Source organism: Rhinopithecus roxellana, chromosome 20 (genome assembly GCF_007565055.1).
Source record: "Rhinopithecus roxellana isolate Shanxi Qingling chromosome 20, ASM756505v1, whole genome shotgun sequence".
NCBI classification, from domain to species: Eukaryota; Metazoa; Chordata; class Mammalia; order Primates; family Cercopithecidae; genus Rhinopithecus; species Rhinopithecus roxellana.
The window spans coordinates 11,000,409-11,144,587 of NC_044568.1; the positions used below are offsets into that span (position 1 = coordinate 11,000,409).

General features: G+C 39.4%; 1 protein-coding gene across 3 annotated transcripts; it reads left to right on the top strand.

Annotated features, from left to right (window-relative positions):
* The first annotated feature begins 48,457 nt into the window (after positions 1-48,457).
* ZNF267 (zinc finger protein 267) lies at positions 48,458-92,353 on the top strand. Of its 3 annotated transcripts, XM_030925215.1 has the most exons (5): positions 48,458-48,795; positions 53,114-55,616; positions 65,791-65,917; positions 66,464-66,559; positions 89,531-92,353. In XM_030925215.1, the coding sequence occupies exons 3-5, from the start codon at positions 65,884-65,886 to the stop codon at positions 91,528-91,530; spliced, it is 2,130 nt and encodes a 709-aa protein (XP_030781075.1). In that variant the 5' UTR covers positions 48,458-48,795; positions 53,114-55,616; positions 65,791-65,883; the 3' UTR covers positions 91,531-92,353. The 3 variants fall into 3 exon arrangements, with proteins under 3 accessions (XP_030781075.1, XP_010379325.2, XP_010379326.2); XM_010381023.2 differs by lacking the exon at positions 53,114-55,616 and having other exon boundaries at positions 48,459-48,795; XM_010381024.2 differs by lacking the exons at positions 48,458-48,795; positions 53,114-55,616 and adding an exon at positions 76,093-76,447 and having other exon boundaries at positions 65,899-65,917.
* The last annotated feature ends 51,826 nt before the right edge of the window (positions 92,354-144,179 follow it).

A 144,179-nucleotide genomic window follows, 5' to 3' on the forward strand; every position in this document is an offset into this window, starting at 1 on the left:
CTATACAAAAGAAGTGTGTTGTTAACAAAAAGGAAAAAACTATTGATCTCCACTACTACATGTATGAATCTTAAATATTTTGCTCTAAATTAAGGCTGTCAGATCAACCAGGCTGTATATTACGTGATTCTATTTTATCACTTTGCATGAAAGATTAGAGGGATGGAAAATGATTAGTGGTTGCCAAAGAATGGGAGGAGGACAGGCATTGATTACAAAGGGGCAACAAGAAAAAGTTTGGAAACAGTTTAGTGTGGTACCGTGGAAATAGGTATGTGACTACACAGTTGTCAAAACCCAATGAACTGTACACCACAAAGAGTAATTTTACTCAATGCAATTTTAAAAAATTAACCAGGATGTTGGGGAAATTCAGATATAATGCAGACAGTGACAGATGAGTCTCATTGTATTACAAATTATCTGTCATCTGGCTGGGTGCAGTGGCTCACACCTGTAATCCAAGCATTTTGGGGGACTGAGGCAGGAGGATCATTTGAGGTCAGGAGTTTGAGACCAGCCTGGCCAACATGGTGATACCTTGTCTCTACTGAAAATACAAAAATTAGCTGGGTGTGGTGGCACACACCTGTAATCCCAGCTACTCAGGAGGCTAAGGCAGGAGAATCACTTGAAATGAGGAGATGAAGGTTACGGTGAGTCAAGTTTGTGCCACTGCACTCCAGCCTGGGTAACAGAGTGAGACTCTGTCTATAAACAAACAAATTATCTGTCATCTACCTATAAACATAACCCTACTGAAGAGGATGGAGATAAAATGTCTGCATCTAAGTCACTTGGAAAAACAGTATTTTGGTTGAATGCTCTAAGACTACACAAGCACTGTATTCTACTGAGTAATATTTTATTTTCCTACAAGGATATGAGTTAGCAATTCTGAAACACTTTTACATCTTATTATATAATATATGGAGGCTGTTTCTCAGTGTTGTTCACAAAAGTTAAATGAATGCTAGCATGAATCTTGTGGTCCTAGCCCAAAGTTGGAAATGTCAGGATGAACCCATGACTAATATATCTGGATGGATGGATGGATGGATGGATGGATGGATGGATGGATGGATGGGTGGATGGATGGATTTAGATATACAGACAGATAGACAGATGATAGATAGATAGATAGATAGATAGATAGATAGATAGATAGATAGATGAAGCATGTCTAAGATATCTGGAAGGATGGCTGAATGGAAGGATGGATGGATAGATACATAGATAGATAGATAGATAGATAGATAGATAGATAGATAGATAGATAGATAGATGATTCAGAGATAGATAATGTTCCAAACTCTTGAGGGCCAAGAAGCAGAGACATCTAGTATCAATGAACACACTGAGGTCTACAGTCTTGGTTTCTAAACAACATTCATTAGAAGGACCCAAAGGTTGAAGTTAGAAAATATAAGTTGAGCTAGAGGATCTTGTAAAGCCACAAAGGAAAAAGTGCTTAATAAAAATGATGGGGACTTTTCAAAGAGAGCCAACCTGAAAGAACTCCCAATGGTCCAATCTCCCACAATATGAGCAATAAGTTATGATAGCTTTGGATTATGGCCCAGAGAATAAAATAATATTCATTTTATTGTGTGTGTGATATAATCTCATCTCTACTGTGTGAATAAAAGACATTAAATAAATATGGAAAGAAGGAAGGAAATCTTACAATATTCAAAATACAAATCAATGTAGTTGGATAATGCAAAATAAATCAACACTAGAACATCACAGTAATAATTACTGTAGGGAAGATTCCCTGAGGAATTCAAAAATTTCAGGAAAAGCTTAAACACTAAAGAGTGTATTTGGGTCAGTCTCGGTGGCACATGCCTGTAATCCTAACACTTTGGGAGGCCTAGGCGGGTGGATCACCTGAGGTCAGGAGTTCAAGACCAGCCTAGCCAACATGGTGAAACCCCATCTCTACTAAAAATACAAAAATTAGCCAAGCATGGTGGTGGGCGACTATGATCCCAGCTACTTGAGAGGCTGAATCAGGAGAGTCACTTGAACCTGGGAGGCAGAAGTTGCCGTGAGCCAAGATCACGCCATTGCATTCCAGCCTGGGTGACAAGAGTGGACTCCGTCTCAGAAAAGAAAAGCATATTTGCATATTTTAAGTATCTACCATCTAATATTAATATAATTTTTTTCTTAATTTCTTAGACTTGTGACTATTTGAAACAAATTATAACACTGTATTGTAGGATTTATAATTTGTAGTTGTAAAATTTATAACACATGGAATAAGAAGTTAAATGGAATGGTTCTGTAGCAAACTTTTCACGTTTTTTTTTTATTTAGGACAGTATAGTATTAACTCTAGAAATAGATTTGGTTGATATGTTAAAGATTCACATTGTATTCCCTGCAGCAACCACTAAAAAATGCAAAGAAGTGTAATGTAAATGCTAAAAAAGGAGTTAAATATAAAATACTTGTTTGCACAATATTTATGTATCTTTTAGTCATAATAGCCCCAAACAGGAAACAACCAAAATGTCCATCAATAAGAAAATGAACTAATTGTATAGCTTTTAGAACAAAATACAGCTCAGGAATACAAAAAAGCAAGCACACATCCTGGATAAAATTCATAAACCTGCTCAATGAGAGAAAAGTTCCAGACACAGAATTGTACTTTATGTATTTGTGTATTTAATTTCAGGCAAAATAATCCTATGGTGAAAAAAATCAACACAGAGATAATCTCTGCTTGAGAAAAAGGACCAAAGACAAGTGAATTTTCTGAGGGTGATGAAAATATTGCTTTGAAAAGGGGTGAAGTTTATATGGGTCTATTTATTTGTCTAACATGTACAGTTAAGGTTTATGCCTTGCAGTGTATGTACATCTTCACAAAAAAAAAAAAAATCTTAAAAAAATTAAGTGGGTGGAGGTAGGGAAAGGGTTGAAGTATAGATGAAGCTGAAGTAGTACATGATTAGTGGTTGAAGCTTGGTGACAGGTCTATATATTTTATTTTTATGTCTTTAATAGTATTTGTATAAATGTACAATATTCATTTACAGTATTAGCTCAGGATCTTGTTTACCTTTGGACAGGGAGGGAGGGATAAATTTATTTTCTGGGCAGGAGTAAAGCTGGTTCTACTCCTCAGTTATGTAAATTATCTGTTATAATCCAAAAAACTTTATATGAATATTTCTGTATATAATGTTGTATATAAATAAAAAATTAAATATTATGTATTTGCACCAAAATCCTAACTCACTGTCTCAGAATATTGGCAGTGTTTCCTTTTGTCGTAAGGTGGAACACAATTTCATGGCATTAGCAGATGGGTTTGAATATTCTGAAGTATCAATGTCCTAATCTTATGGACACCTCTTGGGTCTTTCCATTTTTGCCTTCATTTGGTAAGTGGCATGGTTTTGATGTTTTGAGATGAAACTTTTTCCCAGCAAAGTCTTTTTCCCATAGTGATGCTCTTGAGAGCCAGGACACCTAGCACAGGACCCTGGGCATAGTATGCACTCAGTACATGTGGAGCATGTTGATCAGGAACAAAAGGAGTAGCAAAGGTCAGTTCCTGCAAAAGTTGAGTAGATAATACAGGTATGACTAAAAGGCTGTAACTCAGGAGTAAACATTTTACATTAATTCAAGAGATAATTTGCAACTAGTACACCAAAAAAATTTGACTTAAAGGAGTACTTTGGGGGCTTTGGCTCTGTAATCACCTGGAGAACTTTAAATAATAATACTAATGTCTGGGCCGTACTCCAGGGATTTTGATTTTATTGGTCTGTTGCAATTTGGGTTTTGGGAATTGTAGGCTCTCCGCATGTGACTAATGTGGAGCCAGGGGTAAGGCCCACTGTTTGAGGGTGAGGGATGCATTAGCTGTGTGTGATTTCCATGTGTGCTGCAGGTATTTGTCCTATGCCCATTCCTGCATTTGGAGTCTTGGAAATTGTGGCAGGAAGAAATGTCTCTCTACAGATCAATTTTTTATGTCACTTGCCTTTAGAGTAAGAGGTTATTTCAGGCACGGTAATTTGATTTAATCTGTTTTCAAAGCATAAATAACCTGAAAATACTAAAATGAAAAGATTTGCAAACGTGAGAATTTGCAAACATGTGGAGTGTGTTCTTACGTGCTTTCCAATTTCTCTGATGATAAGAAATGGATAATGTTGGGCCTTTTGATTTCCTTAACTCAGACACTTTCTCACATTATTTGAAGACCTTCCAAGTTGCTTCAGAAGCATTGTCCAAAGGAGATTATTCCCAATAATGAAGAGTAATAGATGGATGAGAATGTCTAAGGAATCCTACTTCTGTCACAGAAGTGGCACTCTGCAGAACCTCAAGGGCCCATGGAGTTCATGGGCTTTCGAGTCAGGCAGAGTTGACCCTGAGTCACATCCCAGTCTCTTAATAGACTAGTTACTTGACTTGGAACAGTTACGCAAGACAAGGCATAATGATACTGATTGCAATAATGGGAACAATTCATTCCTCTCTGTGTCCATGCCCTTTGCAATGTGTGTTTTTAGCTGCTCTCATGCAGGGAAAGATTCTGTTTACCCAATCCTTGGATCTGACTGGCCTTATTTGCTGTGGCCAATTCATACTGATTGTTCTAGTGAAACAATTAGGCATGTTTTGCTCCTCATTCTAGTCTTTAAAATGATATTTTATGAAATTGTATTTCTACTGTATTGGGCTATATTCTTCTCAATATTCTAATTCACTGGTCCTCTTATCTCTGTTTAGTTTAGTGATGAACCTATACATTGTCTCGTAACTTAATTTTGTATTATTCATATTCTATTGGGCTGTTGTTCAAATGTGGCTTTTAAATTTTAGTTACTTGTTCTTTCCACAAAAATAAACATTGAATTTCTACTTTTCTTGTATTCATTTAAATATTTTAAATATAATTCCAATGTGCAAAGCCATTGCATATTTTTTCTTCCGACATTTCTTATTATGTCACTCAGTTTTTCCTTTGGTTCTCACTTTTGAGAGATACCATATTTGGGGTGTCTACAGTCATATTATTTCCAGTGTTTCTTTCATTTTCCCTGGGAACAAGATGAAAAACACACATAGATTTGACATCCTTATGATGAGTCAGTATCTGAAGGGAGCATTTTTTTCTTCGTTTGACTACTCTGGATCATTATCTTGATTTAATTTTGCTCCTTTGAAGTTCTTTCCTTTAACTCCATTCAGCAACTTAAAGGTTCCTGTAACTTCTTGAGGATTTTTTTAGTTGTCTGTATTAAAATATTTAATAATATACAGCATTTTTCCTAAAAGCACAAATATCCACTGTGTACATGAATAAAGTATTTCAATAGACATTGTGCAGCATACAGCAGAATCTTATGAGATACCCTGTTTCTTCATTCAGAACATTCCTCTCAAATATAGCATGTGGTAATAGTAATTTGTAAACAGTAGTTTTTTGATACTTAAAATTTTGTTTTTTGCGCATTTCTGAAAATATATACTTCATGCCAATGAACAGAACTGATCTAGATACAGCCAGAATTACTGTTTCTCTATAATATTAAAATAATATTGATAAAATTATTTATCTGAATTCAGATCTTTTGGCTTTAATCACTCTGCTTCTTTTTTAGCATGTTCCTGAATTTACAAAAGAATCTGTTTAATTTCTACTTATTCTATAAACAAATTAAAAGAGACAAGGGAAATTTGTATGTGGCTAGATAGCAGTTATTGGTTACAACTTATAATTTCTAGTGTCATTTTAGTTCACTTGAAAATAGTGACCTCTTGAATTTCTGCTATCATAAAATTCGTGTCATTGTTAGGCCTGCACTTTGCCTAACAATGAAAAAACGGAAGTTTTTTTCACCTCTGGTACTAGAATATAATGTGTATCTTCTCTTTACTGGTGAAAAATGCTATGCATTTGTCTCTACCTAATTAGTGAAACTAAATTTAGCATGTTTATGTTCATTTAGTTACTGTATACCAAAACATTTTATTTCTGTGATGGTCTTAATTTTACCTAACAGGATTGTAAATGGCTTAGTTTGTCATTTATCATGAATTTCTGTGTTACACATTTCAGGTATTAAGTCTGTGTGTAATTGGCTTAGAATAATCCCTAACACATTGTAGGGGTTACTATGTACTAACCGCTCTGCTTCCTCACATTTCTATTTGTTCATACCATTCTTCATTTACTAAATTATTTTGTGTATGTTATTCATATTTATTTTTCTGTCCCATCTAAATATGTATTAAAAAGAGGAGGTAGGCTAATGTGTCATGTTGATAAAATTCAATGCCAAATGGCATGCTTCACTGTTTTCCTTTAGATATAATAGCTTTTTTGACTCAATGAAGTTTTAGTCATATTCTCAATCCTAAAACAGAGGAAGCTTTTCTATAGCTGATTGAAATTTATTGTTTAAATTTTAAAAATATGGGTAAAGAAGGCTTATGCTAGTAGTGTTGCAGGGTCTTTACTCATATTCCCCCTTTTTTTGTTTGCTGAACGTATTTTTAAGAGTGGAATGGACACATTCTACTATGGCCTGCCCTTGGGGGTTATACGAGATGCCTGTGGAATGTTGGATGTTCCGTGTGTGAGAAAATTGTTGAAATTGTGAGCTGGCATAAGCCAGACCATTATCAGTTTTGATTTTTGTGAGCCGCCCCATAAATGCAAAAGCTAAGAGAAGATGTTTAATAAATATCGGGTGGAGTCTCCAGGAAGAGGATGTGCGCCAATTAGCTGATAATTGGTATCAATGGATACATGTACATATATTAGTTTTCCAAATTCAGGGATGTGTGTAACATCTGTTTGCCATAACTGATTAGGTTCTAGTTTTCTAGGGTTAACACCTGTTGAAGGAGAGGACATGTCTGTGAGCTGGCAATTATCCTGTGATCAGGGTAATATGTTTAGCTAGTCTTTGAGTGAGTTGAAATTGTTTAGTTAACTTCCTCCAACTTTGTTGGAAAAATTGGTGCGATTTAGTGGCTTGGTCAAGCAGTGATGTTATGACTGCAGGTCTGCTTGATTATTGCCATAAGCAGTAGGCCAGGCAGTGAGCTGTGGGCTCGAATATGTGTGATAAAAATAGGATGTGTACATTGATCCAGCAATTGCTGAAGTTGAAGAAAAGGTGCACACAGGGTGGGCTTGAGACTAGACTTAATGAGGGCTGTTTCAAGGTTCTGCAATAAATAGAGTAAGCAGAGTCACTAACAATATTCATGGGCTGAGCAGAAAAGGTCTCCAGGGCCAGTTTTATGGCTCCAACCTCAATGCTAGTAAATCCAGAATAAGTGAGGGAATTATGCGGTCTCCACCAAATAGCTGTTTTTCTATTTTTACCAGAGCCATAAAAGCGTTAAAGTGTTAGTTATGGGGTAGTTAACTACTTTTGTAGGCACAACTACTGGAGTATGAGATAAGAACTGAAGTAGTTTGTCAGCAGGAAGGGCATGCTGTATATGACCTGCATAATCAGAGAGTGCTATCTGAAGATCTAGAGATAGGGGCAATACTGCTTCAAATTGTTTGTTACTCAAAGGAATTCTTATGATATCAGGGTAATAACCTAGCAACTGATTGCATCATCTGTGGCATGTATAGATGACTTTACTAACTAGCTGGATATAGGGAGATAGTGTTTTAGTCCCACTATGTGAGCAAAAACTTCATTCTAGGAAGCATGGCCCTGGGGCCATCCTGTTGGGGAATGTTTAGTAGGAAAAACAGTTTAACTGAATGTTGTGGATCTATGCAATTTCGTTGCCTCTGAGAAATAGCTTGCTCTATTTCCTCAATTTCCCTTTTTGCTGCAGGAGTTAAATACCTGGGAGGGTCTAGGGTTGTATTATCCTTTAGGATAGAAAACAGGCTTTGTAACTTATCAGTAGTTATGCCCAAGGTGGGATGAAGCCAATTAACATCACCCAGTAGTTTTTGATAATCATTTAGGGTGTGTAAGTTGCTAAGTTGCTAGTATTTAATTTAACCTTTTGAGGTCTGAAGTTAGTATGTATCCAAGATGTTTCCAAGGGGAAGACAATTGTGCCTTTTCAGGGATTAAACCTCTTAACTATGTATTCTTTACGACAGAGGCATATAAACTTAAAAGAACTGGCTCCGTTGGGGCTGCTAGTAAAATATCATCCATAAAATGAATAACCTTGCAATCAGGAAATTTGTTTCTACTGGAGAATAAAACCCGATTTACATGATATTGACACAGGGTAGGACTGTTCAGCATTCCTTGAGGAAGTAGTTTCCAATGAAATTGGTAAGCTGGCCTTTCATTATTGATAGCTGCTATTGTAAACACACGTTTCCCTTTCCTGTTCTACCAGGGGAATACTATGAAAGCAGTTATTTTAAGTCAATAATGAGTATAGGTCAATATTGAGGAATTGCCATGGGGAAAGGGAGGCCCTGTTGAAGGGGCCCCATGGGTTGCAAATTAGCACTGATAGCCCATAAGCCATGCAAAAGTCTTCATTTGCCAGAACTTTTGGGAACGACAAAAATGGGTGAATTCCAAGAGCTCTTTGATGGTTCTATATGGCCGGCTTTTAATTGCTCCTCAACTAATTCATGGGTTCGTAATTTCTCTCCCTTTAAAGGCCACTGTTCTATCCCATGGGATCTTGAAAGGGCCACATCAGGGATAGGGGAGGGATAATAACAGTGGCCATTATTAGAAAGGGGTCTGCAGAGTGACCCACCCCCCATCTCCAAAGATTAACAGGGATGGGCGTGATTAGAGGCTGTATAACTGCCTTTCTTCTCTCCGAATCACAACATGTTAGGGGCCATGTGCTCTGCTTGGCTGTGTCCACTTCCCCGTGCTGACAATTTTTTATTTCTGAGTGACCCACGATCAAGTTTCTGGCCAGTTTTGATCATTAATGATTGAAATATCCACCCCTGTGTCCAATAAGCCAGTAAAATTTTTATTTCCAATTTTTAAGGTAATCATGGTCTCTGATCAGTGATTAATTGGTTCTGATATACTCCTGTGGCTCCCATGCTTCCAAAACTTCCCTTTCTCCTTTCCTTTCCCTGGGCGTTGGGGACCCAGTATGGTAAGAGTATTAACTGAGCTATCTTTGATCCAGGGGGAAGAATATGCAGACCTTTACATTCCATCATAACTAATATCTCACCTTGATAATCACTATCAATTACCCTGGTGAGCACATTAATTCCTTTACTGGATAGGCTTGATCACCCTAGGACTACTCCCACTGTTCCCAGAGGCAGTGGACCCAAGATCTTGGTTGCAACCTTTTTAGGGTCTTCTCCTTTTAGCACTAATTCGTTGGGGCAGAGTAAGTCCAGTCCTGTGCTCTCAGTGGTGGCTGCTCTGAGAAAGAGGACTGTGGACTTTCCATCGACCAAGGAAAGCTGCTGGCATTCAAATTTGGATCTGCATTGATTTACCCAATGTTTCCCCTTTTTACATCAGGGACATATAAAAGCGGATTCTTTTCCTGAGTTACCTTGGTCTCTACTTTTGGGGCATTCTCTCTTAATATGACTTGGCTCTCTGCATAGAAAACAATTTGGGTTTTTCTCCCTTTTCACTTTAGGAGGCCTTAGTGCCTGTGGCTGCCTTTCCTCTAATTGCCTACATTGCTTGCTGGCAGTCGATGTTAGCATTTTCATAAGCCAATTGCAACAATAAGATATCAGCAGCCTGGGCATGACTAATTTATCTCTTAATTGCCTGGGTTAACTGATTGGTAAATTCAACAAATGGCCCCTGAAGCCCTTGTGGAACAGTTATGAAAGATCCCTGTTGAACACTGTTTTCGGGAATTCGGTCCCAAGCCCTGAGAGCACACAAAGACATTTGTGCATAGGCTTGGGGATCAAAATGTAGTTGTACATTGGCATGGGGACCCCTACCCTGGATCATAGCAGTTGTTATGTCTTGCCTGGCCAGTTGATTCTGGTTGGCTTGTTGTCCACATAACTCATCATATTCTGCCTTCCAGAGGATATATTGGCTGGGCTCTAATTTTTTTTAGCTAGCACTGACCAGTCCCATGGACTTATACAGAAGTTGTCTGCTATGGCTTCAGTTATTCCTTTTGTAAATGGACTAGCAGCTCCATTTTCTTTAGTGCTGTTTCTTATCTCTTTATTAGCGCCAAAAGAAATGGGTTCAGATGCTTGATTGCCTGTCAATCTTGCATTACTGGGCAGGCTAAGAGCTCCCCTTCTAATGCTGCTTGCCCAAGACAGGGTCCCATAGCTGTAGCGTATCCCTTGTCTTTTTCCAATTTATTTGAGGAGGGGCTCAGGCAAAACCTCTGTTTCTTCTTTGTTATTTTTGCCTGTTAATGGCGGGGCTGAGGGAGGAGAAGGAGGCAGTAAGGTAGGTGATGGTTTCCCCTCCCTTACCTTTTAGGCTCTTCTGTGTAGAGCAGGACCAAAGCAGCCCTAACTAAAGCACATAATGTTAGAGATGTTACTGGGACCCTTTACCCTTATTCGTGATGTTGTTTAAAACTTTTCCCCACTTGTTCCCAGAGCTCTGTGTCTAGCATACCTTCTTCCAGGAACCATGGGTTAGGGGAAACAAGTTTGCATTATGTCCCTTAATTGAACCTGCGAAACTGAGGTTCTGCTAGCTTTAAGCAGCTGTTTCAATACTTTTATATACTGTTGCTGTTGAGCTGATAACTGTTGTCCCATGATGAAACCCTAACCTAAACAATTTCCTCGAACTTGGAGATCCCAAGGGGGCACCAATGACTTACTGACTGTGCAATCTCTTCACCTTCATTTTTGAGGGTTCCATCATGATCCATTGCAGCGTTCCTCACACAGGGCACCACCTGCCGAGTTTGTCCTGCAGACTCTGAGCGAGGATGAAAGAAGTATGCTGCCACAGCTATTTTGCCTGACAGCGCGGCTAGAGGGAGTGTACCTCTTAGAACCACTGACGAGAGTGCAGCTCAGCCAAGAGTGCTTATTACCCTATGAGCCATCGATGCTCACATTTATTTAGCACAGATTTAATGACAAAGGCTTGGAGCAAACACAATTTGTGGGTAATAAAAATTGTCAAACCCCCAAGTACAGAGCAGTCCTGTGCATGAATTATCAAAGGTTGGTTTCTGGAGACAGGAGTAAACACATTTATCTAGATGAGTTCATTTACATTCCCTTTTTACCTACCCTTTGCTGTTAGGCTCCAGAGAAAGGAATTTGGCTACCTTCAGCCAAATTTTATTTAGAAGCTTTTGCAAAACCTCCCAGCCTTCCAAGAAAGTTTGCGTCTTTCCTTATAACTTTTCCCACCACCCTGACCAATCTTCTACACCACAGGGGATAGGGGAAGTAAGGAAGGAATTAAGGGCACCAGAGAGAGAAAGTAAAAGGTAAATGACAATACTTTAGTAAGGAAGTGACATTCCATAGCTTCAGTTGTATTCTTTTGCCAAGAGGTGAGTCACTAACCACTTACTGATTACACAGGGATGTGTATACTGGGAAGTGGGGGATCTTCATGAACCATCATGGAGGCTGGTCACCACAGAGGCCAAGGTGAGACAAATGGACCTGATTCTAAATAGCATGAGAAGACATTGGAAGGTCTATTGCCTCAGGATGACATTATTGAAATTTTATTTAACTTCAATTCCCTTATGGTGGATCCTGGGAAATGAGACCAGGAGGGGAAGTGACTTTCCCAACATGCAGCTGATAAAACCCAGGCATGTTTGAGTTGTCCCACCGCATGTAATTCTTCCATCTCTGTCTTTTTGTATTGGCTACATGTGATACCAACTCATGACCATTGTATTATTTCACATGCTCCTGATGAGTTCCTTTAGAATTAGGTAACTCCTGATGAGTTCTTGTAGAACTGGGTAACTAGCATGACTGTTGTGCAGGTTGGGAGACTGTGGAGCCCCTGAGAAGGACAATGATGTATCTAGGATGACATAACTCATAAATTTATTAAAAGGAAGTTCTGACCTAGCTCTCCTCAACCTGTGGTCCTGGCTTCACTGAGTCTTCTCAGAGTCTGAGGGAGAGGGGTCTGTGTTTGCATAATTGTGTGCAGGTAATAAAATAACATGGGGAAAGAAGATGAGCAGTCAGCATCCTAGAGAAGCCTATGGGTAGGTCTTAGTGAAAGAATGATGAAACCTTGAAGAAGTGACCTACCTTCCTTGGTGAAAGACCCCAACAGAACTTAGAACTTTGGTAACCAGGCAATCACATTTCTGAAGACAGTCTCCTATCAAGTTTAGTTAGCCAGAGACTGTCAAGGGAGCAAGATGTTCTGCTGTATCCCAACTTTTCAAACCTCTTGCTTCAGTGAGAGCCTTTTCTAAAGATGCAGAATTTGGCTCAGCTCTCAATCCCCAACCTCCATGCTTCAGGCCATTTGGCAAGAGGTACCCCTAAGTAACCACAGGGTAGCCCTTTCTAGACCAATCCTCACTTGAGATGCCATCTGGACAACCTCATACCCTCTCCTCATCACCATATATGTGTGTAGGGTGGGGAGCAGAAGGTGAAGTGAAGCTCTTCCTGGGAAGGAGCAGGTTTTTAGATGCTGGAACTCTACTGCGTTCATACCCCAGGTCATGGCTGGCAGGATGGGAAGGTGAGTGTTGGGGATTAAGTTTGTTTACTCAGATTTAATTTTGAGACTTCAAGCTGTCATGTGGCTTTTGCCCTGGTTGGCAGTTCACGGAGATGCTCCTCTGTGCCTGATCTAGGATGCAGAACTTTAATCAGAGTATCTCCTTGTGGGAACAGCCAAGCAGGCCACTAACACCTCTCAATTAATTTGCTGGGTACTCTATTTGCAGAATTCCATGCAGGAGACCAGTGAAGAGCTGTTTGATAGGTCCAACTGTATCTCCTTGGACAAAAGACAGTTGTACCACATCACCAACCATGGTCACTGCTGGGTAAGCATGAGAGTGAGCATGGAAGGGCCATCACAGACAAGGACCTGAGATGACCAGGGTGGGCCCAGGGCCTAAACCTGAGTATACAGACTCCCCTGGGCTCTGTCCTATATTTTTGCCAATTTAGTGGCCGATAGTCGCATTCTCAAAGGAACCTGGGCTCCTTTAGTCCTCAGTGGCAACTTGGCTAGGTGCAAAGTCTCTGTTCACATACTTCTAGGAATATCAGAGAAAACACTTTTGCATTGTTTTTACTTTACAATAGGCCAGGAGTATCTTTGCATGTTGTTGCTGTTTTTATTGTTTTAATAACTTGCCCCAAGTATTCCATGTAGCAGGCAGCTCTACTACTCTTCCAGACGTCCATTCTTAACCATCACTCTAAATCGGATGGTTTATATAGGAAAGGGAGAGGTTTAGGCTATTCTAACATTTGTCTATAACTTTTAATCCTATAAAACATATCATCATAACCCTGCCAGGTCAGAACCTGTGCCCTCACCTGTCTTCATAATATTCCATAAGGGAGGCTGTTTCCCACAGTGGTGCAAACATTCTGTGCTGGTGAAGATTGACGTGATTCAATTCTGTGGTCATCTCAGCCATACTGTAGGGGACATCCTGTGTTTGTTCAAATAGACTATCAGTTTGCTGGTGCTCCCATATGATATTACCAGATTACCATGTGCTGGGTGGCCTTAGAAACAAAAATGTACTCAATTTTGGAGACTAAAAATCCCATATTGAAGTGTCAGCTAGGGTGATTTCTCTCATTTAGTGACTTCCATTTTTATATTTTCATGGTGTTTGAAGAATAAAACATTTTAAATTTGGTGAAGTATAGTTTTCTCTTTTTGATTGTCCTTTGGTGTAAAACCTAAAATGTCATTGCCTAATGCAAGTTTGCAAAACTTTAATATTCCTCCTAAGAATTTTTTAGTTTCAGCACTTACATTTAAGTGTATGATCTTTTTAACTTGTTTGTTGGTTGGTTGGCTTTTTTGTTTTTTGATGTGTGATTTGAGTTAGGAGTTCAGTGTCATTATTTTGCAGGCCAATATCCAATTTTCCAGTATATTTTGTTGAAAAGACTTTTGTTTCCTCAGAAATTTCTTGGCCCCTTTGTTAAAATCACTTTACCATAAATGCATGTTTATTAATGAAACTTCTTATCTATTTCGTCATTCTATATGGATCTATCCCTGTGGTACCACCACAGGCTTGATGATTTTACTTTGTAGTGAATAAAAATTTGTTTTATCGAGTTTAAGTTATAGAATTTTGTTATTTTTTATTTTTTTTTTTTTTTTTTGAGATGGAGTTTTGCTCTTCTTGCCCAGGCTGGGGTGCAATGCATGATCTCGGCTCACTGCAACCTCCACCTCCCAGGTTTAAGCAATTCTCTTGCCTCAGCCTCCCAAGTAGCTGGGATTACAGGCATGCTCGACCACATCTGGCTAATTTTATATTTACAATAGAGATGGGGTTTCTTTATGTTGGCCAGGCTGGTCTTGAACTCCTGACCTCAGGTATCTGCCCGCCTTGGCCTCCCAAAGTGCTGGGATTACAGGCGTGATCCACCACACCCAGGTGAATTTTGTTATTCCTTTTAAGGATTGTGTTTATGTTTTTGGTTTACTTTGCCTATGTATGTGGATTTTGAGAAAGCTTGCTCTGTGGAATTTGGGCAGTCCAGATGAGTGAGATTCCCCTCAGTGCATCACACTGACTCTGTCAAGGGGCAGCCAGAATGGTTCATTAAGTGTGTCTCAGATTCCATGCCTCCTAACTGGGTGAGACACCCCCAAACAGAAATTGCCAGACAACTTATACAGGAGAGTTCCTTCTGGCATCAGGTCAGTGTCCTTCTGGGACAGAGATCCCAGAGGAAGGAGCAGGCAGCTGTCTTTGCTGTTCTGCAGTCTCCACTGGTGACACCTCCAGGTGTGGGAGGAATCCAGGGAAATAGTGTAGGGAGTGGACCCCCAGCAAACCACAGCAGCCCTATAGAAGAGGGCCCTGACTGTTAAAAGAAAAACAAACAGAAAGCAACCACAACAATAGCCTCAACAAAAATGTCACCACAAAAATCCCATCCAAAGGTCAGCACCTTCAAAGATTGAAGGCAGATAAACTCATGAAGATGAGAAGGAATCAATGAAAAAGCTCTAAAAACTCAAAAAGCCAGAGGACCTCTTCTCCTCCAAATGATCATGACACCTCTCCAGCAAGAGGGAGAAGGCTGAGATGGATGAATTGACAGAAGTAGGCTTCAGAAGGCGGGTGATAGCGAACTTTGCTGAGATAAAGGAGTGTGTTCTAACCCAATGCAAACAAGCTAAGAACCATGATAAAACATAAGGAACTGTTAACCAGAGCAACCAGTTTAGAGAGGAACATAAAAGACCTGATGGACAACTCGAGAATGTCAAAATGCAACCACAAGGATCACTAACCACATAGACCAGGCAGAGGGAAGAATTTCAGAACTTGAAAACTGTCTTGCTGAAATAAGGTTAGAGAAAAAAGAATGAGAAGGAATGAACAAAACCTCCAAGAACTATGGAATTACGTAAAAAGAACAAACCTATGACTAATTGGGGCACCTGAAAGAGATGGGGAGAATGGGACCAAGTTGCAAAATATAAGTCAGGTTATCATCCAGGAGAACTTCCCCAACTCAACATGACAGGCCAATATTCAAATTCAGGAAATCCAGAGAACCTCAGATTGCTTATGAGAAGATCAATCCCAAGACACGTAGTCATCAGATTTTCCAAGATCAAAATGTAGGAAAAAATGTTTAGGGCAGCCAGAGAAAAAGGCCAGGTCACCTACAAAGGGAAGGCCATTGGACTAATAGCAAACATCTCAGCAGAAACACCACAAGCCATAAGAGATTGGGGGCCAATATTCAACATTCTTAAGGAAAAGAATTTTCAACTGAGAATTTCATATCCAGCCAAACTAAGCTTCATATTCAAAGGAAAAATAAAATATTTTTTAGACAAGCAAATGCTGAGGGAATTTGTCACCAGTAGGCCTGTCTTGCAAGAGCTCCTGAAGGAAACACTAAATAAGGAAAGGAAAAACTGTTACTAGCTACTGCAAAAACACATGAAAATACAAAGACCAATGGCACTAAGAAGCAACTATATCAGCAAGTCTGCAAAGTACCCAGCTAACATCACTTGACAGGATCAAATTCACACATAACAGTATTAACCTTAAGTGTAAATGGGCTGAATGGCAAGCTGGATACAGTCGGTCAAGATCCATTGGTGTGCTGTATTCAAGAGACCCATCTCACCTGTGAAGACACATATAGACTCAAAATAAAGGGATGGAGGAAAATTTAACAAGCAAATGGAAAGCAGAAAAAAGCAGGGGTTGCAATCCTAGTTTCTGACAAAACAGACCTTAAACCAATAAAGAGCAAAGAAGACAAAGAAGGACTTCACATAATAGTAAAGGAATCAATTGAGCAAGAAGAGCTAACAATCCAAAATATATATGCACCCAATACAGGAGCACCCAGAGTTATAAAAAAAAGCTCTTAGAGACCTAAAAAGAGATGTAAACTCCCACACTATAATAGTTGGAGACTTTAACACCCTTCTGTCAGAATTAGACAGATCAAGACAGAAAACTGATGAGAATATTCAGGACTTGAACTCAGCTTTGGATCAAGTGGACCTGATAAATATCTACAGAACTTTCCACCCCAAAACAATAAAATATACATTCTTCTCAGTGCCACATGGTACTTATTCTAAAATCAGTTACATAATTGGAAGTAAAACACTCCTGATCAAATGCAAAATAATTGAAATCACAACAAACGGTCTCTCAGACCACAGCAAAACCAAATTAGAACTCAAGATTAAGAACCTCACTCAAAATCACACAACTACATAGAAATTGAGCAACCTGCTCCTGAATGATTCCTGGGTAAATAATGAAGTTAAAGTAGAAATCAACAAGTTCTTTGAAACTAATGAGAAAAAAGAGACAAGGTACCAGAATCTCTGGGATGCAGCTAAAACAGTGTTAAAAGAAAATTTAATAGCACTAATGCCCACATCAAAAAGCTAGAAAGATCTCAAATCGACACCTTAACATCACGACAAAAAGATCTAGAGATACAAGAGCAAACAAACCCAAAGCTAGCAGAAGACAAGAAATAACCAAGATCAGAGTGTATCTGAAGGAAATAGAGACATGAAAATCTCTAAAAAAGCAATGAATCCAGGAGCTGTTTTTCTTTTTTTAAAAAAAAATAAATAAAATAGACTACTAACTAGACTAATAAAGAAGAAAAGAGAGAAACATCAAATAGACACAATAAAAAATGATAAAGGGGAATTACCACTGACCCCACAGAAATACAACCATCAGAGAATGCTATAAACACTTCTATGCAAATAAACTAGAAAATTTAGAAGAAATAGATAAATAAATTCCTGAACACATACAGCTTCCCAAGACTGAACCTAGTAGAAGTTGAATTCCTGAATAGACGAATAGCAAGTTCTGAAATTGAGATGGTAATAAATAACCTACCAATCAAAAAAAGCCCAGAACCAGATGGATTTACAGCTGAATTCTGTCAGAGTTAAAAAAAAAAAAAAAAAAAAAAAAAAAAAAAAAAAAAAAAAAAGGAGCTCATACGATTTATTCTGAAACTATTCCAAAAACTTGAAAAGAATGGATATTTTCCTAACTCATTTTATGAGGCCAGCATCATCTGGAGACCAAAACCTGGCAGAGATACAACGAAAAGAAAAGAAACTTCAGGCCAATATCCCTGATGAATATTGATGTAAAAATCCTTAATAAAATATGGCAAACCAAATTCAGCCCCACAAATTAAAAAGTGTATTCACCATGATCAAGTCGGCTTCATCCCTAGGATGCAAGGCTGGTTCAACATATGCAAATCAATAAATGTAATTCATCACATAAACAGAACTAAAGACAAAAACCACATGATTATCTCAATAGATGCAGAAAAGGCCTTCGATAATGTTCAACATCTTTTCATGTCAAAAACTCTCAGTAAAGTAGGTATTGATGAAGCATACCTCAAAATAATAAGAGCCATTTATGACAAAATCACAGCTAAGATAATACTGAATGGGCAAAATCTGGAATCATTCCCCTTGAAAACCAGCACAAGACAAGGATGCCCTCTCTCACCACTCCTGTTCAACATAGTATTGGAAGTTCTGGCCAGGGCAATCAGGCAAGATAAGGAAATAAAGCATATTTGAATAAAAAGAGAGGAAGTCAATCCATCTCTGTTTGCTGATGGCATGATCCTATATCTAGAAAACCCAATCATCTCAGCCCAAAAGCTTCTTAAGCTGATAAGCAACTTCAGCAAAGTCTCAGGATACAAAATCAATGTGCAAAAATCACAAGCATTCCTATACACCAACAATAGACAACCAGAGAACCAAATCATTAACTCCTGTTCACAATTGCCACAGAGAATAAAATACTTAGGAATACAGCTAACAAGAGAAGTGAAGGACCTCTTCAAGGAGAACTACAAACCACTGCTCAAAGAAATCAGGACACAAGGAAATGGAAAAACATTCCATGCTCATGGATAGAAAGAATCAGTATAGTGGAAAAGGCCATTCTACCCAAAGTAATTTATAGATTCAAAGCTATTTCCATTACACTATCATTGACATTCTTCACATAATTAGAAAAAAACTGCTTTAAAATTCACATGGAACCAAAAAAGAGCCTGTATAGCCAAGACAATCCTAAGCAAAAAGAACAAAGCTGGAGTCATCATGTTACCAGATATAAAACTATACAACAAGGTTACAGAAACCAAAACAGCATGGCACTGATACAAAAACAGACATAGAGACCAGTGGAACAGAATAGAGACCTCAGAAATTGACCCTACATCTACGACCATCTGATCTTTGATAAATCTGACAAAAACAAGCAATGGGGATAGGATTCCCTATTTAATAAATAGTACTGGGAAAACTGGCTAGCCATATGCAGAAAATTGAAACTGGACTTCTTACACCTTTACAAAATTAACTCAAGGTGGATTAAAGACACAAATATGAACCCCAAATTATAAAAACCCTAGAAGAAAATCTAGGCAATACCATTCAAGACAAGGCACAGGCAAAGATTTTATGATGAAAATATCAAAAGCAATTGCAACAAAAGCAAAACTTGACAAATGGGATCTCATTAAACTAAAGAGTGTATGCACAACAAAAGAAGCTATCATCAGAGTGAACAGACAACCTATAGAATGGGAGAAAATTTTTGCAATCTATCCATCTGACAAGGTCTAGTAGCCAGGATCTACAAAGAAGTTAAACAAATATACAAGAAAGAGCAATCCCATTAAAAAGCGGGCAAAAACAAGAAAAGATATTTCTCAAAAGATGACTTTTTCAGTCAACAAACATTTTAAAAAGCTCCAACATCACTCATCATTAGAGAACTGCAAATCAAAACCACAATGAGATACCATGTCATGCCAGTCAGAATGGCAATTATTAAAAAGTCAAGAAACAACAGATGCTGACAAGGCTGTGGAAAAATAGGAACGGTTTTACACTGTTGGTGGGAATGTAAATTAGTTCAACCATTATGGAAGATAGTGTGGCAATTCCTCAAAGACCTAGAACCAGAAATACCATTTCACCCAGCAATCCCATTACTCGGTATATACCCAAAGGAATATAAATCATTCTATTATAAAGATACATCCATGTATATGTTTATTGCAGCACTATTCCCAATAGCAAAAACATGGAATCAACCCAAATTCCCATCAATGATAGACTGTATAAAGACAAGGTGGTACATATACACCATATAATACTATGTAGCCATAAACAGGAATGAGATTATATCATTGGCAGGGACGTGGATGGAGCTGGAAGCCATTATCCATGTCCAGCAAACTAAAACAGAAACAGAAAACCAGACACCACTTGTTCTCACTTATAAGCATAGCTGACCACTGAGAACACATGCACACAGGGAGGTTAACATCACACACTGGGGCCTGTTGCGGGGTGAGGAGAGAGAGAGAGCATCAGGATAAATAGCATGTGGGGCTTAATATCTAGGTGATGGGTTGAGAGGTGTAGCAAACCACCATGGCACACATTTACCTATGCAACAAACCTGCACATCCTGCACATGTATCCTGGAACTTAAAATTTTAAAAATTATCCATAAATATTTCTTTCTTTTTGATCTATTATAAATGGAATTGTTTCCTTACTTCAATTTTCAGATTGTTATTTGCTAGTATTTAAAAATCCAATTCAATTTACATGTTGATCTTGTACCTTGTGACATGGATGAATTTCTTAGTTCTAGTGAGTTTTTAGTAAATTTCTGACATTTTTATGTAGAAGATTATGTTGTGTGCAATGAAACACAGTTCTACTTTTTTTATTCAATCTGGACAATTTTATTTTACTTTCCAGTATAATTTCCCTAGCTGGAGTACAATGTTGGAAGGAGTGTTAAAAGTGGAAATTACAGTCGTGTTCCCAAAGTTATCAGTAAAGTACTCAGTCTTTCACCATCAAGTGTAGTGCCAGTTGTAGGTTTTTATAGATGGCTTTTAGCAGAACTCACTTTTTTTTTCTATTAGTAGCATTCTGTTTTTGTTGTTGTTGTTATCACAATGTATGTTGGATTTTTGTCAAATGTTTTTCTGTGTCTATTGAAAATGTTCTTTTTGTCATGTATTCAAGTAATATTGTGTATTATCTTAATTGACTTTTAGATGTTAAGTTAATATTGCATTTATGAAAATAAAATCTCATTTGGCTATGGTATATAATCATGTTTATTATGTTCCTGGAATAAGTTTCCTAGTATTTAATAAGGATTTCCGTGTCTGTAGTCATTAGGGATTTTTCTTTATATTCTTCTTGCAATGGTTTTTTCCAGCTTTGGTGTCATGGCACTTCTGGCCTCATAGAGTAAATTGGGAAGTGTTGCTTCTATTTTTGGAAGTTACTTTGAAGAATTAGCATGAATATTTTATTAGATGTTGATAAGATTTATCATTTAAAGCTTTTGATTCAGAGATTTTCAATGTGGAAAGATTTAATATTTTGTCTTCTTATATGACTTTATATGCAGTCATATGTTATTTATCAATGGGGATATGTTCTGAGATATGTGTTGTAGGCATTTCATCATTTTGCAAATAGCATAGAGTGTACTCACACAAACCTAGGTGGTAATCCTTATTGCACACCTAGGGTACATGGTATAGCTTGTTGCTCCTATGCTACAAGTCTGTGCAGCATGTTACTCTACTGAATGTGGTAGGCAGTTGAAACACAATGGTAAATATTTATATATCTGAAGATACCTAAACATATAGAAGGTATAGCAAAAAAATACAATATAAAAGATGAAAATTGGTACACGTATATAGGGCACTTACCATGAATGGAGCTTATAGGGCTGGAAGTTGTATAGTAAATACATAAATTAATAACAGTCATTTATCATCATTATCAAGTATTATATACTGTACATAATTGTATTTGATATATATTTATATGACTGACAGCACAGGGTTGTGTACCCCAACTGATATGGTTTGGCTCTATGTCTCCACCCAATCTCATACTGTAGCTCCCATAATTCCTATGTGTTGTGGGAGGGACCCAGTGGGAGATAACTGAATCATGAGAACAGGTCTTTCCCATACTGTTTTTGTAATAGTGAATAAGTCTCATGAGATCTGATGATTTTAAAAATGGGAGTTTCCTTGCACATGCTCTCTCTCTTTGCCAGCCACCATCCACGTAAGATGTGACTTGCTCCCCCTTTCCTTCTGCCATGATTGTGAGGCCTCCTCAGCCATGTGGAACTGTAAGTCCATTAAACCTCTTTCTCTTGTAAATTGCCAAGTCTTGAGTATGTCTTTATCAGCAGTGTGAAAATGGACTAATACAGTAAATTGGTACCAGGAGTGGGGCACTGCTGAAAAGATACCCCAACATATAAAAGTGAATTTGAAACTGGGTAACAGGCACAGGTTGGATCAATTTGGAGGGCTCAGAAGAAGACAGAAAAATGTGGGAAAGTTTGGAACCTCCTAAGGACTTATTGATTGGCTTTGCCCAAAATGCTGATAGCGATATGGACGATAAACTCCAGGCTGAGGTGGTCTCACATGGAAATAAGGAACTTTTTGGGAACTGGAGCAAAAGTGACTCTTGTTATGTTTTACCAAAAAGACTGGTGACATTTTGCTCCTGCTGTAGAGATATCTGGAACTTCAGACTTGAGAGAGATGAGTTAGGGTATCTGGTGGAAGAAATTCCTAGGCAGCAAAGCTTTCAAGATGTTACTTGGGTGCTGTTAAAGGCATTCAGTTTTATAAGGAAAGGAGACCATAAAAGTTTGGAAAATTGCAGCCTGACAATGCAATAGAAAAGAAAATCCCATTTTCTGAGGAGAAATTCAAGCCAGCTGCAGAAATTTTCATAAGTTACAAGGAGGTGAATGTTAATCCCCAAGACAATGGGGAAAGTGTCTCCAGAGCATTTCAGAGGTATTCACGGCAGCTGCTCCAATCACAGGCCTGGAGGCCTAGGAGGAAAAAATGGTTTTTAAAGCTGGGCCCAGGGCCCCCCTACTGTGGGGAATCTAGGGACATGATGCCCCGAGTCCCAGCCACTCCAGCCACTTGACTGACTAAAAGGGGCCAAGGTATAACTCAGACCATGGCTTCAGAGGTTGCAAGCCTAATCCGTGGTAGCTTCCACTTGGTTTTGAGCTGCAGGTGCACAAAAGTCAAGAATTGAGATTTGAGAAGCTCTGCCTAGACTTCAGAGAATGTACAGAAATGTCTGGATGTCCAGGCAGAAGTTTGCTGCAGGAGTGCGGCTCTCATGGAGAACCTCTGCTACAGCAGTGCTGAAGGGGTCAGAGCCCCCACACTGAGTCCCTACTGGGGTCCATCTAGTGGAGTTGTGAGAAGACAGCCACTGCCCTCCAGACCCCAAAATGGTAGAACCACCAACAGGTTGCACTCTTCACCTAGAAAAGCTGCAGACACTCAATACCAGCCTGTGAAAGCAGCTGGGAGGAAGGTTGTACCGTGCAAAGCCACAGGGGCAGAGCTGCCCAAAACCATGGAAACTCACCTCTTGCATCAGTATGATCTGAATGTGAGACATGGAGTCAAAAGAGATCATTTTCAAGCTTTAAGATTTGACTGCCCTGCTAGATTTTGAACTTGCATGGGGCTGTCAGCCCCTTTGTTTTTGTCAATTTCTCCCATTTTGAGTGACTGTATTTATCCAATGCTTGTACCCCCATTGTATCTAGGAAATAACTAACTTGCTATTGATTTTATAGGCTCATGGGCAGAAGACACTTGCCTTGTCTTGGATGAGACTTTGGACTTTTTAGTTAATGCTGAAATGAGTTTAAGACTTTGGGGGACTGTTGGGAAGGCATGATTGGATTTGAAATGTGAAGACATGAGATTTGTGAGGGGTCAGGGGTAGAATAATATGGGGTTTGGCACTGTATTCCTACCCAAATCTCATCTTGTAGCTCCCTTAAATCCTAGGAGTTGTGGGAGGGATTCAATGGGAGATTATTGAATCATGGGAGTGGGTCTTTCTCCTGCTGTTTTGGTGATAGTGAATGAGTCTCATAAGATCTGATGGTTTGAAAAATGGGAATTTTCCTGCACAATTTTTCTCTGTTTGCCTGCTGTCATCCACGTAAGATGTGAGTTGCTCCTTCTTGTCTTCCACCATGATTGTGAGGCCTCCCCAGTCATGTGGAACTGTAAGTCCATTAAATGTCTTTCTTTTGTAAATTGCCCAGTCTCTGGTATGTCTTTATCAGCACATGAAAATGGACTAATACACCAACATTACCAGAAATGTGTGAGTAATGCATTGTGCTACAAGGTTAAGATGGCTATATTATTAGATGATAGGCATTTTTCAGCTCTATTATATTTTTATGGGACCATTGTCATATATGTAGTACATAGTTTACTAAAACATTGTTATGCAACACATGATTGTATTCTAGTTTTCATTTGTATGACTTTATATCATCTACTTTTTGAGTTAACTTTCAAAATGTGTGCCTATTATAATTTTTATTTCTAATTTGTTTTATTCCATGCCAATGGATTTTCTGAGAATAATAATAGACAATGAAGCTTTATGCCCATCAATGAATCACCCAAACTTTTCTCTGTTGTAGGATGGAGATTATTACTACAATTATCATACCTAAATAGTAATATTTACTGTTTGTGACAAATAAGTGACTGAATATAAAACCTGTTTGTGAAATTTGACTTTTGATTTGATGAAGAAGGTTCTCATAGAGACTACCTCAAATTTTTTCACCTATATTTAGATAGAACAGAAATATAATTTTTAATAAGAACAAACAATATTATTGTAATTGAAGAACGGCATGAAAAAAGATTACTTGATGACTCAAAGTGGTTAGCACTTACCAAATACAGTGTTTTAGACACTGTACTAAGCTATGGCACATTTATAGGCATAACACCTAGAGTTTAAAAATAAATAATTGAAAAATTCATTGGAAATGACAAATTGGCACATTTTTAGTCATACCAGGTGACAGTAAGACAACTGTAAAAATTGACTTTTGGTATACAACTAATAAATGAATATAAAAAATGTTACATAATTTTGTTAGAAATCTGACTAAGTTGTCATAGAAATAAACAGCATTTCAACCAGTAAACAGAGGATGTGCATTTAAAAAAATCTGACAAAGGTATGCTTTAGGCCAGAAAATTGTTATTTTTTTTATTTTATTATTATTTTTATTTTTTTATTGTTATACTTTAAGTTCTAGGGTACATGTGCATAACATGCAGGTTTGTTACATAAGTATACTTGTGCCATGTTGGTGTGTTGCACCCATCAACTCGTCAACACCCATCAATTCGTCATTTATATCAAGTATAACTCCCAATGCAGTCCCTCCCCCCTCCCCCTTCCCCATGATAGGCCCCGATTTGTGATGTTCCCCTTCCCGAGTCCAAGTGATCTCATTGTTCAGTTCCCACCTGTGAGTGAGAACATGCGGTGTTTGGTTTTCTTTTCTTGTGATAGTTTGCTAAGAATGATGGTTTCTAGCTGCATCCATGTCCCTACAAAGGATGCAAACTCATCCTTTTTTATGGCTGCATAGTATTCCATGGTGTATATGTGCCACATTTTCTTAATCCAGTCTGTCACTGATGGACATTTGGGTTGATTCCAAGTCTTTGCTATTGTGAATAGTGCCTCAATAAACATACGTGTGCATATGTCTTTATAGCAGCATGATTTATAATCCTTTGGGTATATACCCAGTAGTGGGATGGCTGGGTCATATGGTACATCTGGTTCCAGATCCTTGAGGAATTGCCATACTGTTTTCCATAATGGTTGAACTAGTTTACAATCCCACCAACAGTGTAAAAGTGTTCCTATTTCTCCACATCCTCTCCAACACGTGTTGTTTCCTGACTTTTTAACGATTGCCATTCTAACTGGTGTGAGATGGTATCTCATTGTGGTTTTGATTTGCATTTCTCTGATGGCGAGTGATGATGAGCATTTTTTCATGTGTCTGTTGGCTGTATGAATGTCTTCTTTTGAGAAATGTCTGTTCATATCCTTTCCCCACTTTTTGATGGGGTTGTTTGTTTTTTTCTTGTACATTTGTTTGAGTTCTTTGTAGATTCTGGATATCAGCCCTTTGTCAGATGAGTAGATTGCAAAAATGTTCTCCCATTCTGTAGGTTGCCTGTTCACTCTGATGGTAGTTTCTTTTGCTGTGCAGAAGCTCTTTAGTTTAATGAGATCCCATTTGTCAATTTTGGCTTTTGTTGCCATTGCTTTTGGTGTTTTAGACATGAAGTCCTTGCCCATGCCTATGTCCTGAATGGTACTACCTAGATTTTCTTCTAGGGTTTTTATGGTATTAGGTCTAACATGTAAGTCTCTAATCCATCTTGAATTAATTTTCGTATAAGGAGTAAGGAAAGGATCCAGTTTCAGCTTTCTACTTATGGCTAGCCAATTTTCCCAGCACCATTTATTAAATAGGGAATCCTTTCCCCATTTCTTGTTTCTCTCAGGTTTGTCAAAGATCAGATGGCTGTAGATGTGTGGTATTATTTCTGAGGACTCTGTTCTGTTCCATTGGTCTATATCTCTGTTTTGGTACCAGTACCATGCTGTTTTGGTTACTGTAGCCTTGTAGTATAGTTTGAAGTCAGGTAGCGTGATGCCTCCAGCTTTGTTCTTTTGACTTAGGATTGTCTTGGCAATGCGGGCTCTTTTTTGGTTCCATGTGAACTTTAAAGCAGTGTTTTCCAATTCTGTGAAGAAACTCATTGGTAGCTTGATGGGGATGGCATTGAATCTATACATAACCTTGGGCAGTATGGCCTTTTTCACAATATTGATTCTTCCTGTCCATGAGCATGGTATGTTCTTCCATTTGTTTGTGTCCTCTTTTATTTCACTGAGCAGTGCAGGGGCCATTGAAAATAATATGCTAAGAATAGATAAGGCTCAAGGACAGTATCTCTAGCTAGTTGCACTTTCAATGAACTCCAGTAGTCAAGGACAGTATCTCTAGTTGAACTTTTAATGAACTCTAGTAGGCGCCAAGAAGGCAGACAAAATAAGAAAGAACTTAGAGACAAGGAACTAAGCAGAAGGTTATATCTGGGTACGGAAAGTTTGTTTTGCATTGTGTTATTTTTGCTGATATGGGATTTATGGAGTATAAATAAAGTGAGGCGGAGGCTCTAGGCGCGGCCACCATGTTCTCTGTTTGTCTTTGTCTCTTGTGTCTGTTCATTCTCCACCACCCCCGGCACGGGCCTCAAGAAGTGGTGCAGCGAGCAGGGTGCACAGGGTGAGTAGTGGGGAACAAGAAGGGGAAGCCCCTAGGAGCGGGTAAAACCCGGGAATTGTTAAGGGGAACCTTCTTAAGCTTTCATTATGGGGAATTCCAGTTCCTTGGCCTCAGAATATTTAAGATTATTACAAGGGCTTTTACTTTCGATTGGGGTTGATGCAAAAGAGAGAACTTTGCAGATATTGTTTGCTCATGTGGAACAACATTGCTCTTGGTTTCAATATCAAACTGAAGTACAATTAAATAAACGAGAGTGGCAACAGGTTGTTAAGACCTTTCATCAAGCACACCAGCATGGTGATGTAATGTCGGCACCTTCATAGGCCCTTTGTGCTTCTATTGCCTAAGCTTTGGAGCTCTTAGAGACAGACTCTGAAAAAGGGGAAGGCGGGGATGAGGAGTCTTTGAAGTCTCAGATAGCCATTTCCCCTCCTTTAGATAATTCTGTAACTGAAGGAGAAGGTCCTTTGTGTGATAATGTGTCTCATGAAAAAGAATCAGAAATTCAAAAGGAGCTTCAGCCAGTTGTTCAATTGTTACAACAAATTTTACAATTACAGTTATCTCCCCCTCAGCCTTCTCCTCCACCCACTCCTGTTTTTACTTTTCCCGTGGTTCATCCACCCCCATCAGTACCTAAGGCAGAGGAGGAGGACAGTTTTCCCCCACCGCCACCACCACCGCCGGTGGAAATGCTGCCTCCTTCAGGCACGGTGTTTGCTGTTCCCGCTTCTACTGCCAAAGCTGTAATTAAGGTATTGGATTCTCCAGAGGATGAGGATCCTCTACAATTGTTCCCCATTATTAGGCAACCTTTTGGTCCTAATGACCAATTTCCTCAAGGGGGTATAAATGTGCAGTATAATGTTCTTCAATTTAAATTTCTTAAAGAAATGAAGGCAGCTGTTGCTAATTATGGCCCTCAATCTCCTTTTGTCATGGGGCTTCTAGATTCTTTCTCCTCTGAGAATTTGTTTTTGCTTCTTGATTGGGAGACTTTGGGGAAGGCTGTTTTGGACCGCTCTCAGTGGCTTCAGCTACGCAGTTGGTGGCTGGAAGATGCCAAAGAGCAGGCCTGCTGCAATGCCGCTAGAAATCCTCCAGGACCAACAGAGGAGCAATTAACAGGCACTGGTCAGTTTGCTACCGTAGTGGCTCAATCTGGACTTGAGGACGTGGCATTATCACAAGTTAAAGCACTTTTTTTTAAAGGCTTGGTGTAAAGTAGAACCATCAGGAAAAACTGCCTTGTCTTTTGTTAAGATTTTGCAGGGCGCAAACGAACCTTATCCTGACTTTGTGGCTGGGCTCCAAGATGCTATAATAAAGACTGTGGGTAGTGGGGCTGCAGGCCAAATCCTGGTAAGCACACTAGCTTTTGAGAATGCTAATCAGGAATGTCAGAGGTTGTTGCATCCTCTAAAAGCTGCTGGAAACTTACAAATAGAAGATTTTATTAGAGCCTGTGCAGGAGTGAGAGGGGCTGCCTACAACACTCAGTTGTTTGCTGGAGCTTTATCTAAGGCATTCATGGGAAAAAAAGGGAGTTTGCTTCCAATGTGGAAAGACCGGTCATTTTAAAAAGGAGCGCCGTAAGTTATCTAATAGGAGTGACTCCTCCAAAGTAGAATTTAAAAAGCTTCCTACTGAGCCCTGTCATCGTTGTGGCAAAGGGCGACACTGGATTAATGAATGTCACTCTAAAGTGGACAAAAACGGTAATTCACCTCCGGATTGGGAAACTTGCAGAGGGGCCCTTCAGCTTGGGGCCCCAAAAACAATACAAGCTCTCTTCATTTGCAATTTCCAGTCAGCTCAGGGTTCCAGCATCAGCAGGCCAGTCAGCCAATGCTAACCCCCAATTTTCATTAGCTCAGCTTTTCTCTGCTACTTCCGGTAGTGCCGCTGCTGATGTGGTGATTTTACAGGCTGTTGAACTCACCCCAGAAATGGGAGTTGTTAAATTGGCTACAGGTATTTTTGGGCCATTACCTCCACATACTGTTAGATTGCTTATAGGACGCAGTAGTAGCATTTTACAGGGGTTACAAGTTCATTTGGGTGTTATAGATTCTGATTATAAAGGAGAAATTCAAATTATGGCTCAGGCTCATAAACCTATATCCCTGAAAGAGGGGCAGCGAATTGCACAACTCCTTGTACTACCCTATTTTCAGTTTCCTTCACGGAGGCAAGAAAGAACCAGAGGTTTTGGAAGCACGGGTAAACATATTTTTTGGGAAACTTTAGTAACTCAACAAAAACCCTTGTTTCCCCTCAAAGTAGAGGGACAAATTTTTCAGGGCTTGGTCGACACTGGAGCTGACGTTTCCATTATTGCCTCTGATCAATGGCCTTTGCAGTGGCCTAAACAGCCTGTTGCTGTTTCTCTTACAGGATTAGGTTCCGCCTCTGAGGTGTATCAAAGTTCTCAATCCTTAAATTGCCGAGGGCTGGATGGTCAAGTGGCCCAAGTTCAGTTTTATATTGTTCCTATTGCCCTAAATTTATGGGGGTGAGATTTATTGCAACAATTTGGAGCTTTTGTTTCTGTTCCTCACGTCTCTAATTCTGCCAAGAATATGATGTTCCGCATGGGCTACAATCCCCTTGAAACATCTTTAAACATATAGCCACTGTTCAGCAGCCTCAAGCCCTTTCTTTGATGTGGAAAACTAATGTTCCTATATGGATTGAACAGTAGCCTTTAACACGTGAAAAGCTTAAGGCCTTGGAAAACTTAGTTCAGGAACAGTTATCCTTAGGTCATATAGAGCCTAATACTTCTCCATGGAATTCCCCTGTCTTTGTGATTAAAAAAAAAAAAAAAAAAAAAACGGTAAATGGAGACTATTGACAGATCTTTGTGCTATTAGTGCATGTATTCAACCCATGGGATCCTTGCAACCTGGCCTTCCTAACCCTTCTATGATTCCTCAAGATTGGTTACTTATGGTTATTGATTTAAAAGATTGTTTTTTTCTATTCCTTCGGATCAAAAAGATTGTGAACGTTTTGCCTTCTCTGTCCCTGTTTTTAATAATTCTTAGCCACTTTCTTGATATCAGTGGAAGGTTTTACCTCAAGGAATGTTAAACAGCCCTACCTTGTGTCAAGAATTTGTCCATCGAGCTCTGAATCCTGTTCGAAAATGTCATCCTTCTGTTCTTTTATATCATTATATGGATGACATTCTTCTTGCCACACCCACCGAAAAAGAGCAGCAAGATGCTTTTACATCCTTACAAACGCAGCTCTCTTTATACTCACTTAATATTGCCCCAGAAAAAATTCAAATGGATTTTCCTATTCAATATTTAGGTTATACCTTGGGAGCACAAAATATTTGACCCCAAAAGATTCAAATTTGACGTGATTATTTAAAAACATTAGATGACTTTCAAAAACTTTTAGGAGATATTAATTGGATGCGTCCTGTTTTAGGAATACCAACGTATCAGTTACAACATCTTTTTTCTATTCTAGAAGGAGACAGTCACTTGGACAGCTCACGTCATTTAACTTCTTTGGCTTTACAGGAACTCCAGCTTGTAGAAGAACAACTTCAAAAGGCCCATCTACATTATATCCTTCCCGACGTTCCCCTTTCCTTTTGTTTATTTCATACTTTATATTCTCCTACAGGTATGATTCATCAAACAAATTGGCCGTTAGAATGGATTTTTTTATCCAACAAAACATCTAAACGCTTGACTACCTATATCGATCGTTTAGCTGAATTGATCATCAAAGGACGGCATCGCTGTCGACAACTCTGGGGAGGAGATCCTTCCTTCGTTATCTCTCAATTCACTCATAATCAGATTACTTATCTTCTTGCCACTTCTGATTCTTGGCAAGTTGCTTGTGCCTCATTTGTCGGACAATTTTCTACCCAATATCCTAAGTCTCCGATCTTTTCATTTTTTAGACAGCATTCTGTGTTGCCTTTCTCACCAATATCTTTATTTCCTGTTCAAGGCCTTACCTTTTTTACTGATGCTAGTAGCAATGGTAAAGCTGGATATTGGAGTGTTCATCAATCTCGAGTTACAGTTTATCCTTATCCCTCGGTGCAATGGGGAGAACTGTTTGCTATTCTCATGGTCTTACTTGATTTCCCTTCCACCAGTTGTAACATTGTTAGTGATTCTCAATACGCCGTGTATGTTACTTCTTATATTTCTCAAGCCACTCTACCTCTTTGTGCTACTTCTTCTCTTCAAAAACTCTTTTCTTTGTTGTCTTCTACTTTGAGCCAACGTCGAGCTCCTTTATTCATCACTCATCTTCGTTCTCATTCTCAACTTCCTGGACCGTTAGTTCATGGTAATGCTCAGATTGATTCGCTTTTAATTGGCCACCTACAGGCTGCAGAACAAAAACATGCTCTACATCACACTAATAGTTCTGGCCTTCAACGACGATTTCATTTAACTCATAAACAAGCTCGTTCTCTTATTCAAGCTTGTCCTTCTTGTGCTCCTTTGAGCATTCCATCTTTCCATCCTGGGGTTAATCCGCGAGGTACTCAAGTTAATCAGATTTGGCAAATGGACGTCACACACGTCCCTTCTTTTGGACGATTAAAGTATGTTCATCATACCATTGATACTTTCTCTCATTTTCAATGGGCAACTCCTTTGCCATCTGACAAAGCTGATTCTGTTATTACTCATCTCTTAGCTTGTTTCACCATCATGGGCATTCCTCTAATACTTAAAACTGATAATGCCCCTGCCTATGTTTCTCGTAAGTTACAAGTTTTCTTACAGCAATACAATATTCAACATCTCACCGGTATCCCAGGCAACAGTCAAGGTCAAGCCATCATTGAGCGCGCAAATTTAACCTTAAAAACTCAACTGCTAAAACAAAAAGGGGGAAATGAGTCCCCCAGAAATCAGATTTTAAAGGTTTTGTTTACCTTAAATTTTTTGAATCAATGGAGACAATTGCAGGACTCTGCTGCCGTAACTCATCTTTCCTCACCTCCCTCGGCGATAGTCCCCGCCGACAATTTAAAGGTTTGATATCCTAATGAAGAAGGTAAGTATGCACAGGGGCAAGTTCTAAAGCAGGGATGGGGCTATGCTCTTGTCCTTACAGGGAGCGGACCTGAGTGGTTTCCTACAAGGCGATTGAAACCCTGTTGAAAAGAAAACTGGACTCAGCATGCATTTCTTCTTTTGTTGGATGTGCCTCAGTGGGGGACTTATTTCCCTTAGTGAGGCTTTGTGTGAATATTGGACTTATATTCCCTTTCCACCCTTGTATCAGGGAGTCGCTGGGGGGGAGGCGGAAGTTAAGGTTTTCACCAATGACACTACTTGGATGCCGTCCCCCTATATGGACAAGGACAACATAGAACGGGAAACGGGAATAATAAACAGCACATACCAATTTGGAGAGGAAGGACTTCCGATTTGCATGGGAAATAGTCCTCATTGTCTCTGGAAATCGCATGAAGCTTGGGCTGTTCGCTATAATCATAGCCATGTGGCTGCCAATACTGTTATTGTTGTAACTAGAAGTTTTCATTATAATCATACTGTATATATTAATGAGACTATTCCTAGTTCCTTAACTTTTTGTCCTATTCCAGAGGTTTCCCCTAATATTGAGGTATTGGAGTGGTAACATTGTCGGGGAACTAAGCCCCAGATTTTATTAGAATATAATGGGCTGCAAGTAATTGATTGGAGTGTGCACGGTGATTTTCAAACAAAATTTAGTCACATACCTTTGAAATGGCACCGGGTAAATAAAAGTATTGCTGCTGACGGTAATGAAACTTTGGTATGGCGTGAAGGAGGCTTGTCGCCACCTATGCCTCATCTTAGGTACTCTTTACAAGTACAAAGTCATCTTTGGAAGTTATTAGCTGCAGGTGATGCCATTAGTACTTTTGTGGGGAATATGTCCCTTAATCTTTCTAACCCGAATAATCCCTTTCATATTCAATTACATCGGAATGTCTCCCGATATATTATTGCTGTCCGAAAGCCTTACCTATTGTTAGCAGGGAATTTAACATGGGATAATGATACGGGGATTGTTAATTGTAAAGATACCTGTACATTTTTGTCTTGCCTCAATCATTCCTGGTGGCGCAGTTTTACGGGGGATATTTATATCCTCAGGGCTCGTAAGGAAATTTGGCTACCTGTCAACCTTACGTGACCATGGGGGGCATCACCCCTTGAGACTTATATTTGGACTTCCCTTCGGCGGACCCGTCGTGCCCTTGGACTTATAATTGCCTTGGTGATGAGCCTTGTTTCCATTGCCTCCACTGCAGCTGTGGCAGGACTCGCTCTACATCAAAGCATACAAAATGCTGAATTTATACAGCAATGGCATGAGCAGTCTCACCGGTTGTGGCTTCAACAACGGAACATTGACTCTCAACTCGCTGAAAGATTGGACAACGTGGAACAAGCCTTAACGTGGCTTGGAGATCAGCTCACTGTCCTCAGTACTCGAATAACATTACAATGTGATTGGAACTCCACTCAATTTTGCGTAACACCTGTGCCTTTTAACGTTTCTCAGAATTGGACCGAAATCCAAAGATTATTGATAGGCCATAAAAATATTAGTTTGGACATCCAAGAACTCACTCAAAACATTTCTGAAGCATTTCGACAACAATTCCATGTATTGCCCGGGGCTGCTACCTTGCAGGAGCTGGGTCAAAGTTTTGCTGCCCTTAACCCATGGACCCAGACGAAAACATGGATTTCTACCATCTCTGGAAGTATCTTGCTTTGGGCGCTCAGATTGGGTTTACTTTTCATGGTGATCCGATGCTCCCTCCGTCGCATCCAAAAACAAAGGAAAACACAGGAACAAGTATGGGCTACCTTTCTAAGATTGAGGCAAAACAAAAAAGGGGGAAATGCAGGGGCCATTGAAAATAATATGCTAAGAATAGATAAGGCTCATGGACAATATCTCTAGCTAGTTGCACTTTCAATGAACTCCAGTAGTCAAGGACAGTATCTCTAGTTGAACTTTTAATGAACTCTAGTAGGCGCCAAGAAGGCAGACAAAATAAGAAAGAACTTAGAGACAAGGAACTAAGCAGAAGGTTATATCAGGGTGCAGAAAGTTTGTTTTGCATTGTGTTATTTTTGCTGATGTGGGATTTATGGAGTATAAATAAAGTGAGGCGGAGGCTCTAGGCGCGGCGGCCATGTTCTCTGTTTTTGTCTCTTGTGTCTGTTCATTCTCCACCACCCCCGGCACGGGCCCCAAGAGAGCAGTGGTTTGTAGTTCTCCTTGAAGAGGTCCTTGACATCCCTTGTAAGTTGGATTCCTAGGTATTTTATTCTCTTTGAAGCAATTGTGAATGAAAGTTCATTCATGATTTGGCTCTCTGTTTGTCTGTTACTGGTGTATAAGAATGCTTATGATTTTTGCACATTAATTTTGTATCCTGAGACTTTGCTGAAGTTACTTATCAGCTTAAGGAGATTTTGGGCTGAGACAATGTGGTTTTCTAAATATGCAATCATGTCATCTGGAAACAGGGACAATTTGACTTCTTCTTTTCCTAACTGAATACCCTTTATTTCTTTCTCTTGCCTGATTGCCCTAGCCAGAACTTCCAACACTATGTTGAAAAGGAGTGGTGAGAGAGGGCATCACTGTCTTGTGCCAGTTTTCAAAGGGAATTTTTCCAGTTTTTGCCCATTCAGTATGATATTGGCTGTGGGTTTGTCATAAATAGCTCTTATTATTTTGAGGTACGTTCCATCAATACCGAATTTATTGAGCGTTTTTAGCATGAAGGGCTGTTGAATTTTGTCAAAAGCCTTTTCTGCATCTATTGAGATAATCATGTGGTTCTTGTCTTTGGTTCTGTTTATATGCTGGATTACGTTTATTGATTTGCGAATGTTGAACCAGCCTTGCATCCCAGGGATGAAGCCCACTTGATCATGGTGGATAAGCTTTTTGATGTGCTGCTGAATCCAGTTTGCCAGTATTTTATTGAGGATTTTTGCATCGATGTTCATCAGGGATATTGGTCTAAAATTCTCTTTTTTTGTTGTGTCTCTGCCAGGCTTTGGTATCAGGATAATGTTGGCCTCATAAAATGAGTTAGGGAGGATTCCCTCTTTTTCTATTGATTGGAATAGTTTCAGAATGAATGGTACCAGCTCCTCCTTGTACCTCTGGTAGAATTCAGCTGTGAATCCATCTGGTCCTGGAGTTTTTTAGTTAGTAGGCTATTAATTATTGCCTCAATTTCAGAGCCTGCTATTGGTCTATTTAGGGATTCAACTTCTTCCTGGTTTAGTCTTGGGAGAGTGTAAGTGACCAGGAAATTATCCATTTCTTCTAGATTTTCTAGTTGATTTGCATAGAAGTGTTTATAGTATTCTCTGATGGTAGTTTGTATTTCTGTGGGGTCGGTGGTGATATCCCCTTTATCATTTTTTATTGCGTCTATTTGATTCTTCTCTCTTTTCTTCTTTATTAGTCTTGCTAGCGGTCTGTCAATTTTGTTGATCTTTTCAAAAAACCAACTCCTGGATTCATTGATTTTTTGGAGGGTTTTTTGTGTCTCTATCTCCTTCAGTTCTGCTCTGACCTTAGTTATTTCTTGCCTTCTGCTAGCTTTTGAATGTGTTTGCTCTTGCCTCTCTAGTTCTTTTAATTGTGATGTTAGAGTGTCAATTTTAGATCTTTCCAGCTTTCTCTTGTGGACATTGAGTGCTATAAATTTCCCTCTACACACTGCTTTATATGTGTCCCAGAGATTCTGGTATGTTGTATCTTTGTTCCCATTGGTTTCAAAGAACATCTTTATTTCTGCCTTCATTTCATTATGTACCCAGTAGTCGTTCAGGAGCAGGTTGTTCAGTTTCCATGTAGTTGAGCGGTTTTGAGTGAGTTTCTTAGTCCTGAGTTCTAGTTTGATTTCACTGTGGTCTGAGAGACAGTTTGTTATAATTTCTGTTCTTGTACATTTGCTGAGGAGTGCTTTACTTCCAATTATGTGGTCAATTTTGGAATAAGTGCGACGTGGTGCTGAGAAGCATGTATATTCTGTTGATCTGGGGTGGAGAGTTCTATAGATGTCTATTAGGTCCGCTTGGTGCAGAGATGAGTTCAATTCCTGGATATCCTTGTTAACTTTCTGTCTCGTTGATCTGTCTAATGTTGACAGTGGAGTGTTGAAGTCTCCCATTAATATTGTATGGGAGTCTAAGTCTCTTTGTAAGTCTCTAAGGACTTGCTTTATGAATCTGGGTGCTCCTGTATTGGGTGCATATATATTTAGGATAGTTAGCTCTTCCTGTTGAATTGATCCCTTTACCCTTATGTAATGGCCTTCTTTGTCTCTTTTGATCTTTGATGGTTTAAAGTCTGTTTTATCAGAGACTAGTATTGCAACCCCTGCTTCTTTTTGTTCTCCATTTGCTTGGTAGATCTTCCTCCATCCCTCTATTTTGAGCCTATGTATGTCTCTGCATGTGAGATGGGTCTCCTGAATACAGCAGACTGATGGGTCTTGACGCTTTATCCAGTTTGCCAGTCTGTGTCTTTTAATTGGAGCATTTAGTCCATTAACATTTAAGGTTAACATTGTTATGTGTGAACTTGATCCTGCCATTATGATATTAACTGATTATTTTGCTCGTTAGTTGATGCAGTTTCTTCCTAGCCTCGATGGTCTTTACATTTTGGCATGTTTTTGCAATGACTGATACCGGTTGTTCCTTTCCATGTTTAGGGCTTCCTTCAGGGTGTCTTGTAAGGCAGGCCTGGTGGTGACAAAATCTCTAAGCATTTGCTTGTCTGTAAAGGATTTTATTTCTCCTTCACTTATGAAACTTAGTTTGGCTGGATATGAAATTTTCTTTAAGAATGTTGAATGTTGGCCCCCACTGTGTTCTGGGTTTTAGAGTTTCTGCCGAGAGATCTGCTGTTAGTCTGATGGGACTTCCCTTTGTGGGTAACCCGACCTTTCTCTCTGGCTGCCCTTCAGATTTTTTCCTTCATTTCAACTTTGGTGAATCTGCCAATTATATGTCTTGGAGTTGCTCTTCTGGAGGAGTATCTTTGTGGCGTTCTCTGTATTTCCTGAATTTGAATGTTGGCCTGCCCTACTAGGTTGGGGAAGTTCTCCTGGATGATATCCTGAAGAGTGTTTTCCAACTTGGTTCCATTTTCCCCCTCACTTTCAGGCACCCCAATCAGACGTAGATTTGGTCTTTTTACATAATCCCATACTTCTTGCAGGCTTTGTTCATTTCTTTTTCTTCTTTTTTCTTTTGGTTTCTCTTCTTGCTTCATTTCATTCATCTGATCCTCAATCGCTGATACCCTTTCTTCCAGTTGATCGAGTCAGTTACTGAAGCTTGTGCATTTGTCACGTATTTCTCGTGTCATGGTTTTCATGTCTGTCATTTCGTTTATGAGCTTCTCTGCATTAATTAGTCTAGCTGTCAATTCTTCCACTTTTTTTTTCAAGACTTTTAGTTTCTTTGTGCTGGGTACATAATTCCTCCTTTAGCTCTGAGAAGTTTGATGGACTGAAGCCTTCTTCTCTCATCTCGTCAAAGTCATTCTCTGACCAGCTTTGATCCATTGCTGGCGATGGGCTGCGCTCCTTTGCAGGAGGAGATGTGCTCTTATTTTTTGAATTTCCAGCTTTTCTGCCCTGCTTTTTCTCCATCTTTGTGGTTTTATCTGCCTCTGGTCTTTGATGATGGTGACGTACTGATGGGGTTTTTGTATAGGTGTCCTTCCTGTTTGACAGTTTTCCTTCTAACAGTCAGGACCCTCAGCTGTAGGTCTGTTGGAGATTGCTTGAGGTCCACTCCAGACCCTGTTTGCCTGGGCATCAGCAGCAGAGGTTGCAGAAGATAGAATATTGCTGAACAGTGAGTGTACCTGTCTGATTCTTACTTTGGAAGCTTCCTCTCAGGGGTGTACTCTACCCTGTGAGGTGTGGTGTCAGACTGCCCCTAGTGGGGGATGTCTCCCAGTTAGGCTACTCAGGGGTCAGGGACCCACTTGAACAGACAGTCTGTCCCTTCTCAGATCTCAACCTCCGTGTTGGGAGATCCCCTGCTCTCTTCAAAGCTGTCAGACAGAGTCGTTTCCGTCTGCAAAGGCTTCTGCTGCTTTTTTTGTTGTTGTTGTTTAGCTGTGCCCTGTCCCCAGTGGTGGAGTCTACAGAGACAGGCAGGTTTCCTTGAGCTGCTGTGACCTCCACCCAGTTCGAGCTTCCCAGCGGCTTTGTTTACCTACTTAAGCCTCAGCAATGGTGGGCGCCCCTCCCCCAGCCTCACTGCTGCCTTGCAGTTAGATCGCGGACTGCTGTGTTAGCAATGAGGGAGGCTCCGTGGCCATGGGACCCTCCCGGCGAGGTGTGGGATATATTCTCCTGGTGTGCCCGTTTGCTTAAAACGCAGTATTGGGGTGGGAGTTACCCAATTTTCCAGGTGTTGTGTGTCTCAGTTCCCCTGGCTAGGAAAAGGGATTCCCTTCCCCCTTGCGCTTCCCAGGTGAGGCGATGCCTTGTCCTGCTTCAGCTCTCACTGGTTGGGCTGCAGCAGCTGACCAGCACTGATTGTCTGGCACTCCCTAGTGAGATGACCCCAGTACCTCAGTTGAAAATGCAGACATCACCGGTCTTCTGTGTCGCTCGCGCTGGGAGTTGGAGACTGGAGCTGTTCTTATTTGGCCATCTTGCTCCGCCCCCCCGTATTCCTAGATATTCTATTTCTTTTGTGGCGATTGTGAATGGGATTGCCTTCCTGATTTGGCTCTCAGCTTGTCAGTTGTTGGTGTACAGGAATGCTAGTGATTTTTGTATGTTGATTTTGTATCCTGAAACTTTGCTGCAGTTGTCTATCAGCTGAAGGAGCTTTTGTGCTGAGACCATGGAGTTATCTATGTATGGAATTATGTCATCTGCAAACAGAGATAGTTTGACTTCATGTCTTCCTATTTGAATGCCCTTTATTTCTTTGTCTTGCCTGATTGCTCTGTCTGGAAGTTTCAATACTACATTGAATAGGAGTGGTGAAAATGAGCATCCTTGTTTCATGCTTGTTTTCCAGGGGAATGCTTCCAGCATTTGCCCATTAACTATAATGTTGACTGTGGGTTTTTCATGGATGGCTCTAATTGTTTTGAAGTATGTTCCTTTGATACCTAATTTTTGGAGAGTTTTTAACATGAAGCAATGTTGAGTTTTATCAAAAGCCTTTTCTGCATCTGTTGCAATAATAATGTGGTTTTGTCTTTGGTTATGTTTATGTGATGAATCACATTTATTAATTTATGTATGTTGAACCAATCTTGCATTCCAGAGACGATGCCTACTTCATCCTGGTGGATTAGTTGTTTGATGTGTTGCTGGATTTGGTTTGCAAGTATTTGTTGAGGATTTTTGCATCAATGTTTATCAAAGATATTGATCCTAAAGTTTTCTTTTTTTATTGTGTCTCTGCCAGGTTTTGGTATCAGGATAATGGTGGCCTCATAGAATGAGTTGGGGAGGCCTCCCTCTTCAATTTTTTGGAATAGTTTCAGTAGGAATAGTACCAGCTCTCCTTTGTACATCTGATAGAATTTGGCTGTGAATCCATCTTGTCCTGGCCTTTTTTAAATTGATAAGCTATTTATTACTGACTCAATTTTAGAGCTCATTATTGGTCTGTTCAGGGAATCAGTTTCTTCTTGGTTCTGTTTTGAGAGGGTGTATATGTCCAGGAATTGTTCAATCAGGATCAATCCATCTCAGGACCCCCAGAGGATGGGAGCTTGTTCTGGAAATCACAGCAGCCCTTGTCACATTTTCACCAACCTGTGGCTCTGTGGAAGAAGCATCACTTTAAAATCCCAATTAACAAACATTGAAGTAAATATTTTTTCTTTCTTTGTGGTTCCCAGTGCAGCTGAATGTGGTCAGATATGGGCATGCTTTTTCATATGGATTCAAAGGATCAATGGAACTCAAATAAGCTGTCATTAAAACATGTTTACTACTGTAATATGACTAATAAAATCTACTGTCTGTTCCTCTCACCTCTATAGGGGACAAGTGGCAGTCCAATCATATAATCAGCAGTCCAATCATATAATCACTTTGTCTCTTTTTATGGTGGTGGAAATCGACCTGAGGGAAAAAAACCTTTGAACATGTTTGTGTCCATTGGGTATTTTCCATTTTATTACCTTAAAAAAGGATCACTAGTACTAATTGTTGTCATGGTTTGTGTGATTTAACTCTTTTGAAGTCACACCCTCAGAAAAATAGGTAGAAACCACTTCCCATCACAGCCCAGATCTTTTCTTTCCTCTCTTTTTTCCTTATGTATCACCAAAGAAATCTGAGTAATAGTTTTACTTCTGTATACACACACACAAAAGGACAAAAATAGAATGTCTTTTTACTTCTATCAGCCAGATGAAAACAGACTTCATGGAGCTTTGTATCATGAAATTAGAAATAATTTTTATTTATACAAAAAGTATGGAAACAATTTTCCTTAGGTTTGACGAGTTTCCCTAAGCTCTAAAGCTGAACACAAGCATTTCCTGACATATACTCAAGAAGAGAAACAGCCTGAAACACCTTTGAAAAACACATTAGTATAGAACCCACATACCCCTCCACAGTTTATCTTAAGAAGAGTTCCTTGGTCACACCCTAGTCCTCTGCCACAGGCCCCAAGACATCCATGAAGCTCTCTTCCTTATCTCAGGGGAAAAAGCTCCCTGGGCATCGGACCCTCTGGGGGTCACCTTCCCAGCACTGGCGGTGCATCAGATCCCCCTGGGGGCTTCAGGCTTGCTGATGCCTGGGCCCTAAGCTGGATCATCCCATCAGAATCTCTGGGATGGACCTCATAGGATGGTGAAATCCTCTGTAGGGAGTTCTAATCTGCACCTTGCTGTGAATCCCACTTACTGAAGTTCTTGCCTCCCTGTGGTACATTAAGATGAGGAAAGACAAAGGTCATCCCTGCCCTTAGAGCAGCTCATGACAGAGAATTCTGTTCTTCTGAGGCTGTGGATGTCAACCCAGGCTGCATGTGAATATCATGCAGGGAGATTTTCACAAACACGATGGTCTGCTCCAACAGAACGTGTTTCTTAGACCTGTTTCTCCACATTTCTTGGGATGAGTTTATCAAAACGATTTTACTTCTCCTTTGTAGATGCCAGTTTTACATGTCTTTCTCTTCAACAACTTTTGTCATTAATATATACACACTCTCACCTTATTTTTCACTTTTCTAACTCAGAGAGATATAGAAAAACTAAGTCAACCAAAGTGTATTTCCTTTTCCTCACTCAACAATCAATACAGAATACTTCTGTGACCTCTGGTCACCAAAATATATGGAGATTTCTCTGCCTCAACAGCCAATTATGCAGGAGACACCGGCTGGTTGTTGTATAATTCAACTGGATTCTGACACCATCTACCTGGAGCTTCAGGGTCCTCTCTTGGTGTGAGCACCCCACCTTCCAGGAACTGCCATGTATCCAGCTATCCAGAAACTCTAGGAACCCCTTCATTTTGGGCTTCTCTGCAAGCTTCACTAAATAAGCATGACTGATTAAATCATTGGTTATTGGTGATCAACTTAACTTTTAGCCTCTCTGCCTCCTCAGAGGTTGGGGTGGGACTAAGAAATGATCCTGTTAGAGTGAAATTGTATCTGCAGGCAAAGATGGCAACATCCAGGTGAAGAAGTGGCATTGCTTCTACATGTGGAGAGAGGACGCCTGTTCCTAGGCTGCAACACTGATTCTGTGGTGCAAGAATTCTGCTGGCTCATTTTCCGATTCTCCCCTGTTCTTCTCTGTTAAGTTTCACCACCAGCTCCACAAGCATCCCAGCCCTTCTCCTCCTTTGTCTGTGTTCTGGTGGCAGCTCTCTCAATTGCCCTTCCCACCCCGTGTAATCTCACATGGCATGTTATCATTCTGATGAGTAGTCTGAAATTATGCTAATACCAGGAGAAACCGTTTTCAATGGGAGAATTCAAGGTCATTTAACGACTTTAAATAAAACATTCTGACCACTTAATTGAGAATAGAAGAGAGCAATATCTGTAACCCCAGGCCTGTTAGAATGTCTCTTATGCCTGTAATCCCAGCACTTTGGGAGGCCGAGACGGGTGGATCACGAGGTCAGGAGATCGAGACCATCCTGGCTAACATGGTGAAACCCCGTCTCTACTAAAAATACAAAAAAAAAAAAAACTAGCCGGGCGAGGTGGCGGGCGCCTGTAGTCCCAGCTACTTCGGAGGCTGAGGCAGGAGAATGGCGTAAACCCAGGAGGCGGAGCTTGCAGTGAGCTGAGGTCCGGCCACTGCACTCCAGCCCGGGGGACAGAGCAAGACTCCGTCTCAAAAAAAAAAAAAAAAAAAAAAAAACACCAATGAAGGCAAGTGTTGGCAAGGATGTGGAGAAAAGAAAACCCTCGTACCCTGTGGGTGGGGATGTAAAGTTGTACAGCCATTCTGAAAATAGTATGGAAGTTCTTCAAAAACCTAGAAATATAAGTATACTATGTAAAGAAAATGTGGTGCATACACACCACGGAATACTATGAAGCCATAAAAAGGAATGAGATCATGTCCTTTGCAGGGACATGGAAGGAGTTGGAAGCCATTATTTTCAGCAAACAAACACAAGAACAGAAAACCCAATACTGCATATTCTTGCATCTAAGTGGGAGCTGAACAATGAAAACACATGGACACATGGTGGGGAACAACACACACTGGGGCCTATTCGGGGGTGGGGGGAGAGAGAGCATCAGGGAGAATAGCTAATGCATGCTGGGCTTAATAACTATGTGATGTGTTTATCTGTGCAGCAAACTACCATGGCACACGTTTACCTATGTAACAAACCTGCACCTGCCGCACCCGCACCCCGGAAGTTAAAGTAAAATTGAAGAAAAAAAAAGTATCCTATGATTCAGCAATTGCACTTTTGGATATATATCCAAAAGAATTCAAATTAGGCTATTGAAGAGGGATCTGCTCTCTTGTGTTTATTTTGGCATTATTGACAGCAGTCAAGATATAGAAGCAATCTAAGTGTCCATCAATAGATGAATGAATAAAGAAAATGTGGTGTATTTACACAATGGAGTATGATTTAGCCTTCATAAAGAAGGAAATTGTGTCATTTGTGATAACTTGAATTGAACCAGAGGATATTATACTAAGTTAAATAAACCAGGAACGCAAAGACATATACTGTATGATCTCAGTTAGTTGTGGAATTAAAAAGATTGATCTCACAGAAACAATAGAGACTAGAAAGGTGGTTACCAGAGGCTGGGTCAGGGGGAAGGATGGGATAGGGAAAAAAAAGTGATTTATGGAAGGATACGAAGCTTTAGTTAGACTGGAGGAATAAGCGATCTATTGCACTGCACAGTGAGCACAGTGAATAATGTACATTTCAAAATCGCAAAATTAAATTTTTAATGTTCTGACTACAAAAAAAAGATAAATTGGTGAGTGGATGGCTACGTTAATTAGCTTGATGGAATCTTTCCATAATGTATACATATATCAAAATGATCACATTTTACCCATTAATATATAAAATTATTATTTGTCAGTGAAAAAGAAAAGACAGTCAGTCTGCTCTGGTTCTAGTGATATTTATCTTTGATCTTCCGCCGCCACCTGGTGACCAACTTCAGAGTGGAGAAGAAAGCAGAGGGGTAAGAAATGAAGTGACCACTTTGCCTCTGGAGCCCAAATGAGGACTTAGCTCTCAGTTGTGGTGGGAATGCGTTCTTTCACAGAATTCTCCCAAATTAGTGCCTAGCCCCCAACAAAACCTTTGGCACCCTCCACCAAGTCCCCCACCCACCGCAATTGGTCTTCTGCATGGCTGCTCTCAAAGGAGCTGAGACTGAAACCTGAGGTTGAAGAGCTACCTACTAGGTGGGAGGATTCTGGATTCCACAGGACTTTACTTTTGTTTAAACTCAGAGCATTTCCTTTAGTTCAAACAGGCAGCATTTCTCATACTCAGTGGCAAACACACCATAGTACACACACACACACACACACACACACACACTACACACACACATGGAAATACACATTTGCATGCATTTCATCCCAGGAGTGATTAGTTCCATCCCTGATTCAATCTGGGTAATTTTTCTTTTCTTCTCATCGTAATGCATGGAAATTGAGTTCTTCGGGTGTCTTTGACAAGAGTATACACCCTATTATTTTTTTTCTTACTTTTATGGAATGCTGTTGCCAATTCGATTGATGTGGTGGTAGCAGGTTTCACCCAATCATTGCATGAAAGCACAGATATGCCATCCACAGACTACTTAGAACTTTGTTATAGAATATATTTTTTCCTTTTAAAATAAAGCCTGTCTTCAAGTTTCTTTCTTCTTCCTTTTTTCTTCACTGTGAGGAAAGAATGTACTATGTTTCCATGAAGTGGAACTTCCATTTTGCTTCCCGTAGTCTATTTGTCATCTTCCCCTCTCTCCTGTCACACCACCTCCAGCTTGTCATGTGGCACAGTCCTTTTCTGAGCTCATGCACTTCTCAGCTCACCCTGACAATGGCAGTCATGAACACATGAGCCAACCACTTCTAGCCTGTTGTCTTTTCCTTCAAAGCATAAGGAGGACATCTCATTTCCTGCCTCTCAGATTTTGTCAGCAGATAGAGCTTTACTGTAGTTTGCAGTTGCATGAGATGTGTTGCCCTCTATCCAGGGTGCAATGTGGCTTGATATCACCCATGGACTGACCCCTAAGAACAATTTACCTATATAACTTTTCTGGAGGGGTGTGACCCTGGCAGCCTACGGAGATCCTGGGAATATCTTCCAGAGGGCCCTGGAACAAGGATATCTGCCTAGGTGTGAGACAGACAACCTCCCACCCTCCATGTACCTCGTGGGTCAGGGCATGGAAATCTCACAGGCACCCTGCCCCACGCAGAAGAGGAGGGGGCTAGCCTTAGAGGGTGTGGACAGTTCCCTGGCTCCTGGGGGGGGCTTCAAACTTATTGCAGACGGAAACCCCTTCTTCCTCATTTTCAGTCCAGCCAACACACTTGGTGACTAGAGAAACTTTACTTCCTGTTTTGATTTATACATTACATTTTTTCTTTTCATGTTACACAAGATGTGTATTTAAACAACCAGATCCTAGATTTGAAGAAGAACATATCTGGAATTTGTTCTGTTCTTTTAATTGTCACTTATCCTGTGTGAGGACAGATTTGTTCTGTGTGTAACAGCTATATTTAAAAAGTTATAAAATTGTCCTTAGCGTTATAATGATATATTTTTAAAAATAAAATTTTCTAATTGAACAAGGTATGCAAGAGTTATTCCCTTTTATTTTTTTCCTGCTCCCAACAAGCCTAAAGGATCATTATATTTTTTGTATTGTTGTTGTTAAAGTCCCGGAATATAGAGATAAACGGTGAGTGAGCAGCCCCTGGTGGAGAAAGGGAGTCTTTTCACAGAACCAGTGTTTTCCCTCACCTGTCTTCTTTGGAAATCACTCAGCACCAGTGACCCAATGGTCACTGGAAATCAATAATCATTGTTCATTCAGTACAAACAAACAAGCAAGCAAACAAAAATTATCAATATGTCTGTACAGCTACACCCGATAATTTATGTACAATAAAGGAATGAGGAACAGGAAAGTGAAGAATAGAGAAAGGGATGCTGGACCAGTAGAAGTGATGGAACCATACTGCAATTTTCTACGTGAGAAGTCTGCTTGGTCTGTAGGAACAGAGTTCTGGGGTAAAGCAGTGAGTATGTTCTTAGTAGACACTCCTGTCTGCTTCTGGAACACATCAACTGAATCTTTGTCCTCCATTTCCAGTTCTGCAGATGTGTCTGTTTCACTAATTGGTCCCAGTCAAAGTGGAATCTCATCTGTGTCATGGACAAACTCTGCCTTTCACCAAAGGCTTCCACTCATTCACTAAGTAGTGTGCACCTCTTCACTGTCAACTGCCCCCCAGGACCATCCTACCTGCCACCTTCAAATTCTGCCATAGTGGAGCCTGAAGGCTCTCCAGCTGCAACTTCACCAAAAAGGTCCAGAGTGTGCATCAAACTAGCGAGTCGGCAGCTCCCGATGCCACAGGTGGAGGAGGCAGCAGAACCTTACTCGGTGTTTTTATCACCATCCCTCCAGCAACAGCAGCAGCAGCAGCAACCACAACTACTATTTCTAATTGTGGTAATAATAATGATCACACTTAGAATAATGATGAATAACAGTAGTTATAATTGCTGACATGTTTAGTTTATATATTTATTATTTGTAATGTTCTATAATTTACTTTTAGTAATATACATATTAATTGTGTCATAAATATCAGGACCTCAAAACACCCCACCTAATGAGTGATTCTCACCTATGAACCTATGGCTGCCCACCTGCTAGTGCGGGTCCTCTCACCACTCCACCCTCAGAGCTTCGATCTGTCTGGTCAATCTTTTGGTACGATGAAGTAGTTGAAGCAGTCATATGGTCTGATTGTGGTCTTGGCAAATAGCTTGAATTGTTAGAAATCAAAGACTGACTTTAAGACGTACTCAGCTGTTTGGCTAAATTGTAGCAGGAGAAAATGTCTTCTCAGCAGATATACCTTTGTGTGTCTTGCTTTCAGAGTAAAAGGTTGTTTCAGGCACAGTAGTTTGAGTTAATCTGTATTGAAAATCATCAACAGCCTACAAATACTGAAAGGGGACAAAAATAATTTGCAGACATATTGTGTCTATTATAAGTGCTTTCAAATCTCTCCTATAAGAAATGAAAAATACAATGTTAGGCCTTGATTTCTTAAACCAGCCTTCAGCCATTTCCCCAAATTATTCTAAATGTTTCCAAGACATTTCAGAAGCATTCTCTGGTGGGGATTATTTCCAATTGTGAAGAGTACCAGAAGGATGAGAATCAAAAGGAATCTTTCTTCTATTGCAGAAGAGTCAGTCTCCACGATTTCAAAGTCGTAGGGAAGCTGCTTGAGTTGTGAGGTCCATGGAGGTGCATGGTCTTTGGAGTCAGACAAAGTTGATCCTGAGTTTCAGTCCAGCCGCTTAGTAGGCCCTAACGACTCCCGCGGTGCTGTCACAAGCAGTGCTGCCTTTGGGAGCCCCTAACCTCCTGCTTTTTCTCCCTTCAGTGTGGGAAAGGGGTTTGGTCAGCCAGTGGTGTCAGCAGCCCCACCCCATACCCATTATCTACACCTAATCTGGTGGCAGAGAGGCCACAGAGTACAGCGACTGGAACTGGGTGTCAGGGTGAGAGGCAGCCGGGCCCCAGGTTGAGTCAAGTGCATGGAATCCTGATTGTCAGCAATCAGGGATCTTTCTGCTTTGGGGAGGGAAGTATTTGTTCCACGCGTCTCACTGAATAAGGCACAGAGCCTAATCTGTCCCAACTGGGAGTTTAACCAAGCTAGATGGGGGCCGAGGGCCCTGGCCCAGTCTGACACCCACCTCCTCTCCCACCTTCTACTAAGTGGGAAGACTAGGAGAATCTGAAAGCAGAGGTGCTGCAGCGCCACTAGCTCCAAGACTTCAGAAAAACAGGGATAGGGCATTCTGGCAGGTCAAGGCGGACAGAATACTTGAGCTCAGGAGTTGGAGAACTGACTACTAACCTGTAGCCCCAGCTACTTGGGAGGCTAAGGTGGAAGGATCGCTTGAGCTCAGGAGATCGAGACAAGCCTGGGCAACATGGTGAAACCTTAACTCTACAAAAAATACAAAAATCAGCTGGGCATGGTGGCATGTGCCTGTCGTCCCAGCTACTCAGGAGGCTGAGGTGGGAAGATTGCTTGAGCCCGGGAGGCTGCAGTGAGTCATGATTGCACCACTGCACCAGCGTGGGCAATAGAGTGAGACCCTGTCTCAAAACAAAAACAAAAACCAGAGGTAGGGCTGGGGAGTCCATGGCCACTGAGCCTGAGCCAGCAGGGCCCAGAGGAACTGAGTTCCCAGCCCTGTCGCTGCCAAGGACCCTTCTTCCCTGAGCTTGAAGGGATTGAGAAGGAGAGACAGATGGACAGCCAGCGGCCCCCTTGCCAGTGATGCAGACTCCAGGAGATGGGGGCAGAGTTATAGATTAGAAGAAGAGGCCAGCCCCTCTTCCACGTTCCACCACCGCCCACAACATCCTCCTGGGACCCCAGCCTGCATGCCCCTATAAGATGCTTTTGTATTGGTTCAGTGTATGTATCATGCAAAGGCCTAACTGAAAACACGTGAATGAAGTGTACAGTCTCCTCTTCCCAGCTGAGGGGCCCCTTCCCACGGTGGCGTTAGCAGTGGGGTACAGTGTGGTACGGGATGAGGGTCTTTCTTGCTTTAAAGGTGTCTAAATGTACTTCTTCTTAATTAGCTAATAAGATGTCTTATACAAGCAGAACCAGGTAAGGGAAAGAGGAAGTGCATTTCAAGTCGCAGCTCACCCCTTAGTTAGCTGTAATACCCGCAGCAGGCGGCCCCACCTCAATGAGCCAGTCTCCCTTTCAAAAAAATAAAAAATAAAAATAAAAAAAACTAATAATGAGGGGGCGGGGCATGGAGCTTTATCCAATCAGGGGCTCTAGAATGGAAACCATCCAATCAGGAGTGAAGCCGGAGAGCAGGGGCGGCTTCCGGGATTTGGCGGGGGCCTTTGTCGGCTCCAGTTAGAGGTCGGGTCTCCTCACCACCGCCCTGAGTCTTTCGTTCTGGAAGGCCCAGGCGGCTTCACGTTCTGAGAAAAAACAGCCTCTGTTGTTCTGTGACCTGCAGGCACTGGGAGATCCGTAGCTAAGACGCCAGAGCATCCCGGAAGCTGGGAAATGGTGAGTGTGCGGGGTCGGGGGTCCCCAGAGCCGGGAAAGGGGTGGTCGGAAGCGGCGAGAACCCGCTATAGGGTCACCCGGGCCTCCCCGCAGTCAGCTCCGGGGTCTGGTCCCCGAGTCCCAGCGGGCGCAGCTCGGCCCTCGGTCTCCTCCGCTGCAAGATGGCGGCCAGGCCGGCAGCCGGGACCCCTCGCGTCCTGTCCCGTCCAGTCCCGACCCCGCAGAGCGACCTCGGCCCTGGCCAGAGCCCTCTCTGGGCGGCTCCGCGCCGCAGCCCCGCGTCTCTCCCAGATTGTGCGGTGAGGACGGGAGCGTCTCAGGGGAGACCCAGGTTCGGTGTGTGGTTCGTGTGTGGGGAGAAACTGTGCCCCGTGGGGTCCTCAGTCACTCCTTTCTCCTATTAAGAATTAAAGGGAGTCACTGTTAAAACGTTGAAGAATTTGAGCAAATAGCGATTTGTGACGTGGGAAACCTGCAGTCCTGGTTTGTGGTTCGGAGGTCCCCACAGGGGCTTGAAGGAAATGTTTTTTATAAGGTGCGTGAGTAAGCGGACCAAATTAAATAACCGATGGGTTACAGTTCTGTAGTTGCCTTATTTAGACTATGCAGGTGGAGGTGAATTTTGTGGTTCGTTAAGTCTGAATTTCGTTTTCCCCTAAAGTTGTAATTTACAAGAAATGCATGTGAGTTTGGTTTTGGTTTTTCTCCCTAGAAACCTGGGGCACTATAACCACTTCCGTATAATCGCCTGCTCGTTAATCATCTTAACACTGCCCAGGGGAACTGGTTTTCCCCTGCGGTTTCCTAACATGTGTGGCACGCAGAGTCTCAAATCCACCACTGTGTTCTCCCAGTCTAACTGGGCTTGCAGTAAAATATTAAATTTCCAGTTCCTTCCCGACATTTCCAAAGGCTAACTTCCCCTCTCCAATTCACAACATTATTAACTACTGGTCATTTACTGTACATTTCAGACAGAGTATTTTATTCATTAATTATGATTTCACAGAGCAGTAGATGACACTTTTTTAAAGATTTGTGTTATTTTAGTATACATTTCACGTGAGAGGAAAGCAGAGAATAAAAAAGTCCCTGACACTCCACTGCAAAAAAATCTTTGTGCCTCTTTTTCATTCATCTTCCCTAGGCACAGATACGTTATCATAAAGAATGTCTTTTGACTTGAGGTTTTGCACAGGGCCCTGTATAGCCACCCTCTATCCAATCTTTTCCTGTGCCTGAATTTCAGAACTGTCTGGGATGACTCAAGATGCCCACAGTGGCCATGTCTCTTGAAATGTTTAGTGACTGTCAGCCCCAGGTCACCTCCTGTTAGAGGACGGCCCAAGGTATGGAAGTGTACCCCCCCAGGGGAGCAGCTAGATGCCCTGGGGCTGAGAGAAATCTCCTGGGACACCCTTAACCTAAAAACATAACCCTTTGGGACATAAGAATTTTATTTCTTCAAAGCTAGTTTTCATCCCTTGGAGACACATTGCTGGTCAGCCAATTGTTTGCTGGTATTGAGAGTAAACAGTCACAAATGATTCCTGCCCCCGGATTCATTCGGATTTGTGAAGGGAGAAAAACTCCCAAAGGACCAAAAAACAAAAACCCCACCCCAGTGAGGTGGTGCAAACTCGGCTGCAGTGTCCATGGGGGCACAGTGCAGGATCTCCTGTGAGGATGGTCCCTGAGCATTGGGGTAGGAGAATGTCCCAGATGATACCGTGACCTGACTTGACGCTTGAGCCAGGTATGTCTTGTGTTTCAATCAGCATTACCACTCCCTGAGTTTGCTGCCTTAGAAAGATTTGTTCATTTATTTCTACTTCAGTTTTTCAATTAGTGTAAATTTCATCAGTAGAGCTTGAAAGATAAAAAACATTTCCAAGGCCGTGAAAGGTGGATTTCAGAAAATTAAAATATCAAGTCATATAATTCATTGTTAAAAATTCTTATTATCTTTTTTTTCAGCTGAGTGAGTGTAGTAAGTTTCTCAGGTTTGTTCTTTTTTTGAGAGTAATTTAAAACAATTTCAGGGCTCACCTTTTGGAAGTGCTGCCAGGGAAAAGAAATGGAGAAAATCTTTCTTTCATTATTGGCTGTAGAAAGTGAATACATTTTCACAACAATGTGTGGTAGATTAATTGGTGAATTACATAGTTTCATCAAAACATCAGTTTCTTTTTTTTGTAGGGTGAAGAAGTTATGACAGTGGATATCTTTGTTTTTTATCCTCTTGTTTGGTTGATGAGTTTATTTTTTATTTTTTGCTTTTTGGAGACAGGATCTCCCCTCTGTCACCCAGACTGAAGTGCAGTGGTGTGATTACAGCTCACTCAACCTCCTGGGCTCAAGTGATTCTCCCACCTTAGCCTTCCTAGTTCCTAGTAGCTGGGACTTACAGGGGTGCTCCACCATGCCTGGCTATTTTGTTTTTTCTTTTTGTAGAGATGTGGGTCTCACTGTGTTGCCCCCAGAGTGGTCTCAAACTCCTGGGCTCAAGCGATCCTCCTGCCTTGGCCTCCCAAAGTGCTGGGATAACAGACATGAGCCACCATGCCTGGCCTTGGATGTGCGGCTTTAATGCCGAACTTAGCACCTACTAGAATTGTTTATATATATTTACTAAATGATCTGTTATCATGGAAATAAGTAAGTGGCCTATTTATTGTCTGAAAGGGATAGATACTTTTGTATTTTCTGTTGAGGTATAAATTATAAAGACGTTTCAGTTTCCTTTATTCTATAAACGCTGTTTGAGTAGTTTTGCTTTCTTCAAACACTGGGCATTTTCTCATTGAATACTAATTGAATAACCCTGATTGGGAAGCAGAAGCCTGAGCTCAGTGAGTGCAAACTAACCCAGTCTTGAGCCTGCAAGAAGAGGTCACTGAAGCCCAGTTAGTTCTTCCAGGGGAGTTTCCCCTGCACATGTCCCAGCCTGCTCACCCCAATCATGGAAGAAGCCCTTTATACTGAGAAGCTACAGAGCCCTGGAAAGCTGAAAGCTGAAAATCCACAGAAAGAGGCAGTTAGGGTTGGGAGGCTCTTTCTGAGGATAGAAATTGTTGTCCTGGTTTTGGTTTTTCTCCCTGGAAACCCAGGACACTACAACAACTTCCATATAATTGCCTACTCATTAATCATTTTAACACTGCCCTTGACAACTAGTTTTTCCCCTGTGTTTTCCTAACATGTGGCATGCAGAGTCTCAAATCTCTGCCACACTGTATTCCCCCAGACTAACTTGAGGCTTGCAGTAAAATATTAAGTTTCCAGTTTCTTCCCCACATTTTATTTGATTTTGTCAAATAAAACCAATTCAGGTTTAGGTAAGAAGTTCCTTAATTCTAAAGGAGTATTGCAACAGGGGGAAAGCACCAGCTGTAAGATCTTTGTGGATCTCAAAGGTTAGGCAGACAAAGACTTTCTTTCACAGGGAGGAGCAAACAAGCTCAGAAGGTAGGAGGGGAAGGGCAGGATTAAGATGCCAATATCAGATTCTAGATCAGAGAATGTTTCACTCTGATGTCAGCCTGTTCTTAGGAGGGGCTTAGGGAGGGGTTGAATGTTGACCAGGCTGTGGGTGTGTCAAAGTCCAGCAACTTGGAGAAAAATATAAAGTTTGGTTAAGTAGTTTATTCTGAACACTGAAGACAGAACTGTTCAGCTGAGTCAGAAGGGGAATTTGGAGAGTCTGTGGCTTTGTGATGACTAAATCGGGGAGCATCATCGAAGTCATAATAGGGTGGTTTTTTGAGTAAGCTGTTCTTGGAGAACACAAAAGATGGGGGACTTCTTTAATCACAGCTATTTACCAGGTTACTATTCCTATCTTTTCCCACTGCTTTTTTTTGTCCTATATGTATTTATCTCATTTGGCTGTTCTGAACTGTATCCTTATGATAACCTGATAAACATAAGTAAAGTGATTTGCCGAGTTATTTGAATGATCTTTGAAATGATTGAACTTAAGGATAGGGTTATGGGTGCCCTTGCTTTACAGGCAGTAGCTTGGAAGTATAGATAGTGCTCCAGGCATTGTGACTGGCATCTGAAGTGGGGGCAGTGTTGTGGGACAGAGCCCAGAACTTGTGGGGCCTGTGCTGACTCTGCGTGGTGTCAGAATTAAGTTGTTGGCACCCAGTTGACGTTGGAGGATTGGTTGGTGTTCAGCAAACTCTACACATTTGGTGTCAGAAGACAGACCTCACAGAGGCCTGGGTTGGAGAGAGACTCCCAAGTGTCTGGGGGAAGGGAGGCTCTGTTCTGCACACAGGTTGCCCCACTGTGCATTGTCCTTTGATTCCAGGTCTCCTGCTAGAGTGAGAGGGACTGAAGACTGAGAGGAAAGGTGTTCTGAGAAGAGACCCCCTCCCCCACCCAGCTGCTACTACATGATTCCCACCCACTCCTGAACATACCAACTAGGCATTGACATGTCCCCGTCCCTCCCGGGAGAAGGCTTGACCGTCAGGAATTACATCCACAGCACCTTTGCTTCCAGTTTCCTGCCAAAAACCCACTCAAGTGCCTGAGGACTCCTGGCTTGTTATAATCCTAGACACTGAATCCGTAGCAGCGGCCTGGTTTCTCCATCAAACTAGGCTTGTGGACCATCCAGTCATAATCTCATCTGCCTGCATGGACCCAGGAATATGTCAGAGCATAGCCCCACCTGGGCCAGTATCTGTAGCACAAACCAGTCCTTCCACCAACTTGGTACTACCCCCTGCTCATGGTTCGATAGCACCTTCCTCTCTTCTGCCTTTTACTTCCCCACAAGCCCCTTCTTTATGTGTACCCAGTGTTCCCAAGGTCACCCCACAGGTGCCTGAATCCAGCACCTGTTGGAACTCAGATGTCCATGAGCTCAAGACCATGGCCCTAGACTTGGCTGTTGTAAGAGCAAATACAAATTAGAAATACATACAAGACTTAATCCTTCTTGAAAATAAGGAAAGAAATTTTTCTCTTTTTTCTTAAAGCATTTATTTTAGAAAACTTTCATATGTAAATTATTTTTCTGTTTTACAATTTGTCTAAATCACTCTAACAGCTAAATAGGTCATTTGTCAGTCTTTTTGACTCAGTACTGCCTTTCTCTAAATGTAAATAGCAAAGAAGATAGAGCCGTATCCCACAGTTTCTCTAGGAGAGCAGGCATCTGGCTCCAAGTTGCAAATCTGCCTGTCACGAAGACATGAAGTTTATTTTTCCTTTGACTGTAGCCAATTAAAAAACACAGATGGCCTCCCAATTCCCAGGTGAATTTAGAATGAACTCTATCTGACGAATGGTGCTGTCAGGTCTTCTATTGAGGACTAATTATGGTGACTTTTCACCAGTGGGTGTTTTTCTAATCTCTTAGCAGGTTGCCTATCATGTCCTTTACATTCTGGGCTAATTATGTCACAAAAGAGTTTTCTTTCTTTTCTACCACTATGAATAGTTTTTCTGGGGTTGGAGATGATTTTATGATTTTCTTCTTCATTATATTTTTCAAACATTGCCCAGAATTACCATACAGAATATAAACGTGTAAGGTGCCTGTAAGACTTCACTCCAGAGGGTCCTTTCCCTCTTTGATTTCTGTTCACAACCCACAATTGTGCAGCACAGTGCCCATTGCTCCCAAAATCTGCAGGCAGAATGGTCTCTCTGCTTACTTGGGATCTTCAGTCCCTTCTAGAACCATTTGACTAGATTTCTACAAAAATAAGTTCACAGGGCATCAGTCAGTTAGCCATTCCAGCTCTGTCTTTCCATGCCCCTGGCATCTTCAGACCTGAAACTGATTCAGAGACCATGGGGGCTGGAAACCAACCAGGCCCACACACATGCATTGAGTAGGCCTGAGAATCTCAACATTCCCCTCATCCTCTTGCCCAAATGCCCATGAATGTGCAGAAGGCTCATGCCACTTCCCTGCCCCTCCAACACCTAAATCTGCAGCTGTGAATTCTGAACCCAGGTCCTGGGGTTCTCCAGGATGTGTGAGAGCAGCCTTCCTGAGGGGCTGTCTCCTCTAGTTTTCTTCACAGCAACACCCAAGAATGCAGAGCCAGGTTGATCCCACCTGGAATCTGCACATAAAGGCTGGTCGCCACCTGGGATCCACGAGACAGGGCCAGACTTTGGACTCAGGATATATAGAAAATCCAGGGGACATTTTCTGCATTGTGAGAGATCAACATGGACTTTGTAAAGCCCTGCTTTTGGAGTGAGGCCTTCAGAGTTTTCAAGACCTTGTCCAGTGAACTACGGCAGTTTTGTGAAGGGTTCCTTTTTATAAACAGAATTTCGTGGCAGAATCTGTAAGTGTAAAGCAGCACCTTAGCAGAGGGAGGGAGCCATGAGTGAAGCTGCGCCTACCTGTGAGCTGTGTTACTGGAGTAGGGTAATCTTGTTCTTTCTTGTACCTAACAGTTAGCTGATCAGGTATAGGTAATAACATATCTGGATCCTGGATCTGTGGCCCTACGATGACAACTCAATTTTCTATTCTGGTTCCACAAGGACAACTTGAGTCTTTCCTACCTGAATCACTATTGGGTTTTCATCACACAGTTACAGGGACTATCTCACCAGCACCTAGGGGTTCTTGAGACACTTGGTTATATCCTGTGCAGAAGGGGACAGGCTGACAACGGGCTAATCTTGCTTCTGTCTCAGAGGGAGAGGAATGAGTCATCAGGGTTTGTTTCTCTTTTAACAGAAGGAATCTCCTTGTTTGGTATCCAAGTGGGAGTTGCTCCAGTTTTCTAATGTGTGGGTGAAATACAAGGAGGAGGCCTGGAGACTCATACTGATAGGTAAACCAATTGCTTCCATCTCATATGGCCACTAGGAAAACAGATGCAGCAGCCGTAGTCCCTACCATCCAGGAACTTTCAGTCTAGGGCAGATGGATAATGGTTGAATTCAACATCATGTGGTCAGGAGCAAGAACAGAGGTGTACAGGGAGCTTGGGCTTGGTTTGGGACACTGCCCTTATGTTGACGTTGTGAGTTCTGATGTCACCACCTGAAGGGCCACCCATGGACAAAAGAGTTGTTATTATAATGATTATTTATATTGCTTTTTTCTTGTTAAAGATAGTTACGTAGCTACTAATATAATTTTCCTAGAAAGCCCTATGCCTTTTTGTTAAATTGCTTGTTGTTGCATGTTACAAAATAGAATGAAGCTTAAACTATTAAAACAAGGCAAACCATGGGAGTCAAGTTCTTGTTGGTCAGGCTTAAGAAAGACAACTGAAAATAAAGCAGCAATGTAGAGACGAGAAATCTAGCCCAGCCCCTGCCCCAGTCCTGCCCAAATCCACCCTCTTCTGAGCCTGGTCGAGGTCTGTCCCTACCCTGGAGCCTCCCCTCATAGAACTGACTAGAGGAGATCAGACTTCAGGGTGACTGCTGCTGCCATCTTTTCAGAGGTGGTGCTCACAATTTCCCCAAACCCAAAAGCAGGTAAATGGGAGTAAAGGACTCACTGTTCCAAGATTATTTGAAAATTAAATTTTTTTCTTATTGAAACCAGTACCTCTAGAAACATTCCACCTGGCAACCTCTTTTTCATTTCTGCAGATCCAGTAGTTGCTCTACAAGTTGTAACAAAGTCAGTGTAAAGATAAAAAGAGAATAATGAGAAATTCTGTTTCTTCTTTTTTTTTTTTTTGAGACCGAATCTCACTCTGTTGCCCAGGCTGGAATAGTGTCACAATCTCGGCTTACACAACCTCTGCCTTCCCGGTTCAGGTGATTCTCTGCCTTAGCCTCCCGAGTAACTGGGATTACAGGTGTGCCACCAAGCCCAGCTGATTTTTGTATTTTTAGTAGAGACAGGGTTTCACAATGTTGACCAGGCTGGTCTTGAACTCCTGACCTCAAGTGATCCACCCACCTTGGCCTCACAGAGTGCTGGGATTACAGGCAGGAGCCACCACGCCCAGTGGAAAAAATTCTTCTGAACTAAACTTGACCCCTTCCTTTCTGTATCCCTCCCATCTGTCTATAGTTAGCTTTTATAGTGAAAGGGAAACAAGAAGAAATAGAAAGCCTGGGCCATTATCTAAATCCTGCTGGGAATTATGGGATATTCAGGACCCACATCCCAGAGGTTTATGTGGCTTAACTCACACCATGTGATGTTCCCAGCACAGTGCATACTGTGAGCACATAGTACAAGCTCAATGAACACTGCTTTAATGCATGTATTCATGCTGTTTTCCAAATGCTGACTTAGACATAACTGTCTTCTCCAGTCTCTGTATCTGTAGACTTTAAACGGCTGACAAAGAATGTGATCTTTCAGGACAGTGATTGGTGGTCCTTGCTGTGAACGAAAAGTTTTTTTTGTTGTTGTTGTTTTGTTTTTGTTTTTGTTTTTTTAAGATGGAGTCTCGCTCTGTCACCCAGGCTGGAGTGCAGTGGTGCGATCTTGGCTCACTGCAAGCTCCGCCTCCTGGGTTCACCCCATTCTCCTGCCTCAGCCTCCCGAGTAGCTGGAACTACAGGCGCCCACTACCATGCCCGGCTAATTTTTTGTATTTTTAGTAGAGATGGGGTTTCACTGTGTTAGCCAGGATGGTCTCGATCTCCTGACCTTGTGATCCACCCGTCTCGGCCTTCCAAAGTGCTGAGATTACAGGCGTGAGCCACCGCGCCCGGCCCAAAAAGTATTTTTGTTGTGATTAGAGTATTGGGTGTAAGGGACTCTGTGCTGTGTCAGCTTCCTCTAGCTGAGTGCTATTGATAATGGGTCTAGGAGGAGCAACATCAGCATTGACGGGACTTGTTAAAGAAGCCAGTTCGTGGAAACTTGTCAAACCTGCAGAATCACATTACTTAGAAGGGGCTCAGAATACCAAATAATATGTATGCATATTGAACCTTGAGAGGAATGCTTAGCTAAGTGATTCTCAGCCCGGGCTTCTAAGTAGGGTCACATGGCCAGTTTGAAGAACTATGGTCACCTGTATCTTCCCCCACAGATTGTTTTTTATGATTATATTATGCTTTACTTTTCCCCTCCACCCATATCACAGCAATGATTATGGGCCTGTCTGTGCGTCAGCACTGATACCAACTTGTCTTATTACAGATAATGCTAACTTCATTTACTTGGTTCGGGTTCCCTCTGCCAGAATCCTTCACTATAATCATTTTTCTCTTTGTCTTTAATGAGTATCTAGGAGGGAGGACTGACTGAGTGTGTGTATAAACCATCACATTTAATCCAGAGACTCCCATTTCTTTTTGGTTTCCCTGTGTTTGTAGCTTTCTTTGCAGAGTGAAGGCTCTCACATTTGTTGACAGGAGATAACAGCTTTTAAGACTGGAAGTTCTGAAACAGGTCTCAGTATTGTAGGTTTCCATTTTATTTCATCTCATGTCACAAGTATATGCTTATTTATTCTTTATATTTTCAGAGAAAGAATAAAAGTTAACATATAACAAATATATATCTATTGTCTTAAAATTCTGAGATATGTAATAGCACATATAATAAATACAACAAAAACTTGAAAAAAAATACCAGACTCAGAAACGAGCTTTTACTTTATTTCATTGTATGTATTAGTCTTTATAAAGTTTTGTTAAAAACACACAAAAAAGGCATCATCCACAGAGTTTTATAGTTTTTATACAATTTAAAACATTTTTAAATTTTATTTACACAGAAATATTCTCTTACTTTTAATGTGTATATAGTTACCATTTCTCTCTGTGTGTGTGTGCGTGCGCGCGTGAGCACATGCACATAAGATGAAAGCATTATTTGGTCACTATTGTGTGGCTGGTTTCTTGTTTTCATTATTCAGTTACTAAATCTTCTCTGAACATTGTTAAGGTTGTCTCTGTATATTGACCGGTAGGTCCCTTTGAGATAAATTCTAAATCAGATAAACTGAGGCAAAATACAAACTTTACTATGTAGCAAATATTTGGAAAATAATTTTTATATAAGAGGAAGAATATTTTTCTCATAGATTATTATTTTTTATTATTATACTTTAAATTCTAGGGTACATGTGCACAATGTGCAGGTTTGTTACATATATATACATGTGCCATGTTGGTGTGCTGCACCCACTAACTCGTCATTTACATTAGGCATATCTCCTAATGCTATCCTTCCCCCCTCCCTGCTCCCCACAATAGGCCCCAGTGTGTGATGTTTCCCTTCCTGTGTCCAAGTGATCTCATTGTTGAATGCCCACCTATGAGTGAGAACATGCAGTGTTTGGTTTTCTGTTCTTGCGATAGTTTGCTGAGAATGATGGTTTCCAGCTACATCCATGTCTCTGCAAAGGACACGAACTCATCCTTTTTTATGGCTGCATAGTATTCCATGGTGTGTACATGCCACATTTTCTTAATCCAGTCTGTCACTGATGGACATTTGGGTTGATTCCAAGTCTTTGCTATTGTGAATAGTGCCGCAATAAACATACGTGTGCATGTGTCTTTATAGCAGCATGATTTATAATCCTTTGGGTATATCCCCAGTAATGGGATGGCTGGGTCAAATGGTATTTCTGGTTCTAGATCCTTGAGGAATCGCCACACTGTTTTCCACAATAGTTGAACTAGTTTACAGTCCCACCAACAGTGTAAAAGTGTTCCTATTTCTCCACATCCTCTCCAGCACCTGTTGTTTCCTGACTTTTTAATGATTGCCATTCTGACTGGTGTGAGATGGTATCTCATTGTGGTTTTGATTTGCATTTCTCTGATGGTGAGTGATGATGAGCATTTTTTCATGTGTCTGTTGGCTGTATGAATGACTTCTTTTGAGAAGTGTCTGTTCATACCCTTTGCCCAATTTTTGATGGGGTTGTTTTCTTCTTGTAAATTTGTTTGAGTTCTTTGTAGATTCTGGATATTAGCCCTTTGTCAGATGAGTAGATTGCAAAAATTTTCTCCCATTCTGTAGGTTGTCTGATGGTAGTTTCTTTTGCTGTGCAGAAGCTCTTTAGTTTAATTAGATCCCATTTGTCAATTTTGGCTTTTGTTGCCGTTGCTTTTGGTGCTTTAGACATGAAGTCCTTGCCCATGCCTATGTCCTGAATGGTATTACCTAGGTTTTCTTCTAGGGTTTTTATGGTTTAGATCTAACATTTAAGGTCTCTAATCCATCTTGAATTAATTTTCATATAAGGAGTAAGGAAAGGATTCAGTTTCAGCTTTCTACTTATGACTAGTCAATTTTCCCAGCACCATTTATTAAATGGGGAATCCTTTCTCCATTTCCTCTTTATACCAGGTTTGTCAAAGATCAGATGACTGTAGATGTGTGGTATGATTTCTGAGGGCTCTGTTCTGTTCCATTGTGCTATATATCTCTGTTTTGGTACCAGTACCATGCTGTTTTGGTTACTGTAGCCTTGTAGTGTAGTTTGAAGTCAGGTAGCGTGATGCCTCCAGCGTTGTTCTTTTGGCTTAGGATTGTCTTGGCAATGCAGGGTCTTTTTTGGTTTCATTTGAACTTTAGAGCAGTTTTTTCCAATTCTGTGAAGAAAGTCATTGGTAGCTTAATGGGGATGGCATTGAATCTATAAATTACCTTGGGCAGTATGGCAATTTTCGCAATATTGATTCTTCCTATCCATGAGCATGGTATGTTCTTCCATTTGTTTGTGTCCTCTTTGATTTCACTGAGCAGTGGTTTGTAGTTCTCCTTGAAGAGGTCCTTTACATCCCTTGTAAGTTGGATTCCTAGGTATTTTATTCTCTTTGAAGGTATTGTGAATGGGAGTTCATTCATGATTTGGCTTTCTGTTTGTCTGTTACTGGTGTATAAGAATGCTTGTGATTTTTGCACATTAATTTTGTATCCTGAGACTTTGCTGAAGCTGCTTATCAGCTTAAGGAGGTTTTGGACTGAGACGATGGGGTTTTCTAAATATACAATCATGTCATTTGCAAACAGGGACAGTTTGACTTCTTCTTTTCCTAACCGAATACCCTTTATTTCTTTCTCTTGCCTGATTGCCCTAGCCAGAACTTCCAACACTATGTTGAATAGGAGTGGTGAGAGAGGGCGTCCTGTGTTGTGCCAGTTTTCAAAGGGAATGCTTGCAGTTTTTGCCCATTCAGTATGATATTGGCTGTGGGTTTGTCATAAATAGCTCTTATTATTTTGAGATACGTTCCATCGATACTGAATTTATTGAGAGTTTTTAGCATGAAGGGCTGTTGAGTTTTGTGAAAGGCCTTATCTGTATCTATTGAGATAATCATGTGGTTTTTCTTTTTGGTTCTGTTTATATGCTGGATTACGTTTATTGATTTGCGTATGTTGAACCAGCCTTGCAACCCAGGGATGAAGCCCACTTGATCATGGTGGATAAGCTTTTTGATGTGATGCTGGATCTGGTTTGCCAGTATATTATTGAGGATTTTTGCATCGATGTTCGTCAGGGATATTGGTCTAAAATTCTCTTTTTTTGTTGTGTCTCTGCCAGGCTTTGGTATCAGGATGATGTTGGCCTCATAAAATGAGTTAGGGAGGATTCCCTCTTTTTCTATTGATTGGAATAGTTTCAGAAGGAATGGTACCAGCTCCTCCTTGTACCTCTGGTAGAATTCAGCTGTGAATCCATCTGGTCCTGGACTTTTTTTGGTTGGTAGGCTATTGATTATTGCCTCAATTTCAGAGCCTGCTATTGGTCTATTCAGGGATTCAACTTCTTCCTGGTTAGTCTTGGGAGAGTGTAAGTGTCCAGGAAATTATCCATTTCTTCTAGGTTTTCTAGTTTATTTGCATTTATAGGTGTTATAGGTATAGAGGTGTTTATAGTATTCTTTGATGGTAGTTTGTGTTTGTGTGGGGTCGGTGGTGACATCCCCTTTATCATTTTTTATTGCGTCTATTTGATTCTTCTCTCTTTTCTTCTTTATTAGTCTTGCTAGCGGTCTATCAATTTTGTTGATCTTTTCAAAAAACCAGCTCCTGGATTCATTGAATTTTTTGGAGGGTTTTTTGTGTCTCTATCTCCTTCAGTTCTGCTCTGATCTTAGTTATTTCTTACCTTCTGCTAGCTTTTGACTGTGTTTGCTCTTGCTTCTCTAGTTCTTTTAATTGTGATGTTAGAGTATCAATTTTAGATCTTTCCTGCTTTCTCTTGTGGGCATTGAGTGCTATAAATTTCCCTCTACACACTGCTTTAAATGTGTCCCAGAGATTTTGGTATGTTGTATCTTTGTTCTCATTGGTTTCAAAGAACATCTTTATTTCTGCCTTCATTTCATTATGTACTCAGTAGTCATTCAGGAACAGGTTGTTCAGTTTCCATGTAGTTGAGCGATTTTGATGGAGCTTCTTAGTCCTGAGTTCTAGTTTAATTACACTGTGGTCTGAGAGACAGTTTGTTATAATTTCTGTTATTTTACATTTGCTGAGGAGTGCTTTACTTCCAACTATGTGGTCAATTTTGGAATAAGTACGATGTAGTGCTGAGAAGAATGTTTATTCTGTCGATTTGGGGTGGAGAGTTCTGTAGATGTCTATTAGGTTCGCTTGGTGCAGAGTTGAGTTCAATTCCTAGATATCCTTGTTAACTAACTTTCTGTCTCATTGATCTGTCTAATGTTGACAGCGGGGTGTTAAAGTCTCCCATTATTATTGTATGGGAGTGTAAGTCTCTAAGGACTTGCTTTATGAATCTGGGTGCTCCTGTACTGGGTGCATATATATTTAGGATAGTTAGCTCTTCCTGATGAATTGATCCCTTTACCGTTATGTAATGGCCTTCTTTGTCTCTTTTGATCTTTGTTCATTTAAAGTCTGTTTAATCAGAGACTAGGATTGCAACCCCTGCTTTTTTGTGTTTTCTGTTTGCTTGGTAGATCTTCCTCCATCCCTTTATTTTGAGCCTATGTGTGTCTCTGCATGTGAGATGGGGCTCCTGAGTACAGCAAACTGATGGGTCTTGACTCTATCCAATTTGCCAGTCTGTGTCTTTTATATGGACCATTTAGTCCATTTACATTTAAGGTTAATATTGTTATGTGTGAACTTGATACTGTCATTATGATATTAGCTGGTTATTTTGCTCGTTAGTTGAGGCAGTTTCTTCCTAGCATCGATGGACTTTACAATTTGGCATGTTTTTGCAATGGCTGGTACCGGTTGTTCCTTTCCATGTTTAGTGCTTCCTTCAGGATCTCTTGTAGGGCAGGCCTGGTGGTGACAAAATCTCTCAGCATTTGCTTGTCTGTAAAGGATTTTATTTCTCCTTCACTTATGAAACTTAGTTTGACTGGATATGAAATTCTGGGTTGAAAATTATTTTCTTTAAGAATGTTGAATGTTGGCACCCACTCTCTTCGGGCTTGTAGAGTTTCTGCCGAGAGATCTGCTGTTAGTCTGATGGGCTTCCCTTTGTGGGTAACCCGACCTTTCTCTCTGGCTGCCCTTAACATTTTTTTCCTTCATTTCAACTTTGGTGAATCTGCCAATTATGTGTCTTGGAGTTGCTATTCTTGAGGAGTATCTTTGTGGCATTCTCTGTATTTCCTGAATTTATATGTTGGCCTGCCTTACTAGGTTGGGGAAGTTCTCCTGGAAGATATCCTGCAGAGTGTTTTCCAACTTGGTTCCATCCTCCCCGTCACTTTCAGGCACACCTATCAGACGTAGATTTGGTCTTTTCACATAATCCCATATTTCTTGGAGGCTTTGTTCGTTTCGTTTTACTCTTTTTTCTCTACACTTCTCTTCTCGCTTCATTTCATTCATTTGATCTTCCATCACTGATACTCTTTCTTCCAGTTGATTGAGTCGGTTACTGAAGCTTGTGCATTTGTCATGTAGTTCTCGTGTCATGGTTTTCATGTCTATCAGTTCTTTTAAGGTCTTGTCTGCATTGGTTATTCTAGTTATCCATTCATCCATTCTTTTTTCAAACTATGTACCATTCTTTGCGCTGGGTACATAGTTCCTCCTTTAGCTCTGAGAAGTTTGATAGACTGAAGCCTAAGCCTTCTCTCAACTCGTCAAAGTCATTCTGCATCCAGCTTTGTTCCGTTGCTGGCGATGAGCTGCGTTCCTTTGGAGGGAGAGATATGCTCTGATTTTTTGAATTTCCAGCTTTTCTGCACTGCTTTTTCCCCATCTTTGTGGTTTTATCTGCCTTTGGTCTTTGATGATGGTGACGTACTGATGGGGTTTTGGTGTGGGTGTCCTTTCTGTTTGTTAGTTTTCCTTCTAACAGTCAGGACCCTCAGCTGCAGGTCTGTTGGAGTTTGCTTGAGGTCCACTCCAGACCCTGTTTGCCTGTGTATCAGCCGCGGAGGCTGCAGAAGATAGAATATTGCTGAACAGCGAGTGTTGCTGTCTGATTCTTGCTCTGGAAGCTTTGTCTCAGGGATGTACCCAGTTGTATGAGGTGTGAGGTGTCGGTCTGCACGTAGTGGGGAATGTCTCCCAGTTAGGCTACTCAGGGGTCAGGGACCCACTTGAGCAGACAGTCTGTCCATTCTCAGATCTCAGCCTCCATGCTGGGAGAACCACTGCTCTCTTCAAAGCTGTCAGACAGGGACTTTTACATCTGCAGAGGTTTCTGCTGCTTTTTGTTTAGCTATGTCCTGTCCCCAGAGGTGGAGTCTACAGAGGCAGGCAGGCCTCCTTGAGCCGCGGTGGGCTTCACCCAATTTGAGCTTCCCAGTGGCTTTGTTTACCTACTTAAGCCTCAGCTATGGCAGACGCCCCTCCCCCAGCCTCGCTGCTGCCTTGCACTTAGATCTCAGACTGCTGTGCTAGCAATGAGGGATGCTCCGTGGGCGTGGGACCCTCTGGGCCACGTGTGGGATATAATCTCCTGGTGTGCCGTTTGCTAAGACCCTTGGTAAAGCACAGTATTAGGGTGGGAGTTACCCGATTTTCCAGGTGTTGTGTGTCTCAATTTCTCTTGGCTAGGAAGAGGACTTCCTTTCCCCCTTTCACTTCCCAGGGGGGGCGATGCCTTGCCCTGCTTCAGCTCTTGCTGGTTGGGCTGCACCCGCGGACCAGCATCGATTGTCCGACACGCCCCAGTGAGATGAATGCGGTACCTCAGTTGAAAATGCAGAAATCACCCATCTTTTGTGTCGCTCATGCTATGAGCTGGAGGCTGGAGCTGTTCCTATTCGGCCATCTTGGCTCTCATAGATTATTTATTGGATTTTGTATATGTAAACAACTGTTAGTGTGACATGTGATATACAGTATATGTTCAAAAAGGATTACTACCATTCTAGCTGTTATAACTTGTAAATTTCATAAAATTCTCAGTTTCACATCATTCCTGAATTCTTTCCTCGGTGTTCAACCTGTCTGCTATTCAAAAGTGGCTTCTGGGCCTGAAGCATTACCATTACCGGTGAACTTGTTAGACATGCAGACACTCAGCCAGCCGCGGTGGCTCATGCCTGTAGCCTTAGCTACTCAGGAGGCTGAGATAGGAGGATCACCTGAGCCCAGGACGTCAAGGCTGCAGTGAGCTAAGATTCTACCATTGCACTCCAGCCTGGGTGGCAGAGTGAGACCCTGTGTCAAAATTAAAAATTAAAAAATATAGAAATGCAGAAACTCAAAACCTGGATCTACTGAATCAGACTCTGCATTTGAAGATCTCCAGTTTATTGTATACAATTTGAGAAGTATGCCTCTAAGTCACCATGACTTTTCCATCTGAGAGTTATACACAGCTGATTCTGGATGATGTAAATATAGCACCCAAAAATGTATATTCCTGTGTTGATGCCTTAGTTTTATATTTTACATTTGATATAAATATCGACACTAGTTTTGTGGATTTTATGTTATTCTCTTTCCACAGAGTTTGAGACTACATTGGAAAATATTACTGTGTTAAAAATGATCTTACTGAGTAATTCAGGTCACTCATATAAGTCAGAACTAATAACTGTCATTTCATCTTGAGACAAATAAAGAACTCTGCCATGGCCACATGGTCAGTGTATTGTTTATTTTTATTTCAGGGACTGTTGACATTCAGGGATGTGGCCATAGAATTCTCTCTGGAGGAGTGGGAACACCTGGAACCAGCTCAGAAGAATTTGTATCAGGATGTGATGTTAGAAAACTACAGAAACCTGGTCTCTCTGGGTGAGGATAACTTGCCTTCAGAATGTCTAATAACTAAGAGTTTTATTTCTTTTCTTTTCAGAATGTCCCTTGGGATCTTGTGCTTTGTATGAGTTAGTTTCAGATTCTTGTTTTCAGGAAAAAAATAGGAGTTTTGTTGATGTAGAAACAATTTCATAATGTTTGATTTTGACATTTGCCTTTTTATTTGAGGTGATGTACAAGTTTCACTCTAGTCGTGATTCTAGAAATTGGTTGACATAAACTATTGTTGCTTACATTTTAAAATCCATTTTTTTTTTTTTGGTTTTGATTCTGAAGTCAGATTTGCAAGAGAAGCTCAGGATCCCCAAATGTTAAATGCTTCCTAAATATTGTAAAGAAGCTGGTAGGAAACAGTATTTTGAGAAATACTTTCCAAGAATCTTCTATAATGTCTTCTTTTTTCTACTGAGCACAGTACTCACTTAGAAATTAATCCTGTCCTGTGGGGCCAAAAAAAAGTATAAAAATAAAAAATAAAAAGAACCCTCAGTAAGAGTCATGTGAATTTTTCCAATGAAACAGGTCTTCTTGTCTCTAAACCGGACCTGATCACCTTTTTGGAGCAGAGGAAAGAGCCTTGGAATGTGAAGCGTGAGGAGACAGTAGCCATCCAGCCAGGTAGGTGGGAGTGAATGAAGTAGATGACGTGGGCGAGAGGTCCAGCGGTCAAGAAAGAACCAGACCTTGAAGCGTGGATTGGGAAGCTCTCCAATGGAAATGATTTTTGAGACGCCTGGGTTCTTTCCCTTGCTGTCATAGAGGGATATCTTCTGTCCCATGCTCTTAAATTATCTGATGATTCTCCTTCCTCTTCTGTGATCCACCATCATATTCACAGTGACAGCCAAAGTGCTCCCCTTGGCCTGTGAGGACCTGTGTGATCTGACTGTTCTTCCATTGATTTGGGGGCTCTGGGAAAGTCTGTGCATGTTTCTACCTCTATGTGAAACCACATCTAAAGTTCTGGTTTTGCTTCATGTCAGAAGTGTGTGAGGGGAGTGATGGATGGTGAAATTTTTTTTCAGAAGTCCCAGGAATTCTGTGGATAGATGTCACAAATTTTCTGATATATTAATTTTTAATCCTATTGTGGTTTCCGAGGTGATCCTACAGAAATTAGGATGTAGTAATTTTATCAAAATACAAAACATCTTCCCAAATCTAAGAAAATCTAATCATGTTTCACTTCAACTTTTCATTTTTCCTTGCCTGAGCTAAGATGAGAAATTTAAACTCTATAGGCACAAATTCCACAAATGTTAAATAGTTTAATGTGTATTACTTATTATGTAGAATTCTTATCTAAATTTTTGTCTATGGGGAGCTTATAACATTGTCCACTGTATAATAAACTCTAAACCATTGCCTTATATCTTAATAACTATCATTCTATAATTTTGTCTGGTTCAGTATGAAGCTTACTGAGAATGTGTCCTTTAGTTCCTTTTTTTTCCTTCTAGACATATGATTCTTTCCACAAATATAAATGGTATCTATTTAAAATTTTTGATGATTTGATATACATACATATTGTGTAATCATTAAGACAGCAAAGTTAATTACCACATCAGTCATCTCACATTAGATGCCAATTTTTGTGTGTATGGTGAGAACTCTTAAGATATACACTGTTAACAAATCTCAAGTATACTATAGTGCTGGGGTCTATAATTCTGGTCTGTGGCCTGTGAGGAATCTGATCACACAGCAGGAGGTGACCATTCAGCCAGCGAGCATTACTGCCTGATCTCTGCCTCCTCTCAGATCAGCAGCAGCATTTGATTCTCATAGGAGTATGAACCCTATTGTGAACTGTGCATGCAAAAGATCTAGGTTGTGTGTTTTTTATGAGAATCTATCTAATGCCTGATGATGTGAGGTAAAACACCTTCATTCCAAAACCACCCCTGACTGGACCTCCATCTGTGGAAAAATTGTCTTCCATAAAACTGGTCGCTGCTGCCAAAAAGGTTGGGGACTACTACTATAGAGTATCATTAACTATATTTACAATGCTGTACGTTAGCTATTCAGAATTTATCTTATAAATGAAAGTTTGTACTTTTTACCGTGATGTCCACCTTGTTTATTCATCCATGTTGTCAGAAATTGCAGGAGTACCTTCTTCATTATGTCTGAATAATATTCTATATATTGTGAATAATTGGCTGTGAACATACGGGTACAGATATATCTTTGACATATGATTTTATTTCCTTTGGTTAAACAATTAGAAGTAGAATTGAAGGTTCATATAATACTTGTATTTTTAATTTTTTTGAGGTGCCTTCATGCCATTTTTCATAATGGCTGAATCAATTTACATTTCCACTGACAGTATCCAAGCGTTTTCTTTTCTCCATGCTCTCTTATTATTATTATTAATATTTCTTGAGTCTGACAGCAGTCATTCTAACAAGTGTGAATATTTATTGACTGACAGCAGTTGTTCTAACAAGTGTGAGGTGATAGCTCATTGAGGTTTTACTTGCATTTTCCTGATGAATAATAACATTGAGAACCTTTTTATAAACCTGTATGCCACTTCCATGTCATATTTTGAGAAATTTCTACTTGAGTGCTTTGCAAATTAATTTTTTTTTTTTTTGCTATCGAATTGTGTGAGATTTTGGATATAAAACTCTTATCAGATCTATTTTCTCCCAATCCCTGGGTTGCTTTTTCATGTTCTGTGTTTCTTTGCTGTGCACACACTTTTTTTGTTTAATTTAATGCTACTTGTTTTTATTTTTTGCTTTTTGTTGCTTGCGATTTTTTGATGTGATAGCCAGAAAAATTACTGCCAAGGCCAGTGTCAAAGAGATTGTTCCTTATGCTTTTTTCTAGAAGTTATACAGTTTCTAGTTTTGTATTTAAGTGTTAATCCTTTTGAGTTAATTTTTGTACATGATATACGTATTCAGTTTTATTCTTTTGCATATGACTACTTGTTTTCAGCATTATTTGTTGAAGAGACTATACTTCCCCTTTGTGTATCTTGGTGCCCTTGTCAAAGTATTAGTTGACTGTATACACATGGGTTTCTTTCTGGTTTTTGTATTCTATTCCATTGGTCTATGTGTCTGTTTTTACATCAGTACCATACCCTTGATTAGTATAGCTGTGTAATAGTTTGAAATGAAGAAGTGTGATGCCTCTAGCTTTATTCTTCTTTTTCAAGATTGCATTGGCTGTTTGGAGTTATTTATGATTCCATAGAAGTTTTATAATTTTTTCTATTTCTGTAAAAAATGCCATTAAAATGTTAATACAGATTTCATTGGATCTGTGAATCACTTTGTGAAGTACGGACATTTTAGCAATATTATTTTTTCCAATCCATGAAGAAGGGATATTTTTCCATTTGTGTCTTTTTCAATTACTTTCATCAGTGTTTTATAGATTTTGCTGGACAGATCTTTCACTTCTTTTGTTAAATGAAGTTATAAAATTTTCAAAAAATTTTTTGATGCTATTATAAATAAGATTTTTGTAACTTTTTTCTCAGATAGTTTATTGTTAGTATATGGAAATGCAACTAATTTTTGTATATTTTTGTGGCCTCAACTTTACTGAATGGATATAGCTCTATTTTTTGTTTGTTTGTTTGGTATAGTCTTTATGGTCTTCTGTATTTTAAAATCATTTCATCTGTAAACAGTGAGAATTTTACTTCTTTATTCCTGATTTGAATGCCTTTTTGTTTCTTTTTCTTACCTAATTATTCTGGCTTGATTTCTCACCACTACGTTGAATAGAAGTGTTGAGATTGGGCATCGCTGTCTTGTTTCTGATACTAGAGGAAACTTTCAGCATTTCACTGTTTTCTCTATTGAGATGGATACTTTTGTATGTATGCTGTTTGGAGTTTTTATTATGAAAATGTATTTACTTTTGTCATAGACTTTTAATAAATTTTTTGAGATGATTATATGATTTTCTTTTTTTGTTATTGTAGTATATCATTTAAATTGTGTATGTTAAAACATTCTTGCATCTCAGGGATAAATCCTACTTGATAATGATGTCTGATCCTTTTAATGTGTTTTTGAATTTGGTATCTAGTATTTTGTTGAGAATTTTTGCTTGTATCTTTATAAGGAATGTTGTTTTGTCCCTTTTTTGTAGTGTCCTTACTGGCTTCAGTATGAGATGTTGGTGGCCTCATAGAATGAGTTTGAAAGTGCTTTTTTCTTTCAGTTTTTTGGAAGAGTTTGGGAAATGTTGACATTGCTTCTTTAAATGCTTGGTGCGGTTTACCCATGAAGTCATTTGGTCATGGGCTTTTTTTTTAAATTGGGAGATTTCTGAGTACTTCTGTCTTCTTTCTCATTGTTAGTCTTTTGGGTATTTCTGTTTCTTCAGTGTGGTGTTCTTTCTGAGAATCAATTTCTTCTAAGTTATCTTTTGTTGTTACGTAATTGTTCATAATAGTTTATTTTTTCTCTTTCTGTGATACCAGCTGGAATGACTACTTTTTAATTAATAACTTTTTGAGTCCTCTCTCTTTTTTTCCCTTGGATAATCTAGGAAAAGTTTGTTCATTTTGTTTTTTTTTTGTTTTTTTTTTTAAAGACTCAACTCTTAGTTTTTTGATATTTTTTATTTTTCTGGTCTCTATTTTCTCTCTTTTTGCTCTAATCCTTATTATTTCCATAATTATGCCAACATTGGGATTATTTTGTTCTTCCTGATCAAGCTTCTTGTGGATTACAGTTAGATTGCTTAAGATCTTTGTTTTCCTTATTGTAGAACTTTATCATTTTATACTTCTGTCTTAGAACTGCTTTTGTTACATCTCAGAAGTTTTGGTTTCTTGCGTTTCCCATTTCATTTGTATCAAGATAATTTTTTATTTCCCTTTTGATTTCATGGTTGTTCAGAAGTATGTTGTTTAATGTCAACACTGTATTAGTCCATTCTATAAAGAAGGGAGATTTAATTGGCCTACAGTTCTGCAGGCTGTACAGAAGCATGGCACCAGCATCTGCTTGGCTTCTGGCGAGGGCCTCAGGAAGTTTGCAATCAGGGGAACTGGGAAAGGAAGAACAGGCAGTCACATGGCAAGAGCAGGAGCACGAGACTGAGTTGAGAGGTGCTACACACTTTTAAGCAACCAGATCTCATAAGATCTCACTATCAGGGACAGCACCAAAGAATACTTGAGGGATCTGCCCTTATTATTCAAACACCCCATATTAGGTTCCACCTTCAACATTGGGGATTACTTTTCAATGTGAGTTTTGTGGTGGTAGACAAAACATTCACACTGTATCACACACATTTGTGAGCTTTCTAGTTTTCTTCCTGCTGTTGATTTTCTAGTTTTACACCATTGTGATTAAAAACTTGATATAATTTTAATCTTAAATTAAAAAAAAACTTGTTTTCTATTTTTGGTTTAACATATGATCTATCCTGGAGAATATTCCATGTATTCTTGAGAACAATGTGTATTCTCATACTGTTTGATAAAATATTGTCTATTTAGTTTATAGTGTTATACAGGTGAACTCTTTTTTTTATTAGTTTTCTCTCTAAATATTCCATGCTTTGTTGTAAGTAGGACATTGAAATTCCCTGTTACTGCATGTTATTTTCTCACCACAGTTATGTTAATGTTTGCTTTGTATATTTGGGTGCTCCAGTGTTGGGTGCATACATAATTTTAATTTCTATATCCTCTTAACAAATTAACTTCTTTATCATCATGTAGTGAACTCCTTTCCTCTTGTGACAGATTTTTGCATGTAAGTCTGTTTCGTCTAATATAACCAACAACCACTCCTGACTCTTGGTGGTGGTTTGCATGCAATATGGTTTCTATTCTTTAAGTTTATGTTTGTCCTTAATTCAAAAGTGAATCTCTTGTAAGCAGCATACTGTTAGTTTAAAAAATTCATTTAGCCACTCTGTGTTTATTCTGGTCTGTTTTGTTTTCTATAATAGAATACCATAGATTGGCTAATTTATAAACAATGGAAGTTTATTTGGCTCATGATTCCAGGAGCTTGGAAGGCAAAGAAGACACTGTTATCTGGTGAAGGCATTTTTGCTGCGTAATAACATGGCCAAAGACCTGAGGGAGAAGAGAGCTCCCTTTTACAACAGAGTCACTTCTGTGATAACTAACACACTCCCATAAGGACATGAATTAATTCATGAGGGCTGAGTCCCAGTGGCCTAACCACTTCTTAAAGATCCCACCTTTTAATTCCATCACAATGGCTATTAAATTTCACCCTAAAATTTTGGAGGTGACATTCAGTCTATACCAGTATCTGTTTATTGGATAATTTAATCTCTTTATATGTAAAGTAATTATTGATACATAAGGACTCACTATTATAGTTTTGTTGTTTTCTGTTTTGTAGTTTCTTTTTTTCTCATGCTGTCTTCTGTTAATTTTTGGATTTGTTTTTGTTTTTATGTTTTGATGGCTTTTTCCATTTGTGTATCTACTACAGTTTTTTCCTAGAGGTTATCATGAGACTTAGATAAAATATCTTATATTTGTAAAGGTCTAGTTTAAGATGATAACAATTTAACATCTATCCGTGGAAAAAAACTCAACAGTTTTTCTCCCTTTCACACGTTTTATTACTATATATATTATACTTTGTAACTTTTTATACTTTGTATTCATTAACAAATTATTGTAGCTATACTTATTTTAATGCTTTTATTTTGTAGCTTTTATATGAGAGTTAAAAGTGATTTGTACACTAGTGTTACAGTATTAGTGTATTCTGAATTTCACTGTGTATTTACCATTTCCAGGGACATTTATACTTTTAACTTTTTTTGTGTTTTTCATTAGCATTTGATATGGTTTGGCTGTGTCCCCACCCAAATCTCATCTTGAATTGTAGCTCCCACAATTCGCACGTGTTGTGGGAGGGACCCAGTGGGAGGTAATTGAATGATGGGGCATGTCTTTCCTGTGCTATTCTCATGATAGTGAATAAGTCTCATGAGATCTGATGGTTTTATAAAGGAGAGTTTCCTGCACAAGCTCTCTTCTCTTGTCTGCTGCCATGTGAGATGTGCCTTTCACCTTCCCCTGTGATTGTGAGGCCTCCAGCCACGTGGAACTGTGAGTCCACTAAACCTCTTTCTTTTGTAAATTGCCCAGTCTTGGCTGTGTCTTCATCAGCAGTTATGAAAACAGACCAGTCCTGTAAATTGGTACCAGTAGAGTGAAGGTGCTGCTAAAAAGATACTCGAAAATGTGGAAGCACCTTTGAAACTGGGTAGTAGGCAGAGGTTCGAACAGTTTGGAGGGCTCAGAAGAAGATAGGAAAATGTGGGAAAGTTTGGAACTCCTTAGAGACTTGTTGAATGGTTTTGACCAAAATGCTGATAATGATATGGACAACAAAATCCAGGCTAAGGTGGTCTTGGATGGTATATTAATCTGTTCTCCCACTGCTGATAAAGACACACCCAAGACTGGGTAATTTACAGAAGAAAGGGGTTTAATGGATTTACAGTTCCACATGATTGGGAAGGCCTCACAATCACAGTGGAGGGTGAGGAGGAGCAAGTCACGTCTTACATGGATGGCAGCAGGCAAAAAGAGAGGGAGCTTGTGCAGATAAACTCCCCTTTATAAAACCATCAGATCTCATGAGACTTATTCATTGTCACAAGATTAGCACAGGAAAGACCTACCCCCATGATTCAGTTACCTCCAAACAGGTCCCTCCCACAACACATGGGAATTCAAGATGAGATTTGGATGGAGACACAGCCAAACCATATCATTCTGCCCCTGGCCTCTCCCAAATCTCATGTCCTCATATTTCAAAACACAATCATGCCTTCCCAGTAGTCCCCCAAAGTCCTAGCAGATTTCAGCATTAACTCAGATGTCCACAGACCAAAGTCTCATCTGAGAAAAGGCAAGTCCCTTCTGCCTGTGAGCCTGTAAAATCAAAAGCAAGTTGGTTACTTCCTAGATACATTGGGGGTACAGGCATTGGGTAGCCATTTCAAATGGGAGAAATTGGCCAAAACAAAGGGGCTGTAAGCCCCATGCAAGTCCGAAATCCAGCGGGGCAGTCAAATCTTAAAGCTCCCAAATGATCTCCTTTGACTGCATGTCTCACATCCAGGTCACGCTGATGCAAGAGGTGGGCTCCCATGGCCTTGGGCAGCTCTGCCCCTGTGGCTTTGCAGAGTATAGCCACCCTTCTGGCCACTTTCACGGGCTGGCATTGAGTGTCTACAGCTTTTTCAGGTGTCCAGTGAAAGCTGTCAGTGCATCTAGCATTCTGGGGTCCAGAGGACAGTGGCCCTCTTCTCACAGCTCCACTAGGCTGTGCCCAAGTAGGGACTCTGTGTGGGGGCTCCAACCCCACATTTCCCTTCTGCACTGCCCTAGCAGAGGTCCTCCCTGAGGGCCCTGCCCCTGCAGCAGACTTCTGCGTGGGCATCCAGGCGTTTCTGTACATCCTGTGAAATCTGGATGGGGGTTCCCAAACCTCAATCCTTGATTTCTGTACACTCACAGGCTCAATACCATGTGGAAGCTGCCAGGGCTTGGGGCTTGCACCCTCTGAAGCCACAGCCTGAGCTCTGTGTTGGCCCCTTTCAGCCACTGCTGGAGTGACTGGGACCAGGGCACCAAGTCCCTAGGCTGCACACAGCATGGGGACCCTGGGCCTGGCCCAGGAAACCACTTTTTGCTCCTAAGCCTCTGGACCTGTGATGGGAGGGGCTGCCGTGAAGACCTCTGACATGCCCTGGAGACATTTTCCCCATCATCTTGGTGATTAACATTTGGCTCCTCGTTACTTATGGAAATACCTGCAGCTGGCTTGAGTTTCTTCTCAGAAAATGGAATTTTCTTTTCTATTGCATTGTTAGGCTACAAATTTTCTGAACTTTTATGGTCTGCTTCCCTTATAAAACTGAATACCTTTAGCAGCACCCAAGTCACGTAGGTTACAGAGCTGCTTTAAGATTCACAATGAGACTAATGTTAGCAGGTATGTCTTTGTGGGCACAGATGTGTGTGCCTTTAGGGAGGTCTCAGGTTGAGCATAACTGTTCCTGAACTGTGGTTGCATGCAGCTGGAATCAGGTTACAGTGTCACTTCAGGTCCACATTCAGATCATTGTTGATGATCCTATATATAGAACTACAGATAGGTATTTTTCCTTGAGAACCTCTGTGTAGGCAGGACTTTTTTTCCAGACCATTGTTGAGAGGTGAAGAAGGTGGGTTTTGCCTGATTCATGTGTCACATACAGGACTAAATTCTGCATGTATGTCACCTAAGACTTAGGTGGGTGTAAGTTGTCCTCGGTTCTTGGCAAATGCTCCTAGTGACAGGGCAAAGGCCAAGTGGGTTATAGCTAAGTCTACAGTGGGATGTGGCAAGTTTTGTTCTGTAGCCAGGACCATGATCAGCAAGCCTACCACTTGGCCAAGGGCAGTGTCTAAGGTTGACCAGCAGGGTCACATTTTTCAAGAGTAGTGATTCTCTCTTCCATGTCTTCCTTTTGGGTCATGGCTTTATGGACATCTTCTAGCAATTTGGGGTTCATTTCTTCAGATTTGATGAAATCTTTTCTAGATTTGATGAAAATCTTTTCAGATCCTCTTCCAGTTCTGTCACATGATTGGAGAGGGCAGCCAGGTGTTCTTTCATTTGGCTCTGCTCCCTTGACTGTTTATGATTTCTTGGACCTCAATTACTTTAGCAAGGTCTTCCTCATAGCTTAAAGAACCATCAGAAGATCTCTTTCCATTCATGTTTGGTATATTTTCTTGTTCATGGTTTATGTTAAGCACTCCACCTGTTAGTGTTTTTTTTTTTCTGACTATTCTGTTCTTTAAGAATCATTAGCTCTTTGTGTGTGACACCTAATTCTTCTAACAAACTACATCTCTCAAGTGCTACTCATAATCGTTCTCTCACCTTTTCATCCAGAGCTTTGTGCTGTTCAGATAATGACTTCAGTGCTTTCAGCACTTCAGCTTCGCTGGACATGCCTGCTTGAGACTGCACTTTGTTTCTTCACCACTGTCATCCTAAGATAGCGCTCATGCTTGGAGACAGGGCATTACAAATGCTCGAATAGCAGCCTGGTGGTGTTCCTTTCTGCTTTCATTTTTCAGCAGTTTCTTCTTTCCTTTCAAGGAGCTGTTCCCTGCCTACATTGACTTCTTTAGCAAGTGCCGTGAACTCCTGTGGAGGTGGAGTGTTGAGCTGTCTGCAAGGAATCTCCTTCATGACCAACCTTTTGTAATTTCCCCTGGGTTGGTGCCAGCATTTCTGGAATCTCTCTCAGTGTGTCAAGAAGACAGCCTTTTTCTTCTAGCATGGAGACCATCAACTGTTCAAAATATGAATCTGCATCTGGCTGTGAAGGGGAGCTGGACCCATGGCTCCCACTTCCTCCCAGGGGGCCTTCTGATGCTGATGGACGGCATCACCTCTCATATCATCTTGCTTGCCATGGGAGTGGGCGAGGAGGCTCTGCAGTGTCTAGCAGGTGGGTGCAAGCTCTGGGTGAGCTCAGGAGCCGATGAAGGCAGCCTGCGGCCAGACATTGGTAGACAAAGTATTTGCTTTTCTACGTATGGCTTATTTCACTTAACATGAGATTCTCCAAGTCCATCCATGTTTTTTTTCAAATGACAGGATTTTATTATTTTTTAATGGCCGAAAAGTATTTAATAATATGTATGTACAGCGCAGTTTCATTATCCATTTATCTGTTGCTGTACACTTGAATTGGTTTTATATCTTGGCTATTATAAATAGTGCTGCAGTAAACATGAGAATGCAGATATCTTTGTCAAACTTGATATCCTTTCTTTGGGGATGTATACCCAGTAGTGGAATTGCTAGATCGTATGGTACCTCTATGTTTGATTTTTTGAGGAATCTTCATACCATTTTCTGTAGTGCCTATACTAATTTATAATTCCACCAACAGTTTTATGCATTCCTTTTCTTCACCACCTCACCAATACATTTTTGTTAATATGTTTTTTCTTTTTGATTATACCCATTGTAACTGAAGTGAGGGGGTCCCATTGGCTTGGATTTGTGTTTCCTGTGTGATTAATGATTTTGAGCATTTTTTATGTACCTGTTGGCCATTTGTATTTCTTCTTTTGAGAATGTCTAGTAAGATCTTCCTGATATTTTAAAATTCGGTTATATGTTTGTATTATCTTGAAATTTCAAAGCTTCTTACATGATCTAGATATTAACACCTTTTCATATGTGTAGTTTGCAAATATTTTCTCATTGTTTAGGCTGTCTTTTCACTCTGTTAGTATTTTCATTTTGTATTTAAACTCTTAAAGTTGGATGTAATTATATTTGTTTTTTCTTTTGCTATCTGTGCTTTTGAAGTCTTTATTTTTAGGAGACATGGTCTCACTCTGTCACCCAGGTTAGAGTGAAGTAGCATGATCATAGCTCTGCAAGCTTGATTTCCTGGGCTCAAGTGATCCTCCTGTCTCATCCTCTTGAGTAGGTTGACTATAGACATGTACCACCACACCCAGCTAATTTAAAACTTTTTTTTTTGTAGGAACAGGATCTCACTATGTGGCCCAGGATGCCCTCAAACTCAAATGATTCTCCCACCTTGGCATTCCAAAGTTTTGGGATTACAGACATGAGCCACTGCAACTGGCCATGCTTTTGAAGTCTTATTTGAAAAATATTTTCCAAGTCTGTTGTAAAGCATTTGCCCTATGTTTTTATCTAATAGTTTCGTAGTTTGGGCTGATTACATTTAATTCTTTAATCCAGTTTGAGTTGATTTTTTGGTATATGGTGAGTGGTAGGGTTATAGTCTGATTTTTCTGCATATGGATATTCAATTTTTCCTGCATCATTTATTGAGGAAACTGTCTTTTCCCCAAAGTATATTCTTGGCACCTTTGAAAATCAGTTTGCTTTAGATGCATTAATGCATTTTTTGGCTCAGCAGGCATATTGGTCTATATGTCTGTTTTGGTGCCAGTACAATACTGTTTAGCTTACTATAGCTTTGTCGTAAATTTTGACGTAAGGTATTGTATTGTCTGCAGATTTATTCTTTTTGCTCAGGATTGTTTTGGCTATTCAGGGTCCCTTGTAGTTCCACATACATTTAGATTTTTTTTTTTTTTTCTGTTTCTATGAAGAATGCTGGTGACTTTTTGATCAGAGTTGCATTAAATCCATAGATCATTTGGGATAGTATGGCCATTTTAATTATATCTTTTCAATCTATGAACACAAGGTATCTTTTCATTTATTCACATGTATTTTATTTTTTCATCCATGCTTTGTAGTTTTAGTGTAGGAATATTTCATCTTCTTAGTTAAGTTCATTGCTAGGTATCTTAATTTTAGTACTTAGTAGATGTCTTTTACATCTAAATTGGAAACGAGGAAGTTAAATGGGTCCTGTTGGAGACAAAACCTGAACACAACATCAAAGACCAAAAAGAAAAAAACAGAAACAAAACTGTTAGGACGAATAAATTCATTAAAGTTGCAGGATATGAAATTTCATAATTCCATTCACAATAGCTATAAAAAGGAAGTCAATTCATTTAAAGTTCATGTTTGTATATGGTACAAAGTGAGGTCCAACTTTATTCTTTCCCTTGCAGATTTCTAGTATTTCTAACATTCTTTGGTGAGGAGACTGTTCTTTCCTCATTGTGTGTTGTTAGAACCCTTGTTGAAGGTAAATTTATTATATACATGAGGATTTATGGGCTCTCTAATCTTTACATCATCTATAATACTTGTCTGTCTTTATTCAAGTACCACACTGTTTTGATTACTATAGCTTTGTAATGTTTTAAAATCAGAAAGTAGTTGTCTCTTTTTCCCCCTGAGATTGTTTATTTCTGATTTCTTGAAATTCCATAGATATTTTGAATATTTTAATACTTCTGCAAAGAGATGGATTGGTATTTTGATAGAGAGTACATTGAATCTGTAAATCACCTTGGATAGTATTGAAATCTTAAGAATATTGAGTCTTCAAATTCTTAAACAAGAATGTGTTTGAGACTTTGTTTAATTTCTACATATTTGTAGACTTGCCAGTTTTCTTTTCATTTTTAACTTCAAGCTTTATTCTGTTGTAGTCAAAAATAATACTTTGTGTGATTTCCATCTGTTTAAATTTGTTAAGACGTTTTATGACTTAAAAAGTTGTCTATCTGGAATAATGTGCTATATGTGATTAAAGATATTGTGTATTATGCTATTGTTGGGTGAAAAGTTATGTATATATGTTAAGTCTAATTGTCTTTAGTGTTCAAGTTCTCTGTTTCCTTATTGATCTTCTTTCTGTTTTTGGTTTTGTTCATTTTTGCAATACTGAAAGTGGAGTATGGAAGTCTTCTACTATTATTGTGCTGTTAGCTACTTGCTTCAATTCTGTGAAAGGTCACAATGTATATATGGGAGCTGTGACATTAGGTGCATATATGCTAAAGCCTGTTACAGCTTTCTGGTCAGTGGACACTATTATTATTATATAATGCCCTTTGTTGTATTTTGTGACAGTTTTTGATGTAATGTGTATTTTGTCTGATAGTGTTTTACTTTGCATTTAATTTCTTTTTTCCATGCTTTCATGTTCAGCTCATGTGTGTTTTTGTATCTAAAGTGGGTCTTCTATTGAAAGCATAGAGTTGGATCTTGTTTATTGAATTTCAGCCAAATTTTGTTTTGTGAGTGATTTAATTTTTTTATATACAAAGTAATTACTGAAAGGGAATGACATTGCTTTTTGTTTTTTTGTTTTAGATCTTGTAGCTTTTTTGTTCCTATTTTCCTCTTGCTGTCTTCCTTGGTGTTTTATTGATTTTTTTTATAGTGGCATATTTTGATTCTTTTCTCATTTCTTTTTGTGTATCTACTATAGGTATTTTTGTGGTTACCATAGATATTACACAAAACATCTTAAAATTTTTAACAATTTGTATTAACCTGATAACTTTAGTAGCATACAAAAATCCTGCCTCTTTATGTTCCCTTATTGTATTTTGTTGAGGTCACAAATTATATCCTTTTGTATTGTGGATCCATTAACAGAGATTTACAGTTATTTTTAAGTGTTGTCTTTTCACACATATAGGCTCAAAATAAAGGGATGATGGAAGATCTATCAAGCAAATGGAAAGCAAAAAAAAGCAGGGGTTGCAATCCTGGTCTCTGATAAAACAGACTTTAAACAAACAAAGGTCAAAAGAGACAAAGAAGGCCATTACATAATGGTAAAGGGATCAATTCAACAAGAATAGCTAACTATTCTAAATATATATGCACCCAATACAGGAGCACCCAGATTCATAAAGCAAATTCTTAGAGACTCACAAAGAGACTTAGACTCCCACACAATAATAATGGGAGACTTTAACACCCCACTGTCAATATTAGATCAACGAGACAGAAAATTAACAAGGATATTTAGGACCTGAACTCAGCTCTGCACCAAGCAGACCTAATCTGAAGATGTCTATCCTCAGAACTCTCCAACCCAAATCAACAGAATATACATTCTTCTCAGCACCACACTGCACTTATTCTAAAGTTGACCACATAATTGGAAGTAAAACACTCTTCAGCAAATGTAAAAGAACAAATCACAACAAACTCTCTCTCAGACTACAGTGCAATCAAATTAGCACTCAGGATTAAGAATCTCAAAACTGCACAACTACATGGAAACTGAACAACCTGCTCCTGAATGACTACTGACTGGGTAAATAACCAAATGAAGGCAGAAATAAAGATGTTCTTTGAAACCAGTGAGAACAAATACACAACATACCATAATCTCTGGGACACATTTAAAGCAGTGTGTATTGTAGGTGGAAATGTATAGCACTGATTGCCCACAAGAGAAAGCAGGGGAGATCTAAAATTGACACCCTAATATCACAATTTAAAAATCCAGAGAAGCAAGAGGAAAAAATCTTAAAATTACACAGTGAAAGTGAATTGTGAGAGATATGCCTAACTGGTGTTTAGGAACAGGAAGTCTACATACCTGTATGTATTTCAAAGTTAACAGGCTCTCGAATGCCTAGTTATTGGTTATACAGATTGCATAATGCCACTCAATATTTTTATTTAAAATACTTTATAAGCATATTAATTTAAAATGATGAGTGTATTTTCTAATAATCTAGATTGTAATACAAAACAAAAATGAATCAAAAAGTAAATTGCGGCCGGGCGCGGTGGCTCAAGCCTGTAATCCCAGCACTTTGGGAGGCCAAGACGGGTGGATCACGAGGTCAGGAGATCGAGACCATCCTGGCTAACACGGTGAAACCCCGTCTCTACTAAAAAATACAAAAAAAAAAAAAAAACTAGCCGGACGAGGTGGCGGGCACCTGTAGTCCCAGCTACTCGGGAGGCTGAGGCAGGAGAATGGCGTAAACCCGGGAGGTGGAGTTTGCAGTGAGCCGAGATCGCGCCACTGCACTCCAGCCTGGGCGACAGAGCGAGACTCCGTCTCAAAAAAAAAAAAAAAAGTAAATTGCAATTAGGACTTCTAAATTATCTTTTTAGAAATTAATCTACCCACCAGTTGCATTTTAATTGGGCCTTTGGTGTCATCCATAGGTATGTATGCACACACATTTATTTATATATATATAAACTGTGTAGGTATGTAGTGTTTTCATTTCCACAAGATACTGAAAATTTTGTGTCATCTTTGTATCCTATATTTCCATGTAATTAATAATACAGAATTTTATCAGGTAAATTTTAAAAATATTAAAAAGCCATACAAACAGTCACACACACAAGAAAGTGTTTGTCTTTTCAAATGTATAGCAGAATTAAAAGTATTCTATATACTATTATTACAATAATACCGAATACTTTGTGTATATTATTACCTTAACCAGAAAGCTTTATACTGTTACATGATTTTTTGTTCCTCCCTACCATCATTTTATTTTTCAATGTAAAGAACTGACTCCTTTAGCATTTCTTGTATGACAGGTCTAATGGATATAAATTCATTTAGCTTTTATTAAGAATTATTTATTTATTTATTTGTTTGTTTGTTTGTTTGTTTTTTAAGCGGAGTCTTGCTCTGCCGCCCAGGCTGGAATGCAGTGGTGCGATCTTGGCTCACTGCAAGCTCCGCCTCCCGGGTTCACGCCATTCTCCTGCCTCAGCCTCCCGAGTAGCTGGGACTACAGGCGCCCGCCACCACTCCTGGCTTTTTTTGTGTGTTTTTAGTAGAGACGGGGTTTCACTGCATTAGCCAGGATGTCTCCATCTCCTGACCTCGTGGTCCGCCCGTCTTGGCCTCCCAAAGTGCTGGGATTACAGGCGTGAGTCACTGCGCCTGGCCCCAAGAATTCTTTATTTCTAATTCATTTTTAAAGTATAGTTTGGGCAGATGTAGTGTTCATAGTAGGTAGTTGTCATTTTTTCATCACTTTCAGTATATCATCCTGCCATCTTCTGGCTTGTGAGATTTTTTTGCTGAGACATCTGTTGATCATTTTATGAGTGGCCTTGTACCTGCCAAGTCATCTTTTTCTTTCTGACTTCAAGATTCTCTTTGTCACTTTTGAATTTCTGATTATAATGTCTCATGTGAGTCTCTTTGTGTTGCTTCCAGAGTTGGTTGAACTTTAAATTTTAGGCCATTTTCTCCATCAAATTTGGAAAATTCTTAGTCATTATTATTTCAAATAAGTTTTCTGCTCTTTTTCAGTCTAGAATTCTCATGAGTATATTACCTACTTGATAATATCCCATAGGTTTACTAGGCTGTGTTTTCCTTCTTTTTTTTGTCCTGTTTGCCTTCCTGACTCTAAAATTTCAAATGACCTGTTATCAAGCATGCTGGGGATTTTTGCCTGTTACATCAGGTCTGCAGTAGACCTCATCTAGTGAATCTTTAAATTTAGTTTTTATTTTTTACCTCCACACTTTGTGTTTTTATAGTTTTAATCTCTTTGTTCATTTTCATCATCCATTTTCTCTTTTAGTTTAGTTGTGTTCTCCTTTAGTTGACTGAACATTTTTAATACAGATATTTTAGCCAGTTTTGTGGCTCATGCCTGTAATCCCAACTACTTTGGAGGTTGAAGTCAGAGGATCGTTTGAGGCCAGGAGTTTGAGACCTGCCTGAGCAATATTGTGAGACCCTGTGTCTATAAAAAATAATAAGTACACTAGGTGTGATGGTGCATGCCTGTAGTTTTAGGTACTCGGGAAGCTGAGGCAGGAGAATCAGTTAACTTCAGAAATTTATGCCTGCAGTGAGCTGTGATTGTGCCACTGCTCCCTAGTCTGGGTGTTTTTTGAGAAATGTCCTTTCAAATCTTTTGCCCATTTTTGATTGGATTATTAGATAGTTTCTTAGAGAGTTGTTTGAGCTCCTTACATATTCTGGTTATTGATTCTTTGTCAGATGGGTAGTTTGTGAATATTTTCTCCCGTTCTGTGGGTTGTTTCTTCACTTTATTGATTATTTCCTTTGCTGTCTAGGTGCTTTTTAACTTGACATGATCCCATATATCCATTTTTGTTTCGGTTCCCTGTGCTTTAGTACATTACTTAAGAAATTTTTACACAAACCAGTATCCTGGAGAGTTTCCCCAATGTTTTCTTATAGTAGTTTCATAGTTTGAAGTCTTAAAGTCCTTAATCCATTCTGATTTGATTTTTGTATATAGTGAGAGATAGGGGTCTAAGTTTCTGTTTTTAATGAATAGCTTGTCTTCATGTATATGGATATCCAGTTTTTTTAGCACCAGCTATTGAAAAAAACTATCCTTTCTCTAGTGTATGTTTTTAACATCTTTGTTAAAAACGAGTCCACTCAAGGTGTCTGGAGTTGTTTTTGGGTTCTCTATTCTGTTGCATTGGTCTGTGTGTCTGTTTTTATGCCAGTACCATGCCATTTTGATTACTACAGCTCTTGAGTGTAATGTGAAGTCAGGTAATGTGACTCCTTAAGTTTTGTTCTTTTAGCTTAGGATAGCTTTGCTATTCTGAGTCTTTCGTGGTTCCATATATATTTTAGGATTGTTTTTTCTATTTCTGTGAAAAATGTCATTAGTATTTTGATAGGGATTGTATTGAATCTGTAGATTGTTTTGAGTAGTATGGATATTTTAACAATATTGATTCTTCCAATCCATTGACATGGGATTTTGTGTGTGTGTGTGTGTCTTCTTCTATACTTTTCTTTTCTTTCTTTCTTTCTTTCTTTTTTTTTTTTTTTTGAGATGGTGTTTTCCTCTTGTCGCCCAGCCTGGAATGCAGTGGCGTGATCTCGGCTAACTGTAACCTCTGCCTCCTGGGTTCAAGCCATTCTCCTGCCGTAGCCTCCCAAGTAGCTGGGACTCCAGGCATGCGCCACCGTGCCTGGGTAATTTTTTGTATTTTTAGTAGAGATGGGGTTTCACCATGTTGGCTATGCTGGTCTCAAACTCCTGACCTCAAGTGATCTGCCCACCTTGGCCTCCCAGGTGCTGGGATTACAGGCGTAAGCCACTATACCCGGCCATCCTCTTCAATTTCTTTCATTCATGTTTTATAGTTTTCATTGTACAGATCTTTCACTTCTTTGGTTAAGTTAATGTCTAGGTATTTAATTTTATTTGTGGCTACTGTAAATGGAATTACTTTCTAATCTGTTTTTTCAGATTCTCTGTTGAAATATAGAAATGCTTGATGTTTGTATGTTCATTTTATATCCTGCAACTTTATCAGTTCTTATCGTTTTTTGGTGGAGTCTTTAGATTTTTCTAAATGTGTAAGAGTATACCACCTGCAAACAAGGATAATTTGATGACTTCCTTTCTAATTTGGATGCCATTTAGTTTTTTTCTCTTGTTTTACTGCTGCTGTAGCTAGCACTCCCAGTACTATGTTGATTAACAGTGGTGAAAGTGGGCATCCTTGTCATGTTCCAGATCTTAGAGAAAAGTCTTTCAGATTTTTTCCCTCCATTCAGGATGATACTAGCTGTGGATCTGTCATATATGGTTTTTATTATTTTGAGGTATGTTCTTTCTATATCGAGCTTTTTGAGGGTTTTTATTATCAAAGGGTGTTAAATTTTATTAAATGCTTTTTTCAGCAGCAGTTGAAAAGATCATATGATTTCGTCCTTCATTCTGTCGATATGATGTATCATATTGATTGATTGCATATGCCGAATCATTCTTGCATACCTGGGATAAATCCCACTTTGTCATAATGAACAATCTTTTAATGTGTTGTTGAATTCTGTTTGCTAATATTTTGTTATTTTTACATAAATATTTATTATAGATATTAGCCTACAGTTTTCATCTTTTGATGTATCTTTTTCTGATTTGGGTATTATGGTAATACCTCAAAGAATGAGTTAGGAAGCATTCCTTCCTCCTCTGTTTTGGAAGTTTTTGAGTAGGGCTGGTATTAGATCTTTAAATGTTTGGTAGAATTTAGTGATGAAGTCATCAGGTCCTGGGCTTTTCTTTACTGGGAGACTTTTTATTATGGATTTGAACTTGTTGCTTGTTATTGGTCTGTTCATGTTTTGGATTTCTTCCTTGTTTAATCTTGGTAGGTTGTATATATCTGGGAACGTATCTATTTTTGCTAGATTTTCCAATTAATTGGCATACAGTTGTTAATAATAGTCACTAATAATCTTTTGAATGTCTGCAGTATCAGTTATAATGTTTCCTTTTTCATCTCTGATTTTATGTGGGTCTTCTTTTTTTCTTAGTAAAGGTAAAGGTTTGTAACTTTTATCTGCTTAAAAAATCAACTTTTCATTTCATTGATTTTTTTTGTATTTTTATTTCAATTTTATTTATTTCTGCTGTGATCTTTATTATAATTTTTGTTTTGTTTTGGTATTTTTTAGTTCTTTAAGATGCAACATTAAGTTACTTGATTTTTTTTGTTTTTTGATGAAAGCACATATATCTATACATTTCTCACTCAGTACTGCTTTTGCTGTATCCCATAGGTTTGGTATGTGTTTTTTCATTATTTGTTTGAAGAAATTTTTCAGTTTCCTTCTTAATTTCTTTATTGATCCAATTTTCATTCAGAAGCATATTGTTTAATTTACATTTGTTGGTATGGTTTCCAAAATTTTTGTTACTGATTTCTAGTTATATTCCATTGTGGGCAGAGATGTTTGATATTATTTCACTTTTCTGAATGTTTTAAGACTTGTTTTGTAACTTAAAATGTTGTGTATCTGAAAATTATGTGCTGAGAAGAATGTGTGTTCTGTAGCCATTAGATAAAATGTTCTGCAAATATTTATTAGGTATATTTGGTTTATAGTACAGATTAAGTCTGATGTTTCTTTCATGATTTTCTGTCTGTAAGATCTGTACAATGCTGAAAGTGGTGTGTTAAAGTCTCAATTATTATTGTATTGGGGCCTTTCTCTAGCTTTAATACACTTTGCTTCATGTGTCTCAGTGCTTTAGTGTAGGGTACATGGATATTTAAAATTGTTATATTCTCTGGCTGAATTGATCCCTTTATCATAAAATGATCTTTGTTTTGTTTTCACAGTTTTTGTCTTGAAATACATTTTATCTGATATAAGTATAGCTACTTTAGTTCTTTTTTTTTTGGTTTCATTGGCATGGAACATTTTTCCATTCCTTTATTTTTCAGTCTATGTGTATCTTTATAGATGGAGTGTATTTCTCATAGGCAGCAGATCACTGGGTCTTCCTTTTTCTTTTTTTCACCCATTCTGTGTTATTTAATTGGAGTTTTAGTGCATTTCCTTTCAGTGTTATTATTGATAAGTATGTGTTTACTCTTGCCGTTTCGTTATTTGTTTTCCTGTTGTTTTTGTATCTTCTCTTTATTTTGTCCTTCCTTCCTGTCTTCGTTTTAGTGAACAGGATTTTTCTTGGTGGTATGATTTAATTTCTTGCTTTTTGGTTTCTGTATCTGTTGTATGTTTTTTTTTTTATTTGAGGTTACCATGAGACTTACAAATACTATCTTATAACCTATTTTTTTAACTGTTGACAGCTTCACACTGATTGCCTAAATGAACAAATAAGCAACATGAAAACTAGTAAAAACTCTACCCTTTAACTTTGTTTCCCCATTTTTAAACTTATTGTTGGTTCTCCTTATGTCTTATTGTACTATGTCTTGAAACATTGTTGTAGTTGTATTGAGTCATCATTGAGTATTTCTACTTGAGTATTTTACACACCACACCACATTATAATTATAATATTCAGTTTTTCTCTGTGCTATTACCAATGAGTTCTGTACCTTCAGATGACTTCTCATTGTTCATTAACATTCTCTTCTTACAGATGGAAGAGAATGCCCCTTAGTATTACTTGTAGGACAGGTCTGGTTTTAATGAAATCTCTCAGTGTTTGTCTGGGAAGGTCATTTTTTTCTCCTTCATGGTTATGGAATATTTTCACGTGATACACTATTCTAGCATAAAAGTTTTGCTCCTTCAGCACTTTAAATTAATGTCTTGCTACTCTCTCCTGGCCTCTAAGGTTTCCACTGAAAATCTGCTTCCAGACATACTGGAGTTTCATTATATGCTATTTCTTTTTTCTTGGCGCTTTTAGGATCCTTTGTTCTTAATTTTTGGAAGTTTGATTATTAAATGTCTTGATGTAATCATTTTTGGGTTCAATCTACTTTGTGTTCTGTAACCTGGTTGTACTTGGATATTGATATCTTTATAGATCAGGGAAGTTCTCTGATCGTATTCCTTGAGTAAACTTTCTACCCCTTTCTCTTTCTCTCTTTAAGGCTAATAACTCTTAGCTTTACCCTTCTCAGGCTGTTTTCTAAATCATGTAGGCATGCTTCATTCTTTTTTGTCTTCTCTACATATTTTCAAATTGCCTATGTTCAAGCTCAATAATTTTTTCTTTTGCCTGATCAATTTTGCTATTAAGAGACTCTGATGCATTCTTCAGTATGCCAATTGCATTTTTTAACTTCAATTTCTGCTTGATTCCTTTTAATCATTTCAATCTTTTTGTTCAATTTACCTGATAGAATCTGAATTCCTTCTCTATTTTATCTTGAATTTGTTTACTCAACACAACTATTTTGAATTATCTGTCTGAAAAGTTACTTACTTTGTTTCTCCAGGATTGGTCTCTTGTGCCTTATTCAGTTTGTTAGGCCATATTTTACTGGATGGTCTTAATGTGTAGATGTTCATCTGTGTCTGGGCATTGAAGAGTTAGGCATTTATTGTAGCCTTCACAGTTTGGGTTTTATGTCCACCCTTGTTGGGAAGGCTTTCCAGAATTTGAAAGTACTTGGATCTCAAACTCAATAATGTTCTTCTTACAGACTCAGAGGTACCATGTTGCTGGTCTTGGTTAAAATCGATGAATTACCTAAATTACCAAGCACAGAGACTCTTGTTCTGTTCCCTTAGTTTCTTCCAGACAAATGGAATTCCTTTCTCTATGCTGAGCTACCTGGAGCTGGGGTGGGATGACACAAGCTTCCCTCTTACCCCCACCACTGGGACTGTGCTAATTTAGACCTGAAGTGAGCACAGCACTGGGTCTCATCCAAGGCCCAGTGTAATTACTGCCTGGCTACTACCTAAGTTTACTCAAGACCTTAGGCCTCTACAATCAGCAGGTGGTAACCAGCCAGGTTTGTGTCTCCTCAGGGCAGTGAGTTCCTTTTGGCCCCAAGTAGGTCCAGAGATATTGTGTGGGAGCCAGGTATTGAAGTCAGAAGCCTTATTTATCTCATGTTCTATTCTACTGCAGCTAAGCTGGCATTCAAATCACAAGACAACATCCTTCCCTCTCCTCCCTCCCCTTTCTGCAGGCAGAGGAGCCTCATATTGTGTCTGCCACCACCACCAGCCCACAGGGGTTTTCACTGGGCTATCACTGATGTTTACTCAACGCCCAAGCACTCTTCAGTTAGCTTGTGATGACTGCTTCCACATCTGGGACTTACTCTTTGGTGCAGGGCAGGTCCAGAAATGTGACTAAGGGACCCTAAGAGTCTGCTTGGTGCTCTACCCCACTGTGGCCAAGCTGGTACCTCAGGTGCAAGACAGAATCCCATTTACTTTTTCCTCTGCTTTGCTCAAACAGAAGGTGTCTTTCATTATACCCACCACAGTGGGACATCTCAGAGTCCAGTGTTCATGATGTGTTATTGGGGTACCACTGTTGGTTATTCAGAGACCAGCAGCTCCTAAGTCAGAAGGTGATGAATCCTGCCAGGTCTCTGCTGTGATAGGGCAGCACTGGGTTCATTGTAGTCCCCTAGTCACTGTGCTCTCCGTCTCCCAAATTAACAGATTTCTCCCTGCCATGCAGATGCTGCTGAGGGGCAAGGGCAGGTGGCACAAACACTCCCTTTTCTCCACTGTTGGTGTCTTAGTAGTTCACATGCCACTTTATTGTTGTAAAGTGATTGTAGTAAAGTTTGTATATCAATTGAGAAAACAGAGCCTCAGGTTTTTCACTCAACTGTTGTATTCTCAACTTAGCATAATTTTGTGTATTAGATTTGTAAAATATATGTATCTGAATCTAGTAATTGGAATTCTTAAAATTTTTATATCTTTCAGATGTGTTTTCACATTATAACAAGGACCTGTTGACAGAGCAATGCACAGAAGCTTCATTCCAAAAAGTGATATCAAGGAGACATGGGAACTGTGATCTTGAGAATTTACATTTAAGAAAAAGGTGGAAAAGGGAGGAGTGTGACGGGCACAATGGATGTTATGATGAAAAGACTTTAAAATATGATCAATTTGATGAGTCCTCTGTTGAAAGTTTGTTTCACCAACAAATACTTTCTCCTTGTGCCAAAAGCTATAACTTTGATCAATATAGGAAGGTCTTTACTCATTCATCATTGTTTAGTCAACAAGAGGAAATAGATATTTGGGGAAAACATCACATATATGATAAAACTTCAGAGTTATTTAGGCAGGTCTCTACTCTAAGTAGGTACCGAGATGTTTTTATTGGAGAGAAAAATTATCATTGCAATAATTCTGAAAAAACCTTGAACCAAAGCTCAAGCCCTAAAAATCATCAGGAAAATTGCTTTCTAGAAAAACAATGCAAATGTAAAGAATTTGAGAAAGTCTTTCTTCAGAGTATGCATGGGCAAGAGAAGCAAGAACAGTCTTACAAATGTAATAAATGTGTAGAAGTTTGTACCCAGTCATTAAAACATATTCAACATCAGACCATCCATATCAGAGAAAACTCATATAGATGTAATAAATATGATAAAGACCTTAGTCAGTCATCAAATCTTAGAAAGCAGATAATCCATAACGAAGAGAAACCATACAAATGTGAAAAATGTGGGGATAGCTTTAACCATAGTTTGCACCTTACTCAACATCAGATCATTCCTACTGAAGAGAAACCTTATAAATGGAAAGAATGTGGCAAAGTCTTTAACTGTAGTTTATACCTTACCAAACAGCAGCAAATTGATACTGGAGAAAACCTTTACAAATGTAAAGCATGTAGCAAATCTTTTACTCGTTCCTCCAATCTTATTGTGCATCAGAGAATTCACACTGGAGAGAAACCATACAAATGTAAGGAATGTGGCAAAGCCTTTCGCTGTAGTTCATACCTTACTAAACATAAGCGAATTCATACTGGAGAGAAACCTTATAAATGTAAAGAATGTGGAAAAGCTTTTAACCGTAGTTCATGCCTTACTCAACATCAGACAACTCATACGGGAGAAAAACTTTACAAATGTAAAGTATGTAGCAAATCTTATGCTCGTTCTTCAAATCTTATTATGCATCAGAGAGTTCATACTGGAGAGAAGCCTTATAAATGTAAAGAATGTGGCAAAGTTTTTAGCCGTAGTTCTTGCCTTACTCAACATCGGAAAATTCATACTGGAGAGAATCTTTACAAATGTAAAGTATGTGCCAAACCTTTTACTTGTTTCTCAAATCTTACTGTGCATGAGAGAATTCATACTGGAGAGAAACCCTATAAATGTAAAGAATGCGGCAAAGCCTTTCCTTATAGTTCACACCTTATTCGACATCATCGAATTCATACTGGAGAAAAACCATACAAATGTAAAGCATGTAGCAAATCTTTTAGTGACTCCTCAGGTCTTACTGTGCATCGGCGAACTCATACTGGAGAGAAACCCTATACATGTAAAGAATGTGGCAAAGCCTTTAGTTATAGTTCAGATGTTATTCAGCATCAGAGAATTCATACTGGCCAGAGACCCTACAAATGTGAAGAATGTGGCAAAGCCTTCAACTACAGGTCATACCTCACTACACATCAGAGAAGTCATACTGGAGAGAGACCCTACAAATGTGAAGAATGTGGCAAAGCCTTCAACTCTAGGTCATACCTCACTACACATCGGAGAAGTCACACTGGAGAGAGACCCTACAAATGTGATGAATGTGGTAAAGCCTTCAGCTATAGGTCATACCTCACTACACATCGGAGAAGTCATAGTGGAGAGAGACCCTACAAATGTGAAGAATGTGGCAAAGCCTTTAACTCTAGGTCATACCTCATTACACATCAGAGAAGTCATACTAGAGAAAAACTTTGAAAATGTAAAACATGGAGCAGATTTTTACTTGATATCCATGTCTTATTGTGCATCAGATAATTTATATGGGAGTGAAACCCTACAGATGTTAAGAATGTGGCATAACCTTTAACCATTTTTCAAGCTTTACACAACAGCAGAGAATATAAACTGAAAAAATTCCATACAAATATTAAAAATGTGGCAAATTATTTAAACTGCTCAACCCTTACTCAAGATAACCCATACTAGAGAAACACTATAGATGTAAAAATATGAAAAGCTTTATTCAAAATATCAAACTTATAAGTCACCTAGGGGTTCATAGAAAAAGTTTGTAGACGCAATAAATGTGAGGAAGTATTTAATAAAAAATGAAGTCTAAATGTGTCAGAGAATTTATGTGAGAAAGGACTAAAGCACAGACACTTTCAGCCTTTATACTAAATAAATTTATACAGAATCTAAAGGCAAAATAATTAGATAATTTATTTGCTTATATGTTTTAAAGTAGCAAGAACATTGATGTTTTGACAGGTATATTTCATAGATACTTCATTTGTATTTACAGTATTTGAGGTTTTTGGAGAGCAAATATTATTTATATAATTCAGCTTTCAAATCTGTTGCTGCTTTTCCTTAATCCATGGTGTTCATGTGAAAATACGTGTTCTGTTTTTTTTTTTTTTTTTCTGCATCAGAGCAATGTGAGGTCCTTCTAAGTTAGGTGAAAATAATTAATATCAACATTTTTCATGAAGTTTAATGCCAAATGTAAAACACATGAAAATTTTTTAAAATATGCTCTTTGTGTTTGAATAAAGTAGTAATGCATGTAAACATATACGTGTTTAGAGCATTTTTCTATATTAAAGTAAGAGGGATATTCTGAATTTTTGAAATTACTTCACCAATTCCTCCATGTTTTTTTTTTTTTTTTTAAAAAGAGACTTCATTTAAAGCAGAGGTCCCCGATCCCAGGCCGGTTAGAAACTGAGCTGCACAGCAGGACATGAGTGGTGGGTGAGCCAGCATTACCACATGAGCTCTGCCACCTCTCAGCTGAGTGGTGGCATTAGATTTTCGTAAACCCTATTGTGAATTGTGCATGTGAGGGATCTAGACTGTGTGCTCCTTAGGAGACTCCAACTAATGCCTGATGATCTGAGGCAGAACATTTTCATCTCAAAACCATCTCTCTCCTTGCCAGTTTGTAGAAAAATTGTCTTCCACGAAACCAGTCCCTGGTGCCAAAAAGGTTAGGATCACTGAGTTGAAGTACTGGCATATCTTTATAACAAAATAAAGTAGGAGTCTTTAGTATTATTTGATGTGATAGAAGACATAGTGAAAGAGCTGAGTATTTGATGTGAGGAGAATAACATCTTCACCTATATCAGAGAAATATGAAGATAATTCCTATCAACATTCACTAAATAGCCTCACTTAAAAAAAAATGTAGCAAATAGAACTGCAAGATTAGTATATTGGAAAAAAAGGAATGTTTCTTGAGTGCTTGTAACTGTATTTTGACCAGGAAGAATACAGTGGATTTTAAAATGGTTTAGACTATGGGTGAACTTAATTTCTTTTAATAAAATTAGTTGGTTTTTCATATTTTAACACTGATGTACAATGAATGAAATGTTGTACTGACACCAGTGTTAAACTATTCCATCTTATCTAAGATTGTGGTTAACAATGGAAATACTATATTATGGGTTAACAGTGAAATGTCTTCCCTAATATTGCTTTTGTTGGAGGACTTAAACTTTCAATGATTTGGAGAATAGTTTTCTCATAGTGACTGTCTTGATAATGATTAGATAAGGCAGGTAAGACTGAAAGGCCACAACTTAGCAGCAAATGTTTCACATTCGTTTGAGAGCCAGTTTGTAAGTAGTTCATGAAAAGATGTTGGGTTAAAGCAGTGGTTTGAATTAATTGCATAGTATTCATATAACATAATGCAACTCAGCCATACAAAGAAACAAATAACTAAAGCTCATGCCCTATATGAATCTCATAGACCTACTAAGTGAAAAAAGCTAGACATAAAATTGTGTTTTGTGTATTTATGTATTGTATTATTTCAGGCAAAATAAACCTATGGTGAAATAAATCAACACATTGATAGCCTCTGGTTGAGGAAGAAAAGATAGATGCTTGGGACAAAACACAAGTGAATTTTCTGAAGATGATGAAAATGTTCTGTTTGTAAACTAGGTGAAGGTCATATCGGTTTATTTGTTGAAAGTTTACAACTAGAGTTTGTGTCAGCCAATTGGTGCTGCAGAGGCTGTCTCCTTTGGGTTTTCCTTTGGGACCTCATTCGTTTGAATTGGGACTTCACCTCATTGAAGTCCTGGCAGAGTCACTAGAAGAGATGTGATGATCTTGTCCCAGACCACAAAAGTGGGTTCTTGAATCTCACACAGGAAAGAATTCCTGGTGAGTTGCAGAGTATAGTAAAGTTATAATGGTTTATTAGAGGCTACTCAGTTACAGAGTAGGGCATCCTCAGAAAGCAAGAAGAGGAATGCCTTGCAATAAGAAGAGATTGTTTATTGAAAGTTCCTCTGTTAGAGTAGGCCTTCCTCAGAAAGCAAGAGGAGAAATGCACCCATTTCAAATGGTTATATAGGTTATTAAGAATGGTATACTTTATTACAGAGGCTTGTAATCGGCTTGTGACGGGCTATTAGTATTGTTACTTTTCTGTGTTACTATTGATTTCAGCAAGAATTTATGAGTGTACTATTTTTAAAGCAAAACATACTTAATAATGCTTTTTCTTAAAGTACTGGGACATTTTCATAAGTTTTGAGTTCTTATTTAGTTGATTAACATCATTAACTCTGTGTCTCAACCATAAACATCTTGTGAGCAAGAGTGCCAGCCCCCTTGGAAAGGAATCCAGCAGGTTTGGCTTTTTTTTTTTTTTTTTTTGAGACGGAGTCTCGCTCTGTCGCCTAGGCTGGAGTGCAGTGGCGCAGTCTGGGCTCACTGGAAGCTCCGCCTTCCGGGTTCAGGCCATTCTCCTGCCTCAGCCTCCCGAGTAGCTGGGATTACAGGCGCCCGCCACCACGCCCAGCTAATTTTTTGTGTTTTAAGTAGAGATGGGGTTTCACCGTGTTAGCCAGGATGGTCTCGATCTCCTGACCTTGTGATGCACCCACCTCGGCCTTCCAAAGTGCTGAGATTACAGGCATGAACCACCGCGCCTGGCCTATTTTTCCTTTAATTAAAACCAATTATCAAACCTAGATCATCTTTCTGGTTACCAGGTGAATTTAGGATAAACTATGCCAAATGGTGCTGTCAAATTTTCCTACTTGAGGGATATTAATATTAATCTTGACAACATATGTGTTTTATAACTCAATTAAACCAGACTGTGATGTTTAAACACTAGTTGGTTTGCCTCTGATGCACATCACATTTTGGTTTGAGTTATAAAACAGTTTTATCTCTCTTCTACCTTTGTGGAGAGGCATTCCAGGTTGGGAGACAATGTTGTTTTAATTATATTTCCCAAGCACTGTTCAGAATTACAAGATCAAATATAAACATAAAAGATGCTGATCAGGCTTCATACTAGAAGGGATTTTGGCAGATACCCATCAAATTTTCTCTCAGGCTTTCTTCCCCCAAGCCACAATAGTTCAGTGAAGATCTTGCCTGCCCTCAAAATCTGAATGCAGTATGATCTTGCTGCCTAGTTTGGGCTCTGCAGTTTCATCTGGGGCACAGTTAGAAAAGATTTGTAATAAAATAACCTCATAAAGTGGCAATCATCAGTTCCAGCCCTGTCTTTCAATGCATCTGGTGACTTTATAACAGAAATGAATTCAGAGAACTTGGGGCCTGGAAGCCCAATCAGATATGTACATGTGCATTGAGTTGGCCTCTTCCACTTCCCTGTCTCTCTGGGGACCTAAATCTGCACCACTAAATTTTGAATGCAGGATCTGGGGCTCTTCAGAATGCTCTATAGCAGCCTTCCTGGGAGGAATCTCTTCTCCAACTTGTCTCTTCTTGCTGTAAAACCCAAGAATACAGAACAGATGTGATCCCTCATAGAATTTGCACACAAGGGGAATTTGCCTCCCCCTGAGATTCATAAAACAGGGCCAGCCTTCAGTCTGAGGATTACAGAAAGTCCAGGGCAGACCTTTCTTGTATCATAAGAGATCAATACAGACTCTATAAACTAGGAGGATGGCTCAGGGTGGGGCCTGTAGAATCTTTTAGATCCTGTTCATTGACCTGCTGCCATTGTGTGAGGGGCTTCTGGTGGTCAATGCAGAATCTGTAAGTGTAAACAAGCATTAACATCAAAACTACCACTTCCAGGGACACCAGAACCTCCCTTGTTTAGAATGTTAAATGTATCTTTTCCAAAAAATTGACCAGCTTATCTAATCAAAATATTATAACTGTACATTAAACCTTACATAGAAAGATGTTAAAATTCTGTTAAACTTTCTGGAATTTTGTTTATCTAAATGATCTTAAAATTCTACACTTTGGAATACTGACTTCCATTCTTTAAAAGCTGTGCTTTTCTAGGCAGCCTATCCTAAATGTTTGTATTTAAATAAAGTCTTTTTTTTTTTTTTTTTAAAGTGCTCTCACATGCTATGATTATTATTATTATTTTTTTTTATTATACTTTAAGTTCTAGGGTACATGTGCATAACGTGCAGGTTTGTTACATATGTATACTTATGCCATGTTGGTGTGCTGCACCCATCAACTCGTCAGCACCCATCAATTCATCATTTATATCATGTATAACTCCCCAATGCAATCCCTCCCTCCTCCCCCCTCCCCCCTCCCCATGATAGGCCCCAGTGCGTGATGTTCCCCTTCCCGAGTCCAAGTGATCTCATTGTTCAGTTCCCACCTATGAGTGAGAACATGCGGTGTTTGGTTTTCTGTTCTTGTGATAGTTTGCTAAGAATGATGGTTTCCAGCTGCATCCATGTCCCTACAAAGGACGCAAACTCATCCTTTTTTATGGCTGCATAGTATTCCATGGTGTATATGTGCCACATTTTCTTAATCCAGTCTGTCACAGATGGACATTTGGGTTGATTCCAAGTCTTTGCTATTGTGAATAGTGCCGCAATAAACATACGTGTACATGTGTCTTTGTAGTAGAATAATTTATAATCCTTTGGGTATATACCCAGTAGTGGGATGGCTGGGTCATATGGTACATCTAGTTCTAGATCCTTGAGGAATTGCCATACTGTTTTCCATAATGGTTGAACTAGTTTACAATCCCACCAACAGTGTAAAAGTGTTCCTATTTCTCCACATCCTCTCCAACACCTGTTGTTTCCTGACTTCTTAATGATTGCCATTGTAACTGGTGTGAGATGGTATCTCATTGTGGTTTTGATTTGCATTTCTCTGATGGCGAGTGACGATGAGCATTTTTTCATGTGTCTGTTGGCTGTATGAATATCTTCTTTTGAGAAATGTCTGTTCATATCCTTTCCCCACTTTTTGATGGGGTTGTTTGTTTTTTTTCTCGTATATTTGTTTGAGTTCTTTGTAGATTCTGGATATTAGCCCTTTGTCAGATGAGTAGGTTGCAAAAATTTTCTCCCATTCTGTAGGTTGCCTGTTCACTCTGATGGTAGTTTCTTTTGCTGTGCAAAAGCTCTTTAGTTTAATGAGATCCCATTTGTCAATTTTGGCTTTTGCTGCCGTTGCTTTTGGTGTTTTAGACATGAAGTCCTTGCCCATGCCTATGTCCTGAATGGTACTACCTAGATTTTCTTCTAGGGTTTTTATGGTATTAGGTCTAACATTTAAGTCTCTAATCCATCTTGAATTAATCTTCGTATAAGGAGTAAGGAAAGGATCCAGTTTCAGCTTTCTACTTATGGCTAGCCAATTTTCCCAGCACCATTTATTAAATAGGGAATCCTTTCCCCATTTCTTGTTTCTCTCAGGTTTGTCAAAGATCAGATGGCTGTAGATGTGCGGTATTATTTCTGAGGACTCTGTTCTGTTCCATTGGTCTATATCTCTGTTTTGGTACCAGTACCATGCTGTTTTGATTACTGTAGCCTTGTAGTATAGTTTGAAGTCAGGTAGCGTGACGCCTCCAGCTTTGTCCTTTTGACTTAGGATTGTCTTGGCAATGCGGGCTCTTTTTTGGTTCCATATGAACTTTAAAGCAGTTTTTTCCAATTCTTTGAAGAAACTCATTGGTAGCTTGATGGGGATGGCATTGAATCTATAAATAAGCTTGGGGAGTATGGCCATTTTCACGATATTGATTCTTCCTATCCATGAGCATGGTAGGTTCTTCCATTTGTTTGTGTCCTCTTTGATTTCACTGAGCAGTGGTTTGTAGTTCTCCTTGAAGAGGTCCTTGACATCCCTTGTAAGCTGGATTCCTAGGTATTTTATTCTCTTTGAAGCAATTGTGAATGGAAGTTCATTCCTGATTTGGCTCTCTGCTTGTCTGTTACTGGTGTATAAGAATGCTTGTGATTTTTGCACATTAATTTTGTATCCTGAGACTTTGCTGAAGTTGCTTATCAGCTTAAGGAGATTTTGGGCTGAGACGATGGGGTTTTCTAAATATACAATCATGTCATCTGCAAACAGGGACAATTTGACTTCTTCTTTTCCTAACTGGATACCCTTTATTTCTTTCTCTTGCCTGATTGCCCTAGCCAGAACTTCCAACACTATGTTGAATAGGAGTGGTGAGAGAGGGCATCCCTGTCTTGTGCCAGTTTTCAAAGGGAATTTTTCCAGGTTTTGCCCATTCAGTATGATATTAGCTGTGGGTTTGTCATAAATAGCTCTTATTATTTTGAGGTACATTCCATCAATACCGAATTTATTGAGGTTTTTAGCATGAAGGGCTGTTGAATTTTGTCAAAAGCCTTTTCTGCATCTATTGAGACAATCATGTGGTTCTTGTCTTTGGTTCTGTTTATATGCTGGATTACGTTTATTGATTTGCGAATGTTGAACCAGCCTTGCATCCCAGGGATGAAGCCCACTTGATCATGGTGGATAAGCTTTTTGATGTGCTGCTGAATCCGGTTTGCCAGTATTTTATTGAGGATTTTTGCATCGATGTTCATCAGGGATATTGGTCTAAAATTCTCTTTTTTTGTTGTGTCTCTGCCAGGCTTTGGTATCAGGATGATGTTGGCCTCATAAAATGAGTTAGGGAGGATTCCCTCTTTTTCTATTGATTGGAATAGTTTCAGAAGGAATGGTACCAGCTCCTCCTTGTACCTCTGGTAGAATTCAGCTGTGAATCCATCTGGTCCTGGACTTTTTTTGGTGGGTAGGCTATTAATTGTTGCCTCAATTTCAGAGCCTGCTATTGGTCTATTCAGGGATTCAACTTCTTCCTGGTTTAGCCTTGGGAGAGTGTAAGTGTCCAGGAAATTATCCATTTCTTCTAGATTTTCTAGTTGATTTGCGTAGAGGCGTTTATAGTATTCTCTGATGGTAGTTTGTATTTCTGTGGGGTCAGTGGTGATATCCCCTTTATCATTTTTTATTGCATCTATTTGATTCCTCTCTCTTTTCTTCTTTATTAGCCTTGCTAGCGGTCTGTCAATTTTGTTGATCTTTTCAAAAAACCAACTCCTGGATTCATTGATTTTTTGGAGGGTTTTTTGTGTCTCTATCTCCTTCAGTTCGGCTCTGATCTTAGTTATTTCTTGCCTTCTGCTAGCTTTTGAATGTGATTGCTCTTGCCTCTCTAGTTCTTTTAATTGTGATGTTAGAGTGTCAATTTGAGATCTTTCCAGCTTTCTCTTGTGGGCATTTAGTGCTATAAATTTCCCTCTACACACTGCTTTAAATGTGTCCCAGAGATTCTGGTATGTTGTATCTTTGTTCTCATTGGTTTCAAAGAACATCTTTATTTCTGCTTTCATTTCGTTATGTACCCAGTAGTCATTCAGGAGCAGGTTGTTCAGTTTCCATGTAGTTGAGCAGTTTTGATTGAGTTTCTTAGTCCTGAGTTCTAGTTTGATTGCACTGTGGTCTGAGAGACAGTTTGTTATAATTTCTGTTCTTTTACATTTGCTGAGGAGTGCTTTACTTCCAATTATGTGGTCAATTTTGGAATAAGTGCGATGTGGTGCTGAGAAGAATGTATATTCTGTTGATTTGGGGTGGAGAGTTCTATAGATGTCTATTAGGTCCGCTTGGTGCAGAGATGAGTTCAATTCCTGGATATCCTTGTTAACTTTCTGTCTCGTTGATCTGTCTAATGTTGACAGCGGAGTGCTGAAGTCTCCCATTATTATTGTATGGGAGTCTAAGTCTCTTTGTAAGTCTCTAAGGACTTGCTTTATGAATCTGGGTGCTCCTGTATTGGGTGCATATATATTTAGGATAGTTAGCTCTTCCTGTTGAATTGATCCCTTTACCATTATGTAATGGCCTTCTTTGTCTCTTTTGATCTTTGATGGTTTAAAGTCTGTTTTATCAGAGACAAGGATTGCAACCCCTGCTTTTTTTTGTTCTCCATTTGCTTGGTAGATCTTCCTCCATCCCTTTATTTTGAGCCTATGTATGTCTCTGCATGTGAGATGGGTCTCCTGAATACAGCAGACTGATGGGTCTTGACTCTTTATCCAGTTTGCCAGTCTGTGTCTTTTAATTGGAGCATTTAGTCCATTAACATTTAAGGTTAATATTGTTATGTGTGAACTTGATCCTGCCATTATGATAGTAACTGGTTATTTTGCTCGTTAGTTGATGCAGTTTCTTCCTAGCCTCGATGGTCTTTACATTTTGGCATGTTTTTGCGATGGCTGGTACCGGTTGTTCCTTTCCATGTTTAGGGCTTCCTTCAGGGTCTCTTGTAAGGCAGGCCTGGTGGTGACAAAATCTCTAAGCATTTGCTTATCTGTAAAGGATTTTATTTCTCCTTCACTTATGAAACTTAGTTTGGCTGGATATGAAATTCTGGGTTGAAAATTCTTTCCTTTAAGAACGTTGAATATTGGCCCCCACTCTCTTCTGGCTTGTAGAGTTTCTGCCAAGAGATCTGCTGTTAGTCTGATGGGCTTCCCTTTGTGGGTAACCCGACCTTTCTCTCTGGCTGCCCTTAAGATTTTTTCCTTCATTTCAACTTTGGTGAATCTGGCAATTATGTGTCTTGGAGTTGCTCTTCTGGAGGAGTATCTTTGTGGCGTTCTCTGTATTTCCTGAATTTGAATGTTGGCCTGCCCTACTAGGTTGGGGAAGTTCTCCTGGATGATTTCCTGAAGAGTGTTTTCCAACTTGGTTCCATTTTCCCCCTCACTTTCAGGCACCCCAATCAGACGTAGATTTGGTCTTTTTACGTAATCCCATACTTCTTGCAGGCTTTGCTCATTTCTTTTTCTTCTTTTTTCTTTTGGTTTCTCTTCTCGCTTCATTTCATTCATTTGATCTTCAATCGCTGGTACTCTTTCTTCCAGTTGATCGAGTCGGTTACTGAAGCTTGTGCATTTGTCACGTATTTCTCGTGTCATGGTTTTCATCTCTGTCATTTCGTTTATAATCTTCTCTGCATTAATTAGTCTAGCTGTCAATTCTTCCACTCTTTTTTCAAGATTTTTAGTTTCTTTGCGCTGGGTACGTAATTCCTCCTTTAGCTCTGATAAGTTTGATGGACTGAAACCTTCTTCTCTCCTCTCGTCCAAGTCATTCTCTGACCAGCTTTGATCCGTTGCTGGCGATGGGCTGCGCTCCTTTGCAGGGGGAGATGCGCTCTTATTTTTTGAATTTCCAGCTTTTCTGCCCTGCTTCTTCCCCATCTTTGTGGTTTTATCTGTCTCTGGTCTTTGATGGTGGTGACGTACTGATGGGATTTTGGTATAGGTGTCCTTCCTGTTTGATAGTTTTCCTTCTGACAGTCAGAAGGACTGTCTGTTGGTCTGTTGGAGATTGCTTGAGGTCCACTCCCGACCCTGTTTGCCTGGTTATCAGCAGCAGAGGTTGCCGAAGATAGAATATTGCTGAACAGCGAGTGTACCTGTCTGATTCTTCCTTTGGAAGTTTCCTCTCAGGGGTGTACTCCACCCTGTGAGGTGTGGGGTGTCAGACTGCCCCTAGTGGGGGATTTCTCCCAGCTAGGCTACTCAGGGGCCAGGGACACACCTGAGCAGGCAGTCTGTCCGTTCTCAGATCTCAACCTCCACGTTGGGAGATCCACAGCTCTCCCCAAAGCTGTCAGACAGAGTCGTTCGCGTCTGCACCGGCTCCCGCTACTTCCCCTGTTGGTCTTCAGCTGTGCGCTGTCCCCAGAGGTGGAGACTACAGAGACAGGGAGGCTTCCTTGAGCTGCTGTGAGCTCCACCCAGTTCGAACTTCCCAGCGGCTTTGTTTACCTACTTAAGCCTCAGCAATGGTGGGCGCCCCTCCCCCAGCCTCGCTGCTGCCTTGCGGATAGATCGCGGCAGACTGCTGTGTTAGCAGTGAGGGAGGCTTCGTGGGCGTGGGACCCTCCCGGCCAGGTGTGGGATATATTCTCCTGGTGTGCCTGTATGCTTACAGCGCAGTATTGGGGTGGGAGTTACCCGATTTTCCAGGTGTTGTGTGTCTCAGTTCCCCTGGCTAGGAAAACGGATCCCCTTCCCCCTTGCGCTTTCCAGGTGAGGCGATGCCTCGCCCTGCTTCAGCTCTCGCTGGTCAGGCTGCAGCAGCTGACCAGCACCGATTGTCCGGCACTCCCTAGTGAGATGACCCCAGTACCTCAGTTGAAAATGCAGAAATCACCGGTCTTCTGTGTTGCTCGCGCTGGGAGTTGGAGACTGGAGCTGTTCCTATTCGGCCATCTTGCTCCGCCCCTAAATAAAGTCTTTTAAACGTACATTCTAATCTTTTTGATTATCCTAGATTGACACAACTATAGTCACCATGTTGTGAAAGAAATCTCAAAAACATATTCCTCTTTTGGGTTTCTCATAGTTTGGCCACAGAGTCAAGGAGAGAACATTGGAGTGTCTGAGAACATGGGTCTTGACTAATTTTAATCAGTGTTCCTGGGCACAGAGGACATACCCTCCATTTCATTCCTGATGCAATATTTGATGTAGTTCATAGTACTATAATCTTGTTACTGTGATACACCAAAATATGAGGTTAAAAGACCTTTAAATCTTTTAGGAAGAAAAAGTGTTCTATTTTCCTCATCTTTTTGGGTTCTGTGGTCAGAAACATGCACTGGCAGATAGGATTTTAAAAGTTTCCAATAATTTGTAGCTCAGGATTTGTGTCCAGTGTTTTTCTATCTCCTACCTCTGCAGCTGCCTTCTCTGACTCATGTTTTTCTCACATGAGCTGAGAATAAAATGTCTTCAGATTGGGAGTGTCCATGATTTCCGATGTATCTTACTCTGTTTAATGAATAGTATATGCATTTCAGTTTTCTGATGGCATCTAAAATATCCTAGTTCTTATCTTGCCATTTGTGCATTTTACACAGATATTTAATAAAACTGTTATTAGCCAGGAAGGGCAATTCCCTTTTCTGATATTGCTAGCTGTATTTCTTGGGTTGCCACTATTGCCACTGAATGAAAAAAACCTTTTCTTCACCAAACCAGGTAATTTGCAGCTGTCATAATCGCTTCATGCTGTTGATGAGCAGTCATATGTTTTTCAATGCTATTTATAAAGTACGGTAAAATTGATGAGGAATGTGATGCTTTTGATTGTTATACTAACAGGATATTTTGTGATATATAGCTATACTTAAATATGTCAGGAAGAATGCAAGTAATTATTAAAATAATATTGTTAATAAAATGATGTTGTAGAATTCCAAATCCTGGCTCATGACTCTGATGTACAGCTGAGGCCAAACAGTGTCACTGGTGCTTGGAGATACAGGAAAGTTTATTCAGTGGGGCCAAAGTAAGAATGTAGGACAGAAAATTTCTCAAATCCATCTGAAAAAACAAAGCAACATCGGGATATTTATTCAGCCAGAAGATAAGGAAAGGGGAGTTTAAGGGAATTGAGGGGAAAAGTGTGTATTTCTTCAGTCTCAGATAACATCTTGACCAACAAGACTTCTCGGTGTCAACAACTGGTAACAATGTCCTTCAAGGCATGTATTTCTTCTGCAAAATGTTTCTGTGACCCTCATGCTTGACAAAGAAAATTATCTCCTCCTGCTTGACAAAGAACAGTATATCAACCATTTACAGTTTTATTGTAGAAACAAGGGATGCTGGCTTTTGTGCAAGCAAGCAAAGGTTTAATTAGAAATTTCATTATTTCAGTCGCTAAAAACACTGGGGTGCTGAAATCTCAAGGGGCTTGGTTATAATAATACTATTGGGGACCGTGCCGGGGGTGGTGGAGAATGAACAGACACAAGAGACAAAGACAAACAGAGAACATGGTGGCCGCCCCTAGAGCCTCCGCCTCACTTTATTTATACTCCATAAATCCCACGTCAGCAAAAATAACACAATGCAAAACAAACTTTCTGCACCCAGATGTAACCTTCTACTTAGTTCCTTGTCTCTAAGCTCTTTCTTATTTGTCTGCCTTCTTGGCGCCTACTAGAGTTCATTAAAAGTTCAACTAGAGATACTGTCCTTGACTACTGGAGTTCATTGAAAGTGCAACTAGCTAGAGATACTGTCCTTGAGCCTTATCTATTCTTAGCATATTATTTTCAGTGGCCCCTGCATTTCCCCCTTTTTTGTTTTGCCTCAATCTTAGAAAGGTAGCCCATACTTGTTCCTGTTTTTTCCTTTGTTTTTGGATGCGATGGAGGGAGCATCGGATTACCAGGAGAAGTAGACTCAATCCAAGTGCCCAAAGCAATATACTTCCAGAGATTGTAGAAATCCATGTTTTCATCTGGGTCCATGGATTAAGAGCAGCAAGGCGTTGACCCAGCTCCTGCATAGTAGCTGCTCTGGACAATACATGTAATTGTTGTTGAAATGCTTCAGAAATGTTTTGAGTGAGTTCTTGGATGTCCAAACTAATATTTTTATGGCCTATTAATAATCTTCGGATTTCGGTCCAATTCTGAGAAACATTAAAAGGCATAGGTGTTACGCAAAATTGAGTGGAGTTCCAATCACATTGCAATGTTATTTGAGTACTGAGGACAGTGAGCTGATCTCCAAGCCACGTTAAGGCTTGTTCCACGTTGTCCAATCTTTCAGCGAGTTGAGAGTCAATGTTCCGTTGTTGAAGCCACAGCCGATGAGATTGCTCATGCCATTGTTGCACAAATTCAGCATTTTGTATGCTTTGATGTAGGGCGAGCCCTGCCACAGCTGCAGTGGAGGCAATGGCAACAAGGCTCATCACCAAGGCAATTATAAGTCCAAGGGCACGACGGGTCCGCTGAAGGGAAGTCCAAATATAAGTCTCAAGAGGTGATGCCCCCCACGGTCGCGTAAGGTTGACAGGTAGCCAAATTTCCTTACGAGCCCTGAGGATATAAATATCCCCCGTAAAACTGCGCCACCAGGAATGATTGAGGCAAGACAAAAATGTACAGGTATCTTTACAATTAACAATCCCCGTATCATTATCCCATGTTAAATTCCCTGCTAACAATAGGTAAGGCTTTCGGACACAAGCAATAATATATCAGGAGACATTCCGATGTAATTGAATATGAAAGGGGTTATTCGGGTTAGAAAGATTAAGGGACATATTCCCCACAAAAGTACTAATAGCATCACCTGCAGCTAATAACTTCCAAAGATGACTTTGTACTTGTAAAGAGTATTTAAGATGAGGCATAGGTGGCGACAAGCCTCCGTCACGCCATACCAAAGTTTCATTACCGTTAGCAGCAATAATTTTATTTACCCGGTGCCATTTCAAAGGTATGTGACTAAATTTTGTTTGAAAATCACCGTGCACACTCCAATCAATTACTTGCATTATATGCTAATAAAATCCGGGGCTTAGTTCCCCGACAATGTTGCCACTCCAATACCTCAATATTAGGGGAAACCTCTGGAATAGGACAAAAAGGTAAGGAACTAGGAATAGTCTCATTAATATATACAGTATGATTATAATGAAAACTTTTAGTTACAATAATAACAGTATTGGCAGCCACATGGCTATGATTATAGCGAACAGCCCAAGCTTCATGCGATTTCCGGAGACAATGAGGACTATTTCCCATGCAAATCGGAAGTCCTTCCACTCCAAATTGGTATGTGCTGTTTATTATTCCCGTTTCCCATTCTATGTTGTCCTTGTCCATATAGGGGGACGGCATTCAAGTAGTGTCATTGGTGAAAACCTTAACTTCTGCCTCCCCCCAGGCAACTCCCTGATACAAGGGTGGAAAGGGAATATAAGTCCAATATTCATACAAAGCCTCACTAAGGGAAATAAGTCCCCCACTGAGGCACATCCAACAAAGGAAGAAATGCATGCTGAGTCCAGTTTTCTTTTCAACAGGGTTTTAATCGCCTTGTAGGAAACCACTCAGGTCTGCTCCCTGTAAGGACAAGAGCATAGCCCTGTCCCTGTTTTAGAACCTGCCCCTGTGCATACTTACCTTCTTCATTAGGATACCAAACCTTTAAATTATCAGCGGGGACTATCTCCGAGGGAGGTGAGGAAAGATGAGTTACGGCAGCGGAGTCCTGCAATTGTCTCCATTGATTCAAAAAATTTAAGGTAAAGAAAACCTTTAAAATCTGATTTCTGGGGGACTCATTTCCCCCTTTTTTGTTTTAGCAGTTGAGTTTTTAAGGTTAAATTTGCGCGCTCAATGATGGCTTGACCTTGACTGTTGCCCGGGATACCGGTGAGATGTTGAATATTGTATTGCTGTAAGAAAACCTGTAACTTACGAGAAACATAGGCAGGAGCATTATCAGTTTTAAGTATTAGAGGAATGCCCATGATGGTGAAACAAGCTAAGAGATGAGTAATAACAGAATCAGCTTTTTTAGATGGCAAAGGAATTGCCCATTGAAAATGAGAGAAAGTATCAATGGTATGATGAACAGACTTTAATCATCCAAAAGAAGGGACGTGTGTGACATCCATTTGCCAAATCTGATTAACTTGAGTACCTCGCGGATTAACCCCAGGATGGAAAGATGGAATGCTCAAAGGAGCACAAGAAGGACAAGCTCGAATAAGAGAACGAGCTTGTTTACGAGTTAAAGGAAATCGTTGTTGAAGGCCAGAACTATTAGTGTGATGTAGAGCATGTTCTTGTTCTGCAGCCTGTAGGTGGCCGATTAAAAGCGAATCAATCTGAGCATTACCATGAACTAACGGTCCAGGAAGTTGAGAATGAGAACGAAGATGAGTGATGAATAAAGGAGCTTGATGTTGGCTCAAAGTAGAAGACAACAAAGAAAAGAGTTTTTGAAGAGAAGAAGTAGCACAACGAGGTAGAGTGGCTTGAGAAATATAAGAAGTAACATACACGGCATATTGAGAATCACTAATAATGTTACAACTGGTGGAAGGGAAATCAAGTAAGACCATGAAAATAACAAAGAGTTCTCCCTGTTGCACCGAGGGATAAGGGTAAATTGTAACTCGAGATTGATGAACACTCCAATATCCAGCTTTACCATTGCTACTAGCATCAGTAAAAAAGGTAGGGCCTTGAACAGGAAATAAAGATATGGGTGAAAAAGGCAACACAGAATGCTGTCTGAAGAATGAAAAAATTGGAGACTTAGGATATTGAGTAGAAAATTGTCCGACAAATGAGGCACAAGCAAGTTGCCAAGAATCAGAAGTAGCAAGAAGATAAGTAATTTGACTATGAGTAAATTGAGAGATAATAAAAGAAGGGTCTCCTCCCCAAAGTTGTCGACAGCGATGCCGTCCTTTGATGATCAATTCAGCTAAACGATCAATATAAGTAGTCAAGCGTTTAGATGTTTTGTTGGACAGAAAAATCCATTCTAACGGTCGATTTATTTGATGAATCATACCTGTAGGAGAATGTAAAGTATGAAATAAGCAAAAGGAACGGGGAACGTTGGGAAGGATATAATGTAGACGAGCCTTTTGAAGTTGTTCCTCTACCAGCTGGAGTTCCTGTAAAGCCAAAGGAGTTAAATGATGTGAGCTGTCCAAGTAATTGTCTCCTTCTAGAATAGAAAAAAGATGTTGTAACTGATACGTTGGTATTCCCAAAACAGGACGCATCCAATTAATATCTCCTAAAAGCTTTTGAAAGTCATTTAATGTTTTTAAATGATCACATCGAATTTGAATCTTTTGGGTCGAATATTTTGTGGTCCCAAGGCATAAGCTAAATATTGAATAGGAAAATCCACTTGAATTTTTTCTGGGGTATATTAAGTGAGTATAAAGAAAGCTGAGTTTGTAACAATGCGAAAGCATCCTGCTGCTTTTCTTTAGTAGGTGCAGCAAGAAGAATGTCATTCATATAATGATATAAAAGAACAGAAGGGTGACATTTTCGAACAGGATCCAGAGCCCGATGGACAAATTCTTGACACAAGGTAGGGCTGTTTAACATACCTTGAGGTAAAACCTTCCATTGATATTGAGAAAGTGGCTGAGAATTATTAAAAACAGGGACAGAGAAGGCAAAACGTTCACAATCTTTTTGATCCAAAGGAATAGAAAAAAACCAATCTTTTAAATCAATAACCATAAGCAACCAATCTTGAGGAATCATAGAAGGGTTAGAAAGGCCAGGTTGTAAGGATTCCATGGGTTGAATACATGCATTAATAGCACGAAGATCTGTTAATAGTTTCCATTTGTTTTTTGTTTTTATTTTTGTTTTTTATTTTTATTTTTATTTTTATTTTTTACACAAAGACAGGGGAATTCCATGGAGAAGTACTAGGCTCTATATGGCCTAAGGATAATTGTTCCTGAACCAAGTTTTCCAAGGCCTTAAGCTTCTCACGTGTTAAAGGCCACTGCTCAACCCACACAGGAATATTAGTTTTCCATGTCAAGGGAAGGGCTTGAGGCTGCTGAACAGTGGCTACATGTTTAAAGATTTTTCAAGAGGATTGTAGCCCATGCGGAACATCATATTCCTGGCAGAATTAGAGACATGAGGCATAGAAACAAAAGCTCCAAATTATTGCAATAAATCTCGCCCCCATAAATTTAGGGCAATTGGAACAATATAAAACTGAACTTGGGCCATTTGACCATCTGGCCCTCAACAATTTAAGGATTGAGAACTTTGATACACCTCAGAGGCGGAACCTAATCCTGTAAGAGAAACAGCAACAGGCTGTTTAGGCCACTGCAAAGGCCATTGATCAGAGGCAATAATGGAAACGTCAGCTCCAGTGTCAACCAAGCCCTGAAAAATTTTTTCCCTCCACTTCGAGGGGAAACAAAGGTTTCTGTTGAGTTACTAAAGTTTCCCCAAAAAAATATGTTTACCTGTACTTCCAAAACCTCCAGTTCTTTCTTGCCTCCGTGAAGGAAATTGAAAATAGGGTAGTACAAGGAGTTGTGCAATTCGCTGCCCCTTTTTCAAGGATATAGGTTTATGAGCCTAAGCCATAATTTGAATTTCCCCTTTATAATCAGAATCTATAACACCCAAATGAACTTGTAAACCCTGTAAAATGCTACTACTGCGTCCTATAAGCAATCCAACAGTATGTGGAGGTAATGGCCCAAAAACACCTGTAGCCAATTTAACAACTCCCATTTCTGGGGTAAGTTCAACAGCCTATAAAATTGCCACATCAGCAGCGGCACTACCGGAAGTAGCAGAGAAAAGCTGAGCTAATGAAAATTGGGGGTTAACATTGGCTGACTGGTCTGCTGATGCTGGACCCCTGAGCTGACTGGAAATTGCAATTGAAAAGGGCTTGTATTGTTGTTGGGGCCCCAAGCTGAAGGGCCCCTCTGCAAGTTTCCCGAGTTGGAAATGAGAGAGTTACTGTTTTTATCCACCTTAGAGTGACATTCATTAGTCCAGTGCCGTCCTCTACCGCAACGACAACAGGGCTCAGTAGGAAGCCTTTTAAATTCTACTTTAGAGGAGTGACTCCTATTAGAGAACTTACGGCACTCCTTTTTAAAATGACCGGCCTTTCCACATTGGAAGCAAACTCCCTTTTTTCCCATGAATGCCTTAGATAAAGCTCCAGCAAACAACTGAGCGTTGTAGGCAGCCCCTCCCACTCCTGCACAGGCTCTAATGAAATCTTCTATTTGTAAGTTTCCAGCAGCTTTTAAAGGACACAACAGCCTCTGACATTCCTGATTAGCATTCTCAAAAGCTAGTGTGTTTACCAGGATTTTGCCTGCTGCCCCATTACCCACAGTCTTTATTACAGCATCTTGGAGCCGAGCAACAAAATCAAGATGAAGTTTATTGGCACTCTGCAAAACCTTAACAAAAGACAAGGCAGCTTTCCCCAATGTCTCCCAATCAAGAGGCAAAAACAAATTCTCAGAAGAGAAAGAATCTAAAAGTCCCATGACAAAAGGAGATTGAGGGCCATAATTAGCAATAGCTGCCTTCATTTCTTTAAGAAACTTAAATTGAAGAACATTATACTATACATTTATAACCCCTTGAGGAGATTGGTCATTAGGACCAAAAGGTTGCCTAATAATGGGGAACAATTGCAAAGGATCCTCATCCTCTTGAGAATCCAATACCTTAATTACAGTTTTGGCAGTAGAAGCAGGAACAGCAAAAACTGTGCCTGGACGAGGCAGCATTTCCACTGACGGTGGCGGTGGGGGAAAACTGTCCTCCTCCTCCGCCTTAGGTACTGATGGGGGTGGATGAACCACGGGAAAACTAAAACAGGAGTGGGTGGAGGAGAAGGTTGGGGGGGAGATAACTGCAATTGTAAAATTTGTTGCAACAATTGAACAACCGGCTGCAGCTCCTTTTGAATCTCTGATTCCTTTCCATGAGACACATTATCACACAAAGGACCTTCTCCTTCAGTTACAGAATTATCTAAAGGAGGGGAGGTGGCTATCGGAGACTTCAAAGACTCTACATCCCCGCCTTCTCCCTTTTCTGAGTCTGTCTCTAAGAGCTCCAAAGCCTGAGTAATAGAGGCACAAAGGGCCCACAAAGGTGCTGACATTACATCGCCGCGCTAATGCACTTGACGAAGGGTCTTAACAACCTGTTGCCACTCTCGCTTATTTAATTGTACTTCAGTTTGATATTGAAACCAAGAGCAATGTTGTTCCACATGAGCAAACAATTTCCGCAAAGTTCTCTCTTTTACATCAACCCCAATAGAAAGTAGAAGCCATTGTAATAATCTTACATATTCCGAGGCCAAGGAACTGGAATTCCCCATAATGAAAGCTTAAGAAGGTTCCCCTTAATAATTAATTCCCGGGTTTTACCCACTCCTAGGGGGTTCCCCTTGTTGTTCCCCACTACTCACCCTGTGCACCCTGTGCACCCTGTGCACCCTGCTCGCTGCGCCACTTCTTGGGACCCGTGCCGGGGGTAGTGGAGAATGAACAGACATAGACACAAAAGACGAAGACAAACAGAAAACATGGCGGCCGCCCCTAGGGCCTCCGCCTCACTTTATTTATACCCCACAAATCCCACGTCAGCAAAAATGACATAATACAAAACAAACTTTCTGCACCCAGATATAACCTACTGCTTAGTTCTTTGTTTCTAAGTTCTTTCTTATTTTGTCTGCCTTCTTGGCGCCTACTAGAGTTCATTAAAAGTTCAACTAGAGATAGTATCCTTGACTACTGAAGTTCATGGAAAGTGCAACTAGCTAGAGATACTGTCCTTAAGCCTTATCTATTCTCGGCATATTATTTTCAATGGCCCCTGCACTTTTCCTAACTGAATACCCTTGATTTCTTTCTCTTCCCTGATTGCCCTAGCCAGAACTTCCAACACTATGTTGAATAGGAGTGGTGAGAGAGGGCATCCCTGTCTTGTGCCAGTTTTCAAAGGGAATTTTTCCAGTTTTTGCCCATTCAGTATGATATTAGCTGTGGGTCTGTCATAAATAGCTCTTATTATTTTGAGGTACGTTCCATCAATACCGAATTTATTGAGCGTTTTTAGCATGAAGGGCTGTTGAATTTTGTCAAAAGCCTTTTCTGCATCTATTGAGATAATCATGTGGTTCTTGTCTTTGGTTCTGTTTATATGTTGGATTACGTTTATTGATTTGCCAATGTTGAACCAGCCTTGCATCCCAGGGATGAGGCCCACTTGATCATGGTGGATAAGCTTTTTGATGTGCTTCTGAATCCGGTTTGCCAGTATTTTATTGAGGATTTTTGCATCGATGTTCATCAGTGATATTGGTCTAAAATTCTCTTTTTTTGTTGTGTCTCTGCCAGGCTTTGGTATCAGGATGATGTTGGCCTCATAAAATGAGTTAGGGAGGATTCCCTCTTTTTCTATTGATTGGAATAGTTTCAGAAGGAATGGTACCAGCTCCTCCTTGTACCTCTGGTAGAATTCAGCTGTGAATCCATCTGGTCCTGGACTGTTTTTGGTGGGTAGGCTATTAATTGTTGCCTCAATTTCAGAGCCTGCTATTGGTCTATTCAGGGATTCAATTTCTTCCTGGTTTAGTCTTGGGAGAGTGTAAGTGTCCAGGAAATTATCCATTTCTTCTAGATTTTCTAGTTGATTTGCGTAGAGTTGTTTATAGTATTCTCTGATGGTTGTTTGTATTTCTGTGGGGTCGGTGGTGACATCCCCTTTATCATTTTTTATTGCGTCTATTTGATTCCTCTCTCTTTTCTTCTTTATTAGTCTTGCTAGCGGTCTGTCAATTTTGTTGATCTTTTCAAAAAACCAACTCCTGGATTCATTGATTTTTTGGAGGGTTTTTTGTGTCTCTATCTCCTTCAGTTCTGCTCTGATCTTAGTTATTTCTTGCCTTCTGCTAGCTTTTGAATGTGTTTGCTCTTGCCTCTCTAGTTCTTTTAATTGTGATGTTAGAGTGTCAATTTTCGATCTTTCCTGCTTTCTCTTGTGGGCATTTAGTGCTATAAATTTCCCTCTACACACTGCTTTAAATGTGTCCCAGAGATTCTGGTATGTTGTATCTTTGTTCTCATTGGTTTCAAAGAACATCTTTATTTCTGCTTTCATTTTGTTATGTACCCAGTAGTCATTCAGGAGCAGGTTGTTCAGTTTCCATGTAGTTGAACGGTTTTGATTGAGTTTCTTAGTCCTGAGTTCTAGTTTGATTGCACTGTGGTCTGAGAGACAGTTTGTTATAATTTCTGTTCTTGTACATTTGCTGAGGAGTGCTTTACTTCCAATTATGTGGTCAATTTTGGAATAAGTGCGATGTGGTGCTGAGAAGAATGTATATTCTGTTGATTTGGGGTGGAGAGTTCTATAGATGTCTATTAGGACCGCTTGGTGCAGATGTGAGTTCAATTCCTGGATATCCTCGTTAACTTTCTGTCTCGTTGATCTGTCTAATGTTGACAGTGGAGTGTTGAAGTCTCCCATTATTATTGTATGGGAGTCTAAGTCTCTTTGTAAGTCTCTAAGGACTTGCTTTATGAATCTGGGTGCTCCTGTATTGGGTGCATATATATTTAGGAGAGTTAGCTCTTCCTGTTGAATTGATCCCTTTACCATTATGTAATGGCCTTCTTTGTCTCTTTTGATCTTTGATGGTTTAAAGTCTGTTTTATCAGAGACAAGGATTGCAACCCCTGCTTTTTTTTGTTCTCCATTTGCTTGGTAGATCTTCCTCCATCCCTTTATTTTGAGCCTATGTATGTCTCTGCATGTGAGATGGGTCTCCTGAATACAGCAGACTGATGGGTCTTGACGCTTTATCCAGTTTGCCAGTCTGTGTCTTTTAATTGGAGCATTTAGTCCATTAACATTTAAGGTTAATATTGTTATGTGTGAACTTGATCCTGCCATTATGATATTAACTGGTTATTTTGCTCGTTAGTTGATGCAGTTTCTTCCTAGCCTAGATGGTCTTTACATTTTGGCATGTTTTTGCAATGGCTGGTACCAGTTGTTCCTTTCCATGTTTAGGGCTTCCTTTGGGGTCTCTTGTAAGGCAGGCCTGGTGGTGACAAAATCTCTAAGCATTTGCTTATCTGTAAAGGATTTTATTTCTCCTTCACTTATGAAACTTAGTTTGGCTGGATATGAAATTCTGGGTTGAAAATTCTTTCCTTTAAGAACGTTGAATATTGGCCCCCACTCTCTTCTGGCTTGTAGAGTTTCTGCCAAGAGATCTGCTGTTAGTCTGATGGGCTTCCCTTTGTGGGTAACTCGACCTTTCTCTCTGGCTGCCCTTAAGATTTTTTCCTTCATTTCAACTTTGGTGAATCTGGCAATTATGTGTCTTGGAGTTGCTCTTCTCGAGGAGTATCTTTGTGGCATTCTCTGTATTTCCTGAATTTGAATGTTGGCCTGCCCTACTAGGTTGGGGAAGTTCTCCTGGATGATATCCTGAAGAGTGTTTTCCAACTTGGTTCCATTTTCCCCCTCACTTTCAGGCACCCCAATCAGACGTAGATTTGGTCTTTTTACATAATCCCTTACTTCTTGGAGGCTTTGTTCATTTCTTTTTCTTCTTTTTTCTTTTGGTTTCTCTTCTCGCTTCATTTCATTCATTTGATCCTCAATCGCTGATACTCTTTCTTCCAGTTGATCGAGTCGGTTACTGAAGCTTGTGCATTTGTCACGTGTTTCTCGTGTCATGGTTTTCATCTCTGTCATTTCGTTTATGACCTTCTCTGCATTAATTATTCTAGCTGTCAATTCTTCCACTCTTTTTTCAAGATTTTTAGTTTCTTTGCGCTGGGTATGTAATTCCTCCTTTAGCTCTGAGAAGTTTGATGGACTGAAGCCTTCTTCTCTCATCTCGTCAAAGTCATTCTCTGACCAGCTTCGATCCATTGCTGGCGATGGGCTGCACTCCTTTGCAGGGGGAGATGCGCTCTTATTTTTTGAATTTCCAGCTTTTCTGCCCTGCTTTTTCCCCATCTTTGTGGTTTTATCTGTCTCTGGTCTTCGATGATGGTGACGTACTGATGGGATTTTGGTATAGGTGTCCTTCCTGTTTGATAGTTTTCCTTCTGACAGTCAGGACCCTCAGCTATAGGTCTGTTGGAGGTTGCTTGAGGTCCACTTCAGACCCTGTTTGCCTGGGTATCAGCAGCAGAGGTTGCAGAAGATAGAATATTGCTGAACAGCCAGTGTACCTGTCTGATTCTTACTTTGGAAGCTTCCTCTCAGGGGCGTACTCCACCCTGTGAGGTGTGGGGTGTCAGACTGCCCCTAGTGGGGGATGTCTCCCAGTTAGGCTACTCAGGGGTCAGGGGCCCACTTGAGCAGACAGTCTGTCCCTTCTCAGATCTCAACCTCCGTGTTGGGAGATCCACTGCTCTCTTCAAAGCTGTCAGACAGAGTCATTCACGTCTGCACAGGCCTCTGCTGCTTCCCCTGTTGTTTTTTACCTGTGCCCTGTCCCCAGAGGTGGAGTCTACAGACACAGGCAGGTTTCCTTGAGCTGCTGTGAGCTCCACCCAGTTCGAACTTCCCAGCGGCTTTGTTTACCTACTTAAGCCTCAGCAATGGCGGGCGCCCCTCCCCCAGCCTTGCCGCTGCCTTGCGGTTAGATCACCACAGACTGCTGTGCTAGCAATGAGGGAGGTTCCGTGGGCGTGGGACCCTCCCGGCCAGGTGTGGGATATATTCTCCTGGTGTGCCCATTTGCTTAAAGCGCAGTATTGGGGTGGTAGTTACCCGATTTTCCAGGTGTTGTGTGTTTCAGTTCCCCTGGCTAGGAAAAGGGATTCCCTTCCCCTTTGTGCTTCCCAGGTGAGGTGATGCCTCACCCTGCTTCAGCTCTCGCTGGTCAGGCTGCAGCAGCTGACCAGCACCGATTGTCCGGCACTCCCCAGTGAGATGACCCCAGTACCTCAGTTGAAAATGCAGAAATCACTGGTCTTCTGTGTCGCTCGCGCTGGGAGTTGGAGACTGGAGCTGTTCCTATTCGGCCATCTTGCTCCGCCCACCGACAAATATTCTTAAAACTATTATAGTAATTTTGGTTTCTAACCATTTTTATTTCCTGAAGTTTTTTAAAAATAATGAGTAATATGATCATAACTCTGTGTTAACAACTACACAAAAATAAACATGTAATTTTTGACACTAATAAATAGAGGAGGTGACACATTAAAATATTATAGTTTTGTACACAGTTTAAGTTGGTATACATTTAAGACAGATTTTCGTAGTTTTAGAATGTTGCATGCAATTTCTATGGTAGTGACAAAAAATGTCTATAGAATATACACAAAAGGAAATGAGAAAAAAATAAAAATGTATTTGTGTGCAACAAAATAAGACAAAAAATGAAAGCAGATATGGAATAAATGAGGAAAAAGTTGTAAGACATACAGAAAACAATAATACAATGTAAGTTTTCCTTCTATTAGCAGTTACTTTAAGTAAAAAGTAAACTCTCAAATCAATAGATCCAAATTAGAAAAAGAAATTTTACAAAAGGATCAAACTATACAGTGTCTGCAAGAGACTCACTTTAGATCCAAAGACAAATATAGATTGAAAGTGAAAGAATGGAAAAATACATCTCATGCAAACAGTGCCCAAAAGACAGATGAGGTGGCTCACTCACATCCACATAAGAAGATTTCAGTCTAAAACTATTCTAAAAGACAGAAAGGATGTCCTATGATAAAAAGATTATTTTGTCAAGAAGATACAACAATTATAAACACAAATGCACTGAACATCAAACCTATACAATACAAGAAGCCAACACTGACAGAATTAAAGGGAGAAATGAACAGCTCTACAATAATACTAGGAAACGTAAGTGCTCCATTTTCAATAATGAAGACTCCAAATGGTGAGGATGTGGAAGGAGAATGAATGATGATAAGTTACTTAATGGGCACCTTGTATGTTACTTGAGTGATGGCTCTCTAAAGCCCTGACTTGACCACTATGTGATCTATGCACATAATAAAATTGCACTTGTATCCCATAAATTTATGTAAGTGAAGAAAATGAGTAGTACAACTAGACAGAGAATCAACAATAAAATAGAGAACTTGAACAACACTATAGGGCAATTTGAACTAACAGACATAAAAACACAACACTCCACTCAGATGGAGCAAGATGGCTGAATAGAAGCCTCCATCATACTTTCCCCCAATAGGAACACCAAATTTTAACAACTACACACAAAAAGCCACCATCATAAGACCAAAAAACAAATGAGCAATCACTGTATCTGGTTTTAACTTTATATTGCTGAAAGAGGCACTGAAAAGGGCCTCACCAACTTGCTGGCAGTGGCCTTGCAGTGCAGAGCAAAAGTCTGTGGCTTTAGGGGAGGGAAACTGCAGCAACTGGGGGACTTTACATTGAGCTCAGTGCTTCCCTGTCACAGCAGAGAACGAAGCCATGTTGGGCTTAGCCAGTGTTCATGAATTAGGGCCAGTTCTAGCCAGAGGGATTAGCCTATCCCAGCAGTCAAAACTTGAGCTTCTTGGCAGGCCTTTCCACTGCCAGCCAAAGTGCTCAGGGTTCCTAGGAAAACTTGAAAGACTGTCTAGAACACAAGTATTGCAGTTCCTAGGCAACTCCTAGTGCTGGGTTGGTCTTAGAGCCAGTGGACTAGGGTGGCACATGAACTAGGGAGACACTAGACAGGGTGCCTAAGGGAAGGTTTCTGCTCTCTGTCCCCCAAACTCAGCCAGGATAGCTGGCAGTAACAAAAGTAATTCCTTCCTTCTGGTTGAGTAGAGGAGATTGAGAAGTAAAGAAGACATCATCTTGCATCTTTGTACCAGCTCAGCCACAGTAGGTTAGGGCAGCAGGCAGAGTTGTGAGGCTCCCATTCCAGACCCTAGCTCTTGGATGACATTTCAGGAAACACCTTATACCAAAAGGAAACCTGCCTCTGTTTGAACATGCCTTCAACAGAAGGACCTAGTCCTGGCAAGATTCGTCACATGTTGACTGAAGAACCCTTAAGCCCTGAATAACCAACAGCAATACCCAGGTAGCATACCATGGACCCTGGGTTTTGAGACATGCTGGCTTCAGATGTGATCCAGCACATTCCCAGCTGTGGTGGCTATGATGAAAGACTTTCTGTTTGAGAAAAGCCAAAGAAAAAGTAAAATGACCTCAGCTACAATGGGGTAGAGAACCAAGTGGGCTCGTGGGTCCTCAAGTCTAGGCCTAGGCTCCTGGACAGCATTGATAGACCTGCCCTGAGCCAGATGGGAGCCCACTGCCCTGAAGCGGGGAGTCCTATGCCTGGCAGCATTCACAACAAGCTGACTCAAGAGCCCTTAGGCTTTAAGTGAACATTGGCAGTGACCTAGCAGAAACCTCCACAGGCAGTGGTGGTGGTAGACACAAGGCTCTTATTTCTATAGGCTCCTCTGTCTATAGAAAAAAAGATCAAAGTGTGAGAAGGGCTTTGTCTTGTGGTTTGAGTGTCAGCTTAGCCACAGTAGAATTGAACATCAGGTAAATTTATAAGTTTTTAAACTTCAGTCCCTGGCCCTCAGTCAGCATCTCTGGATTCACCTGAACATGGGAAAACTCACTGCCCTGAAAAGAGGTACACAAACCTGGCTGGCTTCACCACCTGAAAATTATAGAACACTAGGTCTTGAGTGAACATAGGTGGTAGCCAGGCAGTGATTACAGCAGGCCTTGGGCAAGAGTCAGTGCTGTGCTGGTTTTCTGTCTGAACGAATGCATCCCCAATGGTGGTGGCCATAGGAGTGCTTGTATCCCCACAAGCCTAGTATTGTATGGAGAGAGAGAGACTCCATTTCTTTGGGAGTCAGTAAGGGAAAAGAACAAAAACCTCCACCAGGTAATCCATAAAATTCTTTAAGATCTTATCCAAGACCATCAAAGCAATACCTCTATGAATTTGAGACAACCACAGCATTATTGGGCTTGGGGTCTAAGTCCCTATGAATATCTGGAATGCCTTCCCAAGGACAGGCAGAAAAACAGCCCAGACTATGAGGACTACGATAATTGCCTAATTCTGCAATACCTAGAAACTGACAAACATCTACAGGCATTAAGACCATCCAGGAAAAGATGACCTCACCAAACAAAGTAAACAATGGACAAAAAAAAAAAAAAAAAAAAAAATCCTGGAAAAACAGATATGTGACCATTCAGATGGAATATTCAAAATAACTCTGCGGAGGAAACTCAAAAAAATTAAAGATAACACAGAGAAGAAATTCAGAGTTCTATTAGATAAATTCAATGAAGAAACTGAAATTATTAAATAGAATCAAGCAGAAATTCTAAGTTAAAATGCAATTAACATACTGAAGAATTCATCAGTGTATCTAGGAGAATTTATCTAGAAGAAAGAATGAGTGAGCTTGAAGACAGGTTATTTGAAAATACACAGTCAGAGGCGACAAAAGGAAAAGAATAAACAATGAAGCATGCCTCCAAGATCTAGAAAAGAGATGCTCTCACAGTTATTGGCCTTAAAAAGGAGTTAGAGAAGGAGGTAGGCTTGAAACTTTATTCAAAGGAATATTAACAAAAAACTTTCCAAACCTAGAAAATATATTAATATTCAAGTACATGAAGGTTATAGAACACTAAAAAGATTTAACCCAAAGAAGACAAAATCAAGACATTTAATAGTCAAACACCCAAAAGTCAAAGATATAGAAAGGATTTAAAAAGCAGCAAGAGAAAAGAAACAAATAACATACAACGGAGTTCCACGATGTCTGTCAGCAGACTTTTCAGTGGAAACTTTACAGGCCAGGAGAGAGTAGCATGACATATTTAGAGTGTTGAAAAAAAAAAAAAAAAAAATACCACTTTTATCTAGAATAGTATATTTAGTGAAAATATTCAGCATGGGACAGATCCTCCAGAGAGAAAACCTCCTATTTACCCAGAAAAATTAAAAATAAAAATTTTAAATAAAGAACAAAAAATACACCAGAATACACAAAAATCATAATAAATTACATATTATTGAAATTACATAAAGTATTTCTTTTGAATACAGTGGAGAGAATCTCAAAAATCGACAGCAGAATGAAAAATGGGAAACTCACAAATGTGAAAATGATATAACACACTTAAATAACTGATTGGTCCTAGAAAAAATTACAAGAAAATTTACACAATTATTTTGATACAAATGAACATAAAAGCAAAACATAACAGAATGTTTGAGATGGATGCTGTGAAACCAATGCTAAAAAAGAAATTTATATCTGTAAATGCTTACATTAGAAAGGAGAGTCCTCAATCAACAGCATAACTTTATGCCCTAAGAAAGCATTTTAAAAGAACTGAATCCAAGGCTAGTGTAAGAAAAAATAATAAAGACTAGAGCCGAGGCAAACTAAATAGAGATTATAAAACCATAAAAAAAATCAACAATATTAACGGTGGGTGGAAAAGATAAACAAAATTTGGCTGGGTGGGGTGGCTCAGGCCTGTAATCCCAGCACTTTGGGAGGCCTCCAAGGCAGCCGGATCACCTGAGGTCGGTAATTCGAAACCAGCCTCACCAACATGGAGAAACCCCGTCTCTACTAAAAATACAAAATCAGCTAGGAGTGGTGGCACATGCCTGTAATCCCAGCTACTCGGGAGGCTGGGACAGGAGAATCTCTTGAACCTGGGAGGCGGAGGTTGCGGTGAGCTGAGATCACGCCATTGCACTCCAGCCTGAGCAACAAGAGTGAAACTTAAGAAAAAAAACACTTCCAAAAAGATACACAAAATGGACATAAATAACCAAAACAAACAAATAAAAAAGAAAGAGGAAGTACATAACTTAAAAAAAAATAGAAATATTACTGCTGATTTTATAGAAATAAAAAAGACGTAAGAGAGTATTACGAACCCTTGAATACCAGGTGGATGACCTCAATAAAATGGAACAATCCTAGAAACATACTGCCTGCCAAGTGTCAATTATGGAGAAATAGAAAATCAGAATAAAGCTGTAACTAACTAGTAAGCAGATTGAATCACAATCAAATTTCTCAGACAAAGAAAAGCATGGGACCAGATAACTTTACTGCTAAATTCTACTGATCATTTAAAGAATTAACAACAATCTTCCTGAATGTTTCCAAAAAGTTGAGTAGAATGAATCAGTTCATTTTTTTGAGGCTGGCATGACCCTGATACAAAACACTATGAGTAAAAAAAAATACAGACCAAAGTCCCTTATGAAGACTGACTCATACATTCTCAATAGCATGCTAGCAAACCCAAGAACAACTTATTAATAGGATTACACACCATGATTAAGTTTATTACTACAATGCAAAGTTGGCTCATCAATGAAATACACCACATTAACAGAATGAAGAGAAAAAGACTATACATGATTATCTCAATTGATGTAAAAAAGCACTTGACAACACCCAACACATTTTTATGTTAAAATTACTAATATTACTAAACAAAGACAGAAACTACTTCAACATGAGAAAGGAAGTTTATTTAAAAACCCACAGCTAACATCATACACAGAGGTAAAAAATAAAAGTCTTTTCTATGAGAACAGGAACAAGGCAAGGATGCCTGCATTCATGGTTGCTATTCAACATAGTACTGATGTCATAGCCAGATAAATTAAGCATGAAAAATAAATGAAATCCATGCATATTGAAAAGGCAGTTTTAGAAGATACATAACCCACCATCGGGGAAACACGAATCGTAAACAAAATGAGACATCATCTTATCTCACTTAGGATGGCTATAATTTAAAAAAAATTACAAATGCTGGTATGGATGTGGATAAAGAGAAACATACACTATTGGTGGAAATTTAAATTAGTACAGTCATTAGGAAAAACAGTATAAAGTGTCTCAAAAAATTATCAATAGAACTACCAAATGATTCACTAAATCCAGTGCTGGCTATATATCCCCAAAACCGTAATCAGTATATTGAAGAGACATAGCCGCTTCCATATCTAGCACTATTTACAATAGCTAAGACACGGAATCAACCTAAGTGTCTATCAATGAATGGATAAGTGAACTTACAAATGTGGCACATATACGCAATGAAACACTGTCCAGTCATAAAAAGGATGAGATTCCGTCCTTTGCAGCAACATGAATGAACCTGAAGGGCATTGTGTTAAGTGAAATAAGCCAGGTATCAAAATATAATACTGCAAGTGTTCACTAATATATGGAATCTGAAAAAGATCTCATGGAAGAACAAGTAGAATGGTGGTTACTAAAGGCTAGAGGGAGCAAGAGAGGGGGGAACAAGAAGAAACTGGTTGATGAGCACAGTTACAGTTAGGTAGGAGGAATATATTCCAGTGCACAGTGGGGTGACTATGGTTAAAATTGTTGTATCATGTATTTCAAAATAGCTAGAAGAGAGAATTCTGAATGTTCTCACCACAAATTAATAAATGTATGATGTGATGAATATAAGTCCCCTAATTCTATTATACACAATGTAAAAAATGTATCAAAATATCACACTGTGGCCCATGTACAATTATAGGGTCAATTAAAAACAAAATTAAAAAAAGAAAAATGAGGTCATCGGCTAAACTTCTGCCCTCCAATTGTACAGAAAGACATAAAAATACAGAGAATCACAACTCACCAGAAGAGAAACCCATAAGAGAAACTTGAGTAACCATTAGTACTGGGGTAGGAAATCTACACTGTAATTGAGGATTCTCTGAAGCCTGAGAGTGGACAAGTTTAAGACCTAAAACTCTGGGGCGGCCAGCTTTAGGTCCTCGTTTTCACTTTTGAGTTTTTTTTTTTTTTTTTTTTTTTTTTTGAGACAGAGTCTCGCTCTGTCGCTGAGGCTGGAGTGCAGTGGTGGGATCTCGGCTCACTGCAAGCTCCGCCTCCCGGGTTCATGCTATTCTCCTGCCTCAGCCTCCTGACTAGCTGGGACTAAGGCTCCGCTACCAAGCCTGGCTAATTTTTTGTATTTTTAGTTGAGACAGGGTTTCACCGTGTGAGCCAGGATGGTCTCCATCTCCTGACCTCATGATCCACCTGCTTTGGCCTCCCAAAGTGCTAGGATTACAGGCGTGAGCCGCCCGCCCGGCTTTTTTTTTTTTTTTTTTTTCTTTTTTAAGACAGAGTCTGGCTCTGTTGCCCAGGCTGGAGTGCAGTGGCTTAATCCTGGCTCACAGCAACCTCCGTCTCCCAGGTTAAAGTGATTCTCCTGCCTCAGTCTCCCGGGTAGCTGGGATTACAGGCGCCCACCACCACACCCAGCTAATTTTTTTGTATTTTTAGTAGAGACGGGGTTTTACCATGTTGGTAACGCTAATTTGGAATTCCTGACCTCAAGTGATCCGCCCTCCTCGGCCAACCAAAGTGCTGGAATTACAGGCGTGAGCCACCGCGCCCTGCCCTACTTTTGAGAGTTTTATCTTCAGAAGCCTTACCAGATTCTCACAGTATACATAGACAAATCTCATCGTGTTTCTGGCATAGGGAAGGGAAATGTACCCATTTTAAAAGTCAGTCAGAATACTCCGTTGTTACCAAGCTCTGCCATCAGTAAAACTGTTTTAGTAGAGTTGAACCTACTGGGGATTTTGTCGGAGGTTAACCAAGCTGAGGTAAGGGAAATACCCATCTTCAGACTCCTCTAGTTTTCAATGTGGGAGAAGAGAAATACTCGACTCTAGACCACGAGAGGGAAGGGACACCAGCAACTCCCATCCCTTCTAGCCTTTCTGTTAAACCTAACGGGATGGGAAATGTGAAGCGTTTTTTTAAGATAACAGCACAGAGACACAGACTCACTAAAAGAACCAAAACTCACAGTGGTTGGAATGAGGATGTCCTTCTATTCTCAATACATGCACCTGGATAAATTAATGGAGGGGCAGGTGTGAAAAGCAACCTTCATTTTGCTCCCTATATCTGCTGTTCTGTCTATAGATGCATCCTCTGAAGGACTGAGCACTTTGCCTATTTGAGCTTATAGAAGTAACATTTTTCTGATTCCCACAAAGACATTTTTGGTCTAGGTATGATCCTAAAATCTAGAGACCACTGAGTAACATATATGAAGAACACTGTGAATCACTGGAACCAGCAGGGAGACAATGGAAAACCTGACTTTGCATTTTACTCATTTTGGAGGTTGGACTATTGGAAGCTACGTGTTGTTGAAAGTACTGAGAACATGGAATCCACTGGGCTGGAGTAGATGAGCTCATATATGAAAAAGCTTGGAGCACAGCTGTTCCTATTGTGTTTTCCAAAATTAGGTAAGTTCCTTTTTCCCTTTGGTGACTTCCTCTTCCATAATAATAAGTCTAGGTCTTGTCCTCCTTCTTCAGTTGACATAAAAATTATAGGCCTGGAGGGAGATGAGCTGATGGTATTGTTTTCTTATAATGAAATGTTGCGAGCCTCATCCTTCATATGTGGACTTACTCCAGGACTTATCTGGGTAAATGTCTATCTGTCAGCATTATTAATGGTGAAAGTGTAAGACACAGGCGAGTGATAGAATGAAGCAGGAGTTTTTCATCGAAGAGCTGGAAGAATAGTCTTCTCACAATTCATATTTCAGTAAATAGTAATTAAGTACAGTAGATGTTTCCAAATAAAAAGATTAGTTTTATGAATCTTATGAGGTCATAAATGTGTTAATTTTAACAGAATCTTCGTAATTTTGTAGTATTGTATTTGAGTTGCAATCATATTTTACTTTTTCTTATTTTTCTTAGTTTAATTTACTATGTTCTTAGGTTAAATATATTTCATAAAAAGAAATCTGAACTAATTCTGAAGAATTCAGTCATTCTTCTTGGTTCTTCTAAATTTAAAATGACCTTAGCATATTTATAATACTTAATAACCATTTAAAATTAAGATGTCATCAAACATGAGATTACTTTTCAACATTTTACATTACTCAACTTTTAGCAAATGACCATTAAATTATTTTGTTCTATTATGTTACATTAACGCTAATACACATACTTTGCTGGTTGTTAAAATCTGTCTGGAAATGTTCATTTGTCATTTATTCCTTTTTTTTATAATTAGTGCCTACATTACAGGTATATGAGCTTGTAATATTAAGCATAGTTGCAAGTATTTAAATTCAGTTTTAATATTTAATGATTTTTAAGACTAAATGTTATAAAACGTTCTCCATATTAGTAAGAGTAATGTATTTTAGTATGAGAAAATAATTGTTTGCAAACTTTGAAGGACATTTTCTTTTTATTTTAAAACATCTAAATTATGCATCCATACAGTCTCTGAAAGTTTCAAATTTGTAATCTGCTTATTGAAACTTATATTCTCAAATGGGACAAGCGTATTTAACTTTTGTTGTCAAAATTTACAAGTTAGTGTCGTCTGATTTCAGCAGGGATAGTGCCCTCCTGTTGTCTGTGTTTCCTACATGAAGGCTGAGAGAACAGAGTGAGGTTAACTCGAAACAGAAAGAAAAAAAAATGATGATTGTCCATTTGTGATCAATGACAGCACAAAACCATCGAGAAAATTTTACAGTACAAAATCATTATGTCTGTGAACGTTAGACAAAGATATTAAAGCATTTTAAATGCTGTAAAGTTCTGCATTTTATGCATTTAGGGAGGAGGAGAATGTCAGAAAGAACCTCAATTGCTTTTAATCTGCATACATAAAGAGAAAAGATGCATTTCTTCACATTTCCATTCCCACTTGTAAATTTCCCTCCAAATTTAATATTTGACACAGTTAATAATTGTGACTTATAATCTCTTTACTGTGATACACAGGGATATCATGGTTTTTTTAAAAAAAGCCTTGCAAGCCTTTAGGAAAGAAGGGTATCATACTCACTTAAATCTTCTTGGTTGGGGTGATCAGAAAACAAACAAACAAACAAACAAAATATAAACTAAAAATATTCCCATACAATTTTTAGCGTTTTTCAGAATTGGCCGCACATGATTGGGGACAATATCTGTTCAATGATTTTTGTGCCTCCTCCTTCTGCACTGATACTTTCCCTGCCTATGCCTTCCCCCAGGGAAGCTGAGAATTAAATGTCTTGGAATTAGCAATAGGCTTGTCAGCAGGAGCTGTACTTTCAGCTGCACCCCACACTAAGTTTAATTTCTAAAGAATTGTTGACACATTGCAGTCCTTCAATGATATCTAATGTTTATCACAGTTATTCTTTTGGCATTTATATATTTTATAAAGACCTGTATAGCACTAATTTTGGTGATAAAGGGTTTTTTTCTTTTCTGAATTATCCAGCTGATGTTTTGAGGTTGCCACATACTGCCACTTATCAACCAACCCTTGCAAGTTGGCACCCAAAATACTCATAATCATTTTTTGCTATTAGGATGAATCACAAAAGATGACTCAACTAATGTAGGAAAATTTGTGATTATAAGAACACTTTTGATTAATATAACAATAAAAGGTTTTCTTCAAATGAATTATATTCTTAAATCTACAAAAGGCAGAGTGAAATGATCACTATTCAAATGATAGCATTTATAATAGTAAAAGTTAAATGTTGTCACGAAGATAAAAAAAATCGTTTTATCTAACTACTTTTAAATCCAAGGAACACAGTCATTTGATGCAAATCGCTGTCGGATTTCTGTAAATGGCTCCTTTCTTTCATTATGCCCCTTTGCTGTTCTTCAGATGTCTGATCCAAGCCCATACAATTTATGATGTGCTTTGTTCCTGGTGAATTAATGGTGTTATTTTTCTAGCGTTATTGATGATTATGGCTGCATTTTGGGGTTTACAATATTGAGAATGGTGCTAGGTGAAAGCCAGTGTAATGAGAGTAAACTTGATCTGCATTGTCTTTTCCCGGGAGTGCTCAGAGGCTTCCTCCTCAGCCCTGGCCATCTCTAGTTGTCACTTCTCACAGTGAGAGATAAAATGTGCATTCTGATTTAAAATTTTTTAATGTATCAAATATAACTCAATTCTTTATTGTGCTCTGACCCACCACGTAAGTAACTTCACACTGATATTTCTTCTGTTTTATGACTCCCACTTTATTAACATAGTTTTGCAAATCCCATGATTTTTTTCAGAATGGAATTGCCAGAATTATTTTTTTAAGTTTCTAAAACTTTAAAATGTGAATAAGAACCAATAACGTTTTTGATATGTTGAAAGCAACTATCAGTTTAGTTCTGGCATTTGAGATAACATTTTAAATGCATAACAGAAATGAGTAATTAAAGTCAATTATTTTTACACCATAATCCGTGGGGACCATGATTCTTTCCTGGCCAGGCTCAGCAGCCATGCCATGCAGATTCTCATGGAGAAACACACCATTTGATAATCCAGAAAATCCAGTCTTTTTTAGTCTGTGATGGTCACTTACAGAGTGAAGGACAAGAATTACAGGAAATGAGCTGAATATCTGTTGGTAGTGAGAGAAAAAAATACTAAAATTATTATCGATATTACTTTAATTATTTGTACTGTTTCCAATGTATGGGTTATAACCTTTAAAATATACTAATAAAATTACATAAAGATAGTTAATAAAACATTGCACACATATTATTAGTCCATGCCCAACTCTTCTGTTAGTAGTACTAGAGTGTGAGCTTAATATTTGAAGAACATTAAGCTACTAATTTAATATGATCCCACAACTGTTTCTGGTTCCAAATTGCTAGTAGAAACAAACTGTGCCAAGGGTGCCAATGTGGGCTCATAGGAGCTCTCTGTTGTATGGTTCTTGCAGCAAAAATAAATGTGTTCCTTTCCTAGAGTAAGCCTTTGAAGTAATCGCTTAGCCAACTATACCATCATATAGACACTAAAATCTATAAAATCATATACATTAGGCAGCTTTAGAGCAATTTTTACCTCAGCCATTAATTCCTGATTGTTAGGCAGAAACGCTAATTGTCAAAAATTTGGCATTGCGTGAATATGTATATTTATGGGACAGTATAGTGATAAGTGACCTGGAAAATATAGTTGGACACTTTCATCTCATAGGAATCTAAGTGAATATGGTGGCTTTCCATTTCTCCATGTCATGAAGCTAAACTGTTCTAAGTCCTGGATTAAATTCAATTGCCAAAAATGATGCCTGAATACAAGCTAAGTAACATGAGATAGCAACTGCAAAATTATTGTGTGAAATTTTACAAGTTATTCTGGTATTGGAGATATTCTGAGAAAACTTTAGGGAATTATCTTTACTATCGGAGAAAGTATTTTTCTAGGCATTTGAGAGTGTCCCTACAGTAAGTGACATCTCAGGAAAAAGATCAACATATGATATTTAATGCAACCTCATGGTTGTCATAAAGTGATTAACGTGGTGATTTTTTTCTTGACAATAGAGTGGTGGCAATCCTGTACTGAGAGGAAGAGTTAGTCTCATAAGAGATCTCCAGGATGGAAAGTGAGCTTGGAGAAAGCCAGGACCATTTTTAGGTGATGAAGTTAGTAGAGTTTTGATAAGCAAAATATTGCCCCCTAAAGACATCCATGTTAATTCTTAGACTGGGAATATATTAGAATTCATTGCAATGGAAATATAAGGTTTCAGATGAAATCAAGATCACTAATCTGCTGATTAAAAATAATGAGATTATCATGAATTATTTTAGTGGGTTCAGCATAGTCATCAGAGTCTAAGACCACAGAAGAGACATGAAGAATAGGATGTTTTCAAGTTATGGGATGTGAGAAAGACTCAACTGGATTTTAAAAACTATTTATTTTAGTTAGTCTTTCCACATTAGCAGAAATATTCATTCACTTCAACTATACAAATACTGCTGAGTAATTTTATATGTCCCTCACCATTCTGGGTGCGAAATATAAAATGAGGGAATATAAAGTGATGATATCATTTCCAGAAAGGGAGGCATAGGTATGACAGAAGTTTAGAAACTGTGCACTGTACACAGGCGTAGATGTATCGATGTTTTACATATACAAGTTATTTGATGTAGAAAATACTGCAGAGGTTGGATTATGCAGAATTTATATGAGCTAGAGCTAACCAATAAGAAGTGGGTACAATTAAAATGATGATCATGAGCATATGGATCTCTAAAAAAATTAATAATGTGAAATCTATTTCTTCCCAGCTTATGAAATATGTTTCTTTGCCATTAAGATGAACACACTTTCCATTTATCTTGTGCTTAAAAATGCCTTTTTTCCCCAAGCTGCTATTGGACTTTCAGCCAATATTTTATGTCTTTTCTTCCACATCTTCACACTCCTTCAGCATCACAAACCTGAGCCCCATGACCTGATCAGCTGTCACTTGGCCTTCATTCATGTAGTGATGTTTCCCACTGTATTGGATGTTCTGCCTCCAGATGTGCTTGAGTCACCACATTTGGGGAATGACTTCAAATGTAAGTCATTGTTCTACATAAACAGAGTGATGAGGGGCCTAAGCATCTGTACCACCTGTCTCCTGAGTGTCCACCAGGCCAGCACCATCGGTCCTAGCAACTGCTGGTTGGCAAGATTTAAACATAAATTCACAAATAACATTGTCAGTGTCATCTTTTTGTTTTGGCCACTCAATTTTTCTCTCTGTAGTAACATAATACTCTTCACTGTGGCTTCTTCCAATGTGTCCCAGATCGACCTGCTTCAGATCAGCAAATACTGCTTACTTTCTCCCATGAACTCCATCATCAGGGCAGTGTTTTCTATTTTGACAACATCCAAGGATTTCTTCCTTGTAGGAATTACGCTGCTCTCAAGTGTGTACATGGTGATCCTTTTGTCCAGGCATCAATGGCAATCCCAGCACCTCCACAGTACCAGCCTCTTCCCAAGATCCTCCCCAGAGAAAAGGGCCACCCAGACCATCCTGCTGCTGGTCAGTCTGCTTGTGGTCATGTATTTATGGACCTTATCATCTCATCCTCTTCAACTTTGTTATGGACGTATAACCCAGTCATCCTGAATGTGCAGAACCTTGTGGTCAGTGTCTATGCTACTGTTGCTCCATTGGTACAAATCAGCTCTGATAAAAGAATAGGTGATACACTTCAAAATATGCAATCAGGGTGCTATAAACTTTTCACAAGTTAGTGATGAAAAACATTTCTAAAAATAAAGTCTTCTCCTATGAATTAAGTAATCCCAAATTAATTATATCTAAATTTATTTTATCTAAATTAAATAAATGTATGCTTTCATTATGTTTAATTACTTTTGAAATGTATGCATCTAAGGAGTATATAATTTCTTTAGTTCAGTGTCCACCATAAGTCAAAATTCCCCTATCAAGACTCTAACACATTTATTTCATTTAACTTTTGTACCAGAAAATGTTTCTGTCCTCTTGAAGTAGGCCCTTAACAATCTTCCACTGGTAACCAAATTTCTCGATATTTTTACTTTTGGAAATATTTTAATCTACTCTTTTATATCAAAGGTGCTCTAGCTAAATATCCAATTCTATCTTTTATGCCATGCTTGTTCATTCAAACTTTTCTGACTGAAAAAGTTATGTCAATTTGGATTTTTTTTGTTTAATCTAGAATTTATTTTTCAAGGGTTTTAAGTGAAGTTTACACGTGGCTAGATATTATTTTGGTCATGCTTAATATTTTCTCACCTTGACTGGAGAATGACAAATAAAATTACATATATTAAGATGCACGGCCGGGCGCGGTGGCTCAAGCCTGTAATCCCAGCACTTTGGGAGGCCGAGACGGGCGGATCACGAGGTCAGGAGATCGAGACCATCCTGGCTAATACGGTGAAACCCCGTCTCTACTAAAAAAAAAAAAAAAAAATGCACAATGTGATGTTTTGATATATGTGTACATTGTGAGATTATTACCACAATCAAGCTAAATACATGTTCATCACTTCCTATAGTTATTGCATCTTGTCTATGTGTGGTGAGAACATTTAAGATCTACTTTCTTAACAATATTCACTTTTATAATACTTTATTATTAACTGTAGTCTCCATGCTGTAATTAGGTCTCCAGTTACCCTAAATCCCAGCCCCTAGTCACCAACATCCTACTTTATGTAACTATAATTCAAACCCTTTTAAAAATTCTATGTGTAACCTAGATAACTCAATGTTCATCTTTCTGTGTCTGACTTATTTCACTCAGCGTAATATCTTCAAGGTTGATCTATGTTTTTGTAGATGGCAAGATTTTCTCTTTTTTTAAAAAAGCCAGAATTGTTTTATTATTGGAGACAGAGTCTCTCTCTGTTGCCCAGGCTGGAGTGCAATGACCTGATTACAGCTCACCATAACCTTAAACTCCTAGGTTCAAGTAATTCTCCTATCTCAGCCTCCCAAGTAGTTACGACTACAGGTGTGTACAACCATGCCCAGCTGACTTGTAGAGATGGAGTCTTGTTATGTGACCCCTGCTGGTCTTGGACTCCTGGCCTCAAGAAATCCTCCTATTACAGCCTCCCAAAGCACTGGGATTATAGGCTTGAACCACAGTGCCCAGCTATATAACATTTTCTTTATTTACCTACATGTTGATGGACATTTAGATTGCCTTCATATCTTACCTACTATAAATAATGCTGCAATAAACAGGAGTGAAGATACGTCTTCAAGATAGTGATTTAATGTTTTGGAATATATACACAGAAGAGAGATTGCTGGATCAAATGATAGGGTCTTTAAAATTTTCTGATGAACCTCCATACTCTTTTTCGTAACGGCTTTAACAATTTACTTTTCCTGTGGTAGTGATGCTTCTTCACCCATAAATTTGGGAAGAAGACAAGAATTTCCACTTTAAATACTCTATTCAGTACTGTACTGGAGGTATTAGCTAGAGAAACTATGCAATAGAGATAAACAAATTTTTCCAGATTGTAAATAAAGTAAAACTACTTTTGTTGTAAATGATAGTCTTCTACACAAAAGCATGAACTCACTAAAATACTGCTAGAGTTGGTAAACAACGTGATCAGTGTCATGAGATATAAAATCCATATACCAAGTTAGATTATACTTTAAATAAAGGCAATCAACAATAAAAATAAAATGAAGAAAACAATTCCACTTATATTCACATCAAAAAGAACTTTTTGGGGACAGTCCTATGTGAAAATGTCTTTGCTCTTGCTTGTGGGGCAACTGTAATGGCGTTGAGCTAGTGAAGGAATTGAAGTAGTGAGTAGAATTCCAAGGAATCGACTACAAAAAAGGGAACCCCAATGAGGAGGTCCCTGAATGCCCACAAAGGTCTGTGTGGGTTGTGTAGCCCAGATTCCCTTCCTGATGCCTGCAGGCCACCCTGGGAGTGCTGAGATGCTCCAAAAGCTTCAGCAGACCTCAGAGCCTACATGTGGTTTGAAATTGCAAAGGGTCACTACCTAGTAATTAGAGAAATGCAAATCAAACCTACAATGAGATATCATCTCACTGTAGTTAGAATGACTATCATTAAAAAGATAAAATATAAGTGTCAATGAGGATGTAGGGAAAAGGGTGTCCTTACACCCCATTTAGTGGGAATGTAAATTAGTACAGCCATTATGAAAAACTGTAAGTTCCTCAAAGCATAAAAAATAGAATTACCACATAAATCAGCAATCTCCTTACTAGGTACACACACAAAGAAAAGAAAATCAGTATGTCAAAGTGATATCTGCATATGTTGATTGCAGAACTATTTAGAATAGTCAAAATATAATCAAATGTCCATCAAAAGATGGATAAGCATACAAAATATGGTATGTGTACACATGGAATGCTGTTCAGCCAGAAAAATGGGTGAGATCTGGCCATCTGCAACAATAGGATAAACTTGGAGTACATTATGTTAAGTAAAATAAGCCAGGCACAGACAGGCAAATACTGCATGATCTCACTCATACGTGGAATCTAAAAAAGTTGATCTCCTAGAAGTTTAAACTACCATAGTGGCTACCAAAGGCTGGGGAGGGTAGGGGAGACAGGGAATTTGGGAACAATTTGTCAACAGGAACAGTGTTACAGTTAGAATAAATAAATTCTGGTGTTCTACTACACAGTAGAGTGACTATATTAGCAGTAACACATTGTACAGGTCAAGATAACTGGATGAGAGAAATGTTAATGTTCTCAGCACAAAGAAATGATAAATAATTAAGGTTATAGATATGCCAGTTACCCTGATTTGATTATTACATGATGTATGCATGTGTGGAAATATCACATCATACTCTATAAATACGTAAACTATTATTTGTCAATCAAAAAATAAAATACAACAAAAAGGAGTGCCAACAAAAGTTGTTAAGAATAAATAAAATGGTATACTGAAACAAAAATTAATAAAACAAAATCTGGTTGACTGTTGGATTCTCCGGCTATCATCTTCTCCCTTTTTACTCCCAAATACCTCACATACTTCTACTATCTTTAGGAAGTGAAATACCAGGCTGGGCAATATGGCAAGACCTGGTCTTCATAAAAAAAGAAAAAATTAAAAATTAGCCAGGTATGGTGATGCATGCCTGAGGTCCCAGCTACTCAAGAGGCTGAAGCAATGGAATCGCTTGATCCCAAGAGGTCGAGGCTACAGTAAGCCATAGTTGCACTACTGCATTTCAGCCTCAATGACAAAGATAGACCCTGTCTCCAAAAAAAAAAAAAAAAAAAAAAGGAAAGGAAGTGAAGTCACCTTTTCCTGAAATTACTAGTAAAAATTAATTAATACCTGCTTGCTTGGCTGCTTATGGCATATACGTATGACACCAAAAAAAAAAAAAAAAAAAAAAAAACTGTTCAAAATCTATGGTGTGAAGGAAAATAAATGTATAAATGTCTTGAGTTATTTTTAATTAACTCTTGATGAAGCACTGATTTTTCTGTCTCCCATTTGCTAGGGAAAAATTCTTATGTGTCATTTAAGGAAGAAGAAAACAGAGACCTCCTTGCATGTGAGTGCGTGATACTCACACATATATTTCTGGCTTAGAATTTGAGGGAGGAAGTGGAATAATCTCTTATTTTAGGCAGGAACCTCTGAGAATAAGGACAATGTTTTAATAAAGCAGTAAAACTTCAGGATACTTTCTTCCTTCTTTCTCCATAATGGGCTAATGGCTTATTCAGGGCTTTTTTCTTTACATTTTTTTTTTCTTTTTTGAGACAGAGTCTCTTGCTCTGTCGCCCAACTGGAGTGCAGTGATGTGAGCTCAGCTCACCACAACCTTCACCTCTTGGGTTCAAGCGATTCTCCTGCCTCAGGCTCCGGAGTAGTTGGGATTACAGGTGCCTGCCACTACGCCTGGCTAATTTTGGTATTTTTAGTAAAAACAAGTTTCACGATGTTAGCCAGGCTGGTCTTGAACTCCTGACCTCAAGTGATCCGCCTACCTCAGTTTCCCAAAGTGCTGGGATTACAGGTGTGAGCCACCTCTCCCGACCTACATTTTCTCTCTTTGCAGATAATGTGAAAAAGTTCTGCTTACATGTTTTGTGACAGAGATGTGTAGAACTTACCACGAAGTGAGCTGCTGGTTCCCACCTCCCTGCTCAGGGAGCAGCTACTCCAGTAGATCTCTAAGCTGCAGTTTCTTTAGGGCTTCTGTCCTCTCTGACAGTCCACAGCCATAAGGGACAGCAATCTCAGTTACAGAGGGACTTGAACGTTTCCCAGAGTGAGTCTGCTGGGTGGGGTCACTGCAGTGTTCTGGAAGGGTCCTTGATTGAACATTTAGTGACAGGGCACAAAGTCCACCCCCGAATGTTTTCCTAATAAAATGCACATTTGGTGCATTTTGAGCGCATTGTGTAGGCTAAGATGCAGACCTTTTGGCACAGACTTTCTTCTTGAATATTTTTCCCACAGGGCCTGGCACATAGTAGTGCTCAAAAAATAATATTTTTCCCTTCCAGGGGGTCACAATAAATAACTACAGATGGGAAACGATAGAAAAGAAAGAGGCAACAATATACAATTGAAGTGAGGATTAGAAATTCTTGTTGATAAAGCTAATTTTGAATTTGTACCCCAAAGAGTTTAAAATGCCAACGACTAACAGACATTTCTGAGGTTGCAGGATACTAGATGAAAAAGAAACGACTTACTGAAATGCCGAAATTCCCACCGCTTGTAAGATGACAAAACTGATTGAAATCGGTTGTAAGATATGTGAACAGAATGAGATAGCTGCTGTTACAGCCTAAATTTCCACCACATTTTTTGTACCAACTACCCCCAGATACGCATAGTGGATCCACCAGGTAATATAAATAACTGCGCATGCCCAAGGACTTCCGAGCCCTCCCATTTCCTTCTGCCAATCGCCTACTGATCTCAGAATCCACCCCCTGACTGTTTTCCGAACAAAGTTAACTACCTTAAAGCCAACACGCGGAGCTTTAAACTAGACTCTTGCCACCTGTGAGCCAATTTTTTTTTAAAAAACACCCTTTTTTCTAAAAACCCAGTGTCATGAAATCGGCTTGTAGTGTATTAGGCAGCCATCCCCTATCACTTGGTAACAGTTTGAGCCACAGTTTGAGGCTAAATATGCATTTATTTTTATAAAATAAACATAATCTGTACTTTTATATTATACTTTAAAAAAAGCTGTTTTTATTGTGATTATTTTACGGTTATTTAGAACAACCTCAGTGACTGCTTTTTTTTTTTTTTAGACGGAGTCTTGCTGTCGCCCAGGCTGGAGTGCAGTGGTATGACCTCGGCTCACTGCAACCTCCTCCTCCAGGGTTCAAGTGATTCTCCTGCCTCTGTCTCCCGAGTAGCTGGGATTACAGGCACCCAACACCACGCCTGGCTAATTTTTTTATTTTTAGTACAGATGGTGCTTCACCTTGTTAGCCAGGCTGGTCTTGAACTCTTGACCTCAGGCAATCCACTCACCTTGGCCTCTCAAAGTGCTGGGATTACAGGTGTGAGCCACAGCGCCCAGCCGACCGCATAATATTAAATCAAAAGAACATGTCATAAGTTTAACATTTTTCTACTGGACATTGAGTTTCCTCCCATTTACATTTAATTGTGTGATGAGTTCATAAAAGTTTCTTTGTCTCACTATATTGTAAATCTTTTGATTATTGTTATATTCTTATTCCATAGCAGTACCTGCTAGGCCTGACGGATGAGTTGATAGAAAACTAGCTTCAGCAAGGAGCTTCCACAGGTGACCTTGGTTCTGCAGTAATAACAGCTCCTGATGCATAAGGCAATACAATTACTCAGAAAGACCAGGGACAAGATATCTACATTTTCCTTGCATGAAATGGGTTACCAGTTTACTATGGGATTTATCTTTCCTCTTCTCCGATTAATTTATAATCTATTTCACCTTTCTCTTTCCTGGCCTGCTAATTACTGCTCTGTTTGAGCACAGTTGCAGGAAACAGTCTATGATTTTCTACCAGCGTGTTTGTTATAATTTTATTCTACTATTCTGTGAAAATGTGCAAACTCAGGCCGGGCGCAGTGGCTCAGGCCCGTAATCTAGCACTTTGGGAGGCTGAGGCAGACGGATCACGAGGTCAGGAGTTTGAGACCAGCCTGACCAACATGGTGAAACCCCGTCTCTACTGAAAATACAAAAATTAGTTGGGCATGGTGGCGTGTGCCTGTAATCCCAGCTACTCAGGAGACCGAGGCAGGAGAATCTCTTGAACCTGAGAGGCAGAGGTTGCAGTGAGCTGAGATTGCGCCACCACACTCCAGCCTGGGCGACAGAGCAAGATTTCATAAAAAAAAAAAAAAAAAAAGAAAAGAAAAGAAAAGAAAATATGCAACCTTCTAACTCTCAGTTCATGTTCTGATATTTTCAAATTTTTAGAAAATGTCAGAGAAGAAATAGTTGAGCCAATTTGTAAAATGAATTTCTATTTATCAGCATAGGAGGAGTACATATTTAGGAACCACAAACATGGGTGGAGTTGGCCCTCCTCATCCATGGGTTCCACATCCCTGGATTCAAACAACTGTGAATCAAAAACATTTTTTATAAAACGTATCTATAATGAACATATACATACTTTTTTCTTGTCATTATTTTGTAAGAAATACAGTATAACAACTATTAAGGTAGCATTTACATTGTATTAGGTATTATAAGTAATCTAGAGATTATTTTAAAGTATATGAGAATGTGTACAGGTTATATGCAAATACCATGCTATTTAATATAAGGGATTGTGCATCCATGGATTTTGGTATCTAAAAGAGTCCTGAAATCAATCTTTCAGGAATATAAGGGATTGTATATAATAAAATGTGCACAAATAGCATTCAAGAAAACTCTAGCCATTACTACCACAATTTGATAAAATGAATAACAGACTCAAGCCTTTCCTTGCCCCATATGACTTGGTTGGCAGCCCCTGGGATATAGCTCCCTTCCAGAAAGATGCACATTAAGATCAATGTGTGCAGTTGAGGGAGAGTCAGGTGGCTCTACACTGAGAATAGATCACATGCTTTCTCATTCACATTTCTGCTTCCTGAGATTGTCATCTTGAGAGGCATGCCACCTTGCCACAGGAAAGAGGTTCTTAGTAAGCTCTGTCAAACATTGGGTTTCATGTTTTTACTATGTACCTACAGTTGCAGATCATGGAAAATTTGAGAATATATAAAAATGGCTTTCCAGTGTTAAGAGGGAAATTTATAGTACTAAATGCCCATATCAGAAAGCAGGAAAGATCTCAAATCGACACCCTGACATCACAATGAAAAGAACCAGAGAAGCAAGAGCAAACAAATCCAAAAGCTGGCAGAAGACAAAAAATAACTAAGATCAGAGCAGAATCGAAGGAGATAGAGATACAAAAAAACCCTCCAAAAAATAAATGAATTCAGGAGCTGGCTTTTTGAAAAAATTAACAAAATAGAGCACTAGTTAGACTAATAAAGAAGAAAAGATAGAAGAATCCAACAGACACAATAAAAATGATAAAGGGGATATCACTACTGACCCCACAGAAATACAAACTACCATAAGAGAATACTGTAAACACCTCTATGCAAATAAACTAAAAAATCTAGAAGAAATGGATAAATTCCTGGATACATACACCCTCCCAAGACTAAACCAGGAAGAAGTCAAATCCCTAAATTGACCATTAACCAGTTCTGAAATTGAGGATGTAATCCAGGCCTACCAACAAAAAATCCTAGAACCAGACAAATTTACAGCCAAATTCTACCAGAGATATAAAGAGGAGCTGGTATCATTCCTTCTGAAACTATTCCAAACAACTGTAAAGCAGGGACTCCTCCCTAACTCATTTTATGAAGCCAGCATCATCCTGATACCAAAACCTGGCAGAAACAAAAGATAAAAAGAAAACTTCAGGCCCATACCCCTGATGAACATTGTTGTGAAAATCCTCAATAAAATACTGGCAAACTGAATCTAGCAGCACATCAAAAAACTTATCCACCACAATCAAGTCGGCTTCATCCCTAGGATGCAAGGCTGGTTCAACATATGCAAATCAATAAATGTAATCCATCACACAAATAGAACCAAAGACAAAAACCACCTGATTATCTCAATAGATGTAGAAAAGGCCTCTGATAAAATTCAACATTCCTTCATGTTAAAAACTCTAAAAAAACTAGGTATTAATGGAGCATATCTCAAAATAATAAGAGCTATTTATGACAAACCCACAGCCGGTATCATATTTAATGGGCAAAATCTGGAAGTATTCCTTTTGAAAATCGATACAAGACAAGAATGCCCTCTCTCACCACTCCTATTCGACATAGTATTGGAAGTTCTGGCCAGGGAAATCAGGCAAGAGAAAGAAATAAAGTGTATTCAAATAGGAAGAGAGGAAGTCAAATTGTCTCTGTTTGCAGATGATATGATTCTATATTTAGAAAACCCCATTGTCTCAGCCCAAAAACTCCTTAAGCTGATAAGCAACTTCAGCAAAGTCTCAGGATACAAAATCCATATGGAAAAATCACAAGCATTCCTATGACCAACGATAGAAAAAAAGAGAGCCAAATCATGAATGAACGGCCATTCATGATTGCTACAAAGAGAATAAAATACATAGGACTACAGCTAACAAAGGATGTGAAGGATCTCCTCAAGGAGAACTACAAACCACTACTTAAGGAAGTAAGAGAGGACACAAACAAATGGAAAAACATTCCATCCTCAAGGATAGGAAGAATCAATATTGTGAAAATGGCCATGATACCCAAAGTAAATTATAGATTAAATGCTATTCCCATCAAATTGCCATGGACATTCTTCAAAGATTTAGAAAAGAACCACTTTAAATTTCATATGGAACCAAAGAAGGGCCTGTATAGCCAAAATAATCCTAAGCAAAAAAAAAAAAAAAAAAAAAACAAAAAAACAAAGCTGGAGGCATCACACTACATGACTTCAAACTATACCACAAGGCTACAGTAACCAAAACAGCATGGTACTGGTACCAAAACAGACATACAGACTAATGGACATAAGACATAAGACAAAACAGACATATAGACTAATGGACATATAGACAAAAATTAACTCAAGATTGATTAAAGATTTAAATGTAAAATCTGAAACCAAAAAAAACCCTAGAAGAAAACCTAGGCAATACCATTCAGGAAATAGGCATGGGCAAAGAGTTCATGACAAAATGCCAAAAGCAATCACAACAAAAGCCAAAATTGACAAATGGGATCTAATTAAAGAGCTTTTGCACAGCAAAAGAAACTATCATCAGAGTTAACAGGCAACCTACAGAATGAGAGAAAATTTTTGCAATCTAGCCATCTGACAAAAGTCTAATATCTAGAATCTATAAGAAACTTAAACAAATTTACAAGAAAAACAACAACTCCATCAATAGGTTGGCAAAAGATATGGACAGACACTTCTCAAAGGAAGCCATTTATATGGCCAACAAACATATGAGAAAAAAAAAGGTCAACATCGCTGATCATTAGAAAAATGCAAATCAAAACCACCATGACATACCATCTCTCACCAGTCGGAATGGTGATTATTAAAAAGTGAAGAAAGAATAGATGCTGGTGAGGCCATGGAGAAATAGGAACACTTTTACAGTGTTGGTAGAAACGTAAATTAGCTCAACCATTATGGAAGACAGTGTGGCGATTCCTCAAGGGTCTAGAACCAGAAATGCCATTTGACCCAGCAATTCCATTACTGGGTATATACCCAAAATATTATAAATCTTTCTTCTATAAAGACACATGTCCACATATGTTTATTGCAGCACTATTTACAATAGCAAAGACATGAAACCAACCCAAATGCCCATCAGTGATAGACTGGATAAAGATAATGTGGTATGTATACACCATGGTATACTATGTAGCCATATAAAGGAATGAGATCATGTCCTTTTCAGGGACATGGATGAAGTTGGAAGCCATTATCCTCCGCAAACTAACACAGGAACAGAAAACCAAACACCGCATGTTCTCACTTATAAATGGGAGTTGAACAATGAGAACACATGGACACAGGGAGGTGAACAACACACCTTGGGACCTGTTGGGGAATGGGAGGTGATGGGAGAGAACCTAGAGGATGGGTCACTAGGTGCAGCAAACCACCATGGTACACGAATACACTGATATTATACACTGTTTGTGGAAATTTAAATTAGTACAGCCATTAGGAAAAACAGTATAAAGTTTCCCAAAAAATTATCAGTAGAACTACCAAATGATTCACTAAATCCAGTGCTGGCTATATATCCCCAAAACTGTAATCACTATATTGAAGAGACATAGCCACTTCCATATCCAGCACTATTTACAATAGCTAAGACACGGAATCAACCTAAGTGTCTATCAATGGATAAATGAATTTACAAATGTGGCACATATACGCAATGAAACTCTGTCCAGTCATAAAAAGGATGAGATTCCGTCCTTTGCAGCAACATGAATGAACCTGAAGGGCATTGTGTTAAGTGAAATAAGCCAGGTATCAAAATATAATACCGCATGTGTTCACTAATATATGGAATCTAAAAAAGTTGATCTAATGGAATTACAAGTAGAATGATGGTTACTGAAGGCTAGAGGGAGCAAGAGAAGGGAGAACAAGAAGAGACTGGTTGATGAGCACAAAGTTACAGTTAGGTAGGAGGAATATATTCCAGTGCACAGTAGGGTGACTATGGTTAAAATTTTTGTATCATGTATTTCAAAATAGCTAGAAGAGAGAATTCTGAATGTTCTCACCACAAATTAATAAGTGTATGAGGTGATGGATATAAGTCCCCTAATTCGATTATACACAATGTAAAACATGTATCAAAACATCACACTGTAGCCCATCTATATGTACAATTATGGTGTCAATTAGAAAGGAAATTAAAAAAGGAAAAATGAGGTCATCGGCTAAACTTCTGCCCTCTAATTGTACAGAAAGACATACAAATATAGAGAATCACAACTTGCCAGAAGAGAAACCCATGAGAGAAAACTTCGGTAACAATCATTACTGGAGTAAGAAACCTACACTGTAGTTGCGAATTCTCTGAAGCCTGAGAGTGGACAAGTTTAAGACCTAGAACTCCAAGCGGCCCAGCCTTAGGTCCTCGTTTTCACTTTTGGGAGGTTTGTTGTTGTTGTTGTTATTATTATTCTTTTTAAAGTGGAGTCTGGCTCTGTCGCCCAGGCTGGAGTGCAGTGGAGTGATCCCGGCTCACTGCAACTCCCGCCTCCCAGGTTAAAGCGATACTCGTGCCTTATCTGGGATTACAGGTGCCCATCACCACGCCGAGCTATTTTTCTTTGTATTTTTTAGTGTTGACAGGTTATCGCCATGTTTGCTGGGCTAATTTGGAACTCCTGACCTCGAGTGAACCGCACACCTCGGCCAACCAAAGTGCTGGAATTACAGGCATGAACCACCGCGCCGGACCCTACTTTTGAGAGTTTTATCTTCAGAAGCCTTACCAGATTCTCACAGTATAGGTGAAAAATCTCACCGTGTTTCTGGCGTAGGGAAGGGAAATGTACCCATTTTAAAAGTCACTCAGAGTACTGTGTTCTTACAAAGCTCTGCCATCGGGAAAACTATTTTAGCAGAGTCTAACCTCTACGTATTGTCAGAGGTTAACCAAGCTGAGGTAAGGGAAATAATCATCTTCAGCCTCCTCTAGTTTTCAATGTGAGAGAAGAGAAATACTCGACTCTAGACTACGAGAGCCCTCCATGTGAGGGAAGGGACACCAGCAACTCCCATCCCTTCTAGCCTTTCTGTTAAACCTAAGGGGATGGGAAATGTGAAGCATTTTTTAAGGTAACAGCACAGAGACACAGACTACAAGTTCCAGAACTCACAGTGGTTGAAATGAAGATGTCCTTCTGTTCTCAATAAGTGCACTTGGACGAATTACTGGAGGGGAGGGGTGAAAAGCTGCCTACATTTTGCTCCCCATATCTGCTGCTCTGACTGTAGATGTGTCCTCTGAAGGACTGAGCACTTTGTCTATGTAGAGCTTATAGAAGTAATATTTTTCTGATTTCCACAAAGCCGTTTTTGATCTAGTTATGATCCTAAAATCTAGAGACCACTGAGTAACATATATGAAGAACCCTGTGAATCACTGGAACCAGCAGAGAGACAGTGGAAAACCTGACTTTGCATTTTACTCATTTTGGAGGTTGGACTATTGGGAGCTATGTGTTGTTTAAAGTACTGAGAACATGGAATCCACTGGGCCAGAGTAGATGAGCTCACATATGAAAAAGCTTGGAGCACAGCTGTTCCTATTGTGTCTTCCAAAATTAGATAAGTTTCTTTTTTTCTTTGGTGACTTCCTTTTCTGCAAAAATATGTCTACGTCTTATCCTCCTTCGTCAGTTGCCTTAAAAATGATAGACTTGAAGGGAGATGAGCTGATGGCATTTTCTTCTATAATGAAATCTTGCAAGCTTCATCCTTCATATGTGGACTTGCTCCAGGACTTATCTGCGTAAATGTCTATCTGTCAGCTTTATTAACAGTGAAAGTGCAAGACACAGGTGAGTGATAGAATGAGGCAGGATTTTTTCATTGAAGAGCTGGAATAATTATCTTCTCATAATTCACATTTCAGCGAATAATAATTAAGTACAGTCGATATTTCTAAATAAAAAGATTAATTTTATGATTCTTATGAGGTCATCAATGTATTAATTTTACAAGAATTTTGGTAATTTTGTAGCATTGTATTTGAGTTGCAATCATATTTTACTTTCTTATTTTTCTTAGTTTACTATGTTCTTTGATTAAATTTCATATTTCATAACAAGACATCTGAACTAATTCTGAATAATTTAGTTATTCTTTGTTCTTTTACATTTAAAAATACCTTAGTATATTTATAATATTTATAACCATTTAAAATTAAGATGTCATAAAACATGAGATTCCTTTTCACCATGTACATTACATTTTCATCAAATGACCACAAAAATTATTTTGTTTCATTATGTTACATTAATGCTAATACAGATACTTTTCTGATTGTTAAAATCTGTCTGGAAATTTTCATTTTGTCATTCATTATGTTTTTGTATAGTTAGTGTCTACATTACGGGTATAAGAGCTTATAATATTAAATATGATTGCCAATACTTAAATTTGGTTTTAATATTTAATATTTTATTAATAGACTAAATTTTATAAAATAGTTCTCTGTATTAGTAAGAGTAACTTTTTTTTTTTTTTTGAGCCGTCTTGCTCTGCCGCATAGGCTGGAGTGCAGTGGTGCGCTCTTGGCTCACTTCAACATCCACCTCCTGGGTTCAAACAATTCTCGTGGCTGAGTCTTCTGAGTAGCTGGGACTACAGGCACACACCACTGCGCCTGGCTAATTTTTGTATTTTTAATAGAGACGGGGTTTCACCATGTTGACCAGGATAGTCTCAATCCCCTGACCTTGTGATCCACCCGCCTTGGCTTCCCAGAGTGTTAGGACTACAGGCGTAAGCCACAGCGCCTAGCCAAGAGTGACATTTTTTAGTATGAGAAAATAATTATTTGCAAAGTTTGAAGGCTATAGCATTCTCTTTTTATTTAAAAAATCATCTAAACGTTTTATCCACACAGTCTCTGAAAGTTTCACATTTGTAATCTGTTTATTGAAACATATTCACAAATATGACAATCATATTTCACTTTTGCTGTCAAAAGTTTACAAGTTAGCATCATCTGATTTCGGTAGGGATAGAGTCCTTCTATTGTCTATGTTTCCTAAAATGAAGACTGAGAGAATGCAGTGAGGTTAACTCAAAACAGAAAGAAAATAAATGATAATTGTCCATTGGTGATCAAGGAGAGCATAAAACCATCAAGAAAATTTTGCAGTACAAAATCATTATGTCTGGGAACATTAGACAAAGATATTAAGGCATTTTAAATGCTGTAAATTTCTGCATTTTATGCATTTAGGGAGGATAATGTCAGAGAGAAAGAATCTCAACTGTGTTTAATCAGTGTACATAAAGAGAAAAGATTCATTTCTTCACATTTCAGTTCCAACGTGGAAATTTCCCTCCAAATTTAATTTTTGACACAGTTAATAAGTATGACTTGGCCGGGCATGGTGGCTTGCACCTGTAATCCCAGCCCTTTGGGAGGCCAAGGCGGGTGGATCACCTAAGGTCAGGAGTTGAAGACCAGCCTGGCCAACATGGTGAAACCCCATCTCTACTAAAACTACAAAAGATTAGCCGGG

Coding starts and splice junctions, on each gene's coding strand:
- ZNF267 (XM_010381023.2), top strand. Junction 65,918..66,463: donor CAGAAACCTGGTCTCTCTGG/GTGAGGATAACT, acceptor CCAATGAAACAG/GTCTTCTTGTCTCTAAACCG. Junction 66,560..89,530: donor GACAGTAGCCATCCAGCCAG/GTAGGTGGGAGT, acceptor TATATCTTTCAG/ATGTGTTTTCACATTATAAC.